This window comes from Polypterus senegalus, chromosome 8 (assembly GCF_016835505.1).
Source record: "Polypterus senegalus isolate Bchr_013 chromosome 8, ASM1683550v1, whole genome shotgun sequence".
Taxonomy (NCBI): Eukaryota; Metazoa; Chordata; class Cladistia; order Polypteriformes; family Polypteridae; genus Polypterus; species Polypterus senegalus.
Genome location: NC_053161.1, coordinates 161,158,248 through 161,302,426, shown reverse-complemented (window position 1 = coordinate 161,302,426; position 144,179 = coordinate 161,158,248). Strand labels below are relative to the sequence as shown.

Sequence of the window (144,179 nt, the reverse complement as noted above, 5' to 3'; positions counted from 1 at the left end):
ATGACAGGGACAAAGCCACCAGACGGACACACGGTCACTCATCCTTTTATTAAGGTGGATTTGCTCTGGATAAAAAAAAAAAGAAGGTTCATGGATGTAAAAGCCGGCTATATGATTCATTTTAGAAAAACTAACAGACATCATATAGATTACTATCTTCTCTTGAGATGGACCCGGATATAGTTAGGTTCTTTCAGAAATGGTCTCACTTGGTAGATCTGAAATGACACACTCTTCACACACATCTCTGCAGATTGTTAAACATGGGAGTATCGTGTGCTTCTTTAAGGGGGGTCATTTTGAAAGGCACTTATACTTCTTGTTGAGAATTTTGAGCAAGGATATATATATATATAGCATAAAGTCAATGAAACTTATGGGATATTAATCTGGTCAGTTAAGTAGCAGAGGGGGTTGTTAATCAGTTTCAGCTGCTGTGGTGTTCATGAAATTAACAACAGATGCACTAGAGGGGCAACAATGAGATGACCCCCAAAACAGGAATGGTTTAACAGGTGGAGGCCACTGACATTTTTCCCTCCTCATCTTTTCTGACTGTTTCTTCACTAGTTTTGCATTTGGCTACAGTCAGTGTCACTACTGGTAGCATGAGGCGATACCTGGACCCTACAGGGGTTGCACAGGTAGTCCAGCTTCTCCAGGATGGCACATCAATAGTGTCATTGCCAGAAGGGTTGCTGTGTCTCCCTGCACAGTCTCAAGGGCATGGAGGAGATTCTAGGAGACAAGCAGTTACTCTAGGAGAGCTGGAGAGGGCCATAGAAGGAAAATAACCCATCAGCAGGACCAGTATCTGCTCCTTTGGGCAAGGAGGAACAGGATGAGCACTGCTAGAGCCCTACAAAATGACCTCCAGCAGGCCACTGGTGTGAATGTCTCTGACCAAACAACCAGAAAGACTTCATGAGGATGACCCAAGGGCCCCATGTCCTCTAATGGGCCCTGAGCTCACTGCCCAGCAGCATGCAGCTCGATTGGCATTCACCATAGAATACCAGAATTGGCAGATGCACCACTGGTGCCCTGTGCTTTTTACAGATGAGAGCAGGTTCACCCTGAGCATGTGACAGAAGTGAAAGGGTCTGGAGAAGCCATGGAGAACATTATGCTGCCTGTAACATCATTCAGCATGAGCAGTTTGGTGGTGGGTTAATGATTGTCTGGGGAGGCATATCCATGGAGGGTCACACAGACCGCTACAGGCTTGACAAAGGCACCTTGGCTGCCATTAGGTATCAGGATGAAATCCTTGGACCCATTGTCAGACCCTATGCTGGTACAGTGGCTCCTGGTGCACGACAATTCCTGGCCTCATGTGGTGAGAGTATGCAGGCAGTTCCTGGAGAATGAAGGAATTGATACCATTGACTGGCCACCACACTTTCCTGACCTAAATCCAATAGAACACCTCTGGGACATTATGTTTTGGTCCATCCAATGCCACCAGGTTGCACCTCAGACTGTCCAGGAGCTCAGTGATGCCCTGGTCCAGATCTGGGAGGAGATCCCCCACAACACCATCTGTCATCTCATTAGAAGCATGCAGCGATGTTGTCAGGCATGTATACAAGAACACAGGGGCCATACAAAGTGCTGCATACAATTTTGAGTTGCTGCAATTAAATTTTGGCAAAATGGACTAGTCTGCCACATAATTTTTTCACTCTGATTTTTGGGGCGTCTTTGAATTCAGGGCTCTGTAGGTTGATCATTTTCATTTCCATCAAACGATGTGGCATCCTTTCGTTCCTAACACATTACCCCGTCTATATCAGTATAGATATCCAGGAGGATTTCTTTTCCCATTGAGATCTGATGTGCTTTCAAAGTGTTCCTTTAATTTAATTGACCAGTTTTTATATTATATGGGTGCTTTCCATTTCTTCTGATCATCCTTGAGATCACCTTCATTTGAGTCCAGCTGTGTTTGATTCTACTGATTGGAGTTGATTAGGAAAGCCACACACCTGTCTATATAAGACCTTACAGCTCACAATGCATGTCAGAGCAAATGAGAATCATGAGGTCAAAGGAAGTGCCTGAAGAGTTCAGAGACAGATTTGTGGCAAGGCACAGATCTGGCCAAGGTTACAAAAAAATTTCTGCTGCACTTAAGGTTCCCAAGAGCACAGTGGCCTCCATAATCCTTAAATGGATGTTTGGGACGACCAGAACCCTTCCTAGAGCTGGCTGTCTGGCCAAGCTAAGCTACCGGAGGAGAAGAGCCTTGGTGAGAGGGGTAAAGAAGAACCCAAAGATCACTTTGGCTGAGCTCCAGAGAGGCATTCAGGAGATGGGAGAAAGTTGTAGAAAGTCAACCATCACTGCAGCCCTCCACCAGTCAGGGCTTTATGGCAGAGTGGCCTGTCAGAAGCCTCTCCTCAGTGCAAGACACATGACAGCCCGCATGGAGTTTGCTAAAAGATACCTGAAGGACTCTGAGATGGTGAGAAATAAGATTCTCTGGTCTGATGAGAGGATCTGCAAGGAGGAATGGCAGAGGATCCCCAAATCCAGGTGTGAAAAACTTGTTGCATCTTTCCCAAGACGACTCATGGCTGTATTAGCTCAAAAGGGTGCTTCTACTAAATACTGAGCAAAGGGTCTGAATACTTGGGACCATGTGATATTTCAGTTTTTCTTTTTTAATAAATCTGCAACAATTTCAAAAATTCTTTTTTTTGTCTGTCAATATGGGGTGCTGTGTGTATATTTATGAGGAAAAAAATTAATTTAAATGATTTTAGCAAATGGCCCCCTTGAACTTTTCCACATTTTGTCACATTACAGCCACAAACATGAATCAATTTCATTGGAATTCCACGTGAAAGACCAATACAAAGTGATGTTCACTTGAGAAGTGGAATAAAAATCATACATGATTCCAAACATTTTTTACAAATAAATAACTGCAAAGTGGGGTGTGCATAATTATTCAGCCCCCTTTGGTCTGAGTGCAGTCAGTTGCCCATAGACATTGCCTGTTGAGTGCTAATGACTAAATAGAGTACACCTGTGTGTAATCTAATGTCAGTACAAATACATCTGCTTTGTGACGGCCTCAGAGGTTGTCTAAGAGAATATTGGGAGCAACAACACCATGAAGTCCAAAGAACACACCAGACAGGTCAGGGATAAAGTTATTGAGAAATTTAAAGCAGGCTTAGGCTACAAAAAGATTTCCAAAGCCTTGAACATCCCACGGAGCACTGTTCAGGCGATCATTCAGAAATGGAAGGAGTATGGCACAACTATAAACCTACCAAGACAAGACGGTCCACCTAAACTCACAGGCCGAACAAGGAGAGCGCTGATCAGAAATGCAGCCAAGAGGCCCATGGTGACTCTGGACGAGCTGCAGAGATCTACAGCTCGGGTGGGGGAATCTGTCCATAGGACAACTATTAGTCGTGCACTGCACAAAGTTGGCCTTTATGGAAGAGTGGCAAGAAGAAAGCCATTGTTAACAGAAAACCACCCGTTTGCAGTTTGCCACAAGCCATGTGGGGGACACAGCAAACATGTGGAAGAAGGTGCTCTGGTCAGATGAGACCAAAATGGAACTTTTTGGCCAAAATGCAAAACGCTATGTGTGGCAGAAAACTAACACTGCACATCACTCTGAACACACCATCCCCACTGTCAAATATGGTGGTGGCAGCATCATGTTCTGGGGGTGCTTCTCTTCAGCAGGGACAGGGATGCTGGTCAGAGTTGATGGGAAGATGGATGGAGCCAAATACAGGGCAATCTTGGAAGAAAACCTCTTGGAGTCTGCAAAAGATTTGAGACTGGGGCGGAGGTTTACCTTCCAGCAGGACAACGACCCTAAACATAAAGCAAGGGCAACAATGGAATGGTTTAAAACAAAACATATCCATGTGTTAGAATGGCCCAGTCAAAGTCCAGATCTAAATCCAATCGAGAATCTGTGGCAAGATCTGAAAACTGCTGTTCACAAACGCTGTCCATCTAATCTGACTGAGCTGGAGCTGTTCTGCAAAGAAGAATGGGCAAGGATTTCAGTCTCTAGATGTGCGAAGCTGGTAGAGACATACCCTAAAAGACTGGCAGCTGCAATTGCAGCAAAAGGTGGTTCTACAAAGTATTGACTCAGGGGGCTGAATAATTACACACACCCCACTTTGCAGTTAATTATTTGTAAAAAATGTTTGGAATCATGTATGATTTTCATTCCACTTCTCAGGTGTACACCACTTTGTATTGGTCTTTCACGTGGAATTCCAATAAAATTGATTCATGTTTGTGGCTGTAATGTGACAAAATGTGGAAAAGTTCAAGGGGGCCGAATACTTTTTCAAGCCACTGTGTATATATATATATATATATATATATATATATATATATACACTCACCTAAAGGATTATTAGGAACACCTGTTCAATTTCTCAATAATGCAATTATCTAATCAACCAATCACATGGCAGTTGCTTCAATGCATTTAGGGGTGTGGTCCTGGTCAAGACAATCTCCTGAACTCCAAACTGAATGTCAGAATGGGAAAGAAAGGTAATTTAAGCAATTTTGAGCGTGGCATGGTTGTTGGTGCCAGACAGGCCGGTCTGAGTATTTCACAATCCGCTCAGTTACTGGGATTTTCACGCACAACCGTTTCTAGGGTATACAAAGAATGGTGTGAAATGGGAAAAACATCCAGTATGCGGCAGTCCTGTGGGCGAATATGCATTGTTGATGCTAGAGGTCAGAGGAGAATGGGCCGACTGATTCAAGCTGATAGAAGAGCAACTTTGACTGAAATAACCACTCGTTACAACCGAGGTATGCAGCAAAGCATTTGTGAAGCCACAACACGCACAACCTTGAGGCGGATGCGCTATAACAGCAGAAGACCCCACCGGGTACCACTCATCTCCACTACAAATAGGAAATGGAGGCTACAATTTGCACAAGCTCACCAAAATTGGACAGTTGAAGACTGAAAAAATGTTGCCTGGTCTGATGAGTCTCGATTTCTGTTGAGACATTCAAATGGTAGAGTCAGAATTTGGCGTAAACAGAATGAGAACATGGATCCATCATGCCTTGTTACCACTGTGCAGGCTGGTGGTGATGGTGTAATGGTGTGGGGGATGTTTTCTTGGCACACTTTAGGCCCCTTAGTGCCAATTGGGCATCGTTTAAATGCCACTGGCATTGTTTCTGACCATGTCCATCCCTTCATGACCACCATGTACCCATCCTCTGATGGCTACTTCCAGCAGGATAATGCACCATGTCACAAAGCTCGAATCATTTCACATTGGTTTCTTGAACATGACAATGAGTTCACTGTACTAAAATGGCCCCCACAGTCACCAGATCTCAACCCAATAGAGCATCTTTGGGATGTGGTGGAACGGGAGCTTCGTGCCCTGGATGTGCATCCCACAAATCTCCATCAACTGCAAGATGCTATCCTATCAATATGGGCCAACATTTCTAAAGAATGCTTTCAGCACCTTGTTGAATCAATGCCACGTAGAATTAAGGCAGTTCTGAAGGCGAAAGGGGGTCAAACACCGTATTAGTATGGTGCTCCTAATAATCCTTTAGGTGAGAATGTGTGTGTATATGTATATATATATATATATATATATATATATATATATATATATATATATATATATATATATATTATACTTATATATACTGAGTATACTTTATACATAAAATATATGTAGTCGTACCTTGCATAATTGAATAACCTTTATGGCACAATAACAATTCAATACATTTATGGTCACTACACTATTTGGATTTAATAATCTTCATCTGGGGGGAAAGGCTGACTTGCATAAATGAGTACAGCCGAATAATACAGTCAAGGAGGTTGCACAGTTTCTCATGTTTGGATACTTTTCCTCTAAGTTCCAAAACTGTCCAAGAGCCCCAGACTTCAGCTGAATGTCATCCTGTAGTGTCAAAATCTCATCCTCCACTGAAACAGTGTTGCAGTTTCTGATGTGAGCGAATCACCCTCAACATCTCCGCTAAATGGATAGCACTTGAAACCATCTGTCAAAGTCTGACAGACAATTTTCAATCTCCTCTGTGTAGCGTATGCTGTCACATTGCACACATGCATTCCACTGCGTCTCCAGCTCTGACGTGAGGTTTTGGATGTTCCCCAAATCAAGGTGCTGAATCTTTGAGGACAGATGTTGCATTTTTTGTTTGAAAGCATTAACTGAGCTAATCATATTGAACATGGTTTTCTCTTTTCCTTGCAGCTGTAAATTAAGCTCATTCAAGATGTTTGTCAGATCGGAAAAAAATGCCAAGTCTAGTGGCCATTGATCGTTATTAAGTTGCTTGTACTCTGTATGCTTAATGACAAGGAGAAACTCCTTTTTCTCCAGCCAGGGGTCTTGAAATGTCAGCAGGAATTTCTCCCTAGCCATCTGTTTCAACAAAGGCATCTTTTTTATCATCTCTCCATCTTCGAAGGACTTCTTATGCTTAATGATCGAGTGACTCACCCAGAACGATGCTTCGGTGTGTCTCTGCCTTTGCTTTTGAATTCAGCCGAGTGAAACATGACGTCTGTCTTATTAAATGAGTTTTTAGTTCCCTCTACTTTCTCTTTCTCAGATCGCTTTTTGGAAGGACGTCAGTTTCGTAGTTTTTATGAACAGTTCGAAAGTGCCTTCCTGCATTTTCCTTCTTTGGAATAGCAATGATAGATGGACAGATCAGACAAACGCATTTCGATTGTGACATTGTGAGAAAAAAAAAATCCTCTTCCAATTCCACATCCAGCCCATACCCTCCCCAAACAAATTATTTTTTTAAATCCCTTCTTTAGTCGATATAAATTGGAAGGCTAGCTAGATCACTTAGATAGCTGGAGGTTTGACCGTGCGTGCGGGATGACCAGTGTGTTAGAAGAAAAGAGATCTCAGACTGGCCGCCCTGTATGTCAATCAAGTGGCAAATGCCATAGAGAGGATATATGATTGACTAACATTTAAAAAAAAATTTATTGAATGCAACGCGATCTACCGGTCGATCACGATCGACGTATTGGGCACCCCTGCTTTATACAGCATTAGGATAATAATAATAATAATAATAATAATAATAATAATAATAAGATATAGTAGCACATATGAGTGAGCTTAAAGAAGCAATTGGTAAAGGCTTGTCTTTTTCCTTCTTTCAAGCATGAAGTTGCCATGTCACGGTTTTTCGCAGCTTTGCCCTTATCAGTCACTGGCACAGATGCCTATTATGTTAGCCTTAGCCTTACATGTTGCTAGAGCAACAACTAACCATTTATTGAATTATAATTAAGTCCAGTTTTCATATATGGGTCCTTCTGATCCCAACTTAATTGTTAAGTATTGAATTGTTAAGAATTGATTAACAACTGAAAGGCCATCGATGTTAACAGCTCAGGATTAGGCCATGAGAATGAAGGGAGGGGTAATCAGGTGATGCTCACCGTTAGGTGGCAAACATGTCCTGCCAGCAAAAGTAGTGTTATGGGAAGGTTTATCGGGAAGAAGACTGTTATGTGGATGTCTTCAGGGGCAAGAATATTATGATGAGAAGGTCTGGAACACGAGGTGATTGTTATGGGTAAAGGTGCTGAGTGGGGACAACATCATGAGAACCTCTATACAGTAGATGTTGGGAAACGAGTCCTGGATTGTATGATAAGAATTGTAATATATTCTGGGCTCTCTGGACTCACTTCATGAACTGAGACAGGCTTTATATGCTCTGCAATTGCTTTCTATGCTGTGCCGTAAAGTCTTCAATTCTGACTGCCTTTCTGAAGACTCTGCTTGGTTTTTCTGAGATTTCTCCACAACAGTCTCCCTCATCAGTAGCCGGTAAAATTAACAAAAGCCTCACCTGAAGCCACAACTTCACGCCTCTTTTGAGTCTTCCACCCTAACACCCTAACAGGCAAGAAGTCCTCCTCATCTGATGGCCGTGTGACACGCATAACACAAGGTCATTTGCTGGTGCGGTGGCTACCACTGCTGTCAGTCACACAGTCCCAGAGTTCTGGGATTTCCTCCCACATTCAAATAATGAGATTTGAGGTGAACTGGAGACTACAACACTGCTGTGTACAGTACATGAGACTTGATACGTGTGGAAAAGCGCTCTGTCTGGAGAACTGCTGTCCCTTTGGGTTTTTTTGTTTCCCTTTCTCAACTTCTGCCAAGTGACAGTCATTTCCGTGTGACCCTAAAATAGATAATTGACGATGGAAGATGAATGGACGCATATAACACACAAGTTTCAAAATCAAGTCATTTTGTTCTCTTGGTCAATCTAAGCTGCTGTAACTAGCGCTCAAATCCTCAAAGTACTAATTACTAAAAGTTTTAAAGGCATGGCTGCAAAATAAACTCACAAATTATGGAATGTAAAGAAAAAACATCAAAATAAACACCAATAATAATATGGCACATAGAAGGATCAGAAAAACAACCTTCAGGGTCTTGAAGGTAGTCATACATTCAAAGCAGCTGACAACTGGATAAATAAAATTCAACCACTTTACAGTTTGCTTATTCAAAATTTGATGACTTTAAAAACAAGCTTTATTGAATTGTAAACAACTAATTTATAGAAAGATAATAAAAATTGCAACAGATAAATGAAAGAAGCTTCTAAAATATGGAAAATATAACTGGGAGAACTTGAGGTAAATATTTCATAACCCCAATGCTACTGCTATGCTGTTTACGTTTATGTCTGAGGTTTTCAATTCTATGCTTAAAAATGACCTCCATAATTTTGCTCCCCTACATGTGTGTCCATCCTGATGGAACTTGTTAGCTTTTTCTTAATTGTGCTGTGTCTTCTCCTTTTGTTGGTTTTATTCATACTTCTCTTACTGTATGCCTGGACTCTCTGTACGTTGTGCTCGTGAGTTGCATTTCATTCCTCTGTATTGCTGTTCCTACCACCTCGCCATTCCTCTTTCCATGACTTTCTGACCCCTCTTCTCATGAATTCTTTTCTTTACATATTACAGACGCACCATGCGATCAAAGTACATTACAACTAGAGTCACATTATTTCTCTGCAGTGGGAGCACAGTCCCAAACGGAAACTGCCATTAAACTAGTTGTCTAATCATCCTCATTAAGTATATCTGGTGCCGCAAGAACATAAAGAAATCTTGCAATCCAAAGATGATTGATTTCTACATAGTAGTTTATCATTCGTATATTAACTTTCAACCTTGGGATGGCACATTATGATATATTAATGAGCATTCCGGTATGGCCCTTAAGAAGAGTTTACCACACCCAGAACAGCAAAATTGTTTCTTCCTACTTTAGCGTGTGTTCTTTTCCAAGATCTCTTTATTTCAAGGAAAAATCTGGCATATTCAGAAGAGACATTAGAACCTTTTCTACAGGTGGATTCTTGTGCGAGTTCAGAGTGCACAGTTTGCTGAAGATTCCAACACACACAATGGATGAAGGCAGAGTCAGGGGAAGAGGAATTCGAGTCAGAGGAGGGAGAAGAGCTGGCCATGGAAGAAGAGGAGCAGGCCAACAAGGAAGAGGAGTTCAAATCAGAGGAGGAAGAGGAGCAGGCCAACGAGGAAGAGGAGGAGGCCAACAAGGGAGAGGAGAAGGTCCAGGAGGGAGCGCAAGACAACCTTGCACCATCATTATGGACGAGATGCGAGCAACAGACATTGACCATGTCATTGTCCATGGCATGACAATGGCTGAAGCAGGACTAAGAGTCCGTCCAAACCTGAGTAGGTTCACCGTGGCCACCATTATCAGGGCATTCAGACAACACAACAGGTATTGTACTCTATTGCTTTCTTTGTCACAATACAGTTTTACAAGCCTGTAAAAGTAGTCTACTGGTTTCAAATCAGTTGTTATTGTAAAACATGTCAATTGACAACACATGTTTCTTTCTTTAGAGTTGACAAAATGCCACATAGAGGTGGGAGGGTTGCCATATTTACAGCGGCACAAGAAACCCTCATTGTGGATATGGTTCGTGAGAACAACCTCATCGGACTCCGGGAGATCAGAGACAAAGTCATTGCCGATAATGTCAACTTTGAGAGCATTGATGATGTCAGCTTGGCCAAAATAGACCGAGTTCTCCGGCGCCAAAAGATGCGGATGAAACAGGTCTATAGGGTTCCTTTGAGCAACTCTGCGCGACACAAAGACCTACGTTACGAGTATGTGCAAGTAAGTATACATCCATGTTCACAGTACAGTTAGTGGACATACTGTGTTGCTCAGTGGCAAACATTACTTCTGGACAATACTGTGCTACCTGATTGACTGTTGTTCTGAACACCTGTGCACTTTCACATTTTCACAGAGGATATTACAGTTGGACGCGATGGCCAGACCTCATGAGTACCTCTTCCTGGATGAGGCTGGCTTCAACCTGCAGAAACGAAGGCAAAGAGGCCGTAACATCATTGGCCAAAGAGCCATCACTGAGGTTCCTGGCCAACGGGGGGGTAATATTACTCTTTGTGCGGCCATGGGTTCGGAGGGGCTTGTCCACCGGCATGCTGTCCTTGGGTCTTACAACACCCAATGTCTCCTCACCTTCCTAGAGGAGCTAAAAGACATCCTCCTGGACCACCAACACCACCATCCTTGGCCCGCACATCACATTTATGTGATCATTTGGGACAATGTCCGCTTCCACAGAACAAACCAAATCAGAGAGTGGTTCACCACTAACAGTAACCACTTTTTAAACGTCTGTCTGCCACCCTACTCCCCTTTCCTGAACCCTATAGAAGAGTTCTTCTCATCGTGGAGATGGAAGGTTTCTGACAGACAACCATACACTAGAGAGAACCTCCTAAGGGCAATGGAGCTGGCCTGTGTTGACATCCCAGTGGAGGCCTTCCAAGGATGGATTCGCCATTCCAGGGTGTTTTTCCCGCGGTGCTTGGCAAGAGACAATATAGCCTGCGATGTGGATGAGGTGATGTGGCCCGATGTAGCTCAGCGACATGATACCGCACAGTGATTGTGTTGTGTGTGTGGTGTAAATAAAGTAAATAAAAAAACTTAACACCCTGATCATGTTTTCAAGAGTACCGTTGTGTGCAATAGATTCTGTTTTTGCATTGAGTTGTGTTACAGTAGTGTACATGCAGAATTTTCTATAGATTTATACTCTTCATATGAAACTCACAAATCTAAATGCCTAGTCCTCTGCAGAGATGTAAGAAGATCCGTTACTGTAAAGTTTCTAAAAATATGCATTGGCAGTTATGAAACAAAGAACCTTCTCACAAATTGAGCATTGTGTTTTCAATTGTTTTGCTGTAGTGTGTAATGGTGTGTATAGTGTTTACATTTTTGAAAGCTTCGAGCTGCTCTTTTGGTGTGAAAGTTTGAGTTTTGAAGTGAGAAGGTGTGGTTGTGTTTATGTAGCTTTAGAAAAGGGTGTTGTGTTTAGACATTGGGGAACATGGAGGAAACGTTTGTGAAATGTGTTTTAGCATTTGAAAAAAACTGTAATGAGCATTCCGGTATGGCCCTTAAGAAGAGTTTACCACACCCAGAACAGCAACATTGTTTCTTCCTACTTTTGTGTGTGGTTTTTTTGAAGATCTCTCTATTTCAAGGAAAAATCTGGCATATTCAGAAGAGACATTAGAACCTTCTCTACAGGTTCATTTCTCTAATTACACTCTCATCTGTATGTGAGAGGGGGGTGTTGTAGCGTTAACTGCTGTGTAGTCACTATGACTGAGAGACACAGCATTGGAGGCAAGAAGGTTCACCACTACCTTGACTTCCTTAGACATCTGAGAAAAGCTTGGAGAGTTCCATGTGCACTCACCATCTTCTCGAAGTGTAAAGTGCAGTCCGCCCTTGCTGGCTGTACAAAATCCTGGTAGGGTTCCTGTTCAGACCAGGACCACAAACAACCACGTAAGGTGATAAAGTTGACACAGAATATCATTGCTCCACAGTTCTCTTCTGATCAGGTCAAACATGCACAGTGTCTTACAAAAGCAATCAGTATTACTGAAGATCTCAGCCATCCTGAACAGTTCATTTCTCCTGCTTCTCTTCCAAACCATTAGGACTCAGATCATTAGGTTTACATGTTCTGTCCTCAGATCAAAATTGTTACTCAACAGCTACTTACACAGACAATTGCACTGTTTCTTGTGCAATGTGTGCATTTGTGATTTTGCAACAGATTGATCGTATTGAATGTCACCAAGGTGGATAGAAAAGACCCTCAGAAGCCATTAGATTGTTTTGACTGTAGATGACTTACAGTCATCCACAGTGTGAATTCTAGCATGTCTCATAAGACTGTTCTGGGTAGAGAACTGTTTTTCACATTCTGAACAAGAAAAGGGAACTCTGTTGTGAAATCGAATGTGTCTTGCGAGGCTGCTCCTGGTATTGAATTTCTTCTCACACTGTGAGCAGCAAAATGGCTTTTCTCCAGTGTGAATTCTACTGTGTCTGAGAAGACTGCCCTTGGTAGAGAACTGTTTGCCACACTCAGAACAGTTATATGGCTTCTCTCCAGTGTGAATTGTTTTGTGTATCTTAAGATAGCTACTACTGGAGAATTGTTTGCCACATTCAAAACAGCAATATGAGGGTTTTGAACAGAAATACGGTTTCTCTCCCGTATGCCGTCTGGTGTGGATTCTAAGACGGCTGCTGTGTGTGAATTGTTTGCCACACTCAGAACAACAAAATGGCTTCACTCCAGTGTGACTTCTCGTGTGGTGATAAAGACCACTCCTGGTGAAGAATCGTTTCCCACATTTAGAACAACAGTATGACTTCTCTTCAGTGTGAATCTTTGTGTGGGTCAGAAGAGTACTCTTAAAAGAGAATCCTTTGCCACATTCAGAACACTGATACGGTTTCTCTCCAGTATGAATTATCTTGTGCATCTTAAGATAGTTAAGAGTAGTAAATCGTTTATTACATTCAGAACAACCATATGGCTTCTCTTCAGTCTGAGGTCTTGTGTGCATCCGAAGACAGGCACTGGTTGTGAATGGTTTGTCGCATTCAGAACAATGAAATGGCTTCTCCCCAGTGTGAAGTCTTGTGTGCATGCGAAGAGAGCTGCTGGTGGTGAATCGTTTGTCACATTCAGAACACTGGTATGGCTTCTCTCCAGTGTGAATTCTTGTATGGGTCTCAAGACCACTCTTGCCCGAGAACTGCTTGCCACATTCAGAACAGCCATACGGTTTCTCTCCAGTGTGAGTCCTCATGTGAAAGTGAAGATGGGAAATGGTTGCAAATCGTTTATCACACTGAGAACAGTGATGTGGCTTCTCTCCAGTGTGAAATATCCTGTGCATCTGAAGAGAGCTACGATTAGTGAATCGTTTATTACATTCAGAACAGCCATATGGCTTTTCGCCAGTGTGAAATCTTGTGTGACTGTCAAGTTGCCACCTGGTGAAGAAGCGTTTGCCACATTCAGAACAGCAAAATCGCTTCTCTCCAGTGTGAATTCTTGCATGTTTGTTAAGGCTACTTTTGCTGGAGAAATGTTTCCCACATTTAAAACAACATGGCTTCTGTGTTGCACGACTTTCCTTCTCTTTGTAATTAAGTGTGCATAAGAAACGTTTCCTCATTTCTTGACTGGAAAAGAAAGTCAATGATATTGTATTTTGTACCGGTAGTTGAGTACTGATTGTGTCTGTCTTTGTAAGCTTCACAACAGGTGGAGAAGTAACCTTCAAAGGGGCTGCTGCTTCATTTCCTGGTCCAGATGTTGCTTTCCTCATATTTCCATCAAAGGTCTGAGTGAACAACAGTAAGGAGATACCACAACTGTCTTGTAAATCTGCCAAAATACAAATTGTGCATTTTAGAAATAATCTTACTTCAAAACGCAAACTGGGTGAACCTAAACCAATACAAATACAACAAAAGGTCATTAGATTTAAGAAGAATACAATCACATAATGCAGGTCAGTAGGTACAAGACAGAATACATTTATGTGAATGAAAGGGAGCTCAATGGAATGGTGAGGATGCAGGGAGTAGAGTTGGCGAAGGTGGATGAGTTTAAAAACTTGGGATCAACAGTACCAAGTAATGGGTGGAAAAGAGGTGAAAAAGAGAGTGCAGGCAGGGTGGAATGGGTGGAGAAGAGTGTCAGGAGTGATTTGTGACAGACGGGTATCAGCAAGAGTGAAAGGGAACTGTATAGAGCTGGAGTTGGCAGAGTTAAAGATGCTAAGATTTGCATTGGGTGTGACGAGGGTGGATAGGATTAGAAATGAGGACATTAGAGGGTCAGCTCAGGTTGGACGGTTGGGAGACAAAGTCAGAGAGGTGAGATTGTGTTGGTTTGGACATGTGCAGAGCAGAGATGCCAACTATATTGGGAGAAGGATGTAAAGGATAGAGCTGCCAGGGAAGAGGAAAAGAGGAAGGCCTAAGCAAAGTTTTATAGATGTGGTGAGAGAGGACATGCAGGTGATGGGTGTAACAGAACAAGATGCAGAGGACAGAAAGATATTAAAGAAGATGATCCACTGTGGTAACCCCTAACAGGAGCAGCTGAAAGAAGAAGAAGATTAAAAAAATTATACACAGACAATTATTTTTCCCTGAAATAAAATAAAACAGTAGCGAGGGGGGTGTTGGTGGTATGTTCCGGCTCTATGCCAGTCTGGATCACGGTCAGAGTGACCGCAACAGGCTTATTATCAATGACACTGATTGAGGTGTCAGTCAAGAAAAGAAAAGGAGATGCTGAATGTTGAGTTTTCAAAGAGAAATGGACAAATGATTATTTTTTGTTGAAGTAAAAGGCAAGCCAATATGCCTAGTTTGTGATGAAAAAGGCCAATTTCGAGCGTCATTACAGCTGTGCTTGGATAAAGTTAACGGTTTTTGGTGGAGTTTGGATGCGCAACAAGCTGCTTTCACAAGACTGCGTTCTGACAGGGACACTGTAATGCAGGCAAGCTGTGTGGTAAGCGAGCTAGTCGCTAAGAACCTGAAACCACATTCAGAAGGAGAATTTGAGAAGGAGTTCCTTGTTGTTGCTGCAGAGTTGCTAGCATTGGACAAAGTAAAATTGATCCCATGTGTCAGTTTGTCTCAAAGAAGCATCACAGAGTGTATTACTGACATGGCACAAGATGTTGAAAACTCACTGAAGGACACTGTAAGAAATTTCCAGTTTTTTTCTTTGGACTGCAACAAAACAATGGGCATAACGAATACTGCCCAATTAGCAATTTTTGTGTAAGGCATTACTGCTAAAGTAGAAGAAATGAGTCATCTCAGTCTCGATCCAAGAGATTTAGTTGTGCACCAATGTATCATACATCAAGACAGCCTGTGCGCACTTTCCATGAAGCTCAATAATGTAATGGCAACTGTCATCTCCAGAAATTTCATTAAAAGCAAAGCTCTAAACAGCCGCCAGTTCAAGGAGGTACTCAGTGAGCTTGAGTTGGAGTTTGAAGATCTGGTCTAGCATTGTGAGGGGCGATGGCCGAGTCACACGGATATGCTCACACGGTTTCACAAACTGATGGAAGAAGTAAAAAAAAATTCATGGAGATCGGGGGGAAGCCCTCAGTGATAGAAAGTGGCAACGTGATTTAGCTTTCATGGTGGACATTACAAAGTACCTCCTGGAGCTGAATGTCAAGCTCAGAGGTCCCAACCAGCTTCTTGGCTCTCTGTATGTAGATCCAAAATCATCTGAAGCGAAATTAAAGCTGTGGCAGGTGCAAAAAGGATAGCACTGTGCATTTTCTTACTCTGCAAGAACAAAAGCCTGCTATGACATCTGAATATGATGGTGAGTGGGCCAAACTCCTTCAGGCATTTGCTGAGGTTTCAGGACATCAAAAGCAAACAGGAGGAACTTAACATGCTTGCTATGCCAGTGGTTCCCAAACTTTGTTGATTCTCTGCGCCCTTGCTGAATCCAGGTTTTCCCAAGGCACACCCATCCCCCACCCCATTGTCAAATTCTAATTTGCACAATAGCCAATCATTTTTTTTTTAATTATAGGGTTAAGTAAAAATAAATAAAACATGTATTTAAGTTCACAAAAAAAGTAATTGAACAAATTCAACTAATTACAATTAGTAGGATGGTAGTGTAGCACGTCCAGGCTACGAATGATTGGTGGCTTTTAAATAATCCATTTGTCGTGTCCGTGGGCGTGTCGTGCAGCCGCAGGGAGTTGATGGAGTAATTGGGGTGAGTCGCACCTCAATTGCTTAATCGGCTTCCTGCGGTGCGTGATTGAGATGCTGCACCCATGGAGCCGTATAAGAACAGGCATGCACAGAAGGAAAGGGAAAAAAAAAAAGAGAGAGACGAAAGGGAAAGGAAAAAGGCTTGGAGATCGAGATTGAGAGCACGGCATTGAGGTGAAAGAAAGAGGACCAGCCAGCCAGCATGAATGAGAGAAATTGGCGCGATTCTATGTGCCACCTTGTAAGATGCTAGCAATGCATTTCTTGGTCTTAATGCCTGCTTATAAAAACTACCTTTTTGTTGATTGATCTCTTTTAACTTTCCATTAAAGTAGTCGCGAGATTTACTAACCACGCGGGGTCGATTGGTTTCTAAATGGCGTTTCAACTTACTTGGTAGCATGCACTCTGGTGCCAAAACTTTCATACACAGTACACACTGCGGCCTCTAGTCACCACTGACTTCTGTCAACGTAAAACCAAAGTGCAAATAACTGTTATCATATTTTCAATAGTTGCGCTTCTTCACATTCTGGTTGACGGTGTGCCCTCTTATTTTCACTCTCACAATGTTTATTACTGTTCAGTAAAAACTGATCTATTTTGAAAAATACATAAATTATGAGAAGGAATAATTCAAAAATTCACTTGACTTAATCACAACAATATACAGTTGATACAGTGTCTGAAAACTAATTCAACACTTAGAACATGCGAAACCAACAGCTATTTATATAGGAATACAAAATACCGAGAAAGTTCGACAAACTACTAAAACAATCGAGAAACTTAGTTAATGTAGAGCGCCATCTAATGACCATTTGTAGAGGTTTCCACAAACGGTTATTGTTTGTGAGTGAGTTACTGGTTAGCACCAGGGGCCTCATGTATAAACGGTGCGTACACACAGAAATGTTGCGTATGAACGTTTCCGCATTCAAATCGCGATGTATAAAACCTAAACTTGGCATAAAGCTATGCACATTTCCACGGTACCTCATATCTTGTGGTACGCAAGTTCTCCGCTCGGATTTGCAGACTGGCGGCACCCAGCGTCAAAGCAGTGCTACTGTTCCTGTGTGGTTTATCTTTCTTTTTCAGATGCACATCCCTGACGCGTACACTGAAATTAACCGCATATTGTTTATTAGTGTAATGCATCTGATTGTAATTAAGCTGTAACAATATAATGGTCCACGGAATGGCCAAACTATTCTAAATACCATAGCTGCTTTAATGTTGTTACTCTCACTGCACCTTCTTCTTCTTTCAGCTCCTCCCATTAGAGGTTGCCACAGTGGATCATCTTTTTCCATATTACTCTCACTGCACCACTCGGAGCGGCTGATCGGAAAGAGAATTATCGGTATACAGCATCAAGCATACGCTGCCTCAGCCATGCTTCCTATTTGAACTGCTTCTCAAACGGCAAACACTTCAAAATCTTTCCTGTACGGACCTCACGGTTCAGAAAGTGTTTCATCACAAGAGCTCTAAACGCAATCCATTAGTCCATCAAGTGTTCCTTGCAGAACTGTCTGTACTTATAAGTACAATCACCTCACTGTAAACTTGCACAACAGTTATAATATTGCACGTATTTACATATGATGACAATATTTTTAAGAGGAAATGCAGCAAAATATGTTTATTATATACAGATAAAACTTTAACTTTATTTAAATAATCTATATTGTTAATATATTAAAGGATACGGTGTCACTACGCTAGCAAGGATCTAGTGCTCCGTTCACGGATTGTTCCTGTCTTGCACTGTATGCTTCACTGGGACTGAAGGATAGAATAATTAAACACGTACTATGAAGATATTTCAATGTTCCTTAAACGTTTTGAAGAATTGGCGCTATAAGCTTACAGATGGCTTAATGTCTGTTACAGAGCTGATTGTGTGGCGATTGGGTATTTGGGGAAAGAAAAGGAAGGAAAGGATTTGGAGGTTAATACGTTTGAAAGAGACAGCACTGCTGCAATAAATTATTTAAATTATTTAATCACTGCACCGTGAAACCCATGTTTAATAACGTGCTTTAACTCCTATCATCATGAAAATGATATCACGTATACATCTCAGTATTTTAGTTATTCAGAGAGCTGTAATATCACGAATGTAATAGATTCTGTGTCCAGTTGGAAGAAGAGAGCTGGTTTAATAAGCACGTAGTGATTCACACATAGAGCACATAGAAGATCAAATACAAAACAAAGCATTTAACATGCTACTTTAATTACGATGTGATTTGAGAAACTGGTTAATGAAATGATTTTAAAATTAAGTTTATGATGTTCGACTTTAATGACAAAATAAACTACGTTATTAAAGTGGAAATTTCAAGATTAAAGTTGACATTTCCTGCTTTTTCCCCTCTGTGTGCCTTTGTTTTTTTTCTCTGTACCCTAATAAGCTTTTATATGACACTCAGACGGTGGGCTACGACTCACCTTTTCACGGCGACTTTGATATATGACAATTTTTTTTTATTTCGGGCACTGTGCGACTTTGTGAACTTGAGCTCTCGAGTTTCTCCGACACGCTATGTCACTCGATCAACTTCCTTTTGTTGTTTATACCACCGTTTAAACCAACAAATAGTACGTTTTTCCTTGCCTCCATTTGGTTTTCCCATTGTCTTTTCACAGAAGGCTGATCTTAAGGGCTATTTATATTGATTTGCATATTCAAAGAGGTGTAATTCTAGGAGGAGTTGGGGCGGGACAGCAGGCGTTTGCGCGTGTGTTGATTTTCACGCTGATCGGAATTTATGTAGTGGAAGAACGTGGAAGTTTGCATACGCACAGATTCCTGCATCTGGATTTTTCTGTGCGTACGCACATTCCCGCTTTTGTGCTTACGCCATGTTATAGTGTGAGTTTTATCCATGGCGTTATACATGAGGCCACTGGTGTCTGCATGCTGCACTTTAACAAGTATCATCAGCTCTCGGTTAAGGAGCTAAGTCACCCAGGAAACCGTGGGGGTCTTGATCCGGCTTTGCCTAACATAAGCAATTTGACAAGTACCACTGTTAGTCTCAGTCTTAAGGGGTGAGATAAAGCTCTTTGAGGAGAATGATATTTTAAGAAAACTATAAAAGCAAATACTGTTTTAACTTTTCAGTTCAAAATTCACAGATCAAAGCAAACCTGCATTTCAGATTTCAGTGAAAAAGGCAGGGTCCATCATTTAACAAATGTGTGATATGTATAGCTCCTACCTGTGCCAGAATCACCTGAGCCCGATGCTACTGCAGACCTCTCCGTATCAAATTCCAAAGTTTCTGACTTCACCGGGTCAGAACGATGCTGCAGACAGCAGTTACCGTCGGGTGTGAAGTCTAATCCAGGATCCCGTTTGTTTGGATAAAAAGCCTGAAAGTCAGACTCGGATTTAAGGTGTTCTTCTTCCTTTATACCATTTAAGACTTCGTCCTTCCACACGTTGGTAATGCGAGATGTAAACTCGGGGTCTGTTTTTATGTCCACAGTCACCCCTTCATAATCCTCCTCTTTAATGCTGTGACTCTCCTGTTGAAGGTAAGCAGTTTCCCACTCTCTGTCCTCTTCCTTAATGTCCATGGTTTGCATGGAAGGGAGACCCTCCTCCAGTAAGAGATTTTTCTCTTCTTCATCACCACACATTTCTTTTGAAACCCCCTCTTCACATTCATATCCCATGCCTAGATGTTCCTGGGCAGACAGGCCTGCCTCCTCCATATTGTTCAGCTGTTACTGGATATGACAGCTATGAAAGAGCAGAGCAGAACAATTTTTATTTGATATACTTTGTTAAACTCAGGGGGAAAATTGCTTGGTATTTCACAGATAATATTTTACATATACCCCTGTGTTGGGTAAAGTATGTATTCAAAGAAAAAAGATTAAATGTAATACATAAGACAGGGGTCCCCATGTCCAGTCCTGGAGGGCCCCAGTGGCTACAGGTTTTCATTCTAACTCTTTTCTTAATTAGTGACCTGTTTTTGCTGCTAATTAACTTCTTTTGAATTCATTTTATTTGACTTGCCCTTGAAGACTCTGACCCCTTGTTTCTTTTTCCTTAATTAGCAGCCAAACAATACTAAGATACAAAATGAGCCAAAACATGACCAGCATACTGTGTCCATCACACAATATCTGAAAATAAAGAAAGGTGAAGATCTCAGGAACGTTGATCTGCTCAGGTCCCCAAAATATTTTAACAGTGCTCTTAGAAAAGAGAAAAGCAATAATATCTGAAATGTAAGCTATTGCATAATGAGAGCAGCAACAACCTATGGAATTAAAGAACGGGTTTAATTAACGACAAGAATTGGCGCCTAATTAAGCAACTGGTTGGAGTGAAATTGGTTGGGCTTTTAGGCCCTGACTTAGCTGGTCTTCTGTTGGCTCACCCGCTTCACACTTCATTTCTTTTTGCGTGTCATTTAAGGAAAGAAATGACGCAATTCAGAGGAACGATGAAGAAATTCAGGGGAGCAAATCTTAAAAAGCAAGTCAAATAAAATGAATGAAAATGGAGTTAATTAGCAGCAAAAACTGGTCACTAATTAAGAAAAGGGTTAGAATGAAAACCTGCAGCCACGGGGGCCCTCCAGGACTGGAGTTGGGGACCCCTATGCTTCCTCTGCTCACTGGTCACAGCTGACTAAAAGAATAAGCTGAGGTCTCACAAACAGCTAAGCTACCACAGGCTGGCTGTATACAAAGAGCAGAGACACGTTGTTGCCCTTACACATGGTCACCGGGAGAACACACATTTGTACAAGGTTAAACTATTGAGGTTAACTGTGATAAACATGGAGATCTCCAGAAGTCTGGCATCTCATTCTATTACCTGCATCCAGAGACCACACTAGATTAAGGACTGTCCTGCTAATAATGAATTGATACAAGTTTAAACCTGCCATTTTACTTGCCCTGTTTCTCTGTTTCATCAACTGGGGTCTACAGATTATGAACAAGAAAACAAAAATGAAATCCGAGATGAAGTTAACTCTGGTCTGACCAAGTGTCCTGTATCTCTGAACAATGCAAGTACTGTAAGCGCAAGGGTAAGAGGACAAGAGTTGGGGGTCTGCTTGGGCTTTTTTGTCAGGACTACACAACAAAGAATGTAAACAGGGTCACCCAAGGACCCCTTGTTGATAAAACAGTGGAATTCAAGGCCCAAAATGCAAACTATTTTGCCTTTCGAGCCTATTCATCACGTTTAATGACTCAAATTAACGTATACGTTGTTCAATATTTTGTGTTGTTTTTATAAGTGGTTTGCATAAAATGTATTAGTAAGCAGTGAACAGAATAAGCAGCAAGCCGAATAAGTAGCTAACTTCTGGCTTGTAACTTTTGTTCCGCACTTTGACGTCGCATTTCACTAACTTTCTGTTCTTTCACATGAAAGCAAAATATGTAACGTACAAAACCAAACTGGTTATCATCATATTTTTCCTCTGCTGATATAACTTTAAACGAAACCCATTTAAAGAATACTCTCTGCATGTTTTACGCTCGAGTGTCATGCCGACACTCTCCAAAACAAACTGTGTAGCCCCGCCTTCTCATGCTAATTACGTAGTATTTCTCCAATCAGAGGAGTAATAATCACGCTATTGCCTGTTAAGTGACTGGATTGCTTGTAACGGACTGCATTAGGCTAGATTTTGCAGGGCGGGATTTCAACTGTGTTTAGGCTGAAGAGTGCCTGTCAAATCTGACAACCTGAACGTAGACCCACGGAGTAAAGTGGCAGATACTCGTGCGACAACACTACAAAATAAGGGAACGCCTGCAGGTCCCACCGGACGACTCCGGTTTAAAGCGAGTCGTTTAAAAAGAGGGCAGAAAACACGTTCGCTTACTGCTGTGCACCCTTCGCGAAAGCTAAGCTCGCTCTGACCAAACACTACATAGTGAAGATAGACCGAAAAAAAAAAAAGTCAAAAAGGCCTTTGCTTTTTATATGCCAACTACAACCACGGAAGCCACTGCTCGTGTCGTAATTTCTCTCTAGCATACTGTTTGTTGGCACGTACCTTTTTACTTTCTGTGAACGTCTTCTCCAGGAGGACCCGACGAACTTGAATAGAGCGACACCAGCAACAGAGACGGCATCCGGAAAAACAAACCGTGTCAAAATAAAAGTTCTCTAAGTGCGCTCTACTTGTTCACTTAGACCAGTGGCTCTCATCCTTTCTAGTGCCGCATTATTTTCGTTGCTACTTCATAACTGTAATTTTGCTACTGTTATGCATCGTAATGTAAATATCTGATATGCAGGATATATTTTCATTGTTACAAATTGAACATAATTAAAGCATAGTGATTAATAACAAAAACAATATGTAATTATATACTGTGAAATATTTATTTCTAATTACAAATAAATGAAATTTTGTCTTCATGACTTACTTTTATTAGTTTTTCTTCATTGTGTATTGAACTGTATTCACCATATTCATGTTGTATACTTATGTGAAAATGTGAAAAGCATGGCGTAGCAGTATTAATATAACAACAGTAAAATACATCCATCCATCCATTTTCTAACCTGCTGAATCCGAATACAGGGTCATGGGGGTCTGCCGGAGCCAATCCCAGCGCACAAGGCAGGAACCAATCCTGGGCAGGGTGCCAACCCACCGCAGGACACACACAAACACACCCACACACCAAGCACACACTAGGGCCAATTTAGAATCGCCAATCCACCTAACCTGCATGTCTTTGGATTGTGGGAGGAAACCGGAGTGCCCGGAGGAAACCCACGCAGACACGAGGAGAACATGCAAACTCCACGCAGGGAGGACCCGGGAAGCGAACCCGGATCTCCTAACTGCGAGGCAGTAGCGCCACCGTGCAGTAAAATACATTGCTACAAAATTGTTGTGACAGTACATGTAAAAAGCCAACGTCAGTGCAAAGGTTGAGGCTGCTTCTTTCTCACCAGATCAGAAATTTTCAGGGCAGTCTTTACAAGAGCACAACGAAGATCATCTTCTGAAACACGTCTACTTCTGTATTTAGACTTGATAACCAACAAGCTGGAAAACCCTGTTTCGTAAAGATATGTTGTTGGAAATGGAAGAAGAAGTGCGTAAATCCCTGTCGTGACGTTACATAACGTAATGTAAACAGTTAAAAATAATAAAATTGCAATTAAAACGTTTGAAATTATTCTGATTCAATTGTCTGCAACATCTATCCTCGAATGACAATTATAGTAAAAAAAATAGTAACTACCAATGGAAAAATTTGTACAATAACAAGGTTTACACATTAGAATAGACAACACCCATATTTCCAATGGTCTTAGGCGACCCTCGACTGGGTCGCGACCCACAGGTTGAGAACCGTTGAGTTAGACGAAGAACCGTCAAAATTACGTATTTAATCATAAATTTAGTGCAAGTTTAAGTTTAATTCACGGATGTAGTGGTTCTTAAATTCAGTCCAGGCCGACATGTGGCTTCATGTTTTTAATGGGGAGCCTAGTCTAATTATGCAAGTTGCTCTTTCTTAATTTCTTTGTATTGGAGCTTATATAGAAATGGAAAAACTAAAGTTGATACAATTTATTAAAATATAACAAGCATCTGTGTAAGTTGTATGGGAATAATTTAGTATTTACCTATGGTTTTAAGATCAATCATCCTGATTTTTCACGCTGCTTTTCCATTGTCCTTGTTATTTAATGAAGTATTTACTACTGATGATCTCAGTGGTTCTGATGGTGTTCAGCATCATTTGCCAGAATGTCTGCTCTGTCCATTGTTAGTTATCAATGATAAAATTCAACTAAAGGTGCAAAGGTGAACAAAACCAAAAAAGAGAGCTAAGCATTTAAAGTTATAGTATAATAAACTGCTCAAAAAATTAAAAACACATCAAATCTCAATGGGGAAAAAAAATCCTGCTGGCTATCTCTACTGATATGGTAATGTGTTAGGAATGAAAGGATGGCACATCGTTTGATGGAAATGAAAATCATCAACCTATAGAGGGCTGAGACATCCCAAAAATCAAAGTGAAAAAATGATGCGGCAGGGGAGTTCAATTTGCAAAAATTTCATTGCAGCAACTCAGAATCGTACTCAGTAGATTGTATGGCCCCCACGTGCTTGTATGCATGCCTAACAAAGTTGGGGTATGCTCCTAATAAGATGACAGATGGTGTCCTGGGGGATCTCCTCCCAGATCTGGACCAGGGCATCACTGAGCTCCTGGACAGTCTAAGATGCAACTTGGTGGCGTCAGATGGACCGAAACAAAATGTCCCATCCAAAGGTTTTCTATAGTATTGAGGTCAGGTGAGCATGGGGCCAGTCAATGGTATCAATTCCTTCATCCTCCAGGAACTGCCTGCATACTCTCACCACATGAGGCCGATATTGTTGTGCACCAGGAGGAACCCAGGACTCACTGCACCAGCATTGGGTCTGACAATAGGTCCAATGATTTCTCCCGATACCTAATGACAGTCAAGGTGCCATTGTATAGCCTGTAGAGGTCTGTGCGTCCCTCCATGGATATGCCTCCCCAGACCATCACTGACCCCCCGCCAAACCAGTCATGCTGAATGATGTTACAGGCAGCATACTGTTCTCCACGGCTTCTCCAGACCCTTTCACATCTGTCACATGTGCTCGGGATGAACTTGCTCTCATCTGTAAAAAGCACAGGGCACCAGTGGTGGACCTGCCAATTCTGATATTCTATGGCAAATGTCAATCAAGCTCCACTGGGCCCACTAGAGGACGTTGGGGCCCTCAGGCCACCCTGATGAAGTCTGTTTCTGATTGTTTGGTCAGAGACATTCACACCAGTGGCCTGCCCACTGGAGGTCATTTTGTAGGCTCTGGCAGTGCTCAGTGTTCCTCCTTGCCCAAAGGAGCAGATAGAGGTCCTGCTGATGGGTTAAGGACCTTCTATGAGGGGCCCTGTCCAGCTCTTCTAGAGCATCTGCCTGTCTCCTGGAATCTCCTCCATGCCTTTGAGACTGTGCTGGGAGACACAGCAAACCTTCTGGCAATGGCACGTATCGATGTGCCTGCCATCCTGGAGAAGTTGGACTACCTGTGCCACCTCCGTAGGGTCCAAATGCAAACAAGTGAAAAAACAGATGAGGAGGGAAAAATGTCAGTGGCCTCCATCTGTTAAACTATTCATTTCTGTTTTGTCTCATTGTTACACTAAAGCAGCTGACACTGATTAACAACCCCCTCTGCTATTTTATTGACCAGATTAATAGCCCAGAGGTGTCATTGACTTGATGCTATAATCTGATTAGAAGTATGCCTTTTAATTTTTTTGAGCAGTATATATATATATATATATATATATATATATATATATATATATATATATATATATATATATATATATATATATATATACCTGTTTAAATATATATATATATATATTGTCACACACATGCACATGGGAACCAGCTGAAGGGCCTAAACACTAGTAATTCTACACCAGGCCAGGGAGTGGCGGAGTGTACTGACTTTCTCTCTCAGTCCCTTGCAGACCTTTTCCCGGGAAATCCCGCCTGTTGCCAGCCCCAAGGATGATGTCACTTCCGGGCACAAGGACACCACTCCCAGTTCCGACATAGATGACGTCACTTCCCTTCCAGCCCTTTAAAACTGCCATCTTGCCTCAGTACAGGCAGTTCTGTTCTGGACTCTGAACTAAGCACATCGTGCTATTTACAACTACTTTTGCAGCCGATTCAATTATACAGGAGGGTGCCCCAAATCTTTATGATGTCTTCAACTCATTCTTAATTTATATATATATATATATATATATATATATATATATATATATATATATATATATATATATATATATATATATATATATTAAGACGCTAGAGGTCGCTGTTGACTCTTTCAACCCAACAGACAGACACTGACACAGGGTAAAACCACCAAGAAGATCTTTAATGATCTTTTTCTTCTTCAAACAGTGCCCACAAGCACCTCCGCCACCATACACAAGCAAAATAACAATAATCTGTACACAAATCTTTCCTCCACTCTCCCACCAAGTTCTGTCCTTCTTCCTCCTAACTCCAGCTCACTTGCTGGGTCTCCACCAATCCTTTATATAGTTCTTGACCCGGAAGTGCTTCTGTTCTTCTGGCCACGTGATTCATCTGCACTTCTGGTTCAGATGGAGATCTGTGGATTTCTCTCTCTCTCTCTCTCTCTCTCTCTCTCTATATATATATATATATATATACACTCACCTAAAGGATTATTAGGAACACCTGTTCAATTTCTCATGAATGCAATTATCTATCCACCAATCACATGGCAGTTGCTTCAATGCATTTAGCGGTGTGGTCCTGGTCAAGACAATCTCCTGAACTCCAAACTGAATGTCAGAATGGGAAAGAAAGGTGATTTAAGCAATTTTGAGCGTGGCATGGTTGTTGGTGCCAGACGGGCGGTCTGAGTATTTCACAATCTGCTCAGTTACTGGGATTTTCACGCACAACCATTTCTAGGGTTTACAAAGAATGGTGTGAAAAGGGAAAAACATCCAGTATGCGGCAGTCCTGTGGGCAAAAATGCCTTGTTGATGCTAGAGGTCAGAGGAGAATGGGCCGACTGATTCAAGCTGATAGAAGAGCAACTTTGACTGAAATAACCACTCGTTAGAACCGAGGTATGCAGCAAATCATTTGTGAAGCCGCAACACGCACAACCTTGAGGCGGATGGGCTACAACAGCAGAAGACCCCACCGGGTACCACTCATCTCCACTACAAATAGGAAAAAGAGGCTACAATTTGCACGAGCTCACCAAAAATGGACAGTTGAAGACTGGAAAAATGTTGCCTGGTCTGATGAGTCTCGATTTCTGTTGAGACATTCAAATGGTAGAGTCAGAATTTGGCGTAAACAGAATGAGAACATGGATCCATCATGCCTTGTTACCACTGGTAACCACCAGGCTGGTGGTGGTGTAATGGTGTGGGGGATGTTTTCTTGGCACACTTTAGGCCCCTTAGTGCCAATTGGGCATCGTTTAAGTGCCATGGGCTACCTGAGCATTGTTTCTGACCATGTCCATCCCTTCATGACCACCATGTACCCATCCTCTGACGGCTACTTCCAGCAGGATAATGCACCATGTCACAAAGCTCGAATCATTTCAAATTGGTTTCTTGAACATGACAATGAGTTCACTGTACTAAAATGGCCCCCACAGTCACCAGATCTCAACCCAATAGAGCATCTTTGGGATGTGGTGGAACGGGAGCTTCGTGCCCTGGATGTGCATCCCACAAATCTCCATCAACTGCAAAGAGCTATCCTATCAATATGGGCCAACATTTCTAAAGAATGCTTTCAGCACCTTGTTGAATCAATGCCACGTAGAATTAAGGCAGTTCTGAAGGCGAAAGGGGGTCAAACACCGTATTAGTATGGTGTTCCTAATAATCCTTTAGGTGAGCGTGAATATATATACACACATACACACACACATACACAATATGACACTCACACACTAGGGTCTGAATACACACCTGAATGACTAAAAAGGAAAACAAAATTTAAAAAGAAACCTTCCGACTTGGGAGTGTATATCACAGTGAGGTGTTCATTATGCAGACATATTGCTGTTGGCATAAAGGAGCCATCCTAGCATTTCCTGACAAAAATTTTGCTGAATAATTTGTTGGCTGAAGGTCCTCAGTGTCAGAATGTAGATGTGCAGCATTGTTCATAACTGCCTCACAACAAGGAGTTGGTATCTACTCTCTGCCCGTCGAGGGCACTTTTATATGTTGTGTGTCCTGCAGTATGTACAGTTCAGGTTTTCTGGCTGTCAGTGTAGATAGCTTCACCTGCCAAAAGTGTTTGGTTAATTTAGAGTTGGTCGGGAGAATATGCGAATTGGAAGACCATGTTAGGAACCTGATAGCGATTAGGCAAACCAAAAATTGTATCGACTCGGTTTGTTTAGACAATTCGGCTACTTCTGATTCGGCCTCAGTCTTTCCAGGTCCCACTGTAGTGAGTGCGCGACCGAAATCAGCAGCACCAATTCAGCCACAGGGCGCGTGGGTAACAGTAAGACGGGGGTCTAAGAAGCCAAAATTTAGTCCCCGGCACCCAGGTCACCAATTCGGACCCAGAACAGATTCTCAGCACTCCACAGCGCGCCTGTGGAAACTGAGAATAATAAAGTGCTCATAATTGGCGATTCCATAGTGCGGAATGTTAGAATTCCAAACTATGTTAAACCAGCAGTTAATGTTAAGTGCCTCACAGGGGCCAAGATTTCTGGCATAGATGCCGCATTGGACCGTGTCGCCGACGATGAAGTATCGAACTTATTGCTGCATGTCGGCACTAATGATATTTATTTACAGCAATCTGAGGTATTAAAGCAGAACTTCATCTCTCTATGCACCAAAGCTAAAAGAAAATGTCGGAATTTAATTGTATCTGGTCCCTTACCAAGATTATATAGAGGGGATGTGATTTATAGCAGATTGCATTCCCTTCACTGCTGGCTAGAAACCTGGTGTGCAAATAAAAGCATAGCATTTGTGAACAATTGGGATGATTTTTGGGAAAGGCCTGGATTTTTCAGAAGAGATGGTCTTCATCCTAACTGTAGGGGATCTTATGTATTATCCCAAAATATGGCAGCAAAACTGCCTGGTTGACTGATTAGAGCACCATCCAGGCCGCAGTCATGTGATCTTAAATCACAGGCTGTTGTTTATCCCACCTGTTATTTTCCTGAAGCTGTTACCCATAATCCCTGTTGTGGGGCATCCAGTAAATTTAGTGTTGATACAAACCTTAAATTAATTGATAACCAAAAAATAAGGTGTATAATTAGACCAAGGGATAAAACCAGACCCTCCACCAGGGGCATCTGTAATAGAAATTTACTTCAAATTAAAACAAAAAATATATCACCAGTTCAGAAAGAACCATGCAGTTTTAAATGCTGTTTATTGAACATTCGCTCTCTTGGCACTAAAGCTGTTTTGGTAAATGATATTATATTAAGTACAAAATCTGATCTGTGTCTTCTTACTGAAACCTGGCTTAGTAAATGTGACACTGTTCCCCTAGCTGAGGCGTCACCAGATGGATACTCGTTTCTTCATAAGTCTAGAGATTCTGGTCGAGGAGGAGGCCTTGGAGTAATTCATTGTAACAAAATGCAAATCCATCCATCCATCCATCCATTTTCTAACCTGCTGAATCCGAACACAGGGTCACAGGGGTCTGCTGGAGCCAATCGCAGCCAACACAGGGCACAAGGCAGGAACCAAATCACGTCTTAAAATTTAGGCAACTTTACATCCTTTGAGGTATTCATTTTAAATATTAAAACAGATTCCAACACAATTATAATGCTAGTCTACAGACCACCAGGGCCATATTCATTGTTCATGACTGAATTTAGCAACCTTCTGTCTGATTTGGCTATAAATTATGATCACGTAGTTCTGATGAGGGATTTTAATGTACACATTGATGTGGAAACTGACACTTTCAGCAAATGTTTTACTTATTTGTTAAATTCAGTAGGATTCTGTCAGATTGTCAAAGGTCCAACTCATAATCATAACCACACATTAGATTTACTTATAACTTACAAAGTTGAAATTCAAAATTTAAATATTACTCCATTAAATGAAGTTATTTCTGATCACTACTTAATTACATTTGATTTAGTTCTGCCCATGCCAACGTACTCGCAGATTAAAACAAAGACAGTGCGACATCTAAATTGTAATTCTGCTTCAAAATTTATAGATACCTTGAGTAAGTCGAGTGTAATTGTGGAAAACCATTTAGATCAGTTAACATCACATTATAATGTGACCTTGAGAGATGCTCTGGACACAGTGGCTCCCCAAAAAACAAAAGTGATCAAAGCAGCTTGATGGATGAGGTTTCCATGACTCTAAACAAAACCAAATCATATTATGTGATATCATCTACTGTTAAATTCTGATCTGTACTTGTAAAATTTTTATACTGTATTGAGGATTTGTTCTGTTCTGTGTATTGTGTTGTATTGACCCCCTTCTTTTGACACCCACTGCACGCCCAACCTACCTGGACAGGGGTCTCTCTTTGAACTGCCTTTCCCAAGGTTTCTTCCATTTTTACCTACAAGATTTTTTTTGGGAGTTTTTCCTTGTCTTCTTAGAGAGTTGAGGCTGGGGGGCTATCAAGAGGCAGGGTCTGTTAAAGCCCATTGCGACACTTCTTGTGTGATTTTGGGCTATACAAAAATAAATTGGATTGTATTGTATCCTGGGTCCTGCCTGCGTGGAGTATGCATGTTCTTGCTGTGTCCATGTTGGTTTCCTCCATCTGTCCAAAGGCATGTAGGTGAGGTGAATTGGAGAGGGTCCTACCATGTGTCTGGTGGGTTTGTGTGTTCACCCAGTGGTCCTTATCTGGATTAAGCAGGTTTGAAAAAGTAATAGATACACTACACAGGGTTCAAAATTACATAAAGCCACAAGTACTTCCAATTTTTTGTTCTCTTGGTCAAGTCTTTTGTGCTCAAATCCTCAAAAGATCAGTAAGTAACTTTTTTTTTTTAAAATGGCTTTAAATTAAATCAGTGATTCCCAACTGGTGGTTCGCGAACTTTATAAAAGGGGCTCGTGAAAAGAAATATTATAATGGCGGAACTTTAAATCCCAAAGGTAAAAAATATAATGAAATATTAAATGTAGGCAAATATATTCACAGTACTATTAATAATACAATAATAAAAATGGGTCAACAAATCAATTAAATGTCAAATTCATGAATATTACCTCAGTTACTTATGCATTGCGATGGAAGACTCCATAAAGTTGTCAAGTCACAACAGGTAACAATCTGTAACGCTATAAGACGCTACGGTACATTCTCGTATGATCCGGAAACTTCCAATTCAGCAAACCGAGAACACCGAATGCGCTTGAAAGAACGAGAATAACATCTGCCGATATAAAAACGTCGCAATCAGACAAGGGAGAGTAGAGTTGAATTAAATTGTACGAGGTGCTTAAGAACCACGGGTGATTTTAATAAGATAAATTGGTAGTCCATAGTGTGTGTGAATTAATTACGATAAAGACTTTTTACTTTAAACGTGCGCACGTTGAACATGAAAGTGAATAATTACTACTCCGTAATTTTATTATGGATTGATGGTTAAAAACGGGTAGTTTTATTAAGTCAGACAAAAAGCTGGACGAGCCATCAATTGCCTCTTCTTGTACTTCAGTCCTTGATTTGGTACCAACACAGGGTGACGATACTGAAAGTTGTAGTGAGCTAACGTCTCTCCAGACAGAAAGCAAAGAAAAAATAGGCAAACATGGTAAGGTAAAAGAAAAGAAACAAAAATATGGCAGCGACTATTTTCGAATGGGTTTTTAATTTACCGGGGATAAGTCAGAACCTAAACCGCTTTGTGTCATTTGTAATGAAGTCCTGGCCAACAGCAGTTTAAAACCATCACTTCTTCGTAGACACATTGAAACAAAACATCCAAGGTACAACGATAAATCTATTGTAATGACTACACAGGGGGTTCGCCAATTTATTCTGGATATTTGAAGGGGTTCACAAGGAGAAAAAGGTTGAGAATCACTGAATTAAATCATAAATTACAGAATTTAATGAAAAACATGAAAAGTAAAAACAAAGGTACACCATATAGAAGGATCAGGAAAATTACCTTTTTAATATCTTAAAAGAAACTGACAATCTGCATAAATAAAACATAACTAGTTTAAAAATAAATGTACAATTTGCTTATATAAAGCATGATTACTTTAAAAACAAGCTTTAAAAGACCCAAAAAAAAAAATAAATAAAATAATTGCTAAATGACAAACATAAACGGTATAGAAAAATAGGGATTTGAGGTAAATATTTCATAATCAAAATGCTATTGCTGTGCTTTTTGAATTTATAGATTTATATTGTGTTGTTTAATCCTGTGGTTTTCATGTAATGTGGTTAAAAGTTCCCTCCATCGTTTTACTCCTCTGCGTGTGTCTCCAGCCTGATGGAACTCGGTGGTCTTCTCCTGTTCAAACTTTTGTTGGTTTTATTTGCACTTCTCTAATTGTATGCCTCGATTCTCTGCTGGTTGTGCTTACAAGATGAACATTTCTTGTTGCATTTCGTTACTTTTTATTGCAGTTCCTATCACCTCACCATCCCTCTTTCTGAGCTCTCCTCTCATTAAATTCTCTAGAAACCCCATGAGATCAGCCATACATTACAGTGTAGCCATGTCATTTCTCTGCTGTGGCTGCACAGGCCCACACTGTCACTCAGATGCTGGGGTGAAACGGACATCTTTGTGTGTCAAACTCCAGTACCCTGAGGAATTCTGATAATCCCCCTCAGTATATTTGGTGCTACGAGAACATGAAGAAAGGCTGAAGTCCAAAGATGATTGATCTCTACATGTATTTTATCATTCGTAAATCGCTTTTCTGCCTTGGGATGTGCTGCCTCTTTATATTATTAATGAGAATTCTGGTACGGCTCTTAAGAATTCTTTACCACATGTAGAACAGCAACAAATTTTCTGCTTTGACAATAGGAGTCAAAGTGGACTCAACACTATCAACTTCCTGTGTTCAGAAACCATTAAGATGGCTAACAGACTGTCAGGTTATATAGCGCCTTGATATGTGGAGCACAAGTCACAGGAGGTTCTGCTCAAGCCACACTGGTGACGCCTCATGTGGAGTACTGGGTGCAGTTTTGGTCTCCGGGCTACAAAAAGGACATAGAAGCGCTAGAAAAGGTCCAGAGAAGAGCGACTAGGCTGATTCAAGGGCTACAGGGGATGAATTATGAAGATTAAAAGAGCTGAGCATTTACAGTTTAAACAAAAGAAGATTAAGAGGTGACATGACTGAAGTGTTTAAAATCATGAAGGGAATTAGTACAGTGGATCGAGACTGTTACTTTTAAAATGAGTTCATGAAGAACATGGGGGCACAGATGGAAACTTGTTAAGGGGGAATTTCACACAAACATTAGGAAGTTTTTCTTCACACAGAGCACCTCTAGTTCTGACAAACTAGTGTGGTAGACCTTTAGGGATTTTCAAAACTAGTCTTGATGTTGTTTCAGAATAATTAAGTGGATAGGACTGGCGAGCTTTGTTGGGCTGAAAGGCCTACTCTCGTCTAGAGTGTTCTAATAAACGTGTGTGCATATCCAATGACAGCACCTCTGTAAGAACCCTTTACCACATTCAAGAGAGTTATAAGCGGAGGGTATTTCATTTATGTTTTTTCTGAAAAGCAGTCTCATCAATAAATAAAATCAGACATAGCGCAGAAGAGACACATGGCTTCTCTATAATGGGTTTCTAATTACATTCTCATCTGTATCAGATGGGGATGCTGTAAGGCGGGTTGGCAGCTTTAACTGTCGTGCAGCTATCATCACTGGGCACTGCACATTTCAGCTCTCTTCAACTGTCTAGGTTTCCTTGGAAATCTGGGAGAAGCCTAGATGACTCAGTTTAAACTGACCAACCTTTGAGAAGCATATAGTGCAGCCTGTCCTCCCTGGCTGTATTAAATCCTGGCACGGTACCCGTTCAGATGAGGCCCACAAACCACTGCAGAGAGTTACAAAGTTGGCACAGAATATCTTACGGTTAGGCCACACATTTACAATTATTGAAGAGCTCAGCCGTCCTCAACATTAACTTCCTCCATCTGCTGTTCTGACTCATTAGCACTTGGATCACTAGGTTTACAGGTTTCATCCTCAGGTCAGAAGGTTACTCAGCAGACACTCACACTGACAACCTTGTACAGAATGGTAGGTGAAGGGGTGGAGTGTATGCAGAGACAGATTCACCATCTTGAAAGACTCTTCAAAAGGCAGACGGAAACGAGACACAGAGGCTAGGGAAGATTGGCAGATTGCTTTAACAATAGTTGACTTTCTTTCGCCCTATGATCTTCTCCCGTGTGAATTCTAGTGTGTCTCACAAGACTGCTCTTGTTAAAGTACTGCTTGTCACACTCTGAGCAGGAAAAGGGCTTTACTCCAGTGTGAAATCTAGCGTGTCTTACAAGACTTCTCTTGGTGGAGAATTGCTTGTCGCATTCTGTACAGCAAAATGGCACTCTGCGGTGAATTCTAATGTGTCTCACGAGACTGCTGTTAGTCGAGAACTGCTTCTCACATTCTGAACAGCTGAAGGGCTTTACCCCAGTGTGAAACCTAATGTGTCTCATAAGACTGCTCTTGGCCGAGAACTGCTTATGGCATTCTGCACAGCAATAGGGCTTTACTCCAGTATGTATTGTTGTGTGTATCTTAAGATACTTACTAGTGGCGAATCGTTTGTTACATTCAGAACAGCAATACGGCTTCTCTCCAGTGTGAAGTTTTTTGTGTCTATGAAGATAGTCTCTGGAAGAGAATCGTTTCCCACATTCAGAACAGCAAAATGGTTTTTCACCCGTATGAATTTTAGAAGATACATGAGTTCTACTGTGTTTCCTAAGACTCTGCTTGTAAGAGAATCGTTTGCCACATTCTAAACAGCAATATGGTTTCTCTCCCATATGACTTCTTGTGTGGATCCTAAGACTTCTGCTGAATGTAAATTTTTTCCCACATTCAGAACAGCAGTATGGCTTCACTCCAGAGTGAAGTTTCATATGGCAATAAAGACCACTTCTAGTAAAGAATCTTTTGTCACATTTAGAACAGCAGTAGGACATCTCTTTTGTGTGAGTCCTTATGTGGGTCAGAAGGCTGCTCCTATGAGTGAATCGCTTGCCACATTCAGAACAGTGATATGGCTTCTCTCCAGTATGAATTATGCTGTGCATCTGAAGAGAGCCACGAGTAGTGAATCGTTTGCCACATTCGGAACACTGATACGGCTTCTCTCCCGTATGAAGTCTTGTGTGCAGCCGAAGACAGGTACTAGTAGTGAACTGCTTGTCACATTCAGAACAGTGATATGGCTTCTGTCCGGTGTGAAGTCTTGTGTGCAGCCGAAGATAGCTGCTGGAGGAGAATCGTTTGCCACATTCAGAGCAGTGATATGACTTATGTCCAGTGTGAAATCTTGAGTGAATCTGAAGGCTGCTATTGGTGGGGAATTGTTTGCCACACTTAGAACAACAATATGGCTTCTGTCTTGCACTTCCCTTCTCTTTGTACTTAAGAGTGCATATAAAACTTTTCCTTCGCTCTTGACAGACTAACGAAGTTAATGATACCATATTGTGTGGCTGTATTTGAGTGTTAATTCCATCCGTCCTTGTTAGCCTCACAACTGGCAGAGAAGTACCCGTCACAATGGCCATCGTTCTACTTCCTGGTCCAGATTTTGCTTTCCTGATATTCTCATCAGAGGTCTGAGTAAACGAAGGTAAGGAGATATCACCACTGTCTTGTAAATCTGCCAAAATATAAATTGAGCATTTAAGAATTAAGGACATTTGAGAGGAAGTAATCGTTTACCTAAGAAAATCTTATTCTTCTTAAAATAAAAACTCACAACCACATTCCCAACATAGTACTTTGAGTTAACGGCAAAAGTGGATTTTTTCTCTGCTTAACACTCGGCTTGACTGAAATCCAAAACGAAACACCAAATTTGGAAAACATTTCAAAAATAAGGGAGACAGCTTTTTTTATGAATGTTTTGGTTGAAACCTGTAAAAGATGCTTCCTTAAATTATAAAAAGCACACTGTCTCAAAGAGATTCCTGAGTAAAAGGCAGGTACTTTAAACTGGATCACTGGTGAAGAGTTTAAATACAGTAAACTTCAAAGAGTGATTCAGAGTGCAACTAAAACTGTCACTTCACTAGTAACTCATAAAGGGAGATTCTCATAATGTTTCTTAACATACGCTGGATTTGGATTCATAAATACAGAGCAGGATTTGTGCAATTGCAGAAATAAGACAAATCTCTCTATTATAAAAGAAAACCTTGAGACGAGACTTTTGCCCAGAGATTTCTTCAAGTCCTGACCTCCTCTCAACCAAGCCCGCGGTCCTCTAACCTCTCAGTCATCTGAATGCTTTTTGTCAGACACAGTTCCTGCGCTCTTATAAATTTTTATGTTATCCTAACTTTAAATTCCCAATAAAAGAAGACGTATTATGTCCAAATCTTATTGAAGAATTTCATCCCGAAGGGTTATCAACAGAAGAAATGAGTACACAGGCAGTCTTAGCACCGAGAAATGATGAAGTCAAACGAATTAATGGACAAAATTGTCGATTGGTTGCACGGCAAATTGGTTAAATTAGACTATGCTGAAGCAGTTGGCGGTGATGGTGTGGAAAATGAAAACATCAACTTAGAATATCTACAAACGTTAACACGGTGCGGTCTTCCACCGGCCAAATTACTGTTGAAAGAAGGCTGTATCGTAATGTCTGAGTGATGGGCTATGCAATAGGACAAGATTAGTTGTATTCAAAATTGCTCAAACAATTCTGACATGTAAAATTTTAACAGGCGACAAGAAAGGTAATGTAGTACATCTTCAGGGGATGACATTAGACACCAAAGGAGATCTTGATATGCCATTCGTATTAAAACGTTTACAGTTTCCTGTTAGAACAGCATTTTCTATGGCAATTAAAAAATCACGGGGACAAACATTCCAAAAAAATATTATTTATTAAAGAGAAAGAAACGATATTCACTCACAGGCAGTTATATGTTACGTTGTCACGATGAAAGTCCAAACACGGAATCAATATTCAATGTGATATTGATGAAAAGTTGATTAAAAAATTGTTTTTACTGAAATTTTACAGTAAAAGTGTAAGTTTAAAAAGTATTACGTGTTAATTTCAATGCCAAACAGAACAAAAAGTATAACTCAACGAATACCTCTAACGCAACATGAAACATAATTTATTTTCAAATTATTACGTTTTACTGTTTTTTACTGTGGCTAATTACTCGCTGTAATGTAAAATAGTTAGTTCTATTATGCATATGTAACAATTCCTATGAACATAATCTGTTTGAATTGTACATCTGCTTCCACATACGCGAGCGGCAGAACCGCAAAGTGGCTGGGCCGGGGGTTGGCGAGTGAAGCGAGCAGGGGGCACAGCCCCCTAGTCTATTATAAAAACACACAAGTGTCTGTCTGCCTGTCATGGTGCACACGGAAACTGACGGAACATCGGGGAATGAGGGAAGCACTGATAAAGAGGGTAGGAAGTGCAAAAGTGGTGTATGAAGAGGGCAATGAAGAGGTGGGCAGTGAGGAGAGCGGAGGATAGGGATATCACTTTTTTTTTTTGTTCTTTTTTTCGCCTTATACAATTTCTTGCATTAGGAATATGTTAGTTTTCTCATAAGTGCAAGGTCAGCCATTTTACAGCACCACTGGAGCAAATACAGGTTAAGGGTCTTGCTCAAGGGCCTAGCAGAGTAGGACCTCTTTTGGCAGTGACGAGGATTCGAACCAGCAACCTTCTGGATACCAGCACAGATCCTTAGCCTCAGAGCCACCACTTGGTTCAAGTTGAACTACAGAGATAAATAAGAGTGCCAGGCAGCATATTTATATACATACAGTATGCATACAGAGATATACCTGAGCAATATGGATTTGTATTCTATAGTCCCAATCAGCTAAAGATTATAGGTAAGTTGTATGTTGTCAATTTTAGATCTGACCTAGAGAGGTGTCATCTGTGGCTGCTGCTGATGCACAAGAGAGGATCTGTGACTTTTGAAGACCTAAAGTCAACTGACAACATTATCTATAGAACATTTGCTGAGTTGACAAGAGCAAGGTGGGTTGATCAATGATGATCATGTGTAGGACAAAATGGTGGAGGACATGACTGTGTCTGGAAGGCTGCCACAACTGCCCCAGACATCTGCATCAGCATGCGTCTTTGCCTTGCCAACCAAAGCAACAGACCTGTTTGATAAATACAGCATGTTTTTGAACAAAGGTTACCCTCGGTGGCATGGGGTTCATGGAAAAGTTACAGCAAATGTAGGAATCTGGCATTGCTAGAGACTGAGAGGTTGCTTCAGCAACACAGCAAATGATGTTGCGATGTCCACTTAAGGACACCAAAAGCTGTAGAGGGATACAACAACATTTGATTCTATAGCACATTTTCATACAAGCAATGTAGCTCAAAGTGCTTAACATGATGAAAAAAGACAAAATAAACAATTGAAATTAGGGAAAACTAATTAACATAGAATAAAAGTAAGGTCCGATGGCCAGGAAGGACTGAAAAAACTCCAGACGGCTGGAGAAAAAAATAAAATCTACAAGAACCCTGCAGACTATTTTGACACTTCAAGACACCATGATAAGGCAAGGCACGCGTTTAGGACTATGAATGAGATTAAGACAGCCATGGGAGATGTGACAACGTGCTCAAGTTGCTTTTTAGCAACAATTTTTATGTTTTCAACTTTCAATACTTAATATTTTAAAGTTCCATACTATTTTTTTTTTATTTAAAAAATTCACTTTTAAACTGAACTGTTCAAAGTTTTACTTTTTTGAAATATAAAATGTTCTTTTGCTGCTTAAGATTTTCTATTTTACTATCAATTTAAGTTTTAAAAAAAAAAAGCTTTTTCAGCTGTTTCTTGCATATTTAAATTTAACCTCTGTTCAAAATGTCTTACTTAAATAATGATTAAAATCAACACGTTTAAATCAAGAGAATAATAAAATGTAATTAAAAAAAAAACTGTAGTGAGAAGTCAAGCAAAATGACACCTTTTATTGGCTAACTAAAAAGATTACAATATGCGAGCTTTCGAGGCAACTCAGGCCCCTTCCTTCTTTAGGCAATGAACTTCCATTTTCAATTTCTGAATCACTAATCAAGTAGTTTAAGAAGCGATCATTGAGAAGGAAAAAAAAAGAAAAAGAAGAAAGCCGAGAACAAGTAACACATTTGCATTTGCTTAAATACTGGACCATAAATTACACGTTACAATCACCCACAGAGATAAGGAGAGATGATAGGCCAGGATTCCGTTATTGATTTTAAGTCAAAGTGCTGAAAGGACTTTGGCCGTTCAATGGCTCCATGTTTAATGTTCAGTTCTGATTTAACGATTCCAGCCAGACCTCCGGCCTCCCCTGAGCTACGTGGACCACACAGAGCCGCCTCATTTAGAGATGCCAGCTCTCTATGCTGGACTGACGACTAGCAAATATGTTGATAAAACATTTTGCATGGTTTTTCTTTATAAACTACACAGTGAAACTGGAATATCAGAAAGTGATTCAGGAGGCATGTTTTTCAGTTCTTCAAATCGTCTTTGAAATAAAGAAGTCAGTGGGTAACTGATGTTACATATTATCAGAAATTGGAAAAACAAAAATCAAATTCTCACTTGGAGGATCTGTGCAAAACTTCCTCAAAACCTGGCAGGATCTGATCAGTAACATTTTAGAATAAGCATTTAAATTGAGGAAGTGGATTCTCTCCCCTCTTTTTTTATTGCATTTATTAATTTATCTGTTTACTTATTTTTACTAGCTTTAAGTTTTACTCTGCTCACCTAACTTTCTTTGTCATGGGTGGGGGTTTGATTTATTTCAAACCCCATTTTGTTAAACTTGACTTGTTTGTATGGAAGATAGATAGATAGATAGATAGATAGATAGATAGATAGATAGATAGATAGATAGATAGATAGATAGATAGATAGATAGATAGATAGATAGATAGATAGATAGATAGATAGATAGATAGATAGATAGATAGATAGATAGATAGATAGATAGATAGATAGATAGATAGTCAGGGATGCCAGGGGCGCCTTGAAGGACCAGAAGAGGGTCTACGCCCGCCCTGGATCACGTGGGGGCCGCCACCCTGGTTGCTTTGGGGGCCACGGGTAGAGGGCTTAGAAGCCCAACCCTGTAGGGGCCCGTGGTCACCGCCAGGGGGCGCCTCAATGCCTTGGGAACCCTGGACCTCAGCACTTCCGCCACACCAGGAAGTAGTGGGGGGGAAGAGAAACAGGGACACCCGGAGAGCTTCTGGGAGAACAGCCGGCACTTCCGCCACACTGGGGCGTGTCAGCAGGAGATTGCCGGGGAGCACCTGGAGCTCATCTGGGTGCGGATAAAAGGTGCTGCCTCCCTTCATTCGAGGCGAGAGTCGGGAGCGGAGTGAACTGAGCCTACTGGAGGAGGCAAGGAGGCGGCCTGAAGAAGGAAGTAAGGCATTGTGGCCAGGACTTTGGGGGTTTGTGTGGCACTGAACTGTAAATAACATTGTAAATAAATGTGTTTGTGGGTGACATGAACGTGTCCGCCTGTCTGTGTCTGGGCCAGTCTCCACAATAGATAGATAGTAGGGCACTACATAATGATAGACAGATAGATACAGTAGATAGATAGACAGACAGACAGATAGTGAATGGCACTATATAACGTAGATAGATAGATAGATATGCGATGAACAAATGCTCGCACACAATTGTAACCACAAGAAAAGCAATACTGCAGCTCAAAGCAAGATTTAAGAAATAGACTGCTAAAGCAATGGAGGCCGTTTGTGTTCGTAAAGACGTTGTGCCAAGTAGGTGGAACATGGTGGACCGATTTCTAGCAGATACGTTGATAAATATTGTATTTGTAAGCTAGGTTAAGGGAATGTAATATTTGATACAGTTTAAGGAGGCATGAGGTCACAAGGATGGCCTGTGCCACATTCACACGTCTGCCATTATTTTTTCTTCCGTAATGATCTCACGCTCTGTATTGCTTTGTTATTGATTTTTCCATTATGGTGAAGTGTGTTCATGGTGAACTCCTCAATATTAAATGCTCTGTTAGGAGCAAACATCCGCCTGGAATGCAGTATTCTTAAAAATGGCGCACATACTGTAGCACTCTTTGTTCTGGAGTACACCATGCAGCTCAGAGGTCTGATCACAAGCGTATCAAATATGCCAAACGTCTGCATCAACGTTTGATCTGCTTAATACGCGGTCCATCAAAGATAAAAGCACTGCTACTGTCTCAATTAATTAGGGACCAAACTTTCTGTTTGTTACACCTATTTAAATGGAGATAAAACTCAGTGGAGGAAAGTGGGCCACAAATTATTTATTTTAATATGTCTTAGATTGGTTTACATGTCACACTAACCGGCATATTTTATTGATTTGCATTTGTACAACACTGGTTTCACTTGTATAAGTGGTAATGGTGTAGAAGTGTGCAATTATTGGTTTATGCATTGTGGTGGACACCTGGAAGGACCGCAAGAGGGACAATACCTTCCCTGGACCACTAAGATGCCCTAGTCTGCATTGTGGCCTCGGGATCAGAGCTTAGACGCCCAACCCTGTTGCGGCCCATGGTCACAGCCAGGGGGCACCCAGAGGATTATAAAGCCTTGGAAGTGCCACCAGAAGATCATCACAGATACCTGGATCACATCCAGGGCATTATAAAAGGGGCTGCCTCACTCCATTAGTGTGTACGTGTGGAGGAGTGAGGGTGGCAGAAAGAGAGAAAGAAGGGACTGAGTATTTGGCTGCTTAGAGCATTGTGTGGTGCTGCACAATATTGAAGAATATAAATAAACGTGTGTGTTTTTGGACAATTGGTGTCTGTCTGTCCATCTGTGTACGGTGGGCTGAAACTCCACAGGTTACCTTTAGTTGTTAGGTTGTGGTTATGTACAATTGGTCTACTTACATATAGCAATGGTTTTAAGTATAAATTAAACTCGTTTCCTGCACATTTTCTACTGGTTTCACATGGCTCTCATGTATGAACTCTGTTGGTTTCCTGTATGTTACAGATTCTCTTTTTAATTTTTTTTTTGTGTGTGTAAAACTGGTATATTGTGTGTACCACACTGGTTTTTTGTATACATGTGATCAATTTTGTGGGCACAACTTAATGTGCACACTCGGTCACAACTTTGGTTGTGTGTGCTGTTTTGGTTGTTCACATGAGCTTGGACAGCAATGGATGGCTTCAAGAATCTTAACCTCAGGGCTGCTACTGCTGTTTCCGATCACGATGACGAACGGGTCAGAGTGATGCCATTAAAAAGGTGATCCTTTACTTTGCGTTTAATATTTGTAATTAATTCAGACCACTTTGCAGACATCTCTTTTCACTTTGACATTTTAAAAGTCTTTGTCACAAAAAAGCCAAATTAAAGCCACTGTGGTTCAAAGTGGCATAACAACAAGTATTAAAATGATCAAGTAGAACAATAAATTATTCAGATAGACAGTAATGGCTTTAATGAATGACAGTCACTCTCAATCTGCTGTCTAAAGGGTTAAACTTACTTTTTTTTACTGTTGAAATAGGAGTGCTTTAGGGTAAGCAATTGAGAAAAAAAAAAGTAAAGAGCAATTCCGAGCTGTTCAGGGAGAACAATATTTTAAGAAAATTATGAATGTGACTTGCGGTGCCAAATCCATAGACCAAAGCAAACCTAAATTTCAGATTTCAATTAAAAGAAAAGTTCATGAGGTATATGAAATTGGCCATGTAGCACCTACCTGCTCCAGAATCACTTGAACCCGATGCTACTACAGGCCTCTTCACATCAGATTCCAAAGACTCGGACTTCATGGGGTCACAACGATGCCGTAGGGAGTTGTTACTACTGGGTGCAAAGTCCAATCCAGGATAAAAACCCAGACAGTCAGACTCCAATTTCAAGTCTTCTTCTTTCACACCATTTTTTAGTTTATTGTTCTGCATGTTGGTGATCTGAGGTGTAGCCTCCGTGTCTTTTTTAATGTCAAGAGCAACCGTTTCACAATCCTCCTCTTTAATGCTGCCACCCTCCTGCTGGATATGTGCAGACTCCCATTCACAGTCCTCTTCCTTAATGCTCATACTTCTTTTCTCCACAGTATACATGGAAGGAAGGTCATTCTGCAGTAATGGAATCCTCACTTCATCATCATCATGCATTTGTTTAGAGACCCCCTCTTCACATTTGTATCCCACATTTAGAGGTTCTTGGACAGATGGGCATGCCTCAGCCATACTGTGCAGCTGGTAATGTCACCTTTCTTCTTCTCTGTCGAAAAAGCAGAGAAGATGACATGGAGATGGACTTAAATATGTGATGTATCTGCTCTACTATATTTTAAATAGACCTCTGTGGTGATAAAGCTTGTATTCAAATGATAAACTTAAAATATAATCGTGCTCACTGCAGAACTGATTAAAAGAGGAACTTGAGGAATCATGAACAGCTGAGCTACCACAGGCTGTATGAATGGACAGACAAGAGACCCATGACCACAGGTAGCACACCAGCGGGTAGAATGTTGAAGAATAATTAAGGTCATGCCTGTCACAACCTGGACAGAAGAGAGGACTTAGCCTTTCATCTACGAGACCCCAAGTGGCCCAAGGGGTGCAGTGCAGAAGGAAAGTGTATGATTGGTATAAACATGGTGCCCTCCATCTCTTCATTCCATCAGCTTAATCTAGAGACTATGACAGACAGGCTCACATTAACAATGTTAAATCTATCAGTAAATAAAAGTCTACAAAATCTCCACAGCTTACTTTGCTGCTTATCACATACAGACAAGTTGAGCAGCTGGCCCTGTGGTGTGAACAGGACAATCTGGAACTAAACACTGTGAAAACTGTGGGGATGACAGGAGAGGTCCCACAATATTATCCCCACACTCCATACTTAACAGTTGTGGAAACCTTCATGTTTCTGGGATCCATAATCTCCCAGCACTTGAATCGGTAGACCAATGTAGGATCCATCATAAAAAAAAAAAAGGGCACATCGTCATATGGACTTTCTGTGCCAGCTGAGGAAATTCAACCTTCCACAGGAGCCGCTGATTCAATTTTACACAGAAGTCATTGAGTCTGTTCTCAGCTCATCTAAAAGAGTCTGGCTCAGATCAGGAACTAAACAAGCTACAACAAAGAGTCGGGTCTGACAAAAATATCACTGGTGCCAGTCTACCCACCTTACAGGACCTGTGCCATTCCAGAGTGATGAAATAGGGAGGAAAATCATCACCGACGTCTCACATGCAGGCCACAACCTTTTTAAACTTCTTCCAATGGCCAGGTGTTATAGATTGATATACACCAAAACAAACAAGCAGAGATGAGAATATAAGAACAGTTTATATACCACAGACCAACAAGCTCACAAATAGTTAATACATCTTAAACAGGCTGGGCAGCACAACCCACCCAGGGTCTTACAATACTGTTTACATATTGTTAATACTTCTTCTTTTAATACTTTTTTCAGCTGTACTTTGTATCCATTATACATAAACACACACATATACATACATATATATACACATACACGCACACATATACATATATATTAAATATAATAGAATTTTTATCGAGTAATAGAGTTATAAAATACATAGTATATTATTTAAAATAATAAAATAAAACAGTTATAATAGATTAATAATATCTGAATGGTGGGTGTGTGTCAGACAAAAACGGCCAAACAGAATAATACCAAACTCAAAACCTTTTTTTGAGCCAAATTGTGCAAGAGAAAGAGGCACTCAAATACCGTAATTCTGCAATTAATTATGAATTCTTCTCATCAATTGCTATCGTACTGACTTACTTAAAGAACAGAAAGATTAGCGTCAGAGTGGTAAATAATTACGGAAATGTTAGAGAACAGTTTGGGAAACTTGGTTCTTATATACATACCTTCTCTGTCTTGATGTTTAATCTCAGGTGTGTGTATGTCGATTATGTAATGTATGTCACGAAAACCGCCGATCAATGCCTTGTATGGATGCAAATTTGGCCAGTCACTCTGGTTCTGCTTAATCTCACCATCAGCCGTCTACAGATTACCAGAGAAAACAAAGAAGTGGAGTCTGAGTGGAAGTTAACCTGAGTGGAGCCACAAGTGGAGCTACAGACTGCATCTCCGCACCAGGCAGGTAAGTAAGTGGATACCAGGACAAGAGCTGGGGATTATTTAGAGTGTTATATTTCCGAGAGTGAGATCAGGGTCACCCCAAGACTCTTTCAAGACAAGATAGTAGAATTCAGAAATGAATAAAAAAAAAAACACACACCGCCTGACCGCCACTCCATCAATGATTTGTTAAAGCTCACTACCCGCTAGCCTTGAGTCAGTCCATATGCTCTGCACTTCTTACAATCTGGACACCAACATGCCAACCTCCTAACCGCCACCATGCTGCTTATGTACAGTGAGAGCTAAAACATATCTCATTAGGTCATCTTTACATCCTCAGTACCTTTGTTAGTTGCTAGTAACTTTTTTTTTTTTTTAGCCCAATAATCGATAAAATCTGAAGAGATCAGAGTACCTCAAACTGACCCCTCTGGTACCCCTGATCACCCTCAAGCAATGCAGTAAAAGCTCATTCTGGTAATAAAGTACCATTTTCTGTTCTTAAACCAGTTTCCCACTCATTTGTAAACCGTGTGCTAGATTTCTGTTTTTGTAGATTGTTAACTAATCTCTCATGATAGGCTGTGTTAAAAATGTTAAAACAGGAGTAGTCTGGCAACAGTAGAGAGAGAGATTAGAAAAAAAAAAAAAAACCAAACCTCTCTACCTCTGTATAAGTTAAACTACTGAGAATCACAAGGAAGTCTTTTATTTGTCCAGCGAGGGATAACTCAGTGATCTAAGAGTGCTAAATCAATTTATATGCAAAAACGCTGTCAATGGCAAGCCAGGATGTGTCACGTTATTATTCATCACCATTTAAATGTGACGTAATATTAAAAGTCAGGTGGAGTGGTGGCTCTGAGGTACGGATCTGCACTGGGAATCTGAGGGTTGCCAGTTCAAATCCAGTAAATGCCAAAAGTGACTCTACTCCATTGACCCTTGAGCAAAGCCATTAACCTGCAATTGCTCAGTCCTGGGTATGACGTTAATCTGCATCCAGCCCTGCATGTCGTCCCTCCAACCCACAGGGAAAAACCTGGGGGTTGCTGGCAGAATTGGCCCCCCAGCCAGAACTTAGCCAAAACTTCACACTGCTCCATTGCTCCTGGTACTGAGGTGTCACCCGTCGCATGGCTGCACTTGAGTTTGTCATGAGGTGGGAGCGGCAATGCGCCGTATCCGCGTGTACTCCTAACCTCTAACATTAAAAGAAGATAACATCATTAAGAATAACACGGAGAGAGAAATAAACAGCAAAATCAGATTCTTCATCAAAAAATAAACAGTGGAATAAAAGATGCATATAAACAAACGAGAGATGAAAATAAAACAATCATTAGCTACGTCAACGGAACGTTCTTAATATTCTGCTCTATTTTTGCTAATTTATCGTTTATTTTGTGTGTGTGAAAGCGTTAGGTTCGTCAAAAATTTTGATCTCTGGATTTCTCAATGTTTTAGGGTCCCCTGATACTGACAACATTAATATTACGATGATAGGTGTCTGTGTGTGTCACAGCTTCTTGTGGACGGTCTAGAGCTAAAACGGCTGGACGGAAAAATACCAAACTCTAAACGTAAGCCTGTTATGAGAAGACGACATGCTGATTAGTTTTTGAGCCAAATCATTAAAAAGAAAGAGGCACTCAAATACCGCAATTCTGCCATTAATTGTGAATTCTTCTCGTTGATTGCTATCGTAAGGACTTATTTTATGATCAGAAAGATCAGCATCAGAGCGGTGAATAATTACTGATATGTTCGAGAAGAGTTCGGGGAACTTGGTTCCGAGAGTGCAACGCCTACTGCCGCTCATGGCTGAATTTTTAATGTGACAGCAGAATGACGTCAGAGAGATAGAAATCACGTTAAGCTTACTGGTCGATAGTTACTTGGATCTGCCCAATCACTCTTTTAACACAACAGCATTACTATTTGCTATCTTCCACTCTGTAGGAATGTCTCCAGTGTGCAGAGGTTTTAAAAAAATAAATAAATGTATGAATTTAGGGTTTATATCTGTACTCACTGACCTCCTGAAGAACACGAGTGTAAATATGATCTGGTCCTGGTGATTTGTTCGATTTTAGCCTATTTAATCTGAGCAGCACTTCTCCCTCTACAATTTCCAAATCACTCAGAACCTCCTTAGTTGTCCCTGTTGCTTTTAGCGTGTGATCATCACGCGTATAAACTTCAACAAAATGCAAATTCTAAGCATTTGCTATTTCACTCTCTGCATATTCTAGCTCACCTTTACCATTCCTAATGTTCTTCACCTCGTCCTTGACCATTCTTTTGATACTGAAATGATCTCCTTGGGTCATCTTTTGCCTTTTTTTGATATATATATATATATATATAAACATTGGCGAATTCATTATTATTGTCGTTTTACTCTCATGATACCCTGCTAGATATCTGTTAAGCACTCAGCATGGTAAATGCACCACACACATATACTGTATATGATATCATAAATAAAGTGTAATTCGCTAGAAGAGGCAATTTATTTAAGTGTAGTGCTTACTTTGGCTTATTATGGACTTGTTCCTTTCACAAATGGATCATTAAAAGTGTTCAATCAAAAAGAAAAGCAAACTTTATTCATATTAATGCATATCTGAAGGGTGTTCAGTTATAAACAGGAATTTTCATGCTCTGTTCTTATAAAGTACTGCAAGGCAGATGTGACTCATTGGACAAACACACGCATGCCTTAAGTTATCATTAGTAAGGCCATCTGCTCTTCTACCCTTCCTGTCAGTTGTAATCAACGTGTCGGAGCAGAAGGTACACAGGAGTGTTGCGCAGCAAATTATTATAAGATTTTTGACAAATGAAGGAGTCAGTTCATCTCAGGTTTATTACAGACTTAAAAATCAGTTTGGGGATGAGTGTCTCTCTCTCTCTCTCTCGGTCTAAAGTGTGTGATTCATGCAAGTCATTCAGAGAGAGAGACTCGCTATCATCTCTTCGGTCCACTTAAGGCATTTTTAGGAGGGACGGAATTCAAGTCGAATGACGAGGTTACTGATGCTGTACAAGAATGGGTCAACATGCAGTCAAGAGACTTCTATTTCTGGCATTAAGAAGCTTTCCGAGTGCTGGAACAATAGAAAAACAGTGTGGAAGTCATTTAATTGTATTCAATAAATAAAGTGTAGCTCATAAATTCCTGTTTATATTTGAACGCCCCTTGTAAAATAAAATATTACTATATTTGTTGCAGGCAGTGTGGCATATTGGTTAAGGCTTTGGATTTCAAACCCTGGGGCTGTGGGCTCAAATCCCATTACTGACACTGTGTGACTCTGAGCAAGTGCCTGTGCTCCCACTGGAAAACCAAAAGAGATGTAATCAATTGGATCATAAATGTTGTAAGTCGCCTTGGAGAAAAGCATCAGCCAAATAAGTAAACGTAATGCAATAATAGTCATGAAAGCAAGTTCTTAACAGTGTTGCCTGGCCGTTCAGAAGTGGGAAAATAAATAAAAATACAGTAGAGCACTTTTGAATTAAATGAGAACACTATACGGAATATACATATCTTTAACCCATTATTATACAAGTCTATACTTTTAAATTACACAAGCATACAGTATGTACATATTTTGAACCCCCAGTATTGTTTTACTCGTACATCTGAATATACGGGCCTATTTTAATCTATCCGTTATTGTACAAATACAGTGTATTGTTTGTTACAATTAACACTTTAGCTCTTTGTTCTTAAATAGATACGTTTACTGTTTGTTACGATTTAGCAATACTGACTTGAAGACGCTACTGGGGTCAATGCAGCATCCAAACGCGGGTCCGTCGTTACAATTGGGTGCCAGTTGTTTACTGTTTAATACGCAGGTCTAACGCCCTTTGGTAATTGAAGAGTTTTTCATTTACCTAGTTTAGCGAATTTTTAAAAGCAGCTGTGTGGATATTGCAGGAGTCCAACTTGATACATGCGGCGATTTGTGGTAAAATGTTTAGCAACCATCGCTGTTATACTTCGACAATCAGGTATGCGTGCTTTCTCTATTTCGAGTTCATGGCTGCTACGATTTCGGTAAACCACCAGATGTCACTGTGCTCATATTTTTCGACGCTCCAAAACATTGGATTTGTTTGTTTTGTTCCCGGCATAATCAGGAAGACGACACAAAAGCTTCACGGGGCTTCGTTAGTCTATCTGCACTAAATTAAGTTTAACTCAAAATTAAACAAAGAACCTCAAAATCTAATGAACGAGGAAATAAACATACAAGCGCGACGACAGCCGACTACGTGATCGCATTAAAACGGGACTCGACAATGAGCGTGCATGGGGGCTCCTGAAGACACATGAATGACCCGTGCAGCTACAAGTCTCAAAGAAGGCTTAAATCTCCAGGTCCCACCGTTAAGCTCCAGTTTAAAGGAAAAAGAGCGCACAAACTGCGCTGTACCCTCCATAAACGCTGAATCCGTCATGAGCGGAACACTACGGAGTGAAAGCACGCACATATTCACGAAAATCAAAGTGCCCTCAGTGTTTTTAAACGGCCGCTACTGCCCCAAAGCCAACGCTCCAGCATCAGGGACATACGAATACAAATTCTTCAACGGCAGTGAGCCGATGACACGTGAACAGACCCGGGCACTCCGCTGAGCTCGAGCAGCTACAAATCCCGATCAGGAGTCGCTGAACCTCTGCGCCCTTTATGAGGTAATTTTTCTTTATTATCCACCTCGCTAGTACGTACCTTCTGTCCTCCGGGAAACGGCTTATCCAGCTGAACCAGACGGAATGGAGAGCGCGACACAAGCAACATGGGCAACCAAAAAGCGATCCTTCCGGAAAAAGAGAACGTGTCAAAATAAAAGTACTAAACGTTAGCTGTACTGATCGAGCTTCATGCGCAGTGTATGCAGTGGTTCCCAAACTCGGCCCTGTGGAAACCATGGTGGCTGCAGGATTTTGCTCGGTGGTGATAATTGATCTAATTTAATCAGCTGGTCATTTTTTCTCTTCTCTAATTCTTAATTCAGAAAAGCACAACAGTATTACTTTTAAATGGCATTTAGGCATATTTCTATTCTTGCTATACTGTAGTTTGAAATACACAACTATCTTTTGTTGTGTTCCCGTTACTTTGCCCTTTTTCTGTGTAGTTTGCGCTGTTCATTATATCGTAATAATGACAGTTCAAAACAGATAGCGCAGAATGATGATAACAACAACAACAATATTTATTTATATAGCACATTTTCATACAAAAAATGTAGCTCAAAATGCTTTACAAAATGAAGAATAGAAAAATAGAAGACAAATTAAAAAATAAAAATAAGTCAACATTAATTAACATAGAATAAGTAAGGTCCGATGGCCAGGGTGGACAGAAAAAGCAAAAAAAAAAAAAAAAACTCCATAGGCAGGAGAAAAAAAATAAAATCTGTAGGATTCCAGACCAAGAGACCACCCAGTCCCCTCTGATGATATACTTCTTCATCATTAGATCCACTAATTGGAATAAATAAAAAAACAAATAAATAAATAAACAGAACACCTTGTAAATAAGTATGGAAATAGTGATGAAAATATTGTTAAAAAGTAAAAAAAAGAAAAATGTTAATTAGTTTTGTAATTGTCTTTTGCAGAAATTCTCAGATGATTCTACACCTATGGGAGGTATTGATAAGGGGGATGAGACAGAGGAGAGAAGTCAGGGGAAGAACTTTGTTTCTTGTTGCAAAGAGAATTGTCTGCATGTTAACATCAGCAAAATCAAGGAACTGCTTATGGACTTTCAACACGCCAGTGAGACTCTATGCTCGGTCATTATTCAAGGAGTAGATGTACTTGAGTGGGGTCCACATTAATGACAGGTTGGACTGGCCTCAGAACATGGAGGAGCTACAGTTGTGCTTGAAAGTTCACAAACTAGAATTTTCTATATTTCTGCATAAATATGACCTAAAACATCATCAGATTTTCACTCAAGTCCTAAAAGTAGATAAAGAGAAACCAGTTAAACAAATGAGCCAAAATATTATACTTGGTCATTTATTTATTGAGGTAATTGAACGAATATTACATATTTGTGAGTGGCAAAAGTATGTGAACCTCTAGGATTAGCAGTTAGTTTGAAGGTGAAATTCAGAGTCCGGTGTTTTCAATCAATGGGATGACAATCAGGTGTGAGTCGGCACCCCGTGTTATTTAAAGAACAGGATCTATCAAAGTCTGCTCTTCACAACACATGTTTGTGGAAGTGTATCATGGCACGAACAAAGGAGATTTCTGAGGTCCTCACAAAAAGAGTTGATGCTCATCAGGCTGGAAAAGGTTACAAAACCATCTGTAAAGAGTTTGGACTCCACCAATCCACAGTCAGACAGATTGTGTACAAATGGAGGAAATTCAAGACCAGTGTTACCCTCCCCAGGAGTGGTCGACCAACAAAGATCACTCCAAGAGCAAAGCGTGTAACAGTCGGCGAGGTCAGAAAGGACCCCAGGGTAACTTCTAAGCAACTGAAGGCCTCTCTCACATTGGCTTATGTTCATGTTCATGAGTCCACCATCAGGAGAACACTGAACAACAATGGTGTGCATGGCAGGGTTGCAAGGAGAAAGCCACTGCTCTCCAAAAAAAACATTGCTGCTCGTCTGCAGTTTGCTAAAGATCACGTGGACAAACCAGAAGGCTATTGGAACAATGTTTTGTGGACGGATGAGACCAAAATAGAACTTTTTGGTTTAAATGAAAAGCGTTATGTTTGGAGAAAGGAAAACACTGCATTCCAACATAAGAACCTTATCCCATCTGTGAAACATGGTGGTGGTAGTATCATGGTTTGGGCCTGTTTTGCTGCATCTGGGCCAGGACGGCTTGACTTCACTGATGGAACAGTGAATTCTGAATTATATCAGAGAATTCTAAAGGAAAATGTCCGGACATCTGTCCATGAACTGAATCTCAAGAGAAGGTGGGTCATGCAGCAAGACAACGACCCTAAGCACACAAGTTGTTCTAACAAAGAATGGTTAAAGAAGAATAAAGTTAATGTTTTGGAATGGCCAAGTCAAAGTCCTGACCTTAATCCAATCGAAATGTTGTGGAAGGACCTGAAGCGAGCAGTTAATGTGAGGAAACCCACCAACATCCCAGAGTTGAAGCTGTTCTTTACAGAGGAATGGGCTGAAATTCCTCCAAGCCGGTGTGCAGGAATGATCAGAAGTTACCGGAAACGTTTAGTTGAAGTTATTACTGCAAAGGGGGGTCACACCAGATACTGAAAGCAAAGGTTCACATACTTTTGCCACTCACAAATATGTAATATTCGATCATTTTCCTCAATAAATAAATGACCAAGTATAATATTTTTGTCTCATTTGTTTAACTGGTTTCTCTTTATTTACTTTTAGGACTTCAGTAAAAATCTGATGATGTTTATGCAGAAATATAGAAAATTCTAAAGGGTTCACAAACTTTCAAGCACAACTGTATACAAGAAAGGGCAGAGCAGGCTCTTTTTCTTTATGTGAGAAGTGACATCCTTCACAACTTAAAAACTCTGTGATGGCCAGTGTGGTGTGCTGGGCTGGTAACATCACTTCAGGAGATGCCCACCAAATCAACAAGCTAATTAAAAGGGCAAACTCAGTTATAGGATGCACTGTGTACACCATGGAGGTCATAGAAGATGATAGAATTAAAACAAAACTGAGTGCCATTATGAATAATGCTGCACATTCTTGCTGTGACACACAAACACTGAGGACTTTCAGACAACAATTTTTTCAGCAAAAGTGGGTCAAGAAACTCTGTGGGGGCTCCAATATGTTTGTATAGCGCCTCACTGGGACTGGAATAGTCAAGCCAAACCATCCATCCATCCATCCATTTTCCAACCCGCTGAATCCGAATACAGGGTCACGGGGGTCTGCCGGAGCCAATCCCAGCCAACACAGGGCACAAGGCAGGAACCAATCCTGGGCAGGGTGCCAACCCACCGCAGGACACACACAAACACCAAGCACACACTAGGGCCAATTTAGGATCGCCAATACACCTAACCTGCATGTCTTTGGACTGTGGGAGGAAACTGGAGCACCCGGAGGAAACCCACGCAGACACAGGGAGAACATGCAAACTGCACGCAGGGAGGACCCTGTTTTATGTGCAATTTTACTATTCAAAGAAATTGGCAGAGGCTTGTAAAGGTGGACACAGTTAAAAACATATACTTGTTTATCTATCTATCTATCTATCTATCTATCTATCTATCTATCTATCTATCTATCTATCTATCTATCTATCTATCTATCTATCTATCTATCTAGCGAACCCGGATCTCCTAACTGCGAGGCAGCAGCGCTACCACTGCGCCACCGTGCCACCCGTCAAGCCAAACCTTTTCTTTTTATTTATTTTTTTTTAATTTTCTTGCTTTATAGTCATTCTGGTGTGTGTTCAGATCAAAGTGTGGTTTATTTATTTATTTATCTCTTTATGTATTCATTTACTTGAAGAGCTTCTGTAAAAAGTGAAATTTCCCCCTGGAGACAAATAAAGTTCTGTCTATCTGTCTACTACAGTCAAATAAAAATTTTCCAAACTTACTTTTGTCATTTCTACATTGACTACAAAACAGAAAAGCTGGAGCATCATGGGATTGGCTGACATCTCTCCGTGGCGCGAGACCCGAATAGGATGTCAGCTTTAAAGGGATGCACCAGGCCTCATGGACTTTAAAGGACAGCTTCCTGCAATATTTTAACCTCATTTTTATACATATTTATTTAATGGCTTTTTAACCTGCACATGGATTTCTGGATTATTTAAATATTTATGGAAGGAGCAGTGCACTATTTCTTTGACCGCTTGTTTGTTTTGGATCTTCAATTAAAGCACTGTTCACTTTTGCTCCTACCCCTCACTGTATGTGTGTGTCCTCATCTGTCCGGCTCATCCTTGGTTATGTTACTGAGGGTGGCGGGTTCAAGGGGCTCCCAAAGGCAGACAGGAGGATGGAGCCAACCTGCATCATCACAAAGCAGACAATTTCTACATTGGTATGGAAAAGCAAACACTGAACACTGAGAATAAATGTTCAAGACTCTGAACGGGGGTCTCTGTTTTACAGCACCAGTACTGGTATTCAGTTATGTCATACAGATGACTCAATTGGAATTTAAACAAAGTTGATTTATTGCTACAAATCACAACTTTGCATTGCCATCAAACCTCAAACTCAGAGTTTCCATTTCAATAAACTAACCTGAATACATTTCAACCAATTTCTACCAACAAGAAACAGTAAACAGTAACCCCTACTTTCTCTTCTGTTCTTTTTCCGGTTTTCTGTGGTGTCGATCTGCAACCCCACCACCTGACCAAAGCACCGTGATGTCCTTACATTGACGGATTAAGAGCCAGAGGTCTACATGACCAGCATCGTCAGGTTCTTCCGGGACTGATTGAGGTCATTTATGTTAGGTAGAAGGCCTAGTGGGAGCTGGGTGGTCTCGTTGCCTCAGAACCCCTGCAGATTTTTTTTTTTCTCCGGCCCCCTGGAGTTTTTTTTTTTTCTGTCCTCCATGGCCATCAGATCTTACTTTATTCTTTGTTACTTAGTATTGCCTAATCTTATTTTTATATTTTTTCTTCTTTCTTTCTTCATCATGTAAAGCACTTTGAGCTACAGCTTTTTGTATTAAAACGTGCTATAGAAATAAATGCTGTTGTTGTTATCGGTGATTGTACATCGTCTTCGGCACTGTTTGTTTGTGGCATTCCCCAGGGTTCAACTTTGGGTCCTGTCCTCTTTTCTTTATATATTCTCCCCTTAGGGTCCATTTTAAGGAAATGCAGTATTTTTTTTTTTTTCACTGCTATGTAGACAATACCCAAATTCACTTGCCTCTTAACCGCAACAATAATAGTTAGGTAAAAATGTTATTAGATTGTTTGGAGGACATTAAGGCATGGATAGCCATGCGTTTCTTACACTGTCATGAGAGTTAAAAGGAGGTTCTTACATTTTATCCAAGAGGGACTTTCAATGTTCCTTCTTGTAGTCTTGGTCCATTGGAACATTTGGTGGAGATGTCTGTTTACATATTGATGTTTTAGACACATAATTGGATAAATATCAAAAAGACTTTTTACATGGCGGCACGGTGGCACAGTGGGTAGCACTGCTGCCTTGCAGTTAGGAGCTCCGGATTCACTTCCTGGGTCCTCCCTGTGTGGAGTTTGCATGTTCTCCCCATGTCTGCGTGTGTTTCCTCCCACAATCCAAAGACATGCAGGTTAGGTGCACTGGTGATTCTAAATTGTCCTTGGTGTGTGGGTGTGCCCTGCGGTGGGCTGGCGCCCTGCCCAGGGTTTGTTTCCTGACTTGCGCCCTGTGTTGGCTGGGATTGGCTCCAGCAGACCCCCGTGACCCTGTAGTTAGGATATAGCTGGTTCGATAATGGATGGGTGGATGGACTTGAAGTTATTAGATGAACCGTTTCCTACTAACGAATCTCTCTTATATACCAAAATACACTCTCAACTCTATATTTATTTTCCTAGTATTAGAATGTAGTTTAAGTTAATTTGTTAGGATTTCAATAGATGTTTTTTTCATATTTTTTATTCTTGTTTTCTTTTTTTCACATCTTCGCGCCTCCCCACCCCACAGTTTGAGAACCACTGCTCTATTACATCTCGCCTGAAGAAGGGGCATGAATTGCCCCGAAAGCTTGCATACTGTAATCTTCTTAGTTAGCCAATAAAACGTGTCATTTTGCTTGATTTCTCACTACATTACAGCACCCTAGTACTACATAACGTCTCTTTAAAAAAAACATTTATTAACTTACAGATATACATAACCGCTTTATTAAATGTCTTTATTTTTGCGCAAATCCCACCTGGGGAACCGTAAAATCCAAACTCATGTCGGAACCTTGCGCGATGGGAGTGTGGCCACTGCTTTTACACAGAAGATCAGCGAACTAACTGACCAATGGCGCTTCTGACCAATAAGATGCCAGTGACGTAAAGACGCAAGCGCGTCCCGGGATCACGTGACGGGTACGTTAAAAAAAAAATGCATAGAAGCGGCGCTTCTAAAGCTCGGCATTTCAGTATCGAGCAGTCCATCATTATAGGCAGCCTTGCTGGCACGCTTGGCCGCTCCGCAACTACATACTGAAGGTAAGTTCATACCTCTTTGGCGAAACATCTGCTTAGGTTAACATTCAGGGTTCTCTGTATGTTCCGCGGTAAACTAAACGCTTCACAACTTTTTCTTAGTTTAGCATTAGCAGTGGAGTGTTGTACCGTATTAGCCATAGATTGATAGGCTACAGGAGAAAGTAGGGTGACATGACTCCTTTTATTGGCGAACTAAATAGATTACAATATGCAAGCTTTCGAGGGAGCTAAGTCCCCTTCATCAGGCAAGAAAATAATGTTACATTTAGTTACCCAAAAAATGTGTCATTTCACCCAACTTTCTCCTGTATTAGATTAGCATTGGAAACGGGCACCGTGTGAAGTCTTGTAGGCTCCCATAGCACTACAGGCGCCTCGCTCCGCTGAAGCAGCGGTACATTTCTAAGCCAAAGCGCCTCCCAGCATTTTGCCGAACAAAGAGCTGGGTACCTTTTGTTTTGTTTTGTTTTCCCAGTACTCAATTTCATAACTTTTATTCTCTTTAAATATCTTTAAAAGAGAATTTCCCGTTCGCCTTGTTTTATGCCTGGCTAGGCACAGATATCGGAATCTGGGTGTGCTTTTGCACGCGTTTTTCTCCTGTGATTCCTGGAGCCTCCATACGGGCCCTTTGTAACAGAATGCATATGGTTGTGACCTGTGATGGACTGCAGGATCTCCATTTGGTGTCGGCTAAGGCTTTGCATACAGATATTGTTGGGATGGACAGGTACATAAAAAAAAAAAAAAAATACGACAAGCTAAATGTTCCTCTCAGTTAGTTTTGTTCCAGGTCAAATCTATTCTGTTTTAATGAACATGCTGCCCCTCAAGAGTAACTATTTCAAAGACACATCACTGTAGCTAAATGAAAAAAGTACACACTGCAATGAATAACATGAAAATAAAAATGTTCCCTGTGATAAAATCAAGAACAAAAACTAATATAGAAGGATTAGGAAAGTGACAATCAAAATGAAAAAAAAAAAAACAAACAAAAAACAGAATATACACTTATAAGCAAGATGCATCGTTTCGTTTTTTAAATCTGTTATTTCAAGTTGAAGTGATTTGTTCACAATCATAGTCTGTATTAATTTGCCATAAAATATTGTGTTTTTCTAAACAATATCTAGCCTCTTGTTGCATTTTACAATGCAAAATCAAAAGTCTTGATACTTACTAAATGCATCCAGTTGTCAAGCCAGGAGTGCTACTGAGTATTGATCCATGTCTTGTATTGTAAATCCGTGTATCCATGTTGATTGAAAGGAGCCCGGCTGTGTGCTTCACTTCTCTGCTCATTTATTTATTAATTAAACTTCCACAGCAACCTTTAGCCCCTGGAGTGTGATTTCCTCTTGCATTTCCATTTCACCTCAAAAAAACTCTTTTGTTGTTGCTGTTATGACTGACATTATTGAATGTCACTGGCAATGAGAGAATTGCTGCATCTGTACTGTAGACGGCTAAATAATAATAACTGAACAATGACACATTTACTGTCACTCACTACGTTTTTCACTTTGTGTGATGAAGACACAAATCTAAAGTGACAGTCAGCGTTCTATTTATGTGTTAACAAAATGTTAATATGTATATGCACCGTTTTGTTTTAAGATATGTCATTGAAATGTATCATCAGGTATTTTTTAGGCACCTATGTCATAAGGAAAGCACCAGAAAAATGGATCTTTTTTTTAGTTAAGAGTTCAGTATAGAGCACGGAGGCCTTGGATGCAAGACCTGTTTAAAATAAAAGTTCCCCTGCATATTTAAAAAATCGCCTCGGCGTCACTTCATTTTGCACAGGATGTGAAAACAAGACAGTCGGTACTCCGGTTATTTCAGTCACGTGTCATAGAAATATTGCAGGCCTCAGCAAATGTCTACAGAGAAGAAACCGTGAAACATACTAATTACAATTGTGCATTAACAAAAAGTTCAGCACACACTATAAAAATCTGATAGCTGGTATATTTTGTTGTGGTTTGACTCCATAGCATTATCAATCTTTTTCATTCTCCATTATCATCATTATTATTATTATTTTAATTTATTTATTATATGTGCATGTGACCCAACACAAAGTATGTAAAGCTGAATATTGATTGGCATTATGAACTTGGTATTGACAAGAAGGTGACCTTGGTTTTTCAAACCTCTCAAGGCTTTGATTTATTTATATATATATATATATATATATATATATATATATATATATATATATATATATATATATATATATATATATATATATATATATATATATATATATATATATATATATTCCGTCCAAGCAGGTGGACAGAAATGACGTCATCATTGAGGACCAGAAAGTGACGTTATTAGGGCAGGCTGTAAGGGACGTCGCCTCAGGAGAACCAGAAGTGATGTCATCGCTGGAGTACAGAGCTGGGATTATTGAGTGGAAGCCATTTTGAGTGACCGGAAATATGGATGGTGAGTTATGGTTTATCATCTTTTGTTCTGTTGATGAAAGAGAGCCATTAGTACATTCAATCAACCCTTTATCCCTTGTAGTATCATTCACCTTAGGGCTTGCTGGCTGCTTCCTAAGTGCACATCTGTGACAATAAAAAATATATATATGTGTGTGTGTGTGTGTGTGTGTGTGTGTGTATGTATGTAATGTATTTAGTTTGTTTTTTTTACTATCTCTATATATAATTTTCATTTGGATCTTGATCTTTGTGTGTCTGCGAATGAATTAGAAGAAGCACTAGATGGCAGTAGAGAGACAGCTAAAACATAGGCATTGCATTAAGAATCTCCTCCAGGCTTATACTACTGAAGACTGTAGTACGCCAGTCACACCTCAAAACACAGACATTCAAACTAAACAAATTGTTGTGCTTTAAATTAACTAAAGAGATCTTCATTTAGATCTTGATCTTTGCTGTCCGCGAATTCCACGCATGCGTAGACCACCTTCCAGTTTAGTACGTTGTTGTTACTCACGGATGTCAACAATGTGCCAGAATAACGAAAGGGGTGGTGGACAGTGTTACGCTGATTAGCTCCGGAGGCCTGGTTACAGAATGAGATTGCCGAAGATAAAAAGGTACGTGCCTACGTAACATATGAATGAAAGAAAGAGAGTGGGAAAAATGAATGACAATGTAACAGCACGTGCCGGATATTATTATTGTTACGTTGTAGCTGGCAAGTGCTGCGCGTCTCACAGTTGTACCGTGGCTTGCTCACATGTCAGTGAAGTCATCCCTATTTATGCTTTAAAGAGCCTGGATACCTATGTGTCCCCCTTTTATAACCATTGCTCCGTGTATATTGCCTTACTCTTTGGATTGCCACAAAGCAACCTGCAAGATTGGAGAGAAGACATCATGAGAGGAAACGACAGCGTACTGAAAACGAGACGGACTGTGAACGGACAGAAACAGAAATGCTCCTACACCACCACATAATTATGATTTGGACAGTGATTCCTAGTAGGCCGTTCCTATCAAATAAATATCCAAGGGTTTTCTTTTATAATTTTGTTTCTCTTATTAAAAATCATAATGCTGTGCGACGAAGGGCCAGTTCACGACTGGCAGCCGCGTTTAAACAGGGAGCCCTTCACAGACAACTTTAACACGCGCAACGTAGTTAGGCGCACATGGCTAGTGTGTGTGTGTGTGTGTGTGTGTGTATATGTGTATATATATATATATATATATATATATATACACACACACACACACACAAAGTGTGTGCAGTTCATGAGTACAGTTAAGTAAAGCCATATATAAAATCATTGGGAATGTCATTACAATGCATTTCACACAACTTGGTGTAATTAGTACATACAAGTATGAACATGGAGAATAAAGATGGTAGCACAGAGTGGAAGGAGCAAGTCACGGGTGAAGAGCACAATGCTGAAAAATGGAGTCAAGGCAGAAACAACAACGTATGAAAAATGTGACACTAAAGAGTTGGTTTTCTTTGTTGGGTTCTGATATACATACAGTATTAGATTGCACCAAAGATGTAGCCAGCAGGGCCAATGCAAAGTGAAGCTTGACTGTGTATGGCAGTGGTTCTCAACCTGTGGGGCGGGCCCCCCTAGGGGGGCACGAAGTAACAAAAAGGGGGGCACAAAGATGTGAGAAAAAGAAAACAAGAATCAAAAATATGAAAAAAAAAAATCTGTTGAAACCAAAACAAATTAACCTAAACTACATTCTGATACTAGAACAATAAATATAGGGTTAGATAAATGTCGATAAAAGTTAAGCAGGTATAATAAAATATCCATCTACATTTCAAAAAAATGTTTTGGGCGATTAAAACTGTTATGAAAACTCGGGTCGCATTTACTTAAAGGTTGATAAACGCTGGTGTATGGGATTCTGTTTTAGGGGGAAAAATATGAGAAGAGTGTGGGGTGTTAGTGGTGCCCAAGTCCTCTTTATGTGTAGTTTGTATGTTCTCCCTGTGGTTTTCTTTCTGGGTTTCCTCCAACACTTACAAAGGTGAACTGGCATTGTTAAATTGGACCTACTGTGTGTGTGTGTGTTCGTGTTCACCCGGTGATGGACTGGTACCCTGCCCTCGTGTAATTCTTGCCCAGTGATTACTGGAATGGCTCCAGCTGCCCCATAACCCTGCACTGGCTAAGCAGGTTAAGAAAATGAATGTGTGGATAATTTGAATGAGCATCTGCCATTAAACCATTTTGTCTGCAGGTGAAATCAGTATGTGTGCCAGTATTGCATATAAAAATTGAGTATGCATGGAAAAAGAAAAAGAAATCTCTATATATGAGCTGCTGTCTGATGTTTTGAGTCGCACACAGTTCTCGTAGTTTGCTGGCTGATGTGTGCTCAAATCAGATGTTACCTGCTCTGCTGTTGTATCAGGCACTTGGAATAAGTGATGGTGTGCAGAGAAGTGTGCCGAGTCATGGCAGGAGGTAACTGTTGATGAAACAGAATTGAGCAAACAGGACAAAAATACACGTAGAGGCGTAGGAAAACTGTCGATTGGTAGAAAATGTCAGAACTCCTTTTGAGAAGATCAGAGAGCAGGAAACGTATCTCAAGAAACCCCTAGTACAAAGAATCTGATAAAATGTATTGCTTCCAATTTTGTTTTGTTGCCACCAGCAGGCCTCAGAAATGTGTAAGGAAATTTCTCTTAAACTGAAACCTTGAAAGTAAATGAATGTGGTAAGTTGTTTGGAGCCCAGCCTCATTAAGCTCTATTTTAAAGAACCAGAGCAGGCTAGTTAATTTTGTTTTATAGCTATAAAACCTACTTCACTTTGTAACCTCATTTCATGTATAAAATGAACGTCGACAATGACTATGAAGAAATAACTTTGAAACGATCGACTCAGACCTATGATATACTTTTCAGAGCTAAACCATAAGTTGGACGTGAGCAGCACACCACTGTCCTTCATTCTTGGTCTGTCCTACAAAATGTCAATTACACAATACCAGCCTTAGCAATTTAGAGCGGATTGTGCTTAAAATTAAAAAGCCAATATCATGATAGTTCTGTCAACATAGAATACATCCATCCATCCATCCATTATCCAACCTGCTATACCCTAACTACAGGGTCATGGGGGTCTGCTGGAGCCAATCCCAGTCAACACAGGGCACAAAGCAGGAAACGAACCCCAGGCTGGGCGCCAGCCCACCACAGATCATAGAAAACAGTAAAATTTAAAATGAGAACAGCACAATGAGTTAAGGAAGTGAACACACACACTTTATGGAAAAATAAAATATTTCACAAGAAAAATTCATATAAAATTGAAGGAAGATTTAAACCCGATCGCACCATAACAAATATCTTCAAATTAAGGAAACAATCCGCTGTAACATCAATTTTCAAGCTTTGTATTTTTTCTTTGGTTTTCATTTTCTTTGACAAATTTATGTCCACCAGGTAACTACTGCTATACTTCATGAATTTCTAAAGTGTTTTACATATCTTTTACATCTGAGGTTTTGAATGCTATAGTTAGTTACCTTTTAGAATTTTTTTCAGACTACAAGAACTGAACACTTTGACAAAGTTTAGATGCTTTTACTTAATTACACTGTGCCCCAGTTTAGCTGATAGGCTGAGTTTATTCATCCTTATGTCGGTTTTGCTCTCCTTTTTTAAATAGTCACAGTTTTGTTATTTTTTTGGTGGAAAGTTCAGACAACAAATTCATGAAGTTCTGCTAGTTGTCTAATGCAGGAGCTGTACAAGTTTAGATCATCCACCAATGAATGGGGACTTCGTGAGGGCGAAGTGTTTCCCTGACCATGGTGGGTGCAGTGCCAGGAATAAAGACAGTGGAAGTAAAGCTCTAGCAATCATTCTATCTTTTTGCCCACTTACCACTTCAGGGTTAACTGGGGGTCAACTTGTCCTGGTTGAAAAACAAGAACTAAGCCTGGATTGCACTGTGAAAAAGATTCTCATTAGAATATTCATCTCCTTACTTTAATATTTAAGATCATGATTCAGCCAGTATTGTGGCAACACTACAGTGTTTCTGTGCTATATCATGACTGACATGTACTTCTTGTGATTCCATTTCTCATTAACCTCTGAGCTCTTTTCATAATTCAGTTTGCTACTTGTCATTCTGCACTTCAGTAAAATAAATTAACCTTTAATCAAATAAGGACCTGAAAACTCTTCCATATAGATGTCCAGTAATTAGTCATTTGTCTTCTTGCTTTCCAGTATGAACTCTTGCATGGTTCTGAAGACTTCTTTTGTCAGAGAATCCTTTGCCACACTCCGAACAGGAATGAGGCTTCTCTCCGTTGTGACTTCGTGTATGGCAACGAAGAATGCTGCTGGTGGAGAATCGTTTACTACATTTAGAACAGCAGTATGGCTTCTCTCCAGTGTGAATTCGTGTGTGTGTCTGAAGTTGGCTTCTGGTAAAAAATCCTTTGCCACATGCAACACATAAAAAAGACTTCTTTCCGCTGTGAATTTTTATGTGTTTGTTAAAAGTGCTCCTATCAGAAAATCGTTTGCCACATTCATTACAAGAATAAGGTTTCTCATTAGCGTGAATTCTTTTGTGGCTTTGGAGATGCCCACAGGTGGCAAATCCTTTGCCACATTCAGAACAACGATATGGCTTTGCTCCTGTGTGAATTCTTGAGTGATCCTGAAAATTGCTTAATTGTGAAAATTGTTTGCCACATTCTGAACAGCAATATGGCTTCTCTCCTGTGTGAATTCTTCTGTGGGTCTGAAGATTTGTACTATTAGAGAATCGTTTGCCACATTCTAAACAGCTATATGGCTTCTCTCCAGTGTGAATTCTTGTGTGTCTCTGAAATGGTCTGTTGTCAGAGAATTGTTTACCACAATCTTTACACAAATAAGGCTTCTCTCCAGTGTGAATTCTTGTGTGTGTTTTCAGACTGCTGCTGCAAGAGAAGTGCTTCCCACATTCTGAGCAACTGTAAGGTTTCTCTCCAGTGTGATGTCTTTTGTGAGCCTGAAGACTGCTACTACTTGAGAATCGTTTCCCACATTCTGAACAAGAGTATGGCTTCTCCCCAGTGTGAATTCTAGTGTGTCTCTGAAATTGCCTCTTGTCAGAGAATTGTTTACCACACTCAGAACAGCAATATGGCTTCTCTCCAGTGTGAATTCGCGTGTGAGTTAGAAGACTGTTACTGCGAGAGAATCGTTTGCCACATTCAGAACACTGGTACGGCTTCTCCCCAGTGTGAGTTCTTGTGTGTGTCTGAAGATGCCATTTCCTAGAAAATTGTTTTCCACATTCAGAACAATTGTACTGCTTTTGTTTTGTAGCAGTCAGCTTATCTTTGTGTTTAGGTTTGCAATTAAAACTTGTCCTCTGCTCTTGTAAGACAGTCAAGGATGTTGAATTTTCATTTTGCACCTGTAGTTTATTGTTAATTACATCCATCCTTGTAAGTACCACAACAGGCAGAGAATAATTCTGGAAAGAAGTGGCTTTCAAACTCTTGGATTTAGATGTTGATTGCTTCATACCTTGAATCTGTGTTGTCTTCTGTGATGCAGACTGAAGAGAGGTCTGAGATGCAGAGAAGCTACCATTGCGCTGAACACCTGGGAAATACAAATTGTGAAATTAAGAAGTATTGTAAGAGACTTGGAAAAGGTGTTAAAATAAATTCAAACATAACTAAACTAAGACTCTCCCTTCTCCACTTTTATTCAGCTTAACACACTGATTTGATTACAGTTATTTAGTGCAAAAGAAGAAGACGTGGAAAATGCTGAAAGACAAAATATGTCCTTTGTCTATGAGCACATCACCATTACTATGTTTAAATATAAATTTAAACAATAAAAGTAAGGAGAGGTTTTATGTGAAACATTAATTTCATAATTTTGCTTTTATAACTTCTCTTTTTGGGCTTTTAAGTATGCGAGGCACCGCCGGACAAAGCAGCTACAAGGAAGTCGGCAACGTGAAGGTATTATTTCAGCATTTTTTATAGGAGCGTCCGCATCCTCTAGGCAAAGAGCCTCTGTGTAAACAGCCCCTCTGCTCACACCCCCTCCGTCAGGAGCAGAGAATGTCAGAGAGAGACAGAGACAGAGAAAAGCAAACAATCAAAAATCAATACGTGCTGTTTGGGCTTTCAAGTATGCAAAGCGCCGCACAGGAAGCATATCGTATATCATTGAGGAGTTTTATTTAATATGTAATATGTGCTCTGATTGAGTAGCTTCTCAGCCATCTTGAAATAGCGTCCCTTGTATGAAATCAACTGGGCAAATTAACTGAGGAAGCATGTACCATAAATTAAGACGCATTGTCTGCAGAAATCTGCGAACCAGCGAAAAATCTGTGATATATATTTAGATATGCTTACATTTAAAATCCGCGATATAGTGAAGCCGCAAAAGTCGAAGCGCGATATAGCGAGGGATCACTGTAATGCACTTTATTTATAGGGCACTTTACATTAGTAGTAAATCTCAAAGTGCTACATAAAAAGTTTAAAAAAAGGCAAAGCAAGATAAAAACAGAGATACAACTTGTACCTTGGAATTGAGATCTATCTATCTAAATAAAATCCAACGTCTGTTTGTCTGCTTTTCACGAGAACTACTTAATGGATTTAGATCGTGCTTTTTTCTAGAATTTGCTTGAACATTCTGGTTGATTTTGCAACTTCGCTCATCATGCTAAGAATCTGTTTGCTTTCAGGAGTGATTTTATTTGCACAAATCTGAGACAGAGATTGCAGGGGAAGCTTAATGGGTGGGGGTATAGGCCGGGCTCTCCTCACTGTCCTTTTTCACTTCTATGTGGGTGGAGCCTTATAATATAAAGTGTATATATGTATGTGTGTGATATTGTGTGATATAGTGTGTGACACGCACACTATATTGCTTAAAGTATTGGGACCCCCTCCAAATTATTGAACACGGGTGTTTCAATCACTTCCATGGCCACAGGTGTATAAACTCCAGCACCTCGGCCTGTAGACTGCCCCTACAAACATTGGGTCACTCTCAGGAGCTCAGCGAGTTCAAGCATGGTACCGTTATAGGATGCCACCTGTGCTATAAGTCCATTAGTGAAATTCCCTCACTACAAAATTTTCCATGGTCAACCGTTAGTGGTATTATAACAAAGTGGAAGCATTTGGGAACAACAGCAAGTCAGCCACAAAATGGTTGGCCACATAAAATCACATAGCGGGTACCGCGCATGCTGAGGTGTGCAGAAGTCACCAACTTTCTGCAGAGTCCATAGCTACAGACCTCCAAAAGCTCAAGAACAGTGCAGCATAGAGAGGGAGAGCTTCATGGAATGGGTTTCCATGGCTGAGCAGCTGCATTCAAGCCTTACATCACCAAGTGCAATGCAAAGCATCAAATGCAGTGGTGTAAAGCCCACTGCCACTGGACTCTAGAACAGTGCAGACGTGTCCTCTGGAGTGACAAATCCCGCAATCCAATGGACAAATTTAGCCAGAAGAACGGCAATTACCTGACTGCATTGTGCCAAGTGTAAAGTTTGGTTGAGGGGGGATTATGGTGTGGGGTTGGGGCATGGCCCCTTAGTTCCACTGAAAGGAACCCATAATGCTCCAGCATACAAAGCCATTTTGGACAATCTCATGCTCCCAACTTTGTGGGATCAGTTTTGGTTTTGCCCCTTCCTGTTCCAATATGACTGCACACCAGTGCACAAAGCAAGGTCTATATATAAAAAAAAAAAAAGTAAAAAATGGATGAGTAAGTTTGGTGTAGAGAAACTTGACTGGCCTGCACACAGCCCTGACCTCAACCTGACAGAACACCTTTGGGATGAATTAGAGCAGAGACTGCAAGTGAGCCAGGCCTTCTCATGCAAAATCAGTGCCTGACCTCACAAATGCTCTCCTGGGGCCTCATGTATAAACGGTGCGTACGCACAAAAATGTTGTGCATGAACGTTTCCACACTCAAATCGCAATGCATAAAACCTAAATTTGGCGTAAAGCCACGCACATTTCCATGGTACCTCATACTCTGTCGTACTCAAGTTCTCCGCTTGGTTTTGCAGACTGGTGGCACCCAGCGACGAAGCAATGCTACTGTTCCTGTGTGGTTTATCTTTCTTTTTCAGATACACATCCCTGACACGGCTTTATAAATACACTGAAATTAACCACATGTTGTTTATTAGTTTTAAGGCATCTGATTGTAATTAACCTGTAACAATATAATGGTCCACAGAATAGTCAATCTATTCGAAATACCATAGCTGCTTTAGCGTTGTTACTCACTGCATCTTCTTCTTTCAGTTGCTCCTGTTAGGGATTGCCACAGTGGATCACCTTTTCCATATTACTCTCACTGCACCACTCGGAGTATTTATATCACTGTGTCTGAGTGGGGAATCAAAGATCTACAGAAGTCGAGAAAGAGAATTATCGGTATACAGCATCAAGCATATGCTGCCTCAGCCATGCTGTCTATTGAACTACACTCAAGACGCAAACGTTTTAAAGCCTTTCCTGTACAGACCTTGCAGTTCACAAACAGTTTCAGCCCAAGGACTCTAAACGCACTCAATCAGTCCATCAAGTGCTCCTTGTAGAACTGTTTGTACTTATAAGTACAATTACCTCACTGTAAACTTGCACTAGTTATAATATTGCACAACCTGAGCCAATTTTTAAAGCGCGTATTTACATATGATGACGATATCATTTTTAAGATGAAATGCAGCAAAATATGTTTATTATACAGATAACACTTTAACTTAATTTAAATAATCTATATTGTTAATAATTAAACGTGCCAGGACACGGTGCCGCAGCTCTAGGTAGGAGCTGGTGCTCCGTTCACGTATTGTTCCTGCCACACGCTGTATTCTTGCTGGTGCTGACGCGACAATGAAAGGAGAGATGGATAGAATAATTAAACATGTACTATGAAGATATTTCAATGTTCCTTAAAAGTTTTGAAGAATCGGCGTTCTAAGCTTACAGATGGCTTAACGTCTGTTACTGAGCTGATTGTGTGGCAATCGGGTATTTGGAGAAAGAAAATGAAGGACAGGAATTGGAGGTTAGTACGTTTGAAAGAGACGGTACTGCTACAATAAATTATTTCATCGAAGGTCACGCATGGCACAGCAAGCATCTTGCGTGAGCCATGAACAATCCCTGCGCCACCGTGTTTCCATGTTTAATAACGTGCTTTAACTCCTATCATCATGAAAATGATATCACGTATACATCTCAGTGTTTTAATTATTCAGAGAGCTGTAATATCACAAATGTAATGGATTCTGTGTCCAGTCGGAGAAAGAGAGCCGGTTTAAGAAGCACGTAGTGATTCACACACATAGATCACATACGAGTAGAAGACCAAATACAAAATTAAGCATTTAATGTGCTACTTTACTTACCATGAGATCTGAGAAACTATTAAATTAAATAATTTTAAGATGAAGTTTATGAAGTTCTACTTTAATGACAAAATAAACTACGTGATTAAAGTTGACATTTCATGCTTTTTTTCCCCCCACTGTGTGCCTATTTTTTTTTTATTTGTCTGTACCTTACTAAGCTTTCATATGACACTCAGACGGTGGGCTACGACTCACCTTTTCACGGTGACTTTGATATCTGACAACTTCTTTTTTTGTTTCAGGCACTGTGCGACTTTGTGAACCCGAGGTATCGAGTTTCTCTGACACGCTATGTCAGTTGATCAACTTCCTTTTGTTGTTTTATACCACTGTTTAAACCAACAAATGGTACTTTTTTTCTTTGCCTCCACTTGGTATTCACTGAAATTCTATTTCTACCGTGCTTTTCCCATTGTCTTTTCACAGAACGCTGAGCTTAAGGGCTATTTATATTGATTTGCATATTCAAAGAGGCGTAATTCTCGGAGGAGTTGGGGTAGGACAGCAGGCGTGTGCACGTGCATTACTTTTCAAGCTGACCGGGATTTATGTAGCGGAAGAACGTGGAAGTTTGCGTATGCACAGATTTATGCATCTGGATTTTTTCTGTGCGTACGCACATTCTCGTTTTTGTACTTACACCATGTTAGAGTGCGAGTTCTATGCACGGCGTTATACAGAAGGCCCCTGGTCACAACTTCCCCTAAACATACTCCTACACCTTGTGGAAAGCCTTCCCAAAAAGAGTTGAAGCTTTATAGCTGCAAAGGGTGGGCCATCTCCAAATTAAAGCCTATGTATTAAGAATGGGATGCCATTCAATACATATGTTCCAATACTTTTGGAAATATAGTGTATATATACTGTACATACACACATGTTTAAAACCAGCCGCTGACCTGGCCGTTTTCTCACTATTGGTCTTCTCCGTTGTGTAGGAAGGCCATCTGTTGTGTTAATCTGAGAAGGGAGCAAAGGCAGGACGATGTCATTGTCACTGCTTGCATGCTGCATGTGTTGAAGTGACAGCTCCAGTTTGGATAAATGCTTTGAGACTGTTCCTGTCTTCACAACAATAAGGCAGATTATTTTTTTTTGGAAACCTGGACTCGCCTCCTTCTCTCTGTGATGCACACATGTAAATATATAAAAAAAAAAGTCAGTGTACTTTTTCAAAATTACCTGAAAAGGTTCAAATGACAAAATAAAAATATGAAAAATCACTTTCACATGAGGCAGACCATAGCAAACTCTGCCAGAAATCATTGTAATGATCAGAGAATGGTGGTCTTGTGATGTCTGAAAAGCATCCATTTGGGGCCAAAAAAGCGGAGTCAAAGTTCAGAGCTAAGTCCGATTTAGAATCTGTGGCTGGATGTGAAAAAGGCTTTTAACTCAAGTGCTTTGTGGAAACTGACAGTGTTTGACCGGTTCAGCTAAAGAAGTGCAAAGCTGATAGAAAGGGGGAGATGGCGAGAGAGACCTGGGCACTCAGATTCAAGGCTGTCATGGCTGCTGTGGACCACCAGGGGACATACCAGCCATCCTCCCCAACATAGATGTTTTATTTTAAGTGGGGCAGCTCTTTCCCTTCGCTCCCCACTACACAGCCCAGTGCACAAGCACAATTACAGTCCTTTCTTCTCTCTCTCTGTCTACCACATCCTCTCCCAGCAAGCTTAGTCTTCCTCTTCTGACTCCTTGAATGGAGTGAGGTGGCCCCTTTTATAGGGCTCCCAGATCCTCTTCTGCCACCCAGGGCTCTGAAACTGTCCTGGTGCCCCCTGGTGGTGGCCACAGGCCCCAGCAAAGTTAAGCTTTTAAACTCCAAACCAGTGGCGCAGCTAGGGGGGGTTATTACCCTGAATATGTCCTCTCCCCTGGTCCTTCTATCACAGGGGCATCCCGGCCAGGGGTGCAGCTAATAAATACTGACTTGACGAGGAGGAATACTTAGGTATGCAATTATTTACCATTTTAAATTTGTAATTAATTTAGATTACTTTGTAGAGATCTGTGTTTAGTTTGACATTAAAGTGATTCAAAGTTGTATAAGAACAAAATGTTGGAAATGTCCAAGGAAGTGAATACTTTTTTAAAGTCGCTGTATCTCCATTAATTACTAACTCCCTGTCCACTGCTGATTCAGCGTGTCAGCCACGGACGTCCGTTAACCTTCGGGGGGCTTACTGCCTGCAATATATTTTATAATTTACAAACACTTCAGGCAGAGACGCAATGTGTCCTTACACTTAGAGGTATGAGTAGATGTCATTTTCCTTCATACGAGTGTAAGAAAGCTAAACCTCTCTTCTTTAAAATGTTTTGGGAATTCTGTGAAAGGACAAAGTGTTTACATATCCTGTGGACCTCACATGAACATAATGTAATGAAAATGTCTTCTACTCGCCAGCTTCAGCTGTTTACACTTTTGATACTTGAGTTATTCACCTCATCCCCGTCCTGTTGCTCATACAAAATGTCTGCTGCTTGCACAAAAACTACCCATCAGCTCTCATGGAGAATCACATGATCTACAGAGGTATCCTAGTTGTGGTCAGCATTACTGGTGCCCTTGCACTTTAGGTTGACTATCTATTTCTGCATTTTTAGAAAAAAAATTGGAAATTTACTATAGAATACTATACTGCTCAATAAATAAAGGCACACTTTTTAATCTGAGTAGAGCATCAAGTCGATGAAACTTCTGGGCTATTGATCTGGCCAATTACGTAGCAGAGGGGCTTGTTAATCAGTTTCAGCTGCATTGGTGCACTAGAGGGGGGCAACACTGAGACGACCCCAAAAAAGGAATGAATGGTTTAACAGATGGAGGCCACTGACATTTTTCCCTCCTCATCTTTTCTGTTTGTTTTTTCACTCGTTTTGCATTTGGCTACCCTCCGTGTCATTACTGGTAGCATGAGGCGATACCTGGACCTTACAGAGTTGGCACAGGTAAGATGGCACATCAATACGTGCCATTGCCAGAAGGTTTGCTGCATCTCCCAGCACAGTCTCAAGGGCAGGAGAAGATTCCAGGAGACAGGCAGTTACTCTAGGAGAGCTGGACAAGGCCCCTCATAGAAGGTCCATAACCCAAGGAAGAACAGGATGAGCACTGGCAATGCCCTACAAAATGGCCTCCAACAGGCCACTGGTTTAAATGTCTCTGACCAAACAATCAGAAACAGACTTCATGAGGATGGCCTGAGGGCTCGACGTCCTCTAAAAGGTCCTTAAGCAGGACTGACTGGTATCTGCTCCTTTGGACAAAGAGGAACAGGATGGTGACTGCCAGAGCCCTACAACATGACCTCCAGCAGGCAGGCCACTGGTGTGAATGTCTTTGACCAAACAATCAGAAACAGACTTCATGAGTGTGGCCTGAGGGCCCGATGGCCTCTAATGGACCCTGTGCTCACTGCCCTGCACGGGGGAGCTCGATTGGCATTTGTCATAGAATATCAGACTTGGCAGGTCCACCACTGGCGCCCTGTGCTTTTTCACAGATGAGAGCGGGTTCACCCTGAGCACATGTGGCAGATGTGAAAGGGTCTGGAGAAGCCATGAAGAACGTTATGCTGCCTGTGACATCATTCAGCATAACTGGTTTGGTGGTGGCTCGGTGATGGTATATCTGGGTGGGCATATCCATGGAGGGACGCACAGACCTCTACAGGCTAGACAATGGCACCTTAACTGCCATTTGGTATCAGGATGAAACCCTTGGACCCACTGTCAGACCCTGTGCTGGTGCAGTGGGACCTTGGTTCCTCCTGGTGTACGACAATACCTGGCCTCATGTGGTGAGAGTATGCAGGTAGTTCCTGGAGGATGAAGGAATTGATACCATTGACTGGCACCCATGCTAATGCGCCTGACCTCAATCCAATAGAACACCTCTGGGTGGGACATTATGTTTCGGTCCATACAACACCTCAGACTGCCTAGTAGCTCAGTGATGCCCTGGTCCAGATCTGGGAGGTGATCCATAGGACACCCTCTGTGATCTCATTAGGACCATTACCCCCTACACCCCAGCCCCCATCGTGACGTTGCCAGGCATGCATACAAGTACGTGGGGGCCATACAAACTACTGAGTACGATTTGAAGTTGCTGCAATGACATTTCGGCATAATGGACTCGCCTGCCTGCCACATCATTTTTTCCTTTTGATTTTTGCGGTGTCTCAGCTCTCTGTAGGTTGATGATTTTCATTTCCATCAAACGATGTGCCATCCTTTCGTTCCTAACACATCACCATATCAGTCCACATCAGTAGAGATAGCCAGCAGGATTTTTTTCCCCCATTGAGATCTGATGTGTTTTCAAAGTGTTCCTTTCATTTTTTTGAGCAGTTTATAAAGGAACCTAATGCATTATGGGACTCTCAGCATTATTAATGAAGCTCACCGGCCCGTCAGTGAGAGGGTTTGAAAGTCAGCTGTGGTCTGTCTTTGTGTGCACAGTGTAAGTGCTATGCTGGACCCTTACCCAGCCTGGAAGCCATAACAGGAGGACAGGATGGAAGGAGTCATAACCTGGCCAGGATGGGGCTGGATGGCTATCCCACTCAAAAGGAAAGATTAGTGGGTGGAATAGGGGAGGTTGTGTATCAAAAACAGTTGCTCCCCCCAGTACGATAGATGGCAGTGCTCTGCTGGTGTGGACCCAGTACTGACACCCACCCGAGGGAGTTGTAGTCATGAGGGACAACAATGATGGGGTCCTTAGGGGCTGCCAGGGAGAAGGACTCGGTCTCATCTGGAGGTGTTTCCTTCAGACTATGCCCCGGTTCCACAAGTACCCCCAGCTCTACCTAAAAAGCGAGTCCTCCAGTTGATTCAGAGTTGGAAGGCAGAAGGCAAAGCTCACCTGGAGGAGGAAAAAGAAGATTCTTTACTGGAAGAGAGTGGAGTGGACCGTGAGAAAGGCATTTGGAAAAACAAAACAAAAAAACAATGTTTATATTGAACCCGGGACTGTTTTTGTGTTGTGTGTCTGGGGTTTTGGAGCACAACATGAAATAAAGAGATCTTTATGCTAATTATCAAGAGCCCATCCATTATTTGTGTACAACAATACCAACTTCTGAACATCAGGAAATTTGAACAGGATGGCCAAAGGTAGGCAAAAAAGTCTGTCTGCCCAACCTGCATGAAGAAGTAAATGAAAATGAGACCCCGACAGTATTACAGCCCCCATTCCCTAATACTTGCTTGCACGTCCCTTTGCATGATGACAGCCTCCAACGCTTGCTGATAGTCTTCTAGAATCTTCTTGCACCTTTCTTCTGGTAGTTTCTCTCTCTACCAACTCCTGAATGTCTGCAGCACTTTCCAAAGCTTTTAGAGATCAGGACTTGCTGTTGGACAGTTTACCACAGTCGGAGTTTTTCTTTATTTTGCATTTTTTAGATGTATATTTTGGGTAACTGCCCTGCTGGAGGACCCTTATCTTTAGCCCCGGGTTGGCACATTCCACTCTAAAATACTCTGGCAATCCTCTGGAGCTTCTTAATATGTTCAAGACCTCCAGCACAAAGAGGACCCACAACATTATACAACACCCCCCATCTTTAACTGTTCTTCTCCTTTATAAGTTTCATTCCATTACCTATAAACAAATCACCAGCCTGCAACTCCAAAGACCACTACTTTGGTTAACTCAAGTTTCCTTTTTGCCACCATGCTCTAGAACAGTGGTGAGCAACGTCAGTCCTGGAGGGCCGCAGTGGCTGTTGGCTTCTGTTCCAACCCCGGTTGCTTCATGAGGAGTCAGTTGGTGCAAGTGCCCATTTAGTTGTCTCGCTTGCAAAGACTTTGAACCCATGATGGCTTATTTTAGTTGTATTCACGGTTTTTGACGGCTCCTTACTACAAAGGAGATGCAAGTGACAAAGGAACCAGCAGTTCCCCGTCTCACTTCTTTCCATTTACACTTGTGTGTATTCATCATGCAGTGTTAGGTTTAATAAAACACATAGGAAATTAAATCAGATCTGTTACTACTTATCTCGTCCCGAGTATGACGTTAATCTGCATCCATCCATCCATCCCTACGTGTAGGCCGTCCAACCTGCAGGGAAAAACCTGGGGGTTGGTGGCAGAACTAGCCCTCCAGCCACCATAAATAAACCTCACACTGGTTCCATTTCATGTGAACTGGTGTGGTGATGCTGAGGTCCTAACCTGGAGTCCTGAGTTGGTTTGTCATGTGGCGAGTGCTGCAATGCGCTGTATCAGCGTGTGCTCCTAAACCTTTGTTACTAGCAAGAATTGTTTTCTGTTGATTCACGTCATGTGACTACTGGCAAATTAGACGAAAGCTACCTTTTGAAACATTGAAGCCATCATTCATGGGTTACTCATTGGCTGATTCATATCATGTGACTCTTGGAAATTAGGCGAGTCTAATTCCACTGCAGTGACAACGGAGCTCCTTTACTCAGACTGATGAGAATTGTTCAAATGGTTACTAATAGTGACTTGTCAGTTTTTACACTACTTTGAAATATTTCCCTTTATACTTGTTATTGGTTGATTTTATGCTACTGTGCATCACACAAACAGTGGAGAGACCCAAGCAGGCTCACTGAGCACTTTTAACGTTACGTGCAAAAGGCAAAAATGCCAATAATACTAAAGATGAAAAACCTCCAGTGTGTTCTTCCAACATCAGCCTGCTCCTCATGCTGCTAGTTTTACTCAACTCAGTGCTCCTATAGGCTGACAACTTGGGGGAGAAAAAAGCAATGAACTCCACTGCGATAAGGCCTTGTTTGATGTAATAAAGCATTTCCATTTCATTGCTCAACCTAAAATCCTTACATCAAAACATGTCCACATTCCCAAGTTCTGTGAAAAGGAAAGGAAGCACCCATTGGGTGAATCACAGCCCGGAGAGGCGCAGCCTGATTTGTGATGTTTGTTATTTTATCACTTACCTCCTCCACAACGACTGGAGCCTGCTGCCTTTTCAGGTAACGAAGACTCCATCTTCACATCGACAGAGTGAGGCTGCAAGGAGGAAGGACTACAGGGACTGAAGCCCAGTTCTGGTGCCTCTTCTGTAGGATTAAAACACTGAGTGTCCGACTCCATTATGAAGCCTTCTTCCTTTACACTGTTAACAGCTTCATTTTTCTGCCTGTCAACAGAGCCTTCCTTAATCCTCAGAGGCACCCACTCACTGTCCTCCTCTTTAATGGAAAGACTCTCCTGTTTAACTTGAGTGGATTCCCAGTCACAGTCCTCTTCCTTTAAGCCGACATTTCTTTTTACTGCGGTATATTTGGAAAGGAGACCCCTATTTGGCATGGGATTCTTCTCTATGTCATCACTGCTCCTTTCTAGAGGCTCCTGCACAGGTAAGCACACATCCTCCATATTACACAACTGTTACTGTGAATGGCAGCGTCTGTAGAAAGAGCAGAGTCAAAATCAGAAGGGCACCAAGAAGCACTGAACACGTGTGAGCCAACTCCCTTCATCAGTCCTCATAGTTTGGTGGCCACTACCCTCGATTCAATCCTCCTGCTCCTCTCTGGACTACCTGCAATATGGAGAACAACGACATGCAGTGTTTTACAGATGTGTCCTCACAAATGTGTAAACAGCATAGGAATGGTGCTGTATAATAATTATTATCATTACAGTATTAAATAAAGCCTGTCTTCATTTGTACTCCATAACCAAAGGGTGCTATATACCTCAACAATTTACAGGCTTCCTTTAACTAATGGTAGATGTTATCCATCCATCATCCAACCCACTATATCCTAACTACAGGGTCACGGGGGTCTGCTGCAGCCAATCCCAGCTAACACAGGGCGCCAGCCCACCGCAAGGTGCGCACAAACCAACCAACCCACAACACCCACACACTAGGGACAATTTTAGACTCGCCATTGCACCTAACCTGCATGTCTTTGGACTGTGGGAGGAAACCGGAGTACCCGGAGGAAACCCACACAGATACGGGGAAAACATGCAAACTCCACACAGGGAGAGCCCGGGAAGCAAACTAAGGTCTCCTAACTGCGAGGCACCGTGCCGCCCGGTAGATGTTATGTATAATTTAAAAAAAAAAAAAAAAAAAGTGTTTGGTTATCTCTTATATTTCATGTACGTCACAATCGCTATCTGGCTGCAGACTGTAACAATCTACTAGATCTCCCATGCTGAAGTTTATCCCTTTGGAGCCCTGAACATTTAAATATATTTAACATACTGCATTTACTTCAAAGTGCAAGACTGTTCAATTAACTTTATAAACAATGCATTTGCATAAATCTGAATTTTGCCCAGATTAACACATAAGAATTTTAGAGACTATAAAAGTAGCTGCCAGTGCACCACACACATACTTGTACACTTCTATATATTCAAACAATATTGTAAATATGAAATAGTCTTTCAATGTCAGCTACTGCTTTATAGATCAGCTACAAACACACAGACTCGCACGAAATCACCCAATGCAAAAGTCAGATTATGAAGCAAAGTGTGTGTTATGTACTGCATTTAGAAAACGTTTTGTCATTTCTACATAATGTGACCGAAATGTACGCAAATCCCCTTAAATGAAAGTCTGCAATATGCATTCTAATCACCTCTGAATTGTTTTAAGTTTAAATTGTGGGGCAGACCAGTAAATCAAGGATAAAAGTGTCTTTGCCCCAAACATTATAGACAGCACTGGATGTTTTAGCACACACGTTTAATCTCGTACCCACTACATAATTTCATATATACATACAGTAGATAACATTACTTACCTCACTGCTAAATACGCTCAGTCGTCATAAACTGCACATTAACTACAAACTAAATACCAAAAGCATTATTAAAATCCTTCATACACAGAAGACATCGCACAGTATAATTAACATGGGGAATACAACGGCGCGGCCGATGACTCAGGCGCTTTAAAATTGCATTGCGAACTGTCAACGAGAGTGAAGCGGGCTGTGGACCAGGAGATCTGGCAGTTAATCGGACTCGCAAGCTAACGCACCGATTGATTTACATTACGGCAGCGAAAATAGGACCTGCCAGCAGTGATGTGGTGTAAAGTGAGACCGTTACAAAGAGCACCCACCGTGTCCCTTAGTCGCGCTTTAACATCTAACAGACGCTCGGACACCTACTGCCGTTGCTGGAAATAGTGACCAGCAGCACTGCTGCTGTGTCATTTATTTCCATTTACTTTTTTTCCCTCACAAATGATTTAAATGTGTACCTTTTATCTGTTGGAATCTCCAACCAGGTTTTAAAGACGGAACAGCCAAACACAATGCAGCAGCCGAGCCTCCGCTTCAATCCACGCGCCGAAGAGACACGCAGCGTCACACCGCCCGGTCCCGTCGCTCTTGATGACGTCATCACCCACTCTAGTCAGGAGCAGTTTCTTTCATTTAGCGGAGCTGAAGGAAGGCCGACGAATGAATCAGAACATAGCACACACATTAGCCGGGTTACCAATAAGACATTATAGTAAAATCAGTTAATCTGCTGCATCAGAAATTGTAAGTAACTAAGTATTTTCCTTCATACTATATAGTTTTTCTGTCTATTTTTTAATCAAGTGTGTTCTGAAAGTACGGGGAAGATATCCACTGCAAGGAAGGCGTTTAACTCACAACACATTAGTTTATTAACAAACCTGGAAAAACATTTAGAAACGCAGCACGTCTCTATCACTCCTAGCTGCAGTCTGCCCCTTGGCTCCACCTACAGTTCACATCATGCCATTGGCTACCTCTTTAATAAAAGGCTAAGTACCTTTGTATCTGTTCGGCTGCTATTTGTCTGTCTTTCTGAATACAGTAGGTTAAGAGCCCCAAATTTCTTTGTGTGCACCTGGAAGCTGAGCTTATTTGGCCAACTAACACCACATCCAGCAGCGTTTCCATTTGTGTTGGCGACAGAAGAAGGCAAGACACCCTCCCTTCTCACCTCATGGAGAACATTCTGACCAGCTGTTTCAGCATCTGGTTTGGGAATTGCAGTGTCTCTGATCATAATGTCCTACAACGGATAGTGCACACAGCAAAAATGCCATTGGGATTCTTCTTCTTCTTCTTTTTTTTAATGTTATTGATGTTATTGAAATCACACAACATTCCATACAAATAAATCAATTTTTACAAAAATAGGATTGAACACAAATCAACCCCACCCCTCAGAGAGAGAGAGAGAGAGCATGGCCAGCAGAGTAAAACTTAAAGCTAGTAAAAATGAGTAAATAGATCAATTAAAATGTGAATAAAGATAAGTGGAGAAGAAAAAGGAGACGGGGAGAGAATCTGCTTCCTCAGTGCTTTAAACACTTATTCTAAAATGTTATTGATTAGATCCTGCCAGGTTTTGAAAAAGTTCTGCACAGATCCTCTAAGCGAGAATTTGATTTTTTTTCCAATTTCAAACAGTATATGACATCAGTTACCCACTGACTTACAATAGGAGAGTTAGGATTCTTCCAGATGAGCAAGATAATTCTATGTGCCAATAGTGTAGTAAAGGCAATCACAGTTTGTTTGTTCTTCTCCACTTTAAGTCCTTCTGTGAGCCCACCAAACACAGCTGTTAATGGGTTAGGAGGGATTGTGATACCAAGGCTGTCTGAAAGACATTTAAAGATTTTGGTCCAGAATGATGTTAATTTGGTGCACACCCAGAACATGTGGCCCAGTGAGGCTGGAGCTCGATTGCAATGTTCGCAGGTTGGATCTTGCCCTGGAAACATTTTGGGCAATCTTGAGCGAGACAGATGTGCTTGATTATATAATCTTGAGTTAAATAATTGTATGCTTTGTTCATATGAAGCTCGAGTGAATTCTCTGCATTGCTGCCTTCCACTCCTTTTCTGAGATGTTGAGTGAGAGATCTTTTTCCCACTGTACTCTGGGATCTTCTAAAGGGAGGGGCTGTAAAATGGTTTTATATATTACAGAAATGTTGTCTGAGTCCTCGAGACTGATCAATATTTTTTCCAGCATAGAGGGAGGTTAGGAAAATTGGGCAGGTTCTGTTTAAAAAAGTTTCTAATTTGAAGGTAATCATTGTTTGACTCCGTCAGTCACAAATCACTCCTGACACTCTTCTCAACAACAACAACAACCACCTTAATTTATATAGCACATTTTCATACAAAAAATGTAGCTCAAAGTGCTTTACAAAATGAAGAATCGAAAAATAGAAGACACAATAAAAAATAAAAATAAGTCAACATTAATTAACATATAATAAGTAAGGTCTGATGCCAGGGTGGACAGAAAAAACAAAAAAAAACTCCAGAGGCTGGAGAAAAAAAATAAAATCTGTAGGGATTCCAGACCAAGAGACCGCCCAGTCCCCTCTGGGCAATCTACCTAACATAAATCAAACAGTCCTCTTTGTATTTAGGGTTCTCATGGAAGGACTTGATGATGATGGTCACGTAGACTTCTGGCTTTCAGTCCATCAATGTTGGAGCATCATTCTCCACCCATTCCACCCTGCCTGCACTCTCTTTTTCACATCTCTTCCACAATCCCTATTACTTTATACTGTTGACCCAAGTATTTAAACTCATCCACCTTCACCAACTCTACTCCTTGTATCCTCACCATTCCACTAACCTTCCTCTCATTTACACACATGTATTCTGTCTTGTTCCTACTGACCTTCATTCCTCTCCTCTCTAGAGCAAATCACCATGTCTCCTCAACCTGCTCCCTACAGATCACAACTCTTTGCCTTCCATTAAAGTCCATCCATCCATCCATCCATCCATCCTCTTCCGCTTATCCGAGGTTGGGTCACGGGGTCAGCAGCTTGAGCAGAGATGCCCAAACTTCCCTCTCCCCGGTCACTTCTTCTAGCTCTTCCGGGGGAATCCTGAGGTGTTCCCAGGCCAGCCAGGAGACATATTTCCTCCTGCGTGTCCTGGGTCTTCCCCGGGGCCTCCTCCCGGTTGGACGTGCCCGGAACACCTCACCAGGGAGGCGTTCAGGTGGCATCCTGATCAGATGCCCGAGCCACCTCATCTGACTCCTCTCAATGCGGAGGAGCAGCGGCTCTACTCTGAGCCCCTCCCAGATGACTGAGCTTCTCACCCTATCTTTAAGGGAAAGTCCAGACACCCTGTGGAGGAAACTCATTTCAGTCGCTTGTATTCGCAATCTCGTTCTTTCGGTCACTACCCATAGCTCATGACCATAGGTGAGGGTAGGAGCGTAGATCGACCGGTAAATTGAGAGCTTTGCCTTACGGCTCAGCTCCTTTTTCACCAAGACAGACCGATGCAGAGCCCGCATTACTGCGGACGCCACACTGATCCTCCTGTCGATCTCATGCTCCATTCTTCCCTCACTCATGAGACCCCTCCACTTGGGGCAGGATCTCGCTCCCAACCCTGAGAGGGCACTCCACCCTTTTCCAGTTGAGGACCATGGTCTCGGATTTGAAGGTGCTGATTCCCATCTCAGCCACTTCACACTTAGCTGCGAACCGATTCAGAGAGAGCTGAAGATCACGGCCTGATGAAGCAAACAGGACAATCATCTGCAAATAGCAGTGACCCAATTCTGAGTCCACCAAACCGGACCACCTCAACACCCTGGCTGCGCCTAGAAATTCTGTCCATGAAAAGAATTGGTGACAAAGGGCAGCCCTGGCGGAGTCCAACTCTCACTGGAAACGGGTTCGACTTACTGCTGGCAATGCAGACCAAGCTCTGACTCCGGTTGTACAGGGACCGAACAGCCCTTATCAGGGGTCCGGTACCCCATACTCCTGGAGCACTCCCCACAGGATTCCCCGAGGGACATGGTCAAATGCCTTTTCCAAGTCCACAAAACACATGTAGACTGGTAGGGCAAACTCCCATGCACCCTCCAGGACCCTGCTAAGGGTGTAGAGATGGTCCACTGTTCCGTGACCAGGATGAAAACCACACTGTTCCTCCTGAATCCAAGGTTCGACTATCCGACAGACCCTTCTCTCTAGAATCCCTGAATAGACTTTTCCAGGGAGGCTGAGGAGTGTGATCCCTCTCTAGTTGAAACACACCCTCCGGCCCCCTTCTTAAAGAGGGTGACCACCACCCTGGTCTGCCAATCCAGAGGCACTGTCCCCGATGTCCATGCAATGTTGCAGAGACGTGTCAATCAAGACAGTCCTACAACATCCAGAGCCTTGAGGAACTCCGGTCGTTTCTCATCCACTCCCGGACCCTGCCACCAAGGAGTTTTTTGACCACCTCGGTGACCTCAGCCCCAGAGATGGGAGAGCCCACCTCCGAGTCCCCAGGCTCTGCTTCTTCATTGGAAGGCATGTTAGTGGGATTGAGGAGGTCTTTGAAGTACTCCCCCCACCGACCCACAACGTCCCGAGTCGAGGTCAGCAGCGTACCATCCCCACCATATACAGTACTGACACTGCACTGCTTTCCCCTCCTGAGATGCCGGACGGTGGACCAGAATCTCCTCGAAGCCGTCCTGAAAGTCGTTCTCCATGGCCTCCCCAAACTCCTCCCACGCCAGAGTTTTTGCCTCAGCAACTACCGAAGCCGCATTCCGCTTGGCCTGCTGGTATCTATTAGCTGCCTCCAGAGTCCCACAGAAAAAAAGGGTCCGGAAGGATTCCTTCTTCAGCTTGACGGCATCCCTCACTGCCAGTGTCCACCAACGGGTTCAGGGATTGCCGCCACGACAGGCACCGACCACCTTACGGCCACAGCTCGGGTCAGCCACCTCAACAATAGAGGTATGGAACATGGCCCATTCAGACTCAATGTCCCCACCTCCCTTGGAATGTGGTCGAAGTTCTGCTGAAGGTGTGAGTTGAAGGCACTTCTGACAGGGGACTCTGCCAGACGTTCTCAGCAGACCCTCACGACACGTTTGGGCCTACCAGGCCTGACCGGCATCCTCCCCAATATCGAAGCCTACTCAACACCAGGAGGTGATCAGTTGACAGCTCCGCTCCTCTCTTCACCAAAGTGTCCAAGACATGTGGCCGCAAGTCCGACGACACAACCACAAAGTCGATCATCGAACTGAGGCCTAAGGTGTCCTGGTGCCAAGTGCACATATGAACACCCCTATGTTTGAACATGGTGTTCGTTATGGACAATCCGTGATGAGCACAGAAGTCCAATAACAAAACACAGCTCGGGTTCAGATCGGGGGGACCATTCCTCCCAATCACACCCTTCCAGGTCTCACGGTCATTGCCCATGTGAGCATTGAAGTCTCCCAGCAGTATGAGGGAGTCCCCAGAAGGTATGCCCTCTAGTACCCCCTCCAGGGACTCCAAAAAGGGGGGGTACTCCAAACTGCTGTTTGGCACATACACACAAACAACAGTTAGGACCCATCCCCCCACCCGAAGGTGGAGGGAGGCTACCCTCTCGTCCACCAGGGTAAACCCCAATGAACAGGCTCCAAGTCGGGGGGCAATAAGTATGCCCACACCCACTCGGCACCTCTCACCGGGGACAACTCCAGAATGGTAGAGAGTCCAGCCCCTCTCAAGGAGATTGTTTCCAGAGTCCAAGCTGTGCATCGAGGTGAGCCCGACTATATCTAGCCGGAACCTCTCGACCTTGCACACTAGCTCAGGCTTCTTCCCCTTCAGAGAGGTGACATGATTTCTAGTCAGTGAGCATGTCAAGCTTAGAATCTGCATTTGCTGGATCTCATTGCCTGAAGGACACCCATTAACACTAATTATACAACTTCCTCATGACTGTAGAGTGCTGTTTCAAATTTCCTATTACACCACAAAAGTAATGTAAAGACATTGGCAGCTAATCAGTGTGGGGTACTCCATCATGGTGCAGCAAAAATGAGACATCGATCAGATCTCTGTTGTTGCTCCAAAGTCGTGCAAGCCTCTCTGCTGTTTGTGTAATCCAGAACTCTCCTTCTCCTTCATTTTGGGTGCTGTCACTGCTGTTCTCTGTTCGTCTTCTTCTTCTTGCAGATCTAAATGAGCTTGGCTGTTCTCAGTCTATGGGCACTGAATGCAGTTTACTTCTGGCTGATCGCTTATTGCTCATCAGAAACTCTATGACCACCTGTCTGATCTGCCAGATGTAACAATATATAGTCTTGTCTTTATCTTCAGTTGTCCACTGGACTGTATCAAGTACTTTTCATTTCTTCAAGTTACATTTAAGTGGTCTGCTGACCACTGGACGGTACACTGCAGGTCTTGCCTTTACCTGAAGATGTTGCATGACCTCTACCATCATCACCTACTCTAATGCAGAGGTAGAAGAGGAATCTTTTAATTCTTGGACATGGGCAGCCAAGTATTAATGTGTTCTATGAATCCTCTTCATACTTTTAAAGTGCCTGCCTGCCTGAAAGCCCACCTGTCTGCCTGCCCGCCTTTGTCCCGTGTCAATTATTTTGTGTTTTTGAAGAATGCTGCTAGTGGAGAATTGTTTGTCACACTCCAAACACTTATATGGTTTCAGTCCAATGTAAATTCTTGAGTAAAAGTAAAAAGTTTAAAAAGTCTTGTAAGTACGATCCTATTGTTATCTCCGACCATGCCCTTTTGATCATGGAGCTCAAATCACTATGCCCCACATACTCATCTTGCAGCTGGCATCTTGACCCAATGTTATTAGCAGACAAGAACTATACAGAATCTATATCCAAGCAAATTGATTTTTTTTAGAGAAAAATACATCCTCAGAGGTCTCTGCAGGGGTACTCTAGGAAACTCTGAAGGTCTTCTAAAGAGGATAGATTATCTCATATCTTTCCCACAGAAATAACTCGGAAACCAATAAGGTATCAGAGCTAATCAATGAATTTACAAGAATAGACCAAGAACATTCCAGGTGTCCAAGTGAGGCTCTGCATTCAGAAGTGAACCTATTAACAACTAAAGAAATGGAACAACTCATTTTTAAATCAAGAGATCATTACTATGAACACGGAGAGAAAGCTAATAAGATTTTAGCTCAACAAATTCACAAGCAGGAAGTTTTCAATACAATCCCAGTAATTACCAACACAGACGGAGACAAAAGCTTTGACCATAAAAATATAATTGACACATTTAGAGACTACTATAAATCCTTATATTCTACTGGATACTCTTAGTGCAGAGGAATTGGATAAATGATTGGCACTATCAGAATTACTAGATGCTATAAAGTCACTTCAGAGTGGGAAAGCAGTAGGCCCCGATCACTACCCTGACGAATTTTATAAGAAACTAGCAAAATTCCCGCACTTCGCAGCGATGAAGTACTGCCTTAAAAGTTTTATTAAGAAGAAAATTAAACCTTTTTAAACTGAGGGAAAATATACCAATAATTATTTGTTAAGGAACTCTTTGTATACCATATTGTCAGTTCGGCCCTCCGGTTGTAATATGACCAAGCTGTGCGCTGAGCTTACTCTTGAGCATGCAACGTACAGTTGGCCATGTGAACAGTAATCTTGTTTCATATGTCACACCTTGGATTGCTGCTGTCATAATCGGTTTGAGTTTCATGGTTTGTTTCAATTACGACAGTATTTGTAGGACTTGTGTTGAAGAGACAATCGGCATCTGTCAAGCGTTGTAAGTATACAACCGGTTTCATTGATAACTTTACATCCAGCTTTGAAAGTTTAAGCATTCATAAACATCAAAGTGTCCACGACTGAAATCGTCACCTGTCAATCTAAGATGTTTAAGAAGCATTGGCGGTTGTCCAAAGGTGTAAAATATTTGGCCATTTCGGTACACTTGAAAGCGACAACCGAACAATTCACTGGCAGCCATCAACTCACATGCAGAACCATAGGTGAAGGGCTTAAGCATTTCACTCTTCTAGTGCTCCTGTGTAGTATAATTATCTCCTGTACCGTCATCAGTCCACACCTTGAACCTGTCCCAGTCATTCAATACATAAGACACAATGTTCCTCCGGATATCAAGAGTGAGGCTGATATGGCCATGCAATATGTCGCAAAGAGAATGGAAAAGGTAGGTGCCATCTCTGGGCATGGAAACCACTCAGTAAGTGACAGTTCTTTGATCGATGGTGATCACCTCGATAGACATGTTAATGGGGGTTGGAATGATAAAGAAAATGGGTACCTGAACAATGTAAAGTAAGTCTAAAATACCTACACAATAACTATAATCATAATAAATGAACAATAAAACAGCGGAGAAGTCGTGGATTAAATTAAAAGGCTGTAGTTATCAGCAGGGAGACTTGAATCCCGTGGCGAAGCAAGGAAGGGAATGTAGAGACTGGAGTGACGGACGGCCTTATATAGGCAGGCAGCCAACAACGTGGGAGGCGTTGGGATGGGGGACCCAACGCTGCCTCACACGGTGACCGAGCTGCAGGCTATGGACGTATATATGTACGTAAGTAGGATTCAGTTAGCGTTGGGAACCCGCTGCACAAATTTCTTGAAGATGGGCCCATAAGTAACAAAGACCGTTGAAAAGTTCAATATGGCGGCCGACAGTGGCATCATACCACCGAAATAAGTACCAAATTTCAGCCTTCTACCTACACGGGAAGTTGGAGAATTAGTGACGTTGGAATGTTCAATATGGCGGCTGACAGTGGCGTCATACCACCGAAATAAGTATGTACATTGGTTTCGGTTAGCGCAGGGAAGCCGCCTACCAAATTTCGAGAAAATGAGGCCATGAATAATAAAGTTCAACATGGCGGACATTTTTGACCGTTATGACCATTATGCTTAGAATTTCAAAATGAAACCTGCTTAACTTTTGTAAGTAAGCTGTAAGGAATAAGCCTGCCAAATTTCAGCCTTCTACCTACACGGGAAGTTGGAAAATTAGTGACGTTGGAAAGTTCAATATGGCGGCCGACAGTGGCGTCATACCATCGAAATAAGTACGTACATTGGTTTCGGTTAGCGCAGGGAAGCCGCCTACCAAATTTCATGAAGATGGGGCCATAAATAAGAAAGTTCAAGATGGTGGACGTTATAGATAGGACGATATAGATTCTCCATTCAGCTAGCTCCCATTTTATTAGCAACATTCACAGAAGCTAGAGACAATCAAATTCTACCTCAAACGTTTTACCAAGCATTAATTATTGTCTTTCCTAAAGGACTTATTACAATGTACATCATACACACCAATCTCACTTCTGAATAATGATGTTAAGATACTCTCCAAAGTCCTTGCGAGAAGGACAGAGAAAGTGTTTCCTTTGGTAATATCACAAGACCAAACTGAATTTATTAAAGGCAGACACTTAGCTTCCAATAATCAAACGCCTGTTTAATGTAATATATTCACTCACAAAGTCAACCACCCCAGAGATGATATCGTTGGATACAGAAAACGCATTTGATATGACTGAATGGAACTACCTTTTCACTACATTGGAGAAATTTGGGTTTGGCCTGAACATTTATGCATGATTCAAACTATTGTATACCAATTCAGAAGCTTCAGTTAGGATTAACAACTTTAATTCAGACTGCTTGAAGCTAGAACATGGTACTAGACGAGAATGCCCCTTGTCACCACTGCTTTTTGCAATCGCCATTGGACCACTGGCAGTTCACTGTCAAAATGCTAATAAGATAAAGGGGATTATCAGAGAACGACTAGAACCGAAAATTTCTCTGTATATATCAGACCCACAAAATACTATGCCTGCAGTCCTAACAGCACTTACAGAATTTCAAAAGATCTCTGGTCTCAGAATTCATTTGAATAAAAGTGTGCTCTTTCCAGTGAATTCTCAAGCATAGAATATTAGATTGGACACCTTCCCTTTTATCATCGCAGATCAGTTTAAATACCTAGGGGTAAACACAAGTAAACATAAAGCCCTTTATCAACAAAATTTTACCATCTGTATGGAAATAATTAAGCAAGACTTGCATAGATGGTCAACCCTTCATCTCACTTTATCTGGAAGAATTAACATTGCCACGATGAATATCCTTCCCAAGCTTCTCTTTTTATTTCAAAGCATTCCAATATACATCAGTAAATCATTGTTTAAGAAATTAGATTCAACCATAACCTCATTTATTTGGAATTCAAAACATCCATGTATCCAAAGGGCAACCCTACAAATACCGAAGGCAGAAGGTGGCCTGGCTCTACCTAACTTTCAGTTTTATTACTGGGCAGCAAACATACAAACTATAAATACCTGGACATGGACACAAATACACGAATACACACTGGCTTGGTCCACAATAGAAATAAAATCTTGAAGTTCTTCTTTATATTCCTTGCTTTGTGCCACAATAAGTACAAGTCATCGCCAATATACTAACAACCCAATTGTGCTTCACTCACTCAGAATATGGAACCAATGTAGGAAGTATTTTAAGATAGAGAAGTTTTTATCTGTGGCACCTCTGCACAAGAACCACCTTTTTCCACCCTCTCAAATATATGCAGTTTTTAATATTTGGAAAACATTTGGGATTAAATTACTTACAGATCTGTACATTGACAACGTCTTTGCATCCTATGAACAATTACATTCCAAATTAAATTTTTCAGCAACAAATTTCTTTCACTACCTTCAAACTAGAAACTTTGTTAAACAGAACCTGCCCAATTTTCCTAACCTCCCACCAACCTCTATGCCAGAAAAAATATTGATCAGTCTTGAGGACTCAGACAGCATTTCTGTAATATATAAAACCATTTTACAGTCCCTCCCTTTAGAAGATCCAAGAGGACAGTGGGAAAAGGATCTCTCACTCAACATATCAGAAAAGGAGTGGAAGGTAGCAGTGCAGAGAATTCACATGAGCTCCATATGTGCAAAGCATTCAATCATTCATCTTAAAATTATATATCGAGCACATCTGTCTCGGTTAAAATTGTCCAAAATGTTCCCAGGTCAAGATCCCACCTGCGAATGCTGCAAATCAAGTTCCAGCCTCACTGGGTCGCATGTTTTGGGCCCGCACCAAATTAACATCATTCTGGACCAAAAGTTTTAAGTGCCTTTCAGACAGCCTGGGTGTCATAATCCCTCCAAATCAGTGTTTGGTGGGCTCACAGAGGGGCTTAAAGTAGAGAAGAACAAGCAAACTGTGATTGCCTTTACTCCACTATTGGCACGCAGACTTATCTTGCTCAACCAGAAGAATCCTAACTCTCCTATTCTAAGTCAGTGGGTAACTGATGTTATATACTATTTGAAACTTGAAAAAATCTAATTTTTACTTAAGAGGATCTGTGCAGATCTTTTTTAAAACCTAACAGGTACTAATCAATAACACTTTAGAATAAGTTTTTTTAATTGAGGAAGTGGATTCTGTTCCATTTTTAATCTTTCTTTCTTTTCTCTTTTTTACTTTTATTCTGTTGGCCTAGCTCTCTCTGTCTCTTTGGTGGAGGTTGATTTGACTTGAACATAGTTCTGTAAAATTTGACTTGCCTGTATGCAATGTTATTTGCTTTTAATAAATTCAATAAAATGTTAAAAAAAAGAAAAAGTTGAATGGCGGCAGCATAATACCTCCAGAAAATATGTCAATTACACAATTTAGAGCTAAGTTAAAATTAAAAAAATGAAAACTTAAAATAATTTAAAATTAAAAAACTATGTCATCATAAAAAATAGTCAAATTAAAATGAGAACAGCACAGTTAGTAAATGAAGTAAACATATGTACTTTATCGAATAATAAAATATTTTACAAGACAAACACATATAAAATTAGAAGGAAGATTTAAACCCGATTGCACCGTAACAAATATCTTCTGATTAAGGAAACAATCAGCCGTAACACCAATTCCAAATGACAAGTTTCAAGCTTTGTATTTTAATTTGGTCTTCATTTTCTTTGACAAATGTATGTCCACTACTGACACCAGCTAACTACTGCTATACTATAATTTCTAAAGTGTTTTACATATCCTTTACATCTGAGGTTTTGAATGTCATAGTTAAAGTTACCTTTTAAAATTTTTTCAAACCTCAATAACTGGACACTTTGACAAAGTTAAATGCTTTTTCTTAATTACACCGTGCCCAAGTTTAGCTGATGGACTGAGTTTATTCATCCTTTAGTCAGTTTTACTTGGACTTCTGCTGTTGTACACCTGGGTTGATCCTCTACTCTTCTCTTTTAAATATTCATAGGCTTTTTGGTTGAAAGTCCCGATTACCAATTCTTCATCCAAACTAAAATTTTAGTGGACAATAACTGGCCATTGATTAAGACTTTTATAGCACGCATATGCCATTTAGATGACATCAGAAAATTATTTCAAAATATCATGTTCTTCTAGGAGTCTATCGCTTAAGCTGTACAAGTTTACATCATCCACAAATGACTGGGGACTTCATGATGGCGAGATGGGTTTCATGACCATGGTGGGTGTAGTGCCAGGAATAAAAAGCGCGGAGACAAAGACCCAGCAGTCAGAATTTGTTCTGGCTGACAAACAAGAACCAACCCTGGACAGCAATGTGAAAAGGTTATCCATTGAGTATTCATCTCCTTACTTTTACATTTAAGATCATAACCTGACCAATGTTTTGGTGACACTACCCTGCTGTTTCCGTGTTACATCACGATTGACACATATTACTTGTGCCTCCATTTCTCATTTACTTTTGAGCTCCTTTTAGAATTCTGAGTTTGCTACTTGCCATTCTTCACTTCAGTAAAATAAATGAACCTTTTTATCAAATAAGGACCTGAAAACTCTTTCCGTATAGGAGTCCAGTAATTAGTGCCAAAATGTTTATCCATTTTCTTGCTCTCCAGTATGAACCCTTGCATGGTTCTGAAGACTTCTTTTGTCAGAGAAACCTTTGCCACATTTGGCACAGGAATGAGGCTTCTCTCCAGTGTGATTTCTTATATGGCAACGAAGAATGCTGCTGGTGGAGAATCGCTTACCACATTTAGAACAGCAGTACGGTTTTTCTCCAGTGTGAATTCGTGTGTGAGTTAGAAGACTGTCACTGCGAGAGAATTGTTTGCCACATGCAACACACAAAAAAGACTTTTCTCCGCTGTGAATTTTTGTGTGTATGCTAAAAGTGCTCCTATCAGAAAATTGTTCGCCACATTCATTACAACAATAAGGCTTCTCACGAGTATGAATTCTCTTGTGGATTTGGAGGTTCCCACAGGTGGTGAATCCTTTGCCACATTCAAAACAACAATATGGCTTCTCTCCAGTGTGAACTCTTGTGTGGGTTTTCAAACTGCTGCTACTAGAGAATTGCTTCCCACATTCTGAACAACTGTAAGGTTTCTCTCCAGTGTGACATCTTCTGTGAACCTGAAGAGTGCTACTACTTGAGAATCGTTTGCCACATTCTGAACAGGAGTATGGCTTCTCACCAGTGTGAATTCTAGTGTGTCTCTGAAATTGTGTGTTCTCAGAGAATCGTTTACCACACTCAGAACAGCAATAAGGCTTCACTCCAGTGTGAATTCTTGTGTGAGTTAGAAGACTGTCACTGCGAGAGAATTGTTTGCCACATTCCGAACACTGGTACGGCTTCTCCCCATTGTGAATTCTTGTGTGGGTCTGAAGGTCCCATTTCCTAGAAAAATGTTTTCCACATTCAGAACAATCATACCGCTTTTGTTTTGTAATCCTCAACTTATCTTTGCGTTTAGGTCTGCAATTAAAAGTTTTCCTCTGTTCTTGTAAGACAGACAGGGTTGCTGAATTTGCATTGTGCATCTGTAGTTTATTATTGGTTACCCTTGTATGGACCACAACAGGCAGAGGAGTATTCTGGAAAGTGGCAACTTTCAAACTCTTGGATCTAGATGTTGATTTCTTCATATTCTCCATTTCTGTTGTTGACAAGCTACCATTGCCTTGCTCACCTGTAGAAATACAAATTGTGAAATTAAGAAGTGCTCTAAGAAACATGAAAAAGAGTCAATCTTTTTGTCCAGAACAGCTTATTCTTGTTGAACTACACTCAACACATAACCAAACCCAGACTCTCCCTTCCTTTTTGGTTGGTGGCAGGCACACTTTAATTCATCTTAACACACTGATAAGAGTACAGTGCCAAAGAAAAACAAAACTGGGAAAGCACTGAAGAGACAAAATGAGATGCTTTATATGTGAGCAATTCACCATTACTATGTTTAAATACTAGGGGGCTCTGAGCGGTAGCCACTTCGTGGCTCTGCCACTTGCGTATGGGGAAGCAGATGTGCAATTTAAACAGATTGTTATTTTCATGGGAATTGTTACGCATGCATAAAAGACCTCTTTTACATTACAGCGAGTAATTAGACAACGCAACGTATAACTGCCCGTGAATTAATTTCATTTCTTTCTCTCTAACAAATAAACCGACTTTTTCGAATGTTTGTCCCTGTGATTTGTTAATTGTCATAGCAAAAGCTATTCTAACGGAAAACTGTAAACATTTTAATCCAAATGGTATATCACGATCTCCTTTGGTGTCTGATGTTATCCCCTGCAGATTTAATACATTACTTTTCTTGTCGCCTGTTAAAATTTTACATGTCAGAATTGTTCGACCAATTTTTAATACAATCTTGCAAAGTCCATCACTCAGACATAAATTACATAACATTACGATACATCCTTCTTTCAACAGTAATTTGGCCGATGGAACACTGCACGGTGTTGATGGTTGTAGATATTCTATGGGATATTGTAAACTGATGTTTTCATCTTCCGCACCATCATCACCAACTATTTCAGCATTGTCTATTGATACGCATTTAACCAATGTGCCGTGCAACCGATCGACAAATTTCATGTTAATTCATTTGACTTCATTGTTTCTCGGTGCTAGGATTGCCCGTGTACTTATTTCTTCTGTTGATAACCCTTCGTGATGAAATTCTTCATTAAGATTTGGATATAATAAATCTTCTTTTATTGGGAACTTAAAGTGAGGAAAATATAAAAATTTATAAGAGCTGAGAGCGCAGGAACTATGTCTGACAAAAGCATTCACACGAATGAGAGGCGAGAGGACTGCGGTCGTGGGCCGTTAACCGTAAATGGTTGAGAGGAGGGTGGGACTGTGATGTGAAACATCAATTTGCTAATCTGATTTTTTCAATTTCTTGAATTAACATTACCAACAAGGAAGATATGAACATTAATAGGAAATATCAAGGAGTGAGAAGGTGAAATGCACCATTCACTAACTTACTGCTTCATTTTTGTTAAGCATCTTCCCACGGTACAAAGTCATTTCAAATTATTTTAACTAGAAACTTAATGGCAAAGTTATATACAGTACTCACTATACATGCCACTCTAGGTAAGATGGAGGGAAGTAAAAGAGTTTAACACATTTGTACACTGAACACGTGACAGTAAGAAAATCTCAAGGAATAAGAAGGTGAAATACACCATTCACCATCTTTCTAATTCATTTTGTTAAGCACCTTTCCAAAGTACTGGGTCATTTTGGATTCCTGTAACTAGAAACTTAATGGCAAAGTTATATATATTATTCATTTTACATGCCCCTCTATGTAAGATGGAGGGGAGTAAAAGAGTTTAACACATTTGTACATTGAACAGTGACATAATGCCATGAAAGCCCCATGCAAAGCACCTGCTGGCTTTTATTCACACCCAGATTAATGCCAGATTTCCAAAGTAAATCAAAAGCAACTCATTTATTCACCAAAATACAAGGTGAAGGGAGAGTACACATACATAAAGAACACACTACTAAAAACCTAGCTGTCCTAAGTGTGCCTATATACAGTAGGACATCAACCTCTCTGCTCGATTACAGGTCTTATTTTTACACAAGTAATGTGCAGTGAATACACTTGACTTATTGTTTCCATCCTCTTTTTCTATATGTTTAGCATTCGTTTGCTCAGAGGTTGATGCGCTGGCTGTTTCCTTAGCAGCTCTTCTTTTCTCCACCCTAGTGGCCCACTTCTTCTCCTCTGTTGTTGGCATCTTTTCATGTTAAAACTGATTAAGTCAGTGTTTTGTGTTGCAATTACTTAGTATGTTTTCTTTCATTTTTCACTTAAGATGGCACTTAAGTGTTCAATCTGCCACAAAAATGATTTAAGATATGAAAAGTTAGGTGAAGTGACGGCGAAGGTGGTAGGGATGAGAACAGTGCCCGTACGCATGCACCGTATGGCCACCCTGCTGTGTGGTGCAGAGAGTTAATTCTAAAATAAAATAAAATAAAAAGATGAATAACCTTGGAGGTCAATCATCAACCCGAAAATGGACAGTAGACATCACATAGTATACGTGTACCACATTTCAGGTGAATGGGTCAAACGGTTTGCGAGCTACAGGTGATTTTAAAATCCTGGACAGACAAAAACAGACAGCCATGGTAGCGTATTATATAAGAAGATGTTTCAACACAGCCAATCTGTACTTTCTCATTTTCATTTGCCTTTTGCTCTCTCCAAAGCTCTGCCTCTTTTTCCTTCCTAACAGTGAAATTTTGACTCAGTTTTTTCTCTCTCCCTCAAGCCATTGGTCCCCAGACAATAGGTGTCATTGTTAGAAACAATTCTAATGGCAGAGGCAAGTCTGCAAAGTCAAGAAGACACACAGCTACAGTGTACACTCCAGAACTCCATGTTCGGACTAAAAGAACTTAACTATAGATAGCTCTTGGGTCTCTTGTCCATTTAACTTCATACTTAATACTTACTACTCTGGAATTGACTTTTATTTAAGAAAACAAAAAATCAGTGTACTTCTGCAAAATTACCTGAAAATGTTCAAAGGACAGAATAAATATATTTAAAATCACTTTGACCAGAGACAAACCATTACAAAGCAAACTCTGCCACAAATTATTGCAATGGTCAGGGAATGGTGGCCCCGTGATGTCTGCCACGCATTCACTTAATGCAAAACGGGGTCTCTTCCTGGATATTCTGGCTTTATGCTGAACTTCAATGACAAACAATCAAGTTTGTAAAACAGATTCAAAAACATTGCCAGTTGCTTTCATATTGTGTCTATCAGCAGGTAAGCGAGTTTCTCTCTCCTCAGAGGTTTTGTTTTGCCGATGTGCTCACCTCGCTTTTGTATTAATGGCTAAGTGAGTTTGTCTCCGACTCGTTAATCTGGGGCCGCCTTTCTGGCTCCTTGAGCTTAATGCTGTTACCTTGCACTTCCGGGCCGGACACACAGACACACACAACACTTCCACACGTAGACATTTATATGTAAGACTAGCTGTGTATAAGCCTGTGCTGTAAAATGCCCAGGTTCCTAGAAACCCATGGATTCTGACACTTCTATCAATCAATCACTTCGGTTGTGTATTAGTGGCTAAGCAAGGTTTGCCTTCCTCTGCGGTTTCATTTTACTGACATGCTCGCCTTGCTTGTCTATCAGCAGCTAAGCGAGTTTCTCTCTCCTTGGAGGTTTTGTTTTACCGATGTGGTCACCTCGCTTGTCTATCAGTGGCTAAGTGAGTTTCTCTCTCCTCGGAGGTCTCGTTTTGCCGATGTGCTCACCTCACTTGTGTATTAACGGCTAAGTGAGTTTCTCTTTTCTCTGTAGTTTCACTTTGGTAACAGAGTTGCTTTCTTTGAGCTTCATGCTGAAGCCTCACACTTCTGTGCCGGACAGACGGACAGACACACTTCCACGCGTAGATGTTTATATATAAGCATTCACATTTAATTCATCACTGGTGGAGCCAATTGGTTTTAAAGTCCAATAATCATTTTGATGGGTTTGGAGATCAGGACTTGTTATTGGAGAGTTCAGCACAGTCTGAATTTTTCCTTATTACGTATTTTTTAGATGTGTACTTTGGGCGATTGCCCTGCTAGAGGACCCCGATCTTCAGCCCATACTCTGGTTATCTGACACAGGGTGGCACATTCCACTCTAAAATGTCCTAGTAATCCTCATATTTTCTAATTACTTTAATATGTTTGAGACGTTCAGCAACAGAGGCAGCAAAGAAGGCCCACAACATTATGGAACATCCACCATATTTAAATGTAGGTCGACTATTCTTTTCCTTATAAGATTAATTTCAGTACCTAGAAACAAATCACCAGTCTGCAATGTCCAAGAGTTCCATGTTGGTTTCATCATTGCACTGAATATTTTCCATTCTGCGCAAAGATTAAATGTGTCTTTATGGTTGACTTTCAGCAGTGGAGCCCTTCCACAGCCTTCTCCCATAAAGTTCTTCTCTGTATAATGAGCATGGTATGGTTGAAACCCTCACTCCAGATCTCTCCGGGTTGCCTTTAAGTTGATTTGATGTTTTAAGAGGTTGATTTCAGCAGTGAAAACACAAAACATCTTTGATCATTTTTCCTTTCACCACCATACTCTATAACAGTGGTGAGCAGCATCAGGCCTGGAGGGCCGCAGTGGCTGCTGGCTTTTGTTCCAACCCCAATTGCGTCATGACGAGTCAATAATTGGTGATAACCCTTTACCGCCAAAGTGACATTTTTCTGCTTCATTTTCGTTGTCTTGTTAAGATTTTGAAGCTGTAATTACTTATTTAGTTTTAATCAGCTGCATTTATTGTTTTCGACTGCTCCTTACTACAAATGAGATGCAAGTGACAAACAAGCCAGCAGTTCTCCATTTTTCTTGTTTCCATTTACACCCGTGTGTATTCATCATGCAGTATTAGGGTTAATAAAAACTTAGAAGGAAAATGAAGAACTTATTCATCTCTTTTAGGTTTCACATTATTTGGATGATATCCTTAGAAAGGATCAAATCTACGATACAAGAATGACCTGACGTTGCAGAGTTAAAACACTAACAAGACATGACATTAAATAAGATCTCCGATCAGCAAGTATTGTTTTCTAATTAAGCAACTGGGCTGAAACAAAATCTTCACATTCATCTTCGATCATTTGTATCAAAAACTTGAGTCTGACAAGTCATAGTCCAGTTCAGAGATAATAATAGGCAACAACGTCGTCCACGGAGTATTTTGCTTTACACATTCGCTTTGATCTTTCGCCAGATGTCAGTGCCATTTTAGCCATTATGTGCGCCTTGCTGCTCACGAGAGTGTAGGGAATCTCGGTCAAACCAATGAATCTAACTTTCCTTCTAGCAACGAGAGTCCAACTAAAATGTAACGTTGGATTTTGTCACAGTTTACAGTTGATTACCGTCATCAACTCCTCCTCTTGACAAAAGTCGACATCAGCCCTGAAAGAGTTAAGGAACATGAAACAAATGGTACCTTTTAAAACATTGAAGCCATCATTTATTGGTTAATCACTGGCTGATTCATATCATGTGACTCTTGGAAATTAGGCGAGTTTAGTTCCACTGCAGTGACAACGGAGCTCCTCTAATCAGACTGATGTGAATTGTTCAAATGGTCACTAATAATTGTGTCATGGCAACTTGTCAGGTTTTACACTACTTTGAAATATTTTCCTTGGTTGATTTTATGCTGCTGTGTATCACACAAATGGCTGAGAGAACCAAACAGGCTCACTGTCCACTTTTATCAGGAGATATTAAACGTGACGCCCAAAGGGCAATCATGCCAAGAATATTGAAGATAACAAACCTGCTGTGTGTCATTCTAACATCAGCCTGCTCCTCATCTGACTGTCCTCATGCTGGTACCCAATGCTCATTAAGGCTTTAGGGGAGTAAAAGGCAACAAACTCAGTTGTGATAAGGACTCATTTCAGTCAAAATCTGTAATAAAGCATTTCCATTTCATTGCTAAACCTAAAATCCTTACATCAAAACATGTCCACATTCCCAAGTTCTGTGAAAAGGAAAGGAAGTACCCATTGGGTAAATCACAGCCTGGAGAGGCGCAGCCTGATTTGTGATGTTTGTTATTTTATCACTTACCTTCTCCACAATGACTGGAGCCTGCTGCCTTTTCAGGTAACGAAGACTCCATCTTCACATCGACAGAGTGGGGCTGCAAGGAGGAAGGACTACAGGGACTGAAGCCCAGTTCTAGTACCTCTTCTTTAGGGTTAAAACACTGAGAGTCTGACTCCAATATGAAGCCTTCTTCCTTTACACTGTTAACAGTTTCATTTTTCTGCCTGTCGGTGATGGCAAATGCTTCAACAGAGCCTTCCTTAATCCTCAGAGGCACCCACTCACTGTCCTCCTCTTTAATGGAAAGACTCTCCTGTTTAACTTGAGTGGATTCCCAGTCACAGTCCTCTTCCTTTAAGCCGACATTTCTTTTTACTGTGGTATATTTGGAGAGGAGACCCCTATTTGGCATGGGATTCTTCTCTATGTCATCACTGCTCCTCTCTAGAGGCTCCTGCACAGGTAAGCACACATCCTCCATATTACACAACTGTTACTGTGAATGGCAGCGTCTGTAGAAAGAGCAGAGTCAAAATCAGAAGGGCACCAAGAAGCACTGAACACGTGTGAGCCAACTCCCTTCATCAGTCCTCATAGTTTGGTGGCCACTACCCTCGATTCAATCCTCCTGCTCCTCTCTGGACTACCTGCAATATGGAGAACAACGCCACGCAGTGTTTTACAGATGTGTATACAGCATAGGAACGGTGCTACATATATAAAATATATTATTATTATCATAGGAAACATGGCTTCTCTTGATTTGTAGTAATACCTCAACAATTTAGAAGCTTTCTTTAACTAATGGAATGGGTTTTGTTATTTGAAAATAAAAAGGTGTTTGGGTATCTCTCAGGATGAATGTGTGGTAAAAAATATCATAACAAGACAAATTAATAATTGTGAGGTCGGGATTTTATATCTTAAAGTAATTAAGTACATTATATAATGTAAAAGCGTTTCCAGGTAGCTGAGATGGGATGCAAGCAGACTACATTGGGCTGTCAGCAGGAAACTATTTATTTATTTACTGTATGAGAAAGGCAGCTGCCTTCTGCTTCCGTGCTAATAAAGAAAGGAGCTGAAAATGGCAAAGGAAACACGCGATGCTGGACATGAATGATCTACGTGTTTTCGCTGACCGTGTTCACTTATAATTTAGCACGGCTCATTTTGCCCCGAGTCTGGCTAGCAACTGGAAGCAGCCAATGACGATAACAAACTCTATATGATGTAAGTAATCTAATTCTGTACCTTTTCACTTATGTTTAAAAAAAAAGACCTCACCTGGCAGAAAAGTAACAGTGTCCTGTAATAGAGAATAAAAGAATAAATAGTTATGATTTAAACTTCCTCCTGCCTGTTTTCTCTTTGAGGTTTTAGGTCACCCAGGGGGGTGACAGTTGTTTCTTCCACAAATGACACAATCAACTATCTGGCTGTGGACTGTAACAAATCCACTAGATCTTCCAAGCTGAACTTTATCCCTTCAGAGCCCTCAACAGTTATTTAACATATATGTATTTATTTCAAAGTGTAAGACTGTCCATTTAATTTTATAAACAATACATTGGCTGAAATTTACATTTTGCCTAGATTATTATGAAAGAATTTCATAGACTATAGAAATACTGTATCTGTCAGTCCACCAGACACACACTTGTACCCTTCTATACACTCACCTAAAGGATTATTAGGAACACCTGTTCAATTTCTCATTAATGCAATTATCTAATCAACCAATCACATGGCAGTTGCTTCAATGCATTTAGCGGTGTGGTCCTGGTCAAGTCAATCTCCTGAACTCCAAACTGAATGTCAGAATGGGAAAGAAAGGTGATTTAAGCAATTTTGAGTGTGGCATGGTTGTTGGTGCCAGACGGGCCGGTCTGAGTATTTCACAATCTGCTCAGTTACTGGGATTTTCACGCACAACCATCTCTAGGGTTTACAAAGAATGGTGTGAAAAGGGAAAAACATCCAGTATGCGGCAGTCCTGTGGGCGAAAATGCCTTGTTGATGCTAGAGGTCAGAGGAGAATGGGCCGACTGATTCAAGCTGATAGAAGAGCAACTTTGACTGAAATAACCACTCGTTACAACCGAGGTATGCAGCAAAGCATTTGTGAAGCCACAACACGCACAACCTTGAGGCGGATGGGCTACAACAGCAGAAGACCACCGGGTACCACTCATCTCCACTAAAAATAAGAAAAAGAGGCTACAATTTGCACGAGCTCACCAAAATTGGACAGTTGAAGACTGGAAAAATGTTGCCTGGTCTGATGAGTCTCGATTTCTGTTGAGACATTCAAATGGTAGAGTCAGAACTTGGCATAAACAGAATGAGAACATGGATCCATCATGCCTTGTTATCACTGTGCAGGCTGGTGGTGGTGGTGTAATGGTGTGGGGGATGTTTTCTTGGCACACTTTAGGCCCCTTAGTGCCAATTGGGCATCGTTTAAGTGCCATGGGCTACCTGAGCATTGTTTCTGACCATGTCCATCCCTTCATGACCACCATGTACCCATCCTCTGATGGCTACTTCCAGCAGGATAATGCACCATGTCACAAAGCTCGAATCATTTCAAATTGGTTTCTTGAACATGACAATGAGTTCACTGTACTAAAATGACCCCCACAGTCACCAGATCTCAACCCAATAGAGCATCTTTGGGATGTGGTGGAATGGGAGCTTCGTGCCCTGGATGTGCATCCCACAAATCTCCATCAACTGCAAGATGCTATCCTATCAATATGGGCCAACATTTCTAAAGAATGCTTTCAGCACCTTGTTGAATCAATGCCACGTAGAATTAAGGCAGTTCTGAAGGCGAAAGGGGGTCAAACACCGTATTAGTATGGTGTTCCTCATAATCCTTTAGGTGAGTGTATATTAAAACAATATTGTAAATATGAAATAGTCTTTCGATGTCAGCCATTGCTTGATAGATCAACTACAAACACACAGACTCACACGAAATCACTCAATGCAAAAGTCAGATTATGAAGAAATGTGTGTGTTATGTACTGCATGTAGTGTTGTCTACATGGTGTGAGCAAAATGTATGCAAATCCTCTAACATGAAAGTCTGCAATATGCACTCTAATCACCTCTGGATTGTTTTATTTTAAGTTTAAACTGTGGAGAAGACCATTAAATCACGGATAAGTGTGTCATTGCCCAAAACATTATAGAAAGCACTGGATGTTTTAGCACACACCTTTAACCTCGTAGCCGCGACATCATTTCTTATGTGCATACCGTAGCTAACAGATGCTGTATATTCAGTTACTTAGATCACGGTTAAATACGTTCAGTCGCCATACCCTACACATAAACTACAAAATAAACACGAAATGCATTATTAAAATCCTTCATATACAGATGACATCGCTCAATACCGGCTTCAGCGCGCTGTATAAATATGCAACGGCGCGGCCGATGACTCGGGCGCTTTAACATCACGTTGCGAAAACCGTCAACGAGAGTGAAGCGCGCTGTGGACCAGGAGAACCGGCAGTTAATCGGGCACGCAGGCTAACACACCGATCGATTTACTGGACATTACAGGAACGATTACAGCGAAAACAGGATCTGCCTGCTGTGCCAAAAGAGCAGCTCTGGTGTGAAGGGAGGCCCTTACAAAGAGCGTCCACCGTGTCTCTTCGCCGCACTTTACCATCTAACAAGCACTCGGACACCTACTTGAGGCTCACCAGAGCTGCAAACCTGTCCCGATTAAATATGTCATCACGAATTAAAGGACATAAAAAAAAAAAAAACTGAAAACTCAACGGGCCCTTCTGAATGGCCATCACAACCGCACCGAGCTCAAAGTGAAGAGACACCAGACGGACAGACAAGGGAGCAACGAACAGGCTACATGTCTGGGCGATTTCTAGTAATATTACGGATATGAAGTGAACAGCACGGGGCACATCAATGACGCACAAACTGCTTTGTATCTGCGATTGCCGATGCTGGTGCTGCTGCCGTGTCATGTATTTTTTGTCACTCATTTCCCTCGCAGATTATTTAAGCGCGTACCTTTTATCTGTCAGAATCGGTATCCTCCAAACAGGCATTATAGACTGAAGAGACGAACACAAGGCTTCCATCCACGCGCCGAAGAGACAAGCAGAGTTGCACCGCCCGTTTCCGTCGCTCTTGATGACGTCATCACCAAATCTGATTACGTTTGTTTTTTTAGCTGAGTTGAATGAAAGCCGACGAAGATTCAGAATATAGTTAGCATACTTTAGCTGTGTGACCCGTAGGACAATGGGCGTTGGGGGGTTTAGGGTACTTACTGTGCTGTCGGTTAATATGCTAGATTAGAACTAGTAAGCAACTAAAGGTTTTACTGAATACCTGAATTTGTATTCAAGCTGACACAGCGGTGGTGGGTCTCATCAGCAATGGGGACGAGACTGTGAATTGGTGCAAATGCAGCAATCTGACTCTTAATGCAGACAAGACAAAGAGATGATTGTTGACTTCAGCAAGGCACATGCTGCCCATACCCCACTGCACATTGAGGGCAGGCATCAATATTTTTTAAATATGTTCAAACTAAATTACATGAAAACTTTGTATTGGAGTCTTTATTCGTGTGTTAGCCACTGAAGAACTGACAGATGTCACAGTTTGATTTGCAGTCCTGCTTATTCAAGCACTGGTGAATCGACTGCTGGAGTTAAGAGTTGGATAAATGTTTTGCAGCTCCAACTCCAGAAATTCAGCATGTAACAGTTACTTGTAAGTATCTGAATCGTCGAAAGAGATCCAGATTAGTCTACAGGAGAAAGCACACTTTGATTTTGAAAAGAAAGATATTGTGAAATTCACCTAATAGGTTTCTTATGAATAGCAATGATGAAAATGGACCTGAAGCATCTTTATCATCCTTATGATCTTTGACAGCATCCTTTAGTAATGCTGAAAGTAACAAATAAACATCCTCACTGTTAGAAGCTCACTGGCTCTTGAATGAATTCCTCCCCATATACTAGCGGTGCTATATCCCAGATTCACTACTGGAGAGAAGAGCACAGACAGAAGTAGAGTGTAGAGAACATGAAAGAAGATGGCCAGCTAACACAAAAGCAGGCCCTCACAGTTAGAAGCCCAATTGGCTTTTGCCACCAGAGTGTTCTTTAGCTTAACTCGCCCAAATGATTGTATTCTACTATTATAATATGCAGCTTGAGGTGACATCCAGCAGCTCCAAGTGCCTGCATTATTTGGATATTAAAGGCCCTGCCAAAACAAGTGAAGACAGATTTGTTTCCTTTTTGGCCAAAATTACTAACATCTCAGCTGGCTCATTCTGGATTTCAGATTTTTGCATTGATGTTAGACAAGTCTAACATTTACTGTACTAATGGGTCTGACAACCAAGTAGTTGCAGCATTCAGGGTCATCTGCTTATTTTTAAACTTGACATTAGAGCACAACTACATAGAAAAGCAAGAGAGGACCATTTAAAGCTTCAGCAGAAGAGACATTTCCAAAAAAAGACTGCTTGGGTTTTTCCAAAAGCAGAAATTACAGGACAAAAATTGACAATCTGGATGGACTAAATTCCTGCAGCAATAGCAAGTCTCTAGACCAAGGTTGGGTACGGGAGAAGAAAACCCCTTGTCTAGATTATGGCATTTCTCTGGTGCCAACCAAACATTGAGATTAGAGCACCTCTTTAGACCCATGCAAGATTCTCTTCCCCAGATTTAATCCATTTTTGGGAGGACATTCACCCCAAAAAAAAAAAAAGCCACTTAAGTGAATCTTAATCACATTTCCAATGCTGCAATTGGGGTTTGGGGGTTGTGGAGAAGCAACAATCTTCTCCATTTAGATCGATCGAGTCCTGGTGCTTCCAGACTTGCTATATAGTTGACATGGATGCTATCCAGTAACCAAAAACAAAGGGTGGAATCCTTACAGTATCTCTTCAGAGACTGGGCACCACTGGTTTGACCTGTCAAATGGTTGCTCATGGAGTCCCAAAATGAGGCACATTACCTGAATTGAGAGAAGCATAACTTAAGGCACTATGGACATGTGCCACAATTCCAAGTCTGACCTGGCTCACAGGATCCTCATTGAGGACTTTAGAACTGAGGTGCTAAATGGGCATCTTTTGCCTGCTAAAGGGTGGAACTGGACCACATGCAATTGTTTGGCAAACCCCCCTCCCCAGAAAAAACCCACACAAGCAGTGTGGTGGGTGTTTTACTCTGTACCAGTGCATGGGTCAACCTCAGATAAGTGGCAAGCACTAGGCAAACTGGATTAGATCACAGAATAGTGAAAATTGAATCCTCTTCTAGGTGGAGGGGATTGTCTGACAAGATCATGCAATACAAGGATCAGGTATTGACCCACCACCCCAAAACAAAAAAAAATACTGGATACAAGGTTGCAAGCATTAATACATTTTATTGCTTGGTATTAACAGTTTCTTTTGATTTTCTGTAGACAAAGAGTAGTACAGCCACACAGGAGACAGCCAGGACACCCACAACAGCTCCAAGGATGGAAGCTTGGAATTGGGATCCTGCATGAAAAGGCAAAGCATTAGGGATAAATGTTAAGGACTGCTATTTAATGGAATAGCAAGAGTTTTAAATTAATACAAGCCCCTTAATGCAAGTTACCAGAATTGATTTCATCTTGCTGGCCAGACAATGACTGTGATACAGAAGACAAAGGAGAGACCTGCTTCAGGAAGAGGGGTCCAACAGAAATGGTCTCCTCCCATCCAGCTGGAACACTCACTTCACCTGGAAAACACAATTGCAGTTTGTGTATCCAAAGGTTGGACACTGCAGAAGTCTGCTAGTGAGGTCACTTACTTGCTCTCCTGGGTCTGTATCTGGGGGCACCAGGGCCCCTCCTGAAGGGAGGGGGGTTGGCACAGTTTGTGTCACAGCAGCTACAGACACCATCATTCCCATCCACAGAGCTCCACCTAGAAACAGCCACCAATCAAAACCTGCCTACTTATTAGCCAGACTGGCAAGGAAAAGGGCACACCTGTACACTCACTGGCTCAGTGCAGAGTTGTATGAACAATCCTTATTCAAAGGATCAACATCAGCTGATGCCAAAGTCACCTTCAGACGGCAGGTTATAAAGATCTGAAAGTAGACATGCAAGAGACTACAGTTACACCTGGGAGCTTCAATGGGATTCCTCCAAAGGAGATGCAAGGAAAGGACTTACTGAACTAGTAGTCAGGCCATAAAACCTGAAGGCATCCAGCTGGAACTGCATTACAGACTGGGCAACTCTGGGGGACACAAACTGGGAATTGGAGCCTGTCAGTTGGCTGTCCAAGAAACACCTGCAATACACAAGAGCGACCATAGCATTGTGTTTCCAGACCGAGATCTACTCAGACTATTGCTCACACCCACCCATTATTCCCAATGAAAATATAGGCTGGGGCAGACAAGTTGGACAATGGACTGGCCACACAGCTGTCCACAAAGACACGGAGAGGCTCATGGTTAGTGCTGTCCACAGATGCTTGAAGGTTAATGAGGTCTCCTAGGAAGAAGGTATTGGATGGACTTGGCCCACTCCAGTCACCTGCAGAGTGGAACATGACAAGGGGTTACATCCACATCTAACTAGCAATACAGATGGAATGTTTTTTTAGATGTACACCTACTGCTCATTATAACCAGCGAGAAGCCCAGAATATCCTCAGCAGAGATTGTGGAGGTGTAGGGAACCCAAGTGGGGTTTAAAGCATTGCTGCTGACATTGTGGAGCCTGTGATGAGAAGTTTGAAGATTTAGAATTGAAGTGTGACAGAATTCCTGTACTCATGTTAAGCTATTAGAGCCAAGTTCCAAACACAAACCAACTCCACTTGTGCCTTAGTTACATGACATCTCACCTGTTGTAATGGCATTCAATCTGCACCACAGCTGGATTTGTTCTTACAATGGGGAGACCATCAATTGGAGAAGGATTGTAGTCCAGGGTGAAGGTGTACACTATCTCAGCACCATGCATCTAAAGAGATGAACCAACAATTGTTACCTGGATTTGTAAGCAATTTTGTTTAAAGCTATTCAAGTTATCCTTGGAGCAAAACCTAGACTGGATCAGTACATGTAACATCTATAGAACCCAGGCTGACTAAATGCTGCTACTGCACACTTGGATTGAATATCTAAACATTTAACTGTAACCTCCCAGCTAGTTGGATTCTATCAACTCTCTAAAGCATCCTAAAAGGTTACATACTTGTAGATAATCAATTGCCCTGCCAAGTCACTTTGCCAATTGATAATTTTTATCTAGTTCTTTTCCAAATCTTTAGCTCACAAAAAAAATGAACTAGACCTGGCCCACATTTGTATCCATCCACAAATCAAAAGGTTACCCGAGAATCATATGAAACATTTTGTAGAAATGCACTAATTCAGTATGCATTCTCAGCTTACTTACAACCACATTTAACATTCTGTACAAGAAATCCAATTTTGATGAGAAACTTTGAAATTTTTGCAACCAAACTTCAATTTTGCAGCTTCCTGAATTAATCCAAAAGCACCTGCTGTCTAGTCAGGTACTCAACCTTAGTTGTAAAGGATTACAAAGTGATTAGGTCACCATTTTAGCCACAATTCAGAGGACTGGGACCTGCAGAGACCTTGTGCCTAAAGGAACCAATGGAGTCCAAGTTTGTACAATAGTGGGCCAAAAATCAACGCGTTTAACGCTTACAATGCAGGCTAAACTTTACATGGGCATTAAGGGGGCTGCTATACAATCCTTCAGATCTTGCAGTCCCACCCGGAGAGCTTTACACTGGAGTTCAGGGAGCACTCCCGTCGTTCATAGTATGCCTCGACCATATTCACTTTAAAAATTTTTAAATGCAGCCCAAATACAAAGTTTCAGCTGCTAGACTAATCACCGTGCTGCGCAAGTCGGAATTCGACCGACCTCCACGCTCCCTACCAGACACGTGCCCACACAGGTCAAGAGCGGGCTCTACACCAGGGATGAAGGATAAACCGGGTCTGGGCACAATACTGGATTTAACTGTCCAAGTTACAGCCACGTACGACTAAAGACTTTCAGTAACGATCATCTTGACACTGCGGATTAGGAAAAGTACACGAGCACTGAAGCAACTCACCTCCACGGTGCTCCCACAGCCCTGCAGAGGCGCTTCAATCACAAAGGGCTGAGCACCGGCCGGGCTGGTGACTCCACAGCCACCCATGGAAAGATCAGAAGGCTGCACCGGCTTTTGGATGCCCAGCAAGTCCGGACTGATGGTGACGATCACCTCACTGTCGGTGCACTGAGCGGTTACGGTCTGCGGAGCGCCAGCTCTCGGCTCAATAGGGTTAGCATAAAGCACGACCGCGGGCTTCTGCTGCTTTGCAATAACATGCCGTCCTTTAAAACGGGGCTGAGCAAAAGCATCGCAGAGGAAAAAGAGCAGCAACACCAGGGCTATCTGACCCTTCCACCACATTTTGAAATAACAAATGGAGAAAAAAATAACAAAACGAAGTAAGCTTTGAAGTGCAGCGCAGTCTTTATATACACGAATGAAGGCGTTCGGCTGATTAAAGTTAATAACACGTGCGGATAAAAAGATTGCCAATCAGTCACCAGTCATTTGAAATAAACAATAAGCGTGAAATACTGAGGTGGATTACGGCAAGAAGATAATACAATTAGAAGCGCAAATTTAAACAGACGCCAAAGCGAACGTCCATCTCAAGCAGTAACTTGACAGTTCTTTGAACACGGGGAAGGAATTGGGCTTTAAAACTCTCGATAATAAAGCTTATTTTGCGAAAGAGAAAAACAAACACTGCTAAATTATAAATGTTAAGGGTGATGTTTTGAAGAAATTTCATTTAGGAGATTTGTGGACAACTTTGCAAACTAACATGGAAGACTTTGTAAATAAAATAATTGACAAATGTAATTAACTTGAATGTAGTCAAGTGTTTTTGTGGATATGAATGGTTAGTTGCTATACAAAGTCTTTATTGAATATTTATGTAGCTTCGATTTTATCTCATTTTGATTATGGATTAAGGTTTTGAATCAAATTCATTTTTAAAACGTTTGGAGTTATGGCGACACAAGCGCTATGGATCTATTGTGGTAAAATAAAATCATCAATATCAGCCTTAGAAAGGAGCCAGAGGATCATCCTTCCACTTACATTGAGTTCATATTTTGTTGGTTAAACATAAAAGGTCATAAACTAAATCACCCTGCAAAAACATAATGAAAGGCAACTGGGAGAACCACAAGAAAAGCAGGAACAGTTTTGGATGGATTAGTTCAAACAATGAAGAGATGATCATACATTTTGTTTTGAGTCCAACAGTGACTGTGCCTGTGACTGCTCCATGGTTATGTCATAATCTGGAAGTTGAGCTCAGATTACATCTAGAAAAGGTGTTTTTGGCCTATTGATGTAATTTTGAAGTAATATATCAACTGATCCAGGAGGAGGTCTGTGCAGAGGTGGAAGAGGAACGGTGTAGCAGGGCAGTGGCTATGCGCCAGCAAGGAAATTGCATCAACTGGGGTTATATAACTGCCCAAAAGATCACACAGGCAGATTTGGAAATGAGAATCAGCAAGACTGAAGTTTCTGAATCAGTTGGTGTATGATGTCCTTCCAAACCAGTCCCACCTGCATCGATGGGGTCCAGCTGATACTCCGGCATGCCGTCTGTGCTGGGCAAGAGGGTCTTTGAAGAACAAAATAATAATCATGAGTGGTCTCCCCTAGACTTTCTCCTATACTCAGATATGAGGATGAATATTTGAGGAATAAACCATAAGACAATGATTATATTTTTATATTATGAATATTAAAAAGCAACAAATCAAATCATATTAATCATACAATATATATATATATATATATATATATATATATATATATATATATACATATACATATATATATATATATATATATACATATACACATTTACACACATATATATATATATATATATATATGTGGCCCCCGGCCGGGCTGGAGCCAGCCGGGACGCCCAGGAGGACGTGAGGAGGGCTTGTGCCTCCTCCAGACCGCGAGGGGGCGTCCGTCCTGGTTCTGTTGGGGGCCACGGGTTGAGGGCATGGAAGCCCTTCCCTGTAGGGGCCCGTGGTCACCGCCAGGCGGCGCCCGATGCCGGTTTATCCCGTGCCGTTGCCGGTTGGGGCTGGAGCCCGGCCGGGGCGCCTTGGAGGACCGGAGGAGGGCGAGTGCCCTCCTCCCGACAGAGTGGGGCGTCCGTCCTGGTTAGGCAAGGCCTCGGGTACAGGGCTTTGAAGCCCAGCCCTGTAGGGACCCGTGGCCACCGCCAGGCGGCGCCCGTGCCTAATATCCGGAGCCCGGCACTTCCGCCACACCAGGAAGTGCCGGGGGGAAGACTTTATGTGGTACCCGGAGAGCTGCCAGGAAGACAGCCGACACTTCCGCCACGCTTGGGCGTGGCTAGAGACGGAAACACCTGGGGCTCATCCGGGGCATTATTTAAGGGGCCGCCTCCCTCCAGTCATTGGTGGAAGTCGGGAGGAAGCGGACTGAGCTGGAGAGCGAGGACAGGAGGCGGCCAGGACAAAGGCACAGAGACTGTGGGCCCTGGACTTTGGGGGATTCAGTGCCAAGGGCGCTGGGGTTGTGAGTGCACGTGACTTTTGTACATAATAATAGTTGTAAATAAACAGTGTGTTGGGCAAAACATGTCGTCCGTCTGTCTGTGCCGGGGCCAGCGTTCACAGTGGCGTAGTCGGCAGGATGCTCCGCCTGGGACAAGGCGGGGACCTGGGTTCAAACATTCAATTTCTGTGAACGGCCCGCGCAGCAGGACCCACACACTGGCGCGGGAGCGCCGTGCACAACCAGCGGGCGTTCCCCAAAACCGCCACGGACAGCGGAATGGCTTTCCCGGTGCGGAGGAGGACCCGACATCGCGGGCGCAGCGGGCTCCGAAATCGCGCTGTCGGGGCGGACAGCCAGGCGGCGTTGCTTCGCTGAAGGCCACGCCGAGGCATGACGGGATTCGGGAGGTGAGTGCCCTGCCCTGCAATCATCGGCCCTTCGGGGTCGGACTTACCTTTGTTTCGACAGGGAGGGACGAACCGGATCCGCGTCCGTGGCCGAGGCACGCCGGGCCACGGGCTGTCGGCAGCGCGGCGAAGGAGGCAGCGAAGAGGGCTGCGGATTCGGAGCCGCTGCGGCTCAAGGAATCGCCGCAGTCACAACGCGGCGAAGAGGCACGTCTCCGCACTCGGAGCAGGGGAGGCAAGATGGCCGCGGGCCGGATGTCCCGCCCGCTGACAGGCACGGGATTGGCGGTGTGTCTTGCGTGCCCGCCGATGATTGGATAGAGGCGGGCCCAAGGAATGCCAGTCTCGTGCCAAACCGAGACCCGATTGGGCCAGAGGGAGTGGCCCAGAGGAGGCAGGCGTCGCGTGGAGCTGATGAACAGGTAAGCCCACCGACGTCTGTCTCTCTCTTTCCACCAGCGGCTCGGCGTGTGTCGGAGGAGTCCTTCGCCCGCCAAGCCGTCCTTAGAGGAGCTGCTCGTGTTCTCGCCGCTCAGTGTGAGCAGCTGGCGGAAAGGCAGTCGCGTCGGGAGAGCGCCGCGTGAGGCGGAGGATCGGCGCGCGCTGGAACCGAGGCCGGCAGAACACGGCGGGGTGGTGAGTATTCCCGTCCCCGTAGAGCAAGTGGGGGGGTTCGCCGAACATGGCCGTGACCGATTACGGGACGAGCGGCTCCGAGTAGGCAACTTCCCAACAGCGGACGCGGCGGCGCAGACAGCTAGCGCGAGGAGCTTGAATATGCAGGGGCTGGTAGGATCGGGGCTGCTGAGTGCCCTGGGTCCTAGCGCCCTGCGCTCCAAGCCTGCAGCTGTCTCCTGTCGCTCTGCCTGGACGCAGACGGGGCTGGATTTGAGCTTTCGCTGTGCTCAGACCCAGACCGTCAGCGTCAAGAAAAGAAGGAGGAACCGAAGGGTGAATGCGGTTCCTCCGATAGGAGAGCGGCGGCGCTGGGTGCGCGCGTCGAGAAGGGCCGTCCTCTGTGCGGGCAGAGGAGATCCCTGGCGGCTGGGCGAGCCGCCTGCGAGCGTGCAGCGGACGGCGGACGGGCATGGAACCTGCGGCGGAGGACTTCAGCAGGCAAGTTGGGGGCTGTCGGAGGGGCAGGAGTACGGTCGATACGGAGACCGACGGGGCGCTCGGGATGAGTGTCCTGGCTGTGCTTCTGGCCCTCTTTTTCTTTATTTTACAGGCCCGAAGCCCGGCGAGCGCTGAGGCCGGCGTCGGCGGGACGTTTGCGCGGCGAGGGTGCCGAAGACAGATGTCCCAGGGTGCCGTGTTGGACCCTGGGGACATAGTAGGACCCTCGCTGGGGACGTGCTGCCCTTTCGGGTTGTGCCGTTCGACCCACGTCCTCGCTAGCGGTGGGCACTGTGGCCCCGGCGGGCTGGAGCCGGCGGGGCCCAGGAGGACGTGAGGAGGGCTTGTGCCTCCTCCAGACCGCGAGGGGGCGTCCGTCCTGGTTCTGTTGGGGGCCACGGGTTGAGGGCATGGAAGCCCTTCCTGTAGGGGCCCGTGGTCACCGCCAGGCGGCGCCCGATGCCGGTTTATCCCGTGCCGTTGCCGGTTGGGGCTGGAGCCCGGCCGGGACGCCTTGGAGGACCGGAGGAGGGCGAGTGCCTCCTCCAGACAGAGTGGGGCGTCCGTCCTGGTTAGGCAAGGGGCCTCGGGTACAGGGCTTTGAAGCCCAGCCCTGTAGGGACCCGTGGCCACCGCCAGGCGGCGCCCCGGTGCCTAATTATCCCGGGAGCCCGGCACTTCCGCCACACCAGGAAGTGCCGGGGGGAAGACTTTATGTGGTACCCGGAGAGCTGCCAGGAAGACAGCCGACACTTCCGCCACGCTTGGGCGTGGCTAGAGACGGACACACCTGGGGCTCATCCGGGGCATTATTTAAGGGGCCGCCTCCCTCCAGTCATTGGTGGAAGTCGGGAGGAAGCGGACTGAGCTGGAGAGCAAGGACAGGAGGCGGCCAGGACAAAGGCACAGAACTGTGGGCCCTGGACTTTGGGGGATTCAGTGCCAAGGGCGCTGGGGTTGTGAGTGCACGTGACTTTTGTACATAATAATAGTTGTAAATAAACAGTGTGTTGGGCAAAACATGTCGTCCGTCTGTCTGTGCCGGGGCCAGCGTTCACAATATATACACACACACATACAGTATATACATATATACACATACATCCACATATATATACATATCTATATATATATATATATATATATATATATATATATATATATATATATATATATATTTTAATATATACATACACACACATATATAAACATATATATACATATACATACATATCTACATATATACATATACACACACATGTATATATATATATTTATACTGTATATATATATATATATATACTCTTTGGGGTGTGAACAACTGTTGCTGGGGGTGGCAGAATCCATCAAGGAAGAAAAATGAAAAACATTATTTCAGGGGTGTCAAACTCAATTGAACAGGGGGCCAAAATCCAAAACACACTTTAGGTCGCGTGCCGAACAGGATAAACATTTATTGAACACACTAAAACTAAACTTTTAAAACTTTAAAACTTTTAAAACTTAACTTTTTTGAACATAAATATGAATAAAAACAGACAGTAATATTATTCCGAATAAATCAACTCAAACCTTAAACAACTTATAATATTTTACTCTCCATAAAAATATATCCTGTCTAAATTATACAAGTTAGAAATAAAGTAAACGTTAAAAGAATAAACATTCAAATTTCTTTACTCTTATGTAATTTTATATAAAAAATAAACTTAGATTTTAAATATCCCAAAAGAATTTGCTCTCCATAAAAATATATCCTGTTAAAATTATACAAATTTAAATATGAACATGCTGCATAAGAAAACCTGGAAATATAAATAAAATTTGTTCTTTTCAGCAATAACAAATCAAATCATTCAGTTGTCTTTGCTCTTATGTCATTTTATCAGAGCTGGACGCTTGGCATCTTTTTTTGGCAACAAGTTTGTTTCTGTTTGGTGTGAGGTTCTGTGTTGTGGAGATTCTCAGGATGGATTGCAGGTGCTCATCAGTGAGGCGACTGCTGTGTGCTGTTTTGTTAGTCTTTATCACTGAGAAGAGCTTCTCACACAGATATGTGCTACCAAACATGCACAAGGTTCGAGCCGCATGTAGACGGAGCTGGAGCATTTCTGCAGGAATGGAGTGAATAAACTGTGTGGGCTCTGCAGTATCGTAATTTGCCTTCAGTGTGCCATTACACTGCAGCTCAATGACCTCCATCTGAATCTGCACAGGAGCAGTTTCCACATCGAAGGCAAATGGGTTGCGAAACAACTCAAAATTCTTTTTTTGTTCTTCAAAGTCAACAAAGTGCCGTGCGAACTCAGTGCACAGTGCGCTCAGTTTATCAGCAAAATGCGTATTTGGGAACACCGTAGTGACGACTTGGTTTAACATTACTTGGCAACAGGGAAAGTGGGGCAAGTTGCACTGCTGCATTTGTGTCTCCCATAAAAGCAGCTTCACTTGAAATCACTTTGTGATTGTGCACGGGTTAAAACGTCCGTTGAAGTGTCAGATTCTTCTTTAACTCTTCTGCTTTCTGTATCTTCTGCATTGCATTCAGGTCTTTCAGGTTATCCTGATGTTTTGTCTCATAGTGCCGTCTTAGATTAAATTCTGTAATTACAGCCACATTAGCTCCTCAAATGAGACACACGGGTTTACTGGCAATGTCAGTAAACATATACTCATCAATAAACAGCCCATCTTCTTCTTTATCTGAGACCTGACACACTGCATGCACGGGTTTTTTTTTTTTACACTGTCTTCATTTAGCGGGACATTGACTTTTTCCACCGTGTGCTTTGTTTCCGCAGTAGCTGCACTTATGAATATGCTTGTATGTATCAGACTCTTCATATTTTTTTGCTGCCTTCTCAACTGTGTAATTCAGTTTTTGTTTAGCATTCTTTGGAACTGTTGCTTTTTGTCTGTGCACTGCGTCAGTTCACGTGAGCCGCTCGGTGTTCTTGCATCGAAGGTTCCCAGCTGTGCTGGTGCCATCTCGTGCAATGTCCACGGCTGTATTTAGTGTTAGCTAAGACCCGGTACTTAAAAGTTTCTCTTGCAGTTTCGCTGAGTTTGTACCAAACACCACCCTGACCATCTCATCTTCCTCTGCATAAGCACAGTCCTTCACCCGTGAATATTTAGTGGGAGTTTGCTATTGGATTGCCGCTGACGGACGGCCTTATATGGGCAGGCACTAAATTACATGGGAGGCGTAACTCCGCCTCCCACGGGCATCGAGCAGACGTCTATTATAATATATGGACGAGAAAATAGGTTCCAGTTATGACCATTACGCGTGGAATTTCGAAATGAAACCTGCCCAACTTTTGTAAGTAAGCTGTAAGGAATGAGCCTGCCAAATTTAAGCCTTCTACCTACACGGGAAGTTGGAGAATTAGTGATGAGTCAGTGAGTGAGTCAGTGAGGGCTTTGCATTTTATTAGTGTATATATATATATATATATATATATATATATATATATTTGCCTTTGCATAAAATATATATGAGAGCAACACTCATCACTCACAACATTGACAATCATGTTACGTTATTTTCAAAATGTTTCCTTTTCTTTTTCATAACTTCTTTAACACACTACTTCTCCACTGCGAAGCGCGGGTATTTTGCTAGTATGTATATATATATATATATATATAGATATGTGTATGTGTACATATGTGTATATGTTGATATGTTTATATGTATATGTATATATGTTTATGTGTCTGTGTGTCTGTGTGTGTGTGTGAGAATCCAATAATATGACCAGTCATCTGTAAGGTGAATCTTTCTTGAACTTGCAGCATCTCACATTTGAATAAGGATATAAGAAATAAAGGCAGGATGATTTGGTTTTAAGCCCTGAGATGGAGTCTTTGCATTTATTCTCCAAATGTACTGGACATGTCTGTGGTTCTTCCGTCTGCCCCACTGTAGTGTTTCTTCTTTTTCTTTTCCCACTCCTATGTGAGGTTGATGTGCTTCATCAACCTTCTCCAAACAACTCAGTTCTCCCTCGTCAGACCTTTTTCCTTTAGATCTTATTTTCCTTTAACCTTCCACCTCCACTTTGTTCTCCCTCACTTTCTTTTACACTGTACTTCAATTCACATCACTTTTTCACCCACATATTCAATATCTCTCCATGCCACCTCAACTTCATTTATTGTACTTTCTTATTTTCTCCCACTTTTTTTGTACCTCTGATTATTTCATTTCTTATTCTGTCTTTTTTGGGAAGTCCACACAACCATCTCAACATTCTTATTTCTGCCACTTCTTCTCCTGCTCATGCACCACTGCTGGTCTTACCACAGTCTTAAACACCTGACCTTTAACCTTCCCCTTAATTCTTTGACCACACAACACTCCTGATGTCTTCCTCCAATTGTTCCATCCCCACTGCACTCTGTGGCTTATCTAATTGGCACAATCTCTTAAATGACCTCTCAAGTTCCAGGTCTTGGGGTGCTACATTTGGCACAAGATTCAGTGTGGAACCTGAACACACTTACACACACTGGACAAGTTGGTCATCAGTCAGCCTAACCTCATCAATGTCTGAAACCAGCAGAACTCTTCACATTTCAACATAAACTGGTAAGTTTTTATTTTATCTTGTATTTTATTACAGTTGTGCTCTAAGGAGACCTGTTGTGAAGACCATAATATAATCACAGTGCTGGAGAATGGTGATGTGTTGCATGTTGATTGGCACACACAAGTAAGAACTTCACTGTTCTCCATACCTGTCATAACAAGGACCCTCTCAACTGTCATGGTCTGCAGGACTTGGGAAGAAACCTCACAGAGAGGAGACGAATGAGAACAGTCCACACTGGCAGTGCCAGCTGCATTTGTACCAAGTCCAAATGAAGGCTGAATTCACACCACATGTCTTATCAGACTAACTGTGTTGATTCAGTAATGGTGACGTATCCACTGAATATTTAAGTTACAAACACACTTTGTAGTGTTTTAAAATCTGTTGAACTTAAGAAATTAGTTATAGCCCCCTGGATTGGTGTTGGCTTACCTGAGCCTCCTAGGGGGTCCCAGCTCTTACATGTGTGACTATAATTTACATTCTTTGTATTTTTATTTATGTGCAATAAACACTTGAAGTGTTAGAAATTCCATTTGAATGAATCCACTAAACTTCCAGACTCTGCATTTGGAATCGGAATTAACCTAATTTGTCAGGCTTCAATCTGAGCTCAGTTACTTTCATGATGGAGCCAACTATGCATTTTCTATTAAAGCTCGTATCCCCTGTTGAACAAAGAGACTTTGCCTGTGAGATTTTCCACATAATATGCAGACTCCTTTGTCTCAGACGCCTGTTCAGCGAAAGTGCAGCTGCTAAAATGAGCTTTCCATTGGAATGCCACGTCTACATCTTCAACTGAGAAGATAGCAAGAATCAGTCACAGTGAAGAAGGCACATCCACAGCTCAGACACATCTGGATCTTGAGTCATTTTCTGCTATGATCAGAGTGAATAATGGCCATAACACTACATGTGTACCAAACATGGGTGCCTTAAGCCCAGAACTTTTGCTCTTTAGTAACAGCCCTACTGTCCAGGGGGTGGCCAGTAACAAAGGCCTGGAGAGACCCTTCCACTGGCAATGGTAACCCTGTGCTGGAGTGTAAGATGATGGATGAGGGTGCCATGTTGGGTTTGGACTCAGTAGGGAGCACAGAAAGACAACATCAAAGCAAGTCTTTCTCCTAGCAGACTGTCACTAGCATAGGAGACCATTAGATGGGAAATACTGAGGGGTGTAACTGCAGTGCAACCAGCAACCACAAGGTAGCACCAAACCACACAACACAACAGAACACCAAAGAGCAAAGATCGGGCACTTTCATCATCCTTCTGAGTGCCAGAGACCACTCGGTGGTCTCTACAAGAATCGAGATGAGGCTTTGTCCTGTCTACCCAAAGGACAGAAGTAAGTATGCTGATTATAGATTTGGTTCCATGATAGTTTGTGATGTCAGGTTTTTGTTTGTTGGCTTCACCCCCAACAATCTAAATGCATGTTAAGTGTTTATTTAGGTTTCTTCCATCTTTAAACTGTGGGTACTCACCTTCAGAGTGGGGTAGGTAGCAGAAGGGGAAACAAACAAAAGCTACCAAACTGGACAGAAAAACAAACAAAATTCAATTCCACAGACCAAATAAAAACATATTTCTTTGAGTAATCCAAGATAGATAGATAAATAGATAGATAGATACTTTATTAATCTCAAGGGGAAATTCAAATACTCCAGCAGCAGCATACTGATAAAGAACAATATTAAATTAAAGAGTGATAACAATGCAGGTAAAACAGACAGTAACTTTGTATAATGTTAACGTTTAGGGTGAAATTGAAGAGTTGCATAGTGTGGGGGAGGACCGATCTCATCAATCTGTCAGTGGAGCAGGACAGTGAAAGCAGTCTATTGCTGAAGCTGCTCCATCCCTCTGGAGATGATCCGTTTAGTGGATGCAGTGGATTCTCCATGATTGACAGGAGCCTGCTCAGCGATGGATGTCAAACTGTCCAGCTCCTTGTCTACAATAGAGCCTGCCTTTCTCACCAGTTTGTCCAGGCGTAAGGTGTCCCTCTTCTTTATGCTGCCTCCCCAGCACACCACCGTGTAGAAGAGGCCACTCATCACAATTGTCTGATAGAACATCTGCAGCATCTTATTGTAGATGTTGAAGGATGCCACCCTTCTAAGAAAGTATAGTCGGCTCTGTCCTTTCTTGCACAGAGCATCAGTATTGGCAGTCCAGTCCAATTTATCATCCAGCTGCACTCCCAGGTATTTATAGGTCTGTACCCTCTGCACACAGTCACCTCTGATGATCACGGGGTCCATGAGGGGCTTTGTTCTCCTAAAATCCACCACCAGCTCCTTGGTTTTGCTGGTGTTCAGTTGCAGGTGGTTTGAGTTGCACCATTTAACAAAGACCTTGATTAGTTTCCTGTACTCCTGCTCCTGCCCACTCCTGATGCCGCCCACGATAGCAGTGTCAGCAGCAAAATTTTGCACATGGCAGGACTCCGAGTTGTATTGGAAGTCCGATGTAAATAGGCTGAACAGGACCAGAGAATGCACAGTCTCCTGCGGCGCTCCTGTGTTGCTGACCACAATGTCATGATAACATGATAATTATATTTGAATACTAACCCTCACCTATTCTGTTTCTTTTCTCGGTACCCAAATGTGGCCATTGGTGCCACGGCCCACCTGCCAAGTTGTTTGCCTGCCTATGGTAAAGTCATCCCTGATGGAGGATCACAGGAATCATGGGAAAGAGAGGTCCTTTCATCGGAGCAATGTTTCAGCCGTGGCATGGCCAAATGGAGATGCAGCTAGATGGATGAGGTCTCCAGGACTCTAAAAATATCGAAACCTAATTATGTCATATCATCTACTGTTAAACCGTAATTCTAAAATTTTTATTATGCTGTCTTAAGGAATTGTTCTGTTGTGTATATTGTATTGTATTGACCCCCTACTTTTGACACCTACTGCACGCCCAACCTACCTGGAAAGGGGTCTCTCTTTGAACTGCCTTTCCCGAGGTTTCTTCCATTTTTCCCTACAAGGTTTTTATTGGGAGTTTTTCCTTGTCTTCTCAGAGAGTCAAGGCTGGGGGGCTGTCAAAAGGCAGGGCCTGTTAAAGCCCATTGCGGCACTTCCTGTGTGATTTTGGGCTATACAAAAATAAACTGTATTGTATTGTATTGTATTGTCAGACCTGCAGTTCCACATACATACAACTTCATATTAAGAAATAACCACGGAGCAGTCACAGGCATGGTCAGTGTTGTTTTCAAAATAATACTTATCACCATCTCTGCATTGTTTGACTCAATCGACCCAAAATGGTGCTGAACAATAAATGTTGGGGTAAGCGTTCTCTCTGCACTTGCAATCCTGATATTGGAGATAATTTGACAGTATGGAGTTAGATTTCTAGTAAAAGTCAGCATGTGAGCATCACACTTTTTTCTAAAAGCAAGTGACATTTCGAGTGGGAGTGATGAGCTTGGCTGGTGTTTTGTGTTCTTGTGCGCCATCACTGCCAAAATTAATGGAGAGCAAAAGCAGCAAGGTAAGGAGTGGACTTCAATCTTCTAGCCAACGGGAGTACTCAATGCTAACCAGCCAATTGTGAGGCACACCTCCTTCACCATCTCCTAATGAGAATGTGCACAGTTTACTCCATTACTCGGAACTTACTAAAAGTGTGGCTTTTTTTCCCAATAAACTCTGGATGTGCAACTCTAGAGCTGCACTGCATTTATGAGGTTGTCACTTTTTATTATACGTCAGCCCTAACACCTGGTTACACTAATGTTAGGGTTGGGGGAGGGTCTCAAGTCGAGTAAACAATGTGACATAAACCTGCAATGCAATTGGTTGTCCAGCAGAGGTGGGGTTGTGGAGATCTGCAGCTTTTCAGCTGACTAAAGAATTAGAAGATAGCACACACCACGCACACTATATTTATATATGCACTATATATATAAAATATATATATATATATATATATATATATATACAGTGGTGTGAAAAACTATTTGCCCCCTTCCTGATTTCTTATTCTTTTGCATGTTTGTCACACAAAATGTTTCTGATCATCAAACCCCACTGCACATTGAGGGCATGCATCAATATTTTTTAAATATGTTCAAACTAAATTACACGAAAACTTTATGTATTGGAGTCTTTATTCGTGTGTTAGCCACTGAAGAACTGACAGATGTCACAGTTTGATTTGCAGTCCTGCTTATTCAAGCACTGGTGACTCGACTGCTGGAGTTAAGAGTTGGATAAATGTTTTGCAGCTCCAACTCCAGAAATTCAGCATGTAACAGTTACTTGTAAGTATCTGAATCGTCGAAAGAGATACAGATTAGTCTACAGGAGAAAGCACACTTTGATTTTGAAGAGAAAGATCTTGTGAAATTCACCTAATAGGTTTCTTATGAATAGCAATGATGAAAATGGACCTGAAGCATCTTTATCATCCTTATGATCTTTGACAGCATCCTTTAGTAATGCTGAAAGTAACAAATAAACATCCTCAATGTTAGAAGCTCACTGGGTCTTGGAACTGGGGGAATTTCTTTTAGTTCCTGCTGGCTGAAATGGCTGTTTAGTAATTTAAACTCTCCATGTTCAGATCACACAGCTACTAGGATTTGCAAACAGCCAGGAATGAATTCCTCCCCACATACTAGCGGTGCTACATCCCAGATTCACTACTGGAGAGAAGAGAACAGACAGAAGTTGAGTGTAAAGAACATGAAAGAGAAGATGGCCAGCTAACACAAAAGCGGGCCCTCACAGTTAGAAGCCCAATTGGCTTTTGCCACCAGAGTGTTCTTCTTTAGCTCAACTCGCCCAAATGATTGTATTCTACTATTATAATATGCAGCTTAAGGTGACATCCAGCAGCTCCAAGTGAGGATACGCAACTACGGGAGACACCACCTGAACAAACTTCTAACTGGTGACACCATGTTCATAGTATCTTGTCACACGTGTGCATCAGAAGAAATCACAGGCTCAGTCGAGGTATGTGTTAACACGCTGAGACGGGGGTTGCTGCTACTATCACTGTCTTCTTTTTTCCTCACCGTGTTGTGAAGCCACCCGGTGCCGCAATAAATTCCCAGTCGTTACAGAAAGAAGTATCACTTTTTGGCCGGAGTGCCACTAAACACCCTACAACCCCCATGTGATTATGATTCCCCACAGAAGGAGCCCACTCCTACGGTGCTACTTTTGTTTTTCTTCTCTTCTGTTTTTCCATCTTCTGGGGAAATAAAAGGGACAACCTGGTTGACACCACAAAATCTTCACCCTTGTCTTGAGCTGTCATTCCTCCACAGTGGCCACAGTCTTCAGTTTCTTGAAGCTCCAGGTGTGTGTCCACCTTAATCAAAGTAACAACTGACCTACTCATCAATTATGAACTTGCGGTTTATTACAACACTCCATCTAAGCAGCATTATGAGCTGAGGCAGTTGGGTGTCTGGCTAATGTGAAAGTCCTGAAGCGCTGACTGAATATGTTAGTTTGGAATGAACATTTGCTTATTTTGTCACCATCACTGAATCAATGCAGTTAACCTGATAGACATGTGTTGTGAATCCTGCCTTAAATTTGATTTGCTACCAATGCTGCCGGCACTGCCTGTGTGGATTGTTCTTATTCGTCTCCTCTCTGTGAGTTTTCTTCCCAAGTTCTGCAGTTCATGACAGTTGAGAGAGTCCTTGTTGTCACAGGTACGGAGAACAGTGAAGTTCTTACTTGTGCATGCCAATCAACATGCAACACATCACCCTTCTCCAGAATCGGGATTATATTACATTCTTCACAACAGGTTTCCTCTGAGCAAAACTGTAATAAAAATACAAGAGAAAATCAAAACTTACCAGTTTATGTTGAAATGTGAAGAGTTCTGCTGGCTTCAGACATTAATGAGGTTAGGCTGACTGATAACCAACTTGTCCAGTGTGTATAAGTGTGTTTAGGTTCCACACTTAACTTTGTGCCAAGTGTAGCACCCCAAGACCTGGAACTTGAGAGATCATTTAGAAAAGAGATGGTGCCAATGAGATAAGCCACAGAGTGCAGTGGGGATGGAACAACTGGAGGAAGACATCAGGAGAGTTATGTGGTCAAAGAATTAAGGGGAAGGTTAAATGTCAAGTTCTTAAGACCAGCAGTGATGTAGGGGCAGGAGAAGAAGTGGCAAAAATGAGAATGTTGAGATGGATGTGTGGATTTATGAAAAAAGTACAGAATTAAAATGAGACAGAGGTACAAAAAAAGTGATAGAAAATCTAAGAATGTACAGGAAAGTAGATTGAGGTGGTATGGACATGTGATGAGGAGAGACAATGAATATGTGGGCAAAAGAGAATGGAAATGGAAGTCTAGAGGAAGAGAAAGCGGTGGAGGCCAAAGTGGAGGTAGCTGGATTAAGTAAATGAAGATCTGAAGAAATTGCATCTGACTGGGGAGGAGGTGCACGACTGAGTTGTGTGGAGAAGGTTAATCAGCACAATCACTCCACATCGAAGTGGGAAAAGATGAATAGATGCTCCATTTTTGTACATCATTGCAATGTCTGGTTGTTGTTAATGTGACTTTCACTCTGCTGTGTTTGAATCCCCTCCTCTTAGCTCTTCTAAAGTCGGGGTTATGCTACATGATTTTTTATCAGTCCTCATGTCAAACTTAGAATCTGCATTGCCTGAAGAACATCAAATTACATGACTAGGAATCACTGATTTCACAACATCCTGACAACTGTGGAGTACTGCTTCAAATTCTTTATCTAAACCAAAAATTGTGTATGATTACTGCCCATTGATTAAGACTTTTGTGATACTCAAATTGCAATCAGATGACATTAGAAAATTATTTCAAAATTTGAAATTATTCTAGGTGTCTATTGTTTAAGCTGCACAACTTTAACATCTTCCACCAATGACTGGGGACATCTTGATGGTGAGAGGTTTCATGACCATGGTGGGTGTAGTGCCAATAATAAAGACAGTGGAGACAAAGATCCAACAGTCAGAATTTGTCTTGGTTGATAAACAAGAACCGACCCTGGACAGCACTGTGAAAAGGTTATCCTAAGAATGTGCACATCCTTACTTTTACATTTAAGATCATAACCCAGCCAATGTGGTAGTGAAACTACCCTGATGTTTCTGTGCTATATCACGACTGACACGTACATCTTGTGCCTCAATTTCTCCTTCACGTTTGAGCTCCCTTCATGTTTCTGAGTTTGCCACATACCATTCTGCATTTCAGTAAAATAAATTATCAACGGAGGACCTGAAAACTCTTCCTTTTAGGTGTTCAGTGATGGGTGCTAAATTTTGTCTTCTTGCTCTCGAGGATGAATCCTTGCATGGTTGTAAAGTCTTGTTTTGTCTGAGAATCCTTTACCACATTCAGAACAAGAACGAACATCTCCCCATTATGATTGCTTACATGGCAATGAGGACTGCTGCTGCTGAATTGCTTGGTACTCCTATGACTTCTCCCCAGTGTGAATTTGTTGGAATGTCTTAAGTTGCCAATTCCTAGATAATTGTCTTCCACATTCAGAACATTCAAACCTCTTTTCTTTTGTAGTACTCCCCTTATCTGGGTGTTTAGGTTTGCAAGTAAAAATTTTCCTCTCCTCTTGTAAGACAGACATGGCTCTTGAATTTGGATTTGCACCTGTAGTTTGTTGGCTTCATCTTGCCTTGTAAGTACCACAACAGGAGGAGAACTAGTCGGGATAAAGGAGGCTCTTAAACACTTGGAACCAGATGTTTGTTTCTTCATACTCTCAATCTGTTGTCTTTTGTAATGTAGACTGAAGAGTAGCTACTACTGTGAATTTGTTAAAAGTGCTCATCAGAAAATCACTTGCTACATTGATTACAATAAGGCTTCTCACGAGTGTGTATTCTTTTGCGGCTTTGGAGTTTCCCCACAGGTGGTGGATCCTTTACCACATTAACAACAATATGGCTTCAGTGCTGTGTGAATACTTCTGTGGGGCTGAAGATTTGTAGTATGCGAGAATAGTGTTACCATCTGAAAAGCTATAGGGCATCCATGAAAATTTTAAATAAAAATAAGTTTGTCCCTGCTTTATAAGGGGAGACAATACACCATACCTAGTTAGTAGTTAATGTGCACAGTCCACTTATCCTAGTTGGAAGGAAGCCTGTTTGTGCCTGCATTTGGATATTAAAAGGCCCTGCCAAAACAAGTGAAGACAAGTTTGTGTACTCCTTGGCCAAAATTACTAACATCTCAGCTGGCTCATGAAAACACACCAACACCCTCAATAGCCACTTCATTCTTGATTTCAGATTTTTGCATTGATGTTAGACAAGTCTAACTGTAGACATTAGTGCTGCAGGTTTGTCAAATCAAACTAAAGCTTTGAGATAACATTTCCATCATTTACTGTACTAATGGGTCTGACAACCAAGTAGTTGCAGCATTCAGGGTCATCTGCTTATTTTTAAACTTGACATTAGAGCACAACTACATAGAAAAGCAAGAGAGGACCATTTAAAGCTTCAGCAGAAGAGACATTTCCAAAAAATAGACTGCTTGGGTTTTTCCCAAAAGCAGAAATTACAGGACAAAAATTGACAATCTGGATGGACTAAATTCCTGCAGCAATAGCAAGTCTCTAGACCAAGGTTGGGTACGGGAGAAGAAAACCCCTTGTCTAGATTATGGCATTTCTCTGGTGCCAACCAAACATTGAGATTAGAGCACCTCTTTAGACCCATGCAAGATTCTCTTCCCCAGATTTAAACCATTTTTGGGAGAGGACATTCACCCCAAAAAAAAAAGCCACTTAAGTGAATCTTAATCACATTTCCAATGCTGCAATTGGGGTAGTGGAGAAGCAACAATCTTTTCCATTTAGATCGAGTCCTGGTGCTTCCAGACTTGCTATATAGTTGGCATAGATGCTGTAAGGATTCCACCCTTTTGTCTTTGGTTATTGGATAGCATCCGAGACTGGGCACCACTGGTTTGACCTGTCAAATGGTGTGCCTCATTTTGGGACTCCATGATCAATTACCTGAATTGAGAGAAGCATCACTTAAGGCACTATGGACATGTGCCACAATTCCAAGTCTGACCTGGCTCACAGGATCCTCATTGAGGACTTAAACAGGCAAAAAAAGGATGCCCATTTAGCACCTCAGTTCTAAAGGGTGGAACTGGACCACAGGCAATTGGTTGGCAAACCCCCCTCCCCCAGAAAAAAAAACACCACAAGCAGTGTGTTGTACTCTGTACCAGTGCATGGGTCAACCTCAGCTAAGTGTCAAGCACTAGGCAAACTGTCCAAGCTGAGGATTAGATCACAGAATAGTGACAATAGACAATCCCCTCCACCTAGAAGAGGATTCAGACAAGATCATGCAATACAAGGATCAGGTATTGACCCACCACCCCAAAACAAAATACTGGAGACAAGGTTGCAAGCATTAAAACATTTTATTGCTTGGTATTAAGTTTCTTTTGCTTCTGTAGACTAGGAATAGTACAACCACACAGGAGACAACCAGGACACCCACAACAGCTCCAAGGATTGAAGCTTGGAATTGGGATCCTGCATGAAAAGGCAAAGCATTAGGGATAATTTAAAACTCTTGCTATTCCATTAAATAGCAGTCCTTAACATTTAATAAAAGCCCCTTAATGCAAGTTACCAGAATTGATTTCATCTTGCTGGCCAGACAACGACTGCGATACAGAAGACAAAGGAGAGACCTGCTTCAGGAAGAGGGGTCCAACAGAAATGGTCTCCTCCCATCCAGCTGGAACACTCACTTCACCTGGAAAACACAATTGCAGTTTGTGTATCCAAAGGTTGGACACTGCAGAAGTCTGCTAGTGAGGTCACTTACTTGCTCTCCTGGGTCTGTATCTGGGGGCACCAGAGCCCCTCCTGAAGGGAGGGGGGTTGGCACAGTTTGTGTCACAGCAGCTACAGACACCATCATTCCCATCCACAGAGCTCCACCTAGAAACAGAGCCACCAATCAAAACCTGCCTACTTAGCCAGACTGGCAAGGAGAATGGCACACCTGTACACTCACTGGCTCAGTGCAGAGTTGTATGAACAATCCTTATTCAAAGGATCAACATCAGCTGATGCCAAAGTCACCTTCAGACGGCAGGTAATAAAGATCTGAAAGTAGACATGCAAGAGACTACAGTCACATCTGGGAGCTTCCATGGGGTTCCTTCAAAGGAGATGGAGGAAAGGACTCACTGAACTAGTCGTCAGGCCATAAAACCTGAAGGCATCCAGCTGGAACTGGATTACAGACTGGGCAACTCTGGGGGACATGAACTGGGAATTGGAGCCTGTCAGTTGGCTGTCCAAGAAACACCTGCAATACACAAGAGGGACAATAGCATTGCATTTCCAGACCGAGATCTACTCAGACTATTGCTCACACCCACCCATTATTCCCAATGAAAATATAGGCTGGGGTAGACAAGTTGGACAATGGACTGGCCACACAGCTGTCCACAAAGACACGGAGAGGCTCATGGTTAGTGCTGTCCACAGATGCTTGAAGGTTAATGAGGTCTCCTAGGAAGAAGGTATTGGATGGACTCGGCCCACTCCAGTCACCTGCAAATAGGAATGTTACAAAGAGTTACAACCACAACTAGCAATACAGTTGGAATGTTTTCTTAGGTGTACACCTACTGCTCATTATGACCAGCGAGAAGCCCAGAATATCCTCAGCAGAGATTGTGGAGGTGTAGGGAACCCAAGTGGGGTTTAAAGCATTGCTGCTGACATTGTGGAGCCTGTGATGAGAAGTTTGAAGATTTAGAATTGAAGTGTGACAGAAGAATTCCTGTACTCATGTTAAGCTATTAGAGCCAAGTTCCAAACACAAACCAACTCCACTTGTGCCTTAGTTACATGACATCTCACCTGTTGTAATGGCATTCAATCTGCACCACAGCTGGATTTGTTCTTACAATGGGGAGACCATCAATTGGAGAAGGATTGTAGTCCAGGGTGAAGGTGTACACTATCTCAGCACCATGCATCTAAAGAGATGAACCAACAATTGTTACCTGGATTTGTAAGCAATTTTGTTTAAAGCTATTCAAGTTATCCTTGGATTCTACCAAGTGTGCAGTAGCAGCATTTAGTCAGCCTGGATTCTATAGATGTTACATGTACTGATCCAGTCTAGGTTTTGCTCCAACTAACAGGGAGGTTACAGTTAAAGGTTTAGATATTCAATCCAACTCTCTAAAGCATCCTAAAAGGTTACATACTTGTAGATAGTCAATTGCCCTGCCAAGTCACTTTGCCAATTGCTAATTTTTATCTAGTTCATTTTTTTGTGTGCTAAAGATTTGGAAAAGAACTAGACCTGGCCCACATTTGTATCCATCCACAAATCAAAAGGTTACCTGAGAATCATATGAAACATTTTGTAGAAATGCACTAATTCAGTATGCATTCTCAGCTTACTTAACACCACATTTAACATTCTGTACAAGAAATCCAATTTTGATGAGAAACTGAAGTTTGGTTGCAAAAATTTCAATTTTGCAGCTTCCTGAATTAATCCAAAAGCACCTGCTGTCTAGTCAGGTACTCAACCTTAGTTGTAAAGGATTACAAAGTGATTAGGTCACCATTTTAGCCAAAATTCAGAGGACTGGGACCTGCAGAGACCTTGTACAAACTTGGACTCCATTGGTTCCTTTAGGCACAATAGTGGGCCAAAATCAACGCGTTTAACGCTTGCAATGCAGGCTAAACTTTACATGGGCATTAAGGGGGCTGCTATACAAGCCTTCAGATCTTACACTCCCACCCAGAGAGCTTTACACTGGAGTTCAGGGAGCACTCCCGTCGTTCATAGTATGCCTCGACCATATTCACTTTGAATTTGGGCTGCATTTTAAAAATTTAGAATGAATACTGAAACGCAACCCTAAAGTTTCAGCTGCTAGACTAATCACCGTGCTGCCTAAGTCGGAATTCGACCGACCTCCACGCTCCCTACCAGACACGTGCCCACACAGGTCAAGAGCGGGCACTACACCAGGGAAGAAGGGTAAACCGGGTCTTGGCACAATACTAGATTTAACTGTCCAAGTTACAGCCACGTACGACAAAAGACGTTCAGTAACGATAATCTTGACACTGCGGATTAGGAAAAGTACAAGAGCACTGAAGCCACTCACCTCCACGGTGCTCCCACAGCCCTGCAGTGGCGCTTCAATCACAAAGGGCTGAGCACCGGCCGGGCTGGTGACTCCACATCCACCCATCGAAAGATCAGAAGGCTGGACCGGCTTTTGGATGCCCAGCAAGTCCGGACTGATGGTGACGATCACCTCACTGTCGGTGCACCGAGCGGTTACGGTCTGCGGAGCGCCAGCTTTCGGCTCAATAGGGTTAGCATAATGCACGACCGCGGGCTTCTGCTGCTTTGCAATAACATGCCGTCCTTTAAAACTGGGCTGAGCAAAAGCATCGCAGAGGAAAAAGAGCAGCAACACCACGGCTATCTGACCCTTCCACCACATTTTGAAATAACAAATGCAGAAGAAACAACAAAACGAAGTAAAGTTTGAAGCGCAGCGCAGTCTTTATATACACGAATGAAGGCGTTCGGCTGATTAAAGTTAATAACACGTGCGGATAAAAAGATTGCCGAACAGTCACCAGTCATTTGAAATAAACAATAAGCGTGAAATACTGAGGTGGATTACGGCAAGAAGATAATACAATTAGAACCGCAAATTTAAACAGACGCCAAAGCGAACGTCCATCTCAAGCAGTAACTTGACAGTTCTTTGAACACGGGGAAGGAATTGGGCTTTAAAACTCTCAATAATAAAGCTTATTTTGCGAAAGAGAAAAACAAACACTGCTAAATTCTAAATGTTAAGGGTGATGTTTTGAAGAAATTTCATTTAGGAGATTTCTGGACAACTTTGCAAACTAACATGGAAGACTTTGTAAATAAAATAATTGACAAATGTAATTAACTTGAATGTAGTCAAGTGTTTTTATGGATATGAATGGTTAGCTGCTATACAAAGTCTTTATTGAATATTTATGTAGCTTCGATTTTATCTCATTTTGATTATGGATTAAGGTTTTGAATCAAATTCATTTTTAAAACGTTTGGAGTTATGGCGACACAAGCGCTAAGGATCTATTGTGGTAAAATAAAATCATCAATATCAGCCTTACAAAGGAGCCAGAGGATCATCCTTCCACTTACATTGAGTTCATATTTTGTTGGTTAAACATAAAAGGTCATAAACTAAATCACCCTGCAAAAACATAATGAAAGGCAACTGGGAGAACCACAAGAAAAGCAGGAACAGTTTTGGATGGATTAGTTCAAACAATGAAGAGATGATCATACATTTTGTTTTGAGTCCAACAGTGACTGTGCCTGTGACTGCTCCATGGTTATGTCATAATCTGGAAGTTGAGCTCAGATTACATCTAGAAATGGTGTTTTTGGCCTATTGATGTAATATTGAAGTAATATATCAACTGATCCAGGAGGAGGTCTGTGCAGAGGTGGAAGAGGAACGGTGTAGCAGGGCAGTGGCTATGCGCCAGCAAGGAAATTGCATCAACTGGGGTTATATAACTGCCCAAAAGATCACACAGGCAGATTTGGAAATGAGAATCAGCAAGACTGAAGTTTCTGAATCAGTTGGTGTATGATGTCCTTCCAAACCAGTCCAACCTGCATTGATGGGGTCCAGCTGATACTCCGGCATGCCGTCTGTGCTGGGCAAGAGGGTCTTTGGAGAACAAAATAATAATCATGAGTGGTCTCCCCTACACTTTCTCCTATACTCAGATATGAGGATGAATATTTGAGGAATAAACCATAAGACAATGATTATATTTTTATATTATGAATATTAAAAAGCAACAAATCAAATCATATTAATCATACAGTATATATATATATATATATATATATATATATATACACACACACAAAAACACATATATATATATATATATATATATATATATATATATATATATATATATATATATATATATATATATATATATACTACACACACATATATACATATATACACATACATCCACATGTATATATATATATATATATATATATATATATATATATATATATACACTCTTTGGGGTGCGAACAACTGTTGCTGGGGGTGGCAGAATCCATCAAGGAAGAAAAATGAAAAACATTATTTGTACAAAATCTTCATTTATTTATCCATTCCTAAATAATTAAATGGGCAGGCTATTTCGTATCAGTGCAATACGCTGCTTGTTAAAACGGATGACTCCCGCTCTTACTGTATATGCAAGTCTGCGTGGATATTATGAACTATCGTTTCTGTTCAAGTTCTATTTAAATTTAAGGAATTTTATTTTATCTTTGGTAGGAATGTAAGTTAAATGTAGGCATCATTGCATAAATTTTTCTTCACCATACAAATGTAAAGAGTAAATTCACCTTACATTCCAACCAAAGATATTTGTGTCGACTAAATCAGGGGTGTCAAACTCAATTGCACAGGGGGCCAAAATCCAAAACACACTTTAGGTCGAGGGCCAAACAGGATAAACATTTATTGAACACACTAAAACTAAACTTTTTAAACTTTAAAACTTTTAAAACTTAACTTTTTTGAACATAAATATGAATAAAAACAGACAGGAATATTATTCCGAATAAATCAACTCAAACTTTAAATAACTTATAATATTTTACTCTCCATAAAAATATATCCTGTCTAAATTATACAAGTTAGAAATAAAGTAAACGTTAAAAGAACAAACTTTCAAATTTCTTTACTCTTATGTAATTTTATATAAAAAATAAACTTAAATTTTAAATATCCCAAAAGAATTTGCTCTCCATAAAAATATATCCTGTTAAAATTATACAAATTCAAATATGAACATGGTGCATAAGAAAACCTGGAAATATAAATAAAAAGTGTTCTTTTCAGCAATAACAAATCAAATCATTCAGTTGTCTTTGCTCTTATGTCATTTTATCAGAGCTGGACGCTTGGCATCTTTTTTTGGCAACAAGTTTGTTTCTGTTTGGTGTGAGGTTCTGTGTTGTGGAGATTCTCAGGATGGATTGCAGGTGCTCATCAGTGAGGCGACTCCTGTGTGCTGTTTTGTTAGTCTTCATCACTGAGAAGAGCTTCTCACACAGATATGTGCTACCAAACATGCACAAGGTTCGAGCCGCATGTAGACGGAGCTGGAGCATTTCTGCAGGAATGGAGTGAATAAACTGTGTGGGCTCTGCAGTATCGTAATTTGCCTTCAGTGTGCCATTACACTGCAGCTCAATGACCTCCATCTGAATCTGCACAGGTGCAGTTTCCACATCGAAGGCAAATGGGTTGCGAAACAACTCAAAATTCTTTTTTTGTTCTTCAAAGTCAACAAAGTGCCGTGCGAACTCAGTGCACAGTGCGCTCAGTTTATCAGCAAAATGCGTATTTGGGAACACCGTAGTGACGACTTGGTTTAACATTACTTGGCAACAGGGAAAGTGGGGCAAGTTGCACTGGTGCATTTGTGTCTCCCATAAAAGCAGCTTCACTTGAAATCACTTTGTGATTGTGCACGGGTTAAAACGTCCGTTGAAGTGTCAGATTCTTCTTTAACTCTTCTGCTTTCTGTATCTTCTGCATTGCATTCAGGTCTTTCAGGTTATCCTGATGTTTTGTCTCATAGTGCCGTTTTAGATTAAATTCTGTAATTACAGCCACATTAGCTCCACAAATGAGACACACGGGTTTACTGGCAATGTCAGTAAACATATACTCATCAATAAACAGCTCGTCTTCTTCTTTATCTGAGACCTGACACACTGCATGCACGGGTTTTTTTTTACACTGTCTTCCTTTAGCGGGACATTGAGTTTTTCCACCGCGTGCTTTGTTTCCGCAGTAGCTGCACTTATGAATATGCTTGTATGTGTCATACTCTTCATATTTTTTTGCTGCCTTCTCAACTGTGTAATTCAGTTTTTGTTTAGCATTCTTTGGAACTGTTGCTTTTTGTCTGTGCACTGCGTCAGTTCACGTGAGCCGCTTGGTGTTCTTGCATCGAAGGTTCCCAGCTGTGCTGGTGCCATCTCGTGCAATGTCCACGGCTGTATTTAGTGTTAGCTAAGACCCGGTACTTAAAAGTTTCTCTTGCAGTTTCGCTGAGTTTGTACCAAACACCACCCTGACCATCTCATCTTCCTCTGCATAAGCACAGTCCTTCACCCGTGAATATTTAGTGGGAGTTTGCTATTGGATTGCCGCTGACGGACGGCTATGCCTTTGCATAAAATATATATGAGAGCAGCACTCATCACTCACAACATTGACAAAACAATTACATTGACAATCATGTTACGTTATTTTCAAAATGTTTCCTTTTCTTTTTCATAACTTCTTTAACACACTACTTCTCCACTGCAAAGCCCGGGTATTTTGCTAGTATGTATATATATATATATATATATATATATATAGATATGTGTATGTGTACATATGTGTATATGTTGATATGTTTATATGTATATGTATATATGTTTATATGTGTGTGTGTCTGTGTGTGTGTGTGAGAATCCAATAATATGACCAGTCATCTGTAAGGTGAATCTTTCTTGAACTTGCAGCATCTCACATTTGAATAAGGATATAAGAAATAAAGGCAGGATGATTTGGTTTTAATCTCTGAGATGGAGTTTTTGCATTTATTCTCCAAATGTACTGGACATGTCTGAGGTTCTTCCATCTGCCCCACTGTAGTGTTTCTTCTTTTTCTTTTCCCACACCTATGTGAGGTTGATGTGCTTCATCAACCTTCTCCAAACAACTCAGTTCTCCCTCGTCAGACCTTTTTCCTTTAGATCTTATTTTCCTTTAACCTTCCACCTCCACTTTGTTCTCCCTCACTTTCTTTTACACTGTACTTCCATTCCCATCACTTTTTCACCCACATATTCAATATCTCTCCATGCCACCTCAACCTCATTTATTGTACTTTCTTATTTTCTCCCACTTTTTTTGTACCTCTGATTATTTCATTTCTTATTCTGTCTTTTTTGGGAAGTCCACACAACCATCTCAACATTCTTATTTCTGCCACTTCTTCTCCTGCTCATGCACCACTGCTGGTCTTACCACAGTCTTAAACACCTGACCTTTAACCTTCCCCTTAATTCTTTGACCACACAACACTCCTGATGTCTTCCTCCAATTGTTCCATCCCCACTGCACTCTGTGGCTTATCTAATTGGCACAATCTCTTAAATGACCTCTCAAGTTCCAGGTCTTGGGGTGCTACATTTGGCACAAGATTCAGTGTGGAACCTGAACACACTTACACACACTGGACAAGTTGGTCATCAGTCAGCCTAACCTCATCAATGTCTGAAACCAGCAGAACTCTTCACATTTCAACATAAACTGGTAAGTTTTTATTTTATCTTGTATTTTATTACAGTTGTGCTCTAAGGAGACCTGTTGTTAAGACCATAATATAATCACAGTGCTGGAGAATGGTGACGTGTTGCATGTTGATTGGCACACACAAGTAAGAACTTCACTGTTCTCCGTACCTGTCATAACAAGGACCCTCTCAACTGTCATGGTCTGCAGGACTTGGGAAGAAACCTCACAGAGAGGAGACGAATGAGAACAGTCCACACTGGCAGTGCCAGCTGCATTTGTACCAAGTCCAAATGAAGGCTGAATTCACACCACATGTCTTATCAGACTAACTGTGTTGATTCAGTAATGGTGACGTATCCACTGAATATTTAAGTTACAAACACACTTTGTAGTGTTTTAAAATCTGTTGAACTTAAGAAATTAGTTATAGCCCCCTGGATTGGTGTTGGCTTACCTGAGCCTCCTAGGGGGTCCCAGCTCTTACATGTGTGACTATAATTTACATTCTTTGTATTTTTATTTATGTGCAATAAACACTTGAAGTGTTAGAAATTCCATTTGAATGAATCCACTAAACTTCCAGACTCTGCATTTGGAATCGGAATTAACCTAATTTGTCAGGCTTCAATCTGAGCTCAGTTACTTTCATGATGGAGCCAACTATGCATTTTCTATTAAAGCTCGTATCCCCTTTTGAACAAAGAGACTTTGCCTGTGAGATTTTCCACATAATATGCAGACACCTTTGTCTCAGACGCCTGTTCAGCCAAAGTGCAGCTGCTAAAATGAGCTTTCCATTGGAATGCCACGTCTACATCTTCAACTGAGAAGATAGCAAGAATCAGTCACAGTGAAGAAGGCACATCCACAGCTCAGACACATCTGGATCTTGAGTCATTTTCTGCTATGATCAGAGTGAATAATGGCCATAACACTACATGTGTACCAAACATGGGTGCCTTAAGCCCAGAACTTTTGCTCTTTAGTAACAGCCCTACTATCCAGGGGGTGGCCAGTAACAAAGGCCTGGAGAGACCCTTCCACTGGCAATGGTAACCCTGTGCTGGAGTGTAAGATGATGGACGAGGGTGCCATGTTGGGTTTGGACTCAGTAGGGAGCACAGAAAGACAACATCAAAGCAAGTCTTTCTCCTAGCAGACTGTCACTAGCATAGGAGATGGGAAATACTGAGGGGTGTAACTGCAGTGCAACCAGCAACCACAAGGTAGCACCAAACCACACAACACAACAGAACACCAAAGAGCAAAGATCGGGCACTTTCATCATCCTTCTGAGTGCCAGAGACCACTCGGTGGTCTCTACAAGAATCGAGATGAGGCTTTGTCCTGTCTACCCAAAGGACAGAAGTAAGTATGCTGATTATAGATTTGGTTCCATGATAGTTTGTGATGTCAGGTTTTTGTTTGTTGGCTTCACCCCCAACAATCTAAATGCATGTGAAGTGTTTATTTAGGTTTCTTCCATCTTTAAACTGTGGGTACTCACCTTCAGAGTGGGGCAGGTACCAGATGGGGAGACAAACAAAAGCTACCAAAACTGGACAGAAAAACAAACAAAATTCAATTCCACAGACCAAATAAAAACATATTTCTTTGAGTAATCCAAGAAAGATAGATAAATAAATAGCTAGATACTTTATTAATCTCAAGGGGAAATTCAAATACTCCAGTAGCAGCATACTGATAAAGAACAATATTAAATTAAAGAGTGATAACAATGCAGGTAAAACCGACAGTAACTTTGTATAATGTTAACGTTTAGGGTGAAATTGAAGAGTTGCATAGTGTGGGGGAGGAACGATTTCCTCAATCTGTCAGTGGAGCAGAACGGTGACAAAAGTCTGTCAATGAAGCTTCTCCTCTGTCTGGAGATGATCTTGTTCAGTGGATTTTCCATGATTGACAGGAGCTGCTTAGCGCCCGTCGCTCTGCCATGGATGTCAAACTGTCCAGCTCCTTACCTACAATAGAGCCTGCCTTCCTCACCAGTTTGTCCAGGCGTAAGGTGTCCCTCTTCTTTATGCTGCCTCCCCAGCACACCACCGTGTAGAAGAGGCCACTCATCACAATTGTCTGATAGAACATCTGCAGCATCTTATTGTAGATGTTGAAGGATGCCACCCTTCTAAGAAAGTATAGTCGGCTCTGTCCTCTCTTGCACAGAGCATCAGTATTGGCAGTCCAGTCCAATTTATCATCCAGCTGCACTCCCAGGTATTTATAGGTCTGTACCCTCTGCACACAGTCACCTCTGATGATCACGGGGTCCATGATGGGCCTGGGTCTCCTAAAATCCACCACCAGCTCCTTGGTTTTGCTGGTGTTCAGTTGCAAGTGGTTTGAGTTGCACCATTTAACAAAGACCTTGATTAGTTTCCTGTACTCCTGCTCCTGCCCACTCCTGATGCCGCCCACGATAGCAGTGTCAGCAGCAAACTTTTGCACGTGGCAGGACTCCGAGTTGTATTGGAAGTCCGATGTAAATAGGCTGAACAGGACCAGAGAATGCACAGTCTCCTGCGGCGCTCCTGTGTTGCTGACCACAATGTCAGACCTGCAGTTCCACATACATACAACTTCATATTAAGAAATAACCACGGAGCAGTCACAGGCATGGTCAGTGTTGTTTTCAAAATAATACTTATCACCATCTCTGCATTGTTTGACTCAATCGACCCAAAATGGTGCTGAACAATAAATGTTGGGGTAAGCGTTCTCTCTGCACTTGCAATCCTGATATTGGAGATAATTTGACAGTATGGAGTTAGATTTCTAGTAAAAGTCAGCATGTGAGCATCACACTTTTTTCTAAAATCAAGTGACATTTCGAGTGGGAGTGATGAGCTTGGCGGGTGTTTTGTGTTCTTGTGCGCCATCACTGCCAAAATTAATGGAGAGCAAAAGCAGCAAGGTAAGGAGTGGACTTCAATCTTCTAGCCAACGGGAGTACTCAATGCTAACCAGCCAATTGTGAGGCACACCTCCTTCACCATCTCCTAAAGGGAATGTGCACAGTTTACTCCATTACTCGGAACTTAGTAAAAGTGTGGCTTTTTTTCCCAATAAACTCTGGATGTGCAACTCTAGAGCTGCACTGCGTTTATGAGGTTGTCACTTTTTATTATACGTCAGCCCTAACACCTGGTTACACTAATGTTAGGGTTGGGGGAGGGTCTCAAGTCGAGTAAACAATGTGACATAAACCTGCAATGCAATTGGTTTTCCAGCAGAGGTGGGGTTGTGGAGATCTGCAGCTTTTCAGCTGACTAAAGAATTAGAAGATAGCACACACCACGCACACTATATTTATATATGCACTATATACATATATATACAGTGGTGTGAAAAACTATTTGCCCCCTTCCTGATTTCTTATTCTTTTGCTTGATGGTTTTAATTATTTAAGGAGAAAAAAAAATCTAAACCTAAATGGCCCTGTGTGAAAAAGTAAATGCCCCCTGAACCTAATAACTGGTTGGGCCACCCTTAGCAGCAATAACTGCAATCAAGCATTTGCGATAACTTGCAATGAGTCTTTTACAGCTCTGGAGGAATTTTCGCCCACTCATCTTTGCAGAATTGTTGTAATTCAGCTTTATTTGAGGGTTTACTAGCATGAACCGCCTTTTTAAGGTCATGCCATAGCATCTCAATTGGATTCAGGTCAGGACTTTGACTAGGCCACTCCAAAGTCTTCATTTTGTTTTTCTTCAGCCATTCAGAGGTGGATTTGCTGGTGTGTTTTGGGTCATTGTCCTGTTGCAGCACCCAAGATCGCTTCAGCTTGAGTTGACGAACAGATGGCCGGACATTCTCCTTCAGGATTTTTTGGTAGACAGTAGAATTCATGGTTCCATCTATCACAGCAAGCCTTCCAGGTCCTGAAGCAGCAAAACAACCCCAGACCATCACACTACCACCACCATATTTTACTGTTGGTATGATGTTCTTTTTCTGAAATGCTGTGTTCCTTTTACGCCAGATGTAACGGGACATTTGCCTTCCAAAAAGTTCAACTTTTGTCTCATCAGTCCACAAGGTATTTTCCCAAAAGTCTTGGCAATCATTGGGATGTTTCTTAGCAAAATTGAGACGAGCCCTAATGTTCTTTTTGCTTATCAGTTGTTTGCGTCTTGGAAATCTGCCATGCAGGCCGTTTTTGCTCAGTCTCTTTCTTATGGTGGAGTCATGAACACTGACCTTGATTGAGGCAAGTGAGGCCTGCAGTTCTTTAGACGTTGTCCTGGGGTCTTTTCTGACCTCTCAGATGAGTCGTCTCTGCGCTCTTGGGGTAATTTTGGTCGGCTGGCCACTCCTTGGAAGGTTCACCACTGTTGCATGTTTTTGCCATTTGTAGATAATGGCTCTCACTGTGGTTCGCTGGAGTCCCAAAGCTTTAGAAATGGCTTTATAACCTTTACCAGACTGATAGATCTCAATTACTTCTGTTCTCATTTGTTCCTGAATTTCTTTAATTCTATATTTGACTAATGGTTAAATGTGTTTTATGATCAGAAAAATTTTGTGTGACAAACATGCAAAAGAATAAGAAATTAGGAAGGGGGCAAATAGTTTTTCACACCACTGTATATATATATATATATACACTATATACAGTATATATATATATATATACAGTATATATATATTTATATATATATATATATATATATATATATATATATATATATATATATATATATATATATATATATGTATCACATTGTCACAAACTTGACAAAGAGCCATAGCAAGTTTTGAGGCAGCCACCCGTATATTGTTTCCTGGCTGCAAAATTGAATAAATTGGTATACAGAAGTGTATAGATCCAAGTCCAGAACAGAACTGAGGGGATAGAGGAAAGGTGGCGGCCTTTAAAGGCCAGTATAGGAAGTGACCTCAAAAGGGGTTGGAACCAGAAGGGTCTTCATCCATTTTTTGACTGTTCTCTTACTCTCACCCTCACCAACTTTTCATCTACTGATTCTAGCTCTGTTTTATCTCCACCTTAGAGGGTCTTTTTCCAACTTGTGTTGCAATATTTCCTTATTGTCATCTGGTTTTAGATTCAGTGTTGTCTGCTGGTGCAGTCACTTCTAACTTGACCTCCCCACCCAATGTTATAGAAATCTTTGTGTCTTCTGAATGATTTGCTCTGAATCTTCTCTCAATGTTTATGTTGGTAGCTCCAGAAATTCAGTGATTTTGTCGAAATACTGTGTTGGTTATTTGGACTTAACATGAGGTCTGTATGTGTTCACATCATGGCATGTCATTTCCTAATTCGCTTAATTCTGGAAAGAGTCATGGGGGTGCTGGAGCCCATCCCAGCTAGCAGGAAGAAACCCTGGACAGGATACCAGTCAATCACAGAGCACACTCACACACACCAAACTCACACTGGAGTCAATTTAGCGTTGCCAAATCACCTAACTAGCATGTCTTTGGACACTGGGGGGGAAATCCACGCTGAGACAGGGAGAAAATGCAGGCTCCACGTACGGAGAGTCCTGGACCAGACCCCTGGGGCCTCATGCATAATGCCGTGCGTAGAACTCGAACTATAACATGACGTAAGCACAAAAGCTGAAATGTGCTTACACATAGAAAAATCCAGATGCAGGAATCTATGCGTACTCCAACTTCCACGTTCTTCCGCTACATAAATCCCGGTCAGCGTGAAAAGTAATGCTCGTGTATGCGCCTTATGTCCTGCCGAAAGTCCACCCAGAATTACGCCTCTTTGAATATGCAAATCAATATAAACCGTCCTTAAGCTCAGCTTTCTGCGAAAAGACAATGGGAAAAGCACGGGGGAAAATATAAGAATTTCAGCGAATATCAAGTGGAGGCAAACGAAAAACATACTATTTGTTCAAATAAACCGTGGTATAATCAACAAAAGGAAGTTGATCGAGTGACATAGCGTGTTGGAGAAACTTGAAAGCTCAAATATCAAAGTTGCCATGAAAAGGCGAGTCGTAGCCCACCGTATGAGTGTCATACGAAAGCTTATTAGGGTACAGAGAAAAAAAAGGCACACAGTGGGGAGAAAAAGCACAAAATGTCCACTTCAATCTCGAAATTTCCACTTTAATCACGTAGTTTATTTTATCATTAAAGCAGAACATCATAAACTTCATCTTAAAATCGTTTAATTAACCAGTTTCTCAAATCACATCGTAATTAAAGTAGCACGTTAAATGCTTTGCTTTGTATTTGATCTTCTATGTGATCTGTGTGTGTGAATCACTACTTGCTTCTTAAACCGGCTCTCTTCCTCTGACTGGACACAGAATCCATGACATTCGTGATATTACAGCTCTCTGAATAACTAAAATACTGAGATGTATACGTGATGTCATTTTCATGATGATAGGAGTTAAAGCACATTATTAAACATGGGTTTCATGGCGCAGTGATTGTGTGCGACCTTCGATGAAATTATTTATTGCAGCAGTACTCAGGGGCGGCTTTAGGCTTGTGGTGGCTCCTTCACCCGCCAATGTCAATATGTTATCTTATGCACGGCGGATGGCCACGTCCATTGCAGACACTGCATAGCCGCCTTGTGCTCATGACACAAGCGTTTAACTTTTGTCGAAATTTTCCACTGCGTTGTTAGCTGTGTCGTTATTTTCTCTTTCTGTTTTATAGTCAATATATATTGGCGTAGCCGCCCCTGCAGTCCTTGCTTTTCTTTCTCCAAGTAACCAATCACCACACAATCAGCTCTGTAATAGATGTTAATCCATTTGTAAGATAAAAGCGTAGTACATGTTTAATTATTCTATCCTTCATGCCAGTCCCAGTGAAGAATATAGATTATTTAAATGAAGTTAAAGTTTTACCTGTATAATATAATAAACATATTTTGCTGCATTTCATCTTACAAATGATATCGTCATCATATGTAAATACGCGCTTTATAAAGAGGCTCAGGTTGTGTAATATTATAACTGTAGTGCAAGTTTACAGTGAGGTGATTGTACTTAGAAGTGCAGACAGTTCTACAAGGAGCACTTGATGGACTGATTGAATGCGTTTATAGTTCTTGGGGTGAAACTGTTTCTGAACTGTGAGGTCCGTACAGGAAAGGCTTTGAAACATTTTACCATGGCTGAGGTATCGTGTGATTGATGCTGTATCCCAATATTTCTCTTTCCGATCAACTGCTGCTGTGATTCCCCACTCAGATACAGTGAGTAATATGTAAAAAGATGATCCACTGTGGCAACTCCTAACGGGAGCAGCTGAAAGAAGTAGAAGAAGAGGAAGAAGAAGAAGAAGAAGAAGAGGGTACAGTGAGAGTAACAACGCTAAAGCAGTTATGGTATTTGGAATACTATGGCTGTTCCCTGGACCATTATATCGTTACAAGTTAATTACAATCAGAAGTGTTACACTAATACACTGAAACTAACCGCATATTGTTTATTTATAAAGCTGCATCAGGAAAATAAGGAGTAACCACACAGGAACAGTAGCATTGCTTTGACGCTGGGTGCTGCCAGTCTGCAAAACCGAGCGGAGAACTTGCGTACGACAAGGCATGAGGTACCGTGGAAAAGTGCGTGGCTTTACGCCAAGTGTAGGTTTTATACATCGCGATTTGAACGTCGAAAAGTTCTTATGCAACTTTTCTGTGCGTATGCACCATTTATACATGAGGCCCCAGGTCTCCTTACTTTAAGTCAGCAGCACTACCACCACAGTGCCAGCATGCTGCCTGATGTTTGCGTTCAAGTTCTCAGCAAAATACAATACTTGATGTTCAACATCCCTTTCATAGAGAATTTACTTAGTGCTTCCCTTCAGTAGAAGTTCCTTTCTTGCTCTAAAGGTGACCATTTTGTATTTTTTGTTGGTTCAGTTTTTAATCTTTGTAAATCTTGTGAGAAGACAGCAAAAAACAAAGGAAGTTCTTTTGTGATTTTCTTTTTGATGTTACACACTAGCTGATGATCGATTCTATCCACTTACTGTATTTCTTCCAAAATAACAGTTTTAAAAGTCCCCAACGTCTGTCTACCACACTACTTGGTAGCTTATGCCAAGTGTCTATTGTTCTTCGTGTAAAGAAAAACCTTCTAATGTTTGTGCGAAATATACTCTTAACAAGTTTCCAACTGTGTCCCCGTGTTCTCGAACACATTTTAACATAACAGTCTCGATCCACTGGACTAATTCTCCCTCATAACTTTAAACACTTCAATCATGTCACCTCTTAATCTTCTTTTTCTTAAACTGTAAAGGCTCAGCTCTTTTAATCTTTCCTCATAACTCATCCCCTGTAGCCCTGGAATCAGCCTAGTCGCTCTTCTCTGGACCTTTTCTTGTGAACCTGTGTTATTTTTGTAGCCTGGAGACCAAAACTGCACCCGGGACTCCAGATGAGGACTCACCAGTGTGTTATAAAGGTTGAGCAGAACCTCCTGTGACTTGTACTCCACACATCAAGGCGCTATATAACCGGACATTGTTAGCCTTCTTAATGGCTTCTGAACACTGCCTGGTAGTAGATAGCTTAGAGTCCACTATGACTCCTAAAACCTTCTCATTAGGTGTACTCTCTATTTTCCGACTGCCCATTGTGTATTCAAACCCAATACTTTTTCTTCCTATGTGTAATACTTTACATTTACTGACATTAAAGTTCATCTGCCACAAATCTGCCCAATTCTGTATGCTATCCAATTCCTTCTGTGATGATATATCAGATTCCAATTATCTTGCTATCATCTGAAATGTAACCAGCTTGTTACTTATATTCCTATCTAAATCATTTGTTTATTAAAAATAGCAGCGTCCCTAGCACTGTCCCCTGCTGGTCACCACTCTGGACATCGGCCAGTTCTGATGAGGTTTCTCACACCATCACCCTCTGCTTCCTGTGTCTGAGCCAATTCTGCACCCATCTACAAACATCTCCCTGAACTCCCACTTCCTTTAGTTAAGTCTGATCAGAGATTAGATGTGCCTGGATGTGTGTGTTTAGCAGTGCATTGCAGAACAAAGACAAGTCACTTTCATTATCCTGAGTGCCAGGGACCACTTTGTTTTCTCTTCAATACTTAACGGATGAGTGGACAGAAAAATACATTAAGTAAAAAGATAAATGGATGCAAAAGTGGACAGAAAGACATACACCATGAAGACTTTGGGATCCCAGATAGTGTGCAATACTAGTTAACTTTACTCACAGAAACCTCAATATAAGTCAAAATTCATCTGGAGTGAAACTTGAGAAAAAAAGATTTTTTTTTTATAATAAAAAACCCCATTGGTGCCTTCTTTACAAGAACAGAAGGAGAGATAAAACAAGCAGCCCATTTAGTGGCTGATCTATACAGTACACGTATTATGCTTCTTACAGGGAAGTTTTTTGTGCATTGCACCAGTTGTGCCTGCAATATTTGATATCAAAGGCATTGTGCAAACTGCCAGAGGAAGCAAAGGTTGCTTTGTGGACACCTTGGGCAATAGTTCCAGGAGCCTAGCTGGGTCATGTAATAAACAGGCACCCTCCATAGCAACTACGTCAACCAATTTCAGATTTTTGCATTAATGTAAATCTGACAAGAGTCTAACTAGAACTTTTAGACAGGAAATGTGGAAGTGTATTTTCCTGCATCCAGAGTAAATACCCCTTGAAGTGAGCAGGATACTCTATCTACATAAAGCCTCGCCATACATGGACCAATATTGTCCCTCAAATATAAAATACCATTAAAAATTAAAAGGGTGACTTGTCTTTTAAGCCAAGTAAAGATGTTTACCCATGGATCCCATTCCAATCCATTTCTATTAATGTGGACACCTAGCTCAAATTAGGCGAGCTGTTAGTGCAGGTTCTTCTTTAGGTGGAGAATTGTCTCACTGTTAGCATTAGTGCCACAGGTTTGTTAAATTAAGCCATACTCCAAAGGGGGGGTACTTGCCCCCATAAAACTGATACTCAAATGGAGGAAATGGTATCCGCTTGTTTTATATTGACATTGGTACAAGAGCAAAACTAAACACCAAGTGCATTGAAAACTATACCAGATTTACAAAAGATCAAATTATGCTGCTCTATCCCCAAAAGCAAAAAAAAAAAAATTCCCAGACAAAAAAAAAAAAACCCAGATGTTAAGTCACAGTATGTCCCCAAGCCAAGATGGGGAACCATTAGTGTAACTTTCAATTTCTCTGGGGGTTTAAAAAAAAAGCCAGTCATTAGAGCAGCTCTTAAAGCACATAAAGATCCCATCACCCCCATTAAATCCACATTCACAGAAAATCCTTTGTAGCAAATGGACACTGGAGATGTCCAATCCTTAACACAATACTGTCAAGCAACTCTTTTGACGAGTTAGAATTCAAGTGCTGCCTGTTCTGCTATATGGCGACATGACCAGAGACTGTGCCCGGACTCCTTCAGTACTGCTTTCTCTTTGGAGGAGCCTTGGATACCACTGGTTTGACTTTGTGAGCAATGACAGAGAGCCCCAAATTAGGCTCATTACCTGCATTGTAAGAGTGCCAGCTATAGCCCTAGAGTGATTCCCACCCCAAATCCTTCGAGAACCCAAAGAGCTGGACCAGGCCAATGGGATTCCCACACCAGATGGTCCAGGTCTAACTTCAGGAAGTGACCATGTCTGCTTTTTTTAGAGTTGCCAACCAAGATAAAGATACTGTCATGTGGTGGGTGCAGGGTCCTAAAACTGAGCCAGCTGTTAATAGGCTCATCACCTCTATACATTCTAGGATTAGAACATGGACTGAGGGGTCCATGCATGGTCACTATTTCAAGAGTGGGGGCAGGAAAATCATGCAATAAAGAGGTACAGGTGTAGACCCTCAATTAAAATACTGCAGACAACATTTAAGCATTACAATTTATTGCTTGGTATTAGCAGTTCCATTTGCTTTTCTGTAGACAAAGAGTAGTACAGCCACACAGGAGACAGCCAGGACACCCACAACAGCTCCAAGGATGGAAGCTTGGAATTGGGATCCTGCATGAAGAAAAGCAAAAACTTTAATCTGATATACCAACAGCTGAAGTGGGATTAAAAGGAGCAGAATTTATGCATTAAGGACTGCTATGCTAGCCATATTTGTTACCTGAATAGGTTCTCTCTTGCTGGCTGGACAGTGACTGCGATACAGAAGACAAAGGAGATACCTGCTCCAGGAAGAGGGGTCCAACAGTAATGGTCTCCTCCCAACCAGCTGGGACACTCACTTCACCTGGAAAAGAATTGCAGTTTGTGTATCCAAAGGCTGGACACTGTAGAAGTCTGCTGTAGAGGTCACTTACTTGCTCTCCTGGGTCTGTACCTGGGGGCACCAGGGCCCCTCCTGAAGGGAGGGGGGTTGGCACAGTTTGTGTCACAGCAGCTACAGACACCATCATTTCCATCCACAGAGCTCCACCTGAAAGCACAGCCACCAATCAAAACCTGCCTGCTTATTAACCAGACTGGCAAGGAGAAGGGCACACCTGTATACTCACTGGCTCAGTGCAGAGTTGTATGAACAATCCTTATTCAAAGAGTCAACATTAGCTGATGCCAAAGTCACCTTCAGATGGCAGGTAATGAAGATCTAAAAGTAGACATGCAAGAGACTACAGTCACACCTGGGAGCTTCAATGGGATTACTCCAAAGGAGATGGAGGGAAGGACTTACTGAACTAGTAGTCAGGCCATAAAACCTGAAGGCATCCAGCTGGAACTGGATTATAGACTGGGCAACTCTGGGGGACATGAAGTGGGAATTGGAGCCTGTCA

The 144,179-nt window shown here is 41.6% G+C and overlaps 6 protein-coding genes and 1 long non-coding RNA gene across 13 annotated transcripts in view; 1 reads left to right on the top strand and 6 right to left on the bottom strand.

Moving 5' to 3' along the window:
* Window positions 1–10,208: 10,208 nt before the first annotated feature.
* Window positions 10,209–22,384, bottom strand: LOC120533255 (zinc finger protein 260-like). Its single transcript, XM_039760050.1, has 3 exons — window positions 22,298–22,384; window positions 19,481–20,007; window positions 10,209–13,860 (listed from the first exon to the last, which is right to left on the bottom strand). The coding sequence occupies exons 2-3, from the start codon at window positions 19,977–19,979 to the stop codon at window positions 12,281–12,283; spliced, it is 2,079 nt and encodes a 692-aa protein (XP_039615984.1). The 5' UTR covers window positions 19,980–20,007; window positions 22,298–22,384; the 3' UTR covers window positions 10,209–12,280.
* Window positions 22,385–33,268: 10,884 nt separating this feature from the next.
* On the bottom strand, window positions 33,269–50,331 carry LOC120533256 (gastrula zinc finger protein XlCGF57.1-like). Of its 7 annotated transcripts, XM_039760053.1 has the most exons (5): window positions 49,966–50,331; window positions 44,998–45,136; window positions 44,274–44,363; window positions 42,822–43,351; window positions 33,269–35,719 (listed from the first exon to the last, which is right to left on the bottom strand). In XM_039760053.1, the coding sequence occupies exons 4-5, from the start codon at window positions 43,315–43,317 to the stop codon at window positions 34,203–34,205; spliced, it is 2,013 nt and encodes a 670-aa protein (XP_039615987.1). In that variant the 5' UTR covers window positions 43,318–43,351; window positions 44,274–44,363; window positions 44,998–45,136; window positions 49,966–50,331; the 3' UTR covers window positions 33,269–34,202. The 7 variants fall into 7 exon arrangements, with proteins under 7 accessions (XP_039615987.1, XP_039615985.1, XP_039615988.1 ...); XM_039760051.1 differs by lacking the exon at window positions 44,998–45,136; XM_039760054.1 differs by lacking the exon at window positions 44,998–45,136 and having other exon boundaries at window positions 44,274–44,360.
* Window positions 50,332–56,321: 5,990 nt separating this feature from the next.
* Window positions 56,322–63,395, top strand: LOC120533377. Its single transcript, XR_005634481.1, has 3 exons — window positions 56,322–56,414; window positions 58,718–58,877; window positions 63,138–63,395. It is a non-coding gene; the product is annotated as an uncharacterized LOC120533377 (long non-coding RNA).
* On the bottom strand, window positions 62,114–101,665 carry LOC120533370 (oocyte zinc finger protein XlCOF6-like). Its single transcript, XM_039760223.1, has 4 exons — window positions 101,175–101,665; window positions 97,143–97,633; window positions 90,074–91,162; window positions 62,114–64,223 (listed from the first exon to the last, which is right to left on the bottom strand). Exons 2-4 carry the CDS (start codon window positions 97,600–97,602, stop codon window positions 63,115–63,117), a joined length of 2,658 nt encoding a protein of 885 aa, XP_039616157.1. The 5' UTR covers window positions 97,603–97,633; window positions 101,175–101,665; the 3' UTR covers window positions 62,114–63,114.
* Window positions 101,666–103,543: 1,878 nt separating this feature from the next.
* Window positions 103,544–106,688, bottom strand: LOC120533298 (zona pellucida sperm-binding protein 3-like). The gene is made up of 9 exons (XM_039760127.1): window positions 106,291–106,688; window positions 105,037–105,155; window positions 104,806–104,909; window positions 104,549–104,723; window positions 104,355–104,475; window positions 104,178–104,269; window positions 103,985–104,100; window positions 103,787–103,912; window positions 103,544–103,686 (listed from the first exon to the last, which is right to left on the bottom strand). Exons 1-9 carry the CDS (start codon window positions 106,633–106,635, stop codon window positions 103,568–103,570), a joined length of 1,317 nt encoding a protein of 438 aa, XP_039616061.1. The 5' UTR covers window positions 106,636–106,688; the 3' UTR covers window positions 103,544–103,567.
* Window positions 106,689–124,367: 17,679 nt separating this feature from the next.
* LOC120533293 (zona pellucida sperm-binding protein 3-like) lies at window positions 124,368–127,520 on the bottom strand. The gene is made up of 9 exons (XM_039760122.1): window positions 127,123–127,520; window positions 125,849–125,967; window positions 125,615–125,718; window positions 125,362–125,536; window positions 125,168–125,288; window positions 124,992–125,083; window positions 124,800–124,915; window positions 124,602–124,727; window positions 124,368–124,501 (listed from the first exon to the last, which is right to left on the bottom strand). Exons 1-9 carry the CDS (start codon window positions 127,465–127,467, stop codon window positions 124,377–124,379), a joined length of 1,323 nt encoding a protein of 440 aa, XP_039616056.1. The 5' UTR covers window positions 127,468–127,520; the 3' UTR covers window positions 124,368–124,376.
* Window positions 127,521–143,268: 15,748 nt separating this feature from the next.
* The window catches only part of LOC120533299 (zona pellucida sperm-binding protein 3-like), a 3,223-nt gene continuing 2,312 nt past the window's right edge, over window positions 143,269–144,179 (bottom strand). Inside the window, exons 5-9 of the mRNA XM_039760128.1 lie at window positions 144,079–144,179; window positions 143,903–143,994; window positions 143,708–143,823; window positions 143,512–143,637; window positions 143,269–143,402 (exon numbers count right to left, since the gene is read on the bottom strand). The exon at window positions 144,079–144,179 is cut by the window's right edge and continues 20 nt beyond it. Of these exons, the coding sequence (XP_039616062.1) occupies window positions 143,284–143,402; window positions 143,512–143,637; window positions 143,708–143,823; window positions 143,903–143,994; window positions 144,079–144,179 (554 nt within the window). The 3' untranslated portion in view covers window positions 143,269–143,283. The remainder of the gene's footprint in view (window positions 143,403–143,511; window positions 143,638–143,707; window positions 143,824–143,902; window positions 143,995–144,078) is intronic.

Coding starts and splice junctions, on each gene's coding strand:
- LOC120533256 (XM_039760053.1), bottom strand. CDS start 43,317: ATGGCTGAGGCATGCCCATCTGTCCAAGAACCTCTAAATGTGGGATAC. Junction 35,720..42,821: donor TTCAAGTGATTCTGGAGCAG/GTAGGTGCTACA, acceptor ATATTTTGGCAG/ATTTACAAGACAGTGGTGAT.
- LOC120533298 (XM_039760127.1), bottom strand. CDS start 106,635: ATGTGGTGGAAGGGTCAGATAGCCCTGGTGTTGCTGCTCTTTTTCCTC. Junction 105,156..106,290: donor GCTGTGGGAGCACCGTGGAG/GTGAGTTGCTTC, acceptor TCATCTCTTTAG/ATGCATGGTGCTGAGATAGT. Junction 104,101..104,177: donor TACAACTCTGCACTGAGCCA/GTGAGTGTACAG, acceptor GGCTGTTTCTAG/GTGGAGCTCTGTGGATGGGA.
- LOC120533293 (XM_039760122.1), bottom strand. CDS start 127,467: ATGTGGTGGAAGGGTCAGATAGCCGTGGTGTTGCTGCTCTTTTTCCTC. Junction 125,719..125,848: donor ATTGAATGCCATTACAACAG/GTGAGATGTCAT, acceptor TTCTCATCACAG/GCTCCACAATGTCAGCAGCA. Junction 125,537..125,614: donor CTCGCTGGTCATAATGAGCA/GTAGGTGTACAC, acceptor TCCTATTTGCAG/GTGACTGGAGTGGGCCGAGT.
- LOC120533255 (XM_039760050.1), bottom strand. CDS start 19,979: ATGGAGGAGGCAGGCCTGTCTGCCCAGGAACATCTAGGCATGGGATAT. Junction 13,861..19,480: donor CTCAGGTGATTCTGGCACAG/GTAGGAGCTATA, acceptor GTATTTTGGCAG/ATTTACAAGACAGTTGTGGT.
- LOC120533370 (XM_039760223.1), bottom strand. CDS start 97,602: ATGGAGGATGTGTGCTTACCTGTGCAGGAGCCTCTAGAGAGGAGCAGT. Junction 91,163..97,142: donor CTCCAGTCATTGTGGAGAAG/GTAAGTGATAAA, acceptor GTATTTCTACAG/GTGAGCAAGGCAATGGTAGC. Junction 64,224..90,073: donor TGCAAGGGTTCATACTGGAG/AGCAAGAAAATG, acceptor CTGCTACAAAAC/AAAAGCAGTACAATTGTTCT.